At 52.2% G+C, this 133,189-nt stretch overlaps 16 protein-coding genes and 1 long non-coding RNA gene across 26 annotated transcripts in view; 8 read left to right on the top strand and 9 right to left on the bottom strand.

The window, feature by feature from the left end:
- Positions 1-14,887: 14,887 nt before the first annotated feature.
- Positions 14,888-35,301, top strand: LOC142903457 (cadherin-20-like). 3 transcript variants are annotated; one of them, XM_076049080.1, is made up of 12 exons: positions 14,888-14,991; positions 27,893-28,150; positions 29,492-29,786; positions 29,879-29,998; positions 30,424-30,591; positions 30,803-30,990; positions 31,237-31,493; positions 32,468-32,604; positions 32,858-32,979; positions 33,083-33,200; positions 33,375-33,617; positions 34,105-35,301. In XM_076049080.1, exons 2-12 carry the CDS (start codon positions 27,956-27,958, stop codon positions 34,611-34,613), a joined length of 2,352 nt encoding a protein of 783 aa, XP_075905195.1. In that variant the 5' UTR covers positions 14,888-14,991; positions 27,893-27,955; the 3' UTR covers positions 34,614-35,301. The 3 variants fall into 3 exon arrangements, with proteins under 3 accessions (XP_075905195.1, XP_075905196.1, XP_075905194.1); XM_076049081.1 differs by lacking the exon at positions 14,888-14,991 and adding an exon at positions 25,686-25,873 and having other exon boundaries at positions 33,375-33,634; positions 34,042-34,159; XM_076049079.1 differs by lacking the exon at positions 14,888-14,991 and adding an exon at positions 25,687-25,873.
- A 1,687-nt stretch (positions 35,302-36,988) lies between these two features.
- On the bottom strand, positions 36,989-45,184 carry rnf152 (ring finger protein 152). Its single transcript, XM_076049041.1, has 2 exons — positions 45,032-45,184; positions 36,989-39,481 (listed from the first exon to the last, which is right to left on the bottom strand). Exon 2 carries the CDS (start codon positions 39,394-39,396, stop codon positions 38,785-38,787), a length of 612 nt encoding a protein of 203 aa, XP_075905156.1. The 5' UTR covers positions 39,397-39,481; positions 45,032-45,184; the 3' UTR covers positions 36,989-38,784.
- Positions 45,185-45,720: 536 nt separating this feature from the next.
- Positions 45,721-49,108, bottom strand: LOC142903435 (uncharacterized). Its single transcript, XM_076049047.1, has 4 exons — positions 48,737-49,108; positions 46,465-48,402; positions 46,010-46,117; positions 45,721-45,896 (listed from the first exon to the last, which is right to left on the bottom strand). The coding sequence occupies exons 1-4, from the start codon at positions 48,999-49,001 to the stop codon at positions 45,868-45,870; spliced, it is 2,340 nt and encodes a 779-aa protein (XP_075905162.1). The 5' UTR covers positions 49,002-49,108; the 3' UTR covers positions 45,721-45,867.
- Positions 49,109-49,651: 543 nt separating this feature from the next.
- buc (bucky ball) lies at positions 49,652-53,257 on the bottom strand. Its single transcript, XM_076049051.1, has 7 exons — positions 53,127-53,257; positions 52,812-52,988; positions 50,987-52,390; positions 50,544-50,645; positions 50,375-50,464; positions 50,183-50,288; positions 49,652-50,077 (listed from the first exon to the last, which is right to left on the bottom strand). The coding sequence occupies exons 1-6, from the start codon at positions 53,131-53,133 to the stop codon at positions 50,257-50,259; spliced, it is 1,812 nt and encodes a 603-aa protein (XP_075905166.1). The 5' UTR covers positions 53,134-53,257; the 3' UTR covers positions 49,652-50,077; positions 50,183-50,256.
- Positions 53,258-53,359: 102 nt separating this feature from the next.
- Positions 53,360-60,011, top strand: kbtbd2 (kelch repeat and BTB (POZ) domain containing 2). 2 transcript variants are annotated; one of them, XM_076049049.1, is made up of 4 exons: positions 53,360-53,485; positions 55,378-55,948; positions 56,879-57,044; positions 57,292-60,011. In XM_076049049.1, exons 2-4 carry the CDS (start codon positions 55,776-55,778, stop codon positions 58,858-58,860), a joined length of 1,908 nt encoding a protein of 635 aa, XP_075905164.1. In that variant the 5' UTR covers positions 53,360-53,485; positions 55,378-55,775; the 3' UTR covers positions 58,861-60,011. The 2 variants fall into 2 exon arrangements, with proteins under 2 accessions (XP_075905164.1, XP_075905163.1); XM_076049048.1 differs by lacking the exon at positions 53,360-53,485 and adding an exon at positions 53,616-53,808.
- A 352-nt stretch (positions 60,012-60,363) lies between these two features.
- Positions 60,364-66,590, bottom strand: avl9 (AVL9 homolog (S. cerevisiase)). The gene is made up of 15 exons (XM_076049050.1): positions 66,253-66,590; positions 64,900-65,020; positions 64,693-64,778; positions 64,533-64,604; positions 64,356-64,445; positions 64,176-64,242; positions 64,013-64,053; positions 63,813-63,921; positions 63,280-63,722; positions 63,035-63,169; positions 62,676-62,895; positions 62,464-62,581; positions 62,180-62,233; positions 61,919-62,007; positions 60,364-61,764 (listed from the first exon to the last, which is right to left on the bottom strand). The coding sequence occupies exons 1-15, from the start codon at positions 66,325-66,327 to the stop codon at positions 61,634-61,636; spliced, it is 1,851 nt and encodes a 616-aa protein (XP_075905165.1). The 5' UTR covers positions 66,328-66,590; the 3' UTR covers positions 60,364-61,633.
- A 335-nt stretch (positions 66,591-66,925) lies between these two features.
- lsm5 (LSM5 homolog, U6 small nuclear RNA and mRNA degradation associated) lies at positions 66,926-68,543 on the top strand. Its single transcript, XM_076049046.1, has 5 exons — positions 66,926-67,216; positions 67,605-67,700; positions 67,918-67,945; positions 68,056-68,128; positions 68,207-68,543. The coding sequence occupies exons 1-5, from the start codon at positions 67,171-67,173 to the stop codon at positions 68,237-68,239; spliced, it is 276 nt and encodes a 91-aa protein (XP_075905161.1). The 5' UTR covers positions 66,926-67,170; the 3' UTR covers positions 68,240-68,543.
- psme2 (proteasome activator subunit 2) lies at positions 68,465-70,778 on the bottom strand. Its single transcript, XM_076049043.1, has 11 exons — positions 70,585-70,778; positions 70,290-70,322; positions 70,118-70,180; positions 69,848-69,934; positions 69,686-69,731; positions 69,506-69,603; positions 69,355-69,423; positions 69,205-69,272; positions 68,983-69,037; positions 68,803-68,889; positions 68,465-68,723 (listed from the first exon to the last, which is right to left on the bottom strand). Exons 1-11 carry the CDS (start codon positions 70,630-70,632, stop codon positions 68,643-68,645), a joined length of 735 nt encoding a protein of 244 aa, XP_075905158.1. The 5' UTR covers positions 70,633-70,778; the 3' UTR covers positions 68,465-68,642.
- Positions 70,779-70,989: 211 nt separating this feature from the next.
- LOC142903427 (E3 ubiquitin-protein ligase RNF31-like) lies at positions 70,990-84,978 on the top strand. The gene is made up of 32 exons (XM_076049040.1): positions 70,990-71,168; positions 71,688-71,893; positions 72,044-72,190; positions 72,306-72,461; positions 72,542-72,598; positions 72,847-73,012; positions 73,098-73,248; positions 73,326-73,477; positions 73,579-73,715; positions 73,793-74,035; positions 74,111-74,473; positions 74,545-74,730; positions 74,828-75,034; positions 75,122-75,295; positions 75,647-75,745; positions 76,245-76,334; positions 76,510-76,624; positions 76,936-77,048; positions 77,154-77,267; positions 77,412-77,460; positions 77,587-77,683; positions 77,822-77,987; positions 79,782-79,803; positions 79,915-79,979; positions 80,505-80,627; positions 80,713-80,893; positions 81,747-81,928; positions 82,004-82,118; positions 82,222-82,323; positions 82,855-83,247; positions 83,512-83,627; positions 83,729-84,978. The coding sequence occupies exons 2-32, from the start codon at positions 71,690-71,692 to the stop codon at positions 83,897-83,899; spliced, it is 4,656 nt and encodes a 1,551-aa protein (XP_075905155.1). The 5' UTR covers positions 70,990-71,168; positions 71,688-71,689; the 3' UTR covers positions 83,900-84,978.
- emc9 (ER membrane protein complex subunit 9) lies at positions 84,450-87,279 on the bottom strand. Its single transcript, XM_076049044.1, has 6 exons — positions 87,118-87,279; positions 86,088-86,290; positions 85,670-85,746; positions 85,508-85,577; positions 85,292-85,386; positions 84,450-85,212 (listed from the first exon to the last, which is right to left on the bottom strand). The coding sequence occupies exons 2-6, from the start codon at positions 86,283-86,285 to the stop codon at positions 85,032-85,034; spliced, it is 621 nt and encodes a 206-aa protein (XP_075905159.1). The 5' UTR covers positions 86,286-86,290; positions 87,118-87,279; the 3' UTR covers positions 84,450-85,031.
- A 1,912-nt stretch (positions 87,280-89,191) lies between these two features.
- LOC142903431 (uncharacterized) lies at positions 89,192-89,770 on the bottom strand. 2 transcript variants are annotated; one of them, XR_012929242.1, is made up of 4 exons: positions 89,670-89,770; positions 89,542-89,591; positions 89,374-89,459; positions 89,192-89,231 (listed from the first exon to the last, which is right to left on the bottom strand). It is a non-coding gene; the product is annotated as an uncharacterized LOC142903431 (long non-coding RNA). The 2 variants fall into 2 exon arrangements; XR_012929241.1 differs by lacking the exon at positions 89,192-89,231 and having other exon boundaries at positions 89,322-89,459.
- Positions 89,771-90,029: 259 nt separating this feature from the next.
- LOC142903429 (neutral cholesterol ester hydrolase 1-like) lies at positions 90,030-95,219 on the top strand. Its single transcript, XM_076049042.1, has 5 exons — positions 90,030-90,476; positions 91,267-91,492; positions 91,596-91,665; positions 92,236-92,407; positions 93,285-95,219. Exons 1-5 carry the CDS (start codon positions 90,342-90,344, stop codon positions 93,888-93,890), a joined length of 1,209 nt encoding a protein of 402 aa, XP_075905157.1. The 5' UTR covers positions 90,030-90,341; the 3' UTR covers positions 93,891-95,219.
- Positions 95,220-99,537: 4,318 nt separating this feature from the next.
- Positions 99,538-103,767, top strand: tnfsf10 (TNF superfamily member 10). Its single transcript, XM_076048984.1, has 6 exons — positions 99,538-99,862; positions 100,612-100,740; positions 101,624-101,669; positions 101,896-102,021; positions 102,095-102,360; positions 103,458-103,767. The coding sequence occupies exons 1-6, from the start codon at positions 99,755-99,757 to the stop codon at positions 103,665-103,667; spliced, it is 885 nt and encodes a 294-aa protein (XP_075905099.1). The 5' UTR covers positions 99,538-99,754; the 3' UTR covers positions 103,668-103,767.
- Positions 103,768-104,921: 1,154 nt separating this feature from the next.
- LOC142903402 (uncharacterized) lies at positions 104,922-110,090 on the bottom strand. Its single transcript, XM_076048982.1, has 8 exons — positions 109,953-110,090; positions 109,191-109,292; positions 108,758-108,973; positions 107,785-108,060; positions 106,507-106,779; positions 106,182-106,279; positions 105,941-105,964; positions 104,922-105,860 (listed from the first exon to the last, which is right to left on the bottom strand). Exons 1-8 carry the CDS (start codon positions 110,020-110,022, stop codon positions 105,834-105,836), a joined length of 1,086 nt encoding a protein of 361 aa, XP_075905097.1. The 5' UTR covers positions 110,023-110,090; the 3' UTR covers positions 104,922-105,833.
- Positions 110,091-110,704: 614 nt separating this feature from the next.
- Positions 110,705-118,402, bottom strand: LOC142903401 (advanced glycosylation end product-specific receptor-like). Of its 2 annotated transcripts, XM_076048980.1 has the most exons (8): positions 118,243-118,402; positions 116,078-116,272; positions 114,237-114,605; positions 113,442-113,726; positions 112,536-112,862; positions 111,776-111,883; positions 111,470-111,529; positions 110,705-111,326 (listed from the first exon to the last, which is right to left on the bottom strand). In XM_076048980.1, exons 2-8 carry the CDS (start codon positions 116,145-116,147, stop codon positions 111,229-111,231), a joined length of 1,317 nt encoding a protein of 438 aa, XP_075905095.1. In that variant the 5' UTR covers positions 116,148-116,272; positions 118,243-118,402; the 3' UTR covers positions 110,705-111,228. The 2 variants fall into 2 exon arrangements, with proteins under 2 accessions (XP_075905095.1, XP_075905096.1); XM_076048981.1 differs by lacking the exon at positions 118,243-118,402 and having other exon boundaries at positions 116,078-116,431.
- Positions 118,403-120,113: 1,711 nt separating this feature from the next.
- On the top strand, positions 120,114-128,416 carry LOC142903451 (gamma-aminobutyric acid receptor subunit rho-3-like). 3 transcript variants are annotated; one of them, XM_076049073.1, is made up of 10 exons: positions 120,114-120,448; positions 122,641-122,753; positions 125,315-125,382; positions 126,021-126,244; positions 126,362-126,444; positions 126,752-126,889; positions 127,027-127,179; positions 127,269-127,330; positions 127,461-127,592; positions 127,767-128,416. In XM_076049073.1, exons 1-10 carry the CDS (start codon positions 120,306-120,308, stop codon positions 128,067-128,069), a joined length of 1,419 nt encoding a protein of 472 aa, XP_075905188.1. In that variant the 5' UTR covers positions 120,114-120,305; the 3' UTR covers positions 128,070-128,416. The 3 variants fall into 3 exon arrangements, with proteins under 3 accessions (XP_075905188.1, XP_075905189.1, XP_075905187.1); XM_076049074.1 differs by having other exon boundaries at positions 127,253-127,330; positions 127,767-127,941; XM_076049072.1 differs by having other exon boundaries at positions 126,021-126,444.
- Positions 128,417-132,130: 3,714 nt separating this feature from the next.
- LOC142903409 (uncharacterized) overlaps positions 132,131-133,189 on the top strand; it is a 5,575-nt gene continuing 4,516 nt past the window's right edge. For all 3 annotated transcript variants that reach the window (XM_076048994.1, XM_076048993.1, XM_076048992.1), the window contains exon 1: positions 132,131-133,189. This exon is cut by the window's right edge. In XM_076048994.1, the coding sequence (XP_075905109.1) occupies positions 132,157-133,189 (1,033 nt within the window). In that variant the 5' untranslated portion in view covers positions 132,131-132,156.

Raw genomic sequence — 133,189 nt, 5'->3', positions numbered from 1 at the left:
CACATCCCTCCCCATCCTAAGAGAAAAAAAACAAGAAGCTCTCCTCCTCCTCTGCCCTGTTTTGATCTTCTCTCCTTCTCTACGCTGCTACGAATAAACAGCTACAGGCCCCGGCTGCTCAAAGAGAGAGGGGCCAATGGTTCTTGGTGTTTCAACAGTGTGACGCCCCCTGCTGGCTGTTACTGGGGATTGCATGGGCATGTGCTCCGATCCTCCTTTCCTGTGGAGGTGTGATTGCTAACTGGGGTTCCCGTCACCGGCTTCTTAGAATCACCTGCCCAAAGAAACCAGCCGACCCACTGACGGCCCAGCAGGAGAGGTGAGCCACTAGGGGGCGGAGTTACAAGGCCGAGCGTGTCTCTCGGCCGGAGCTGCAGCCGCTGTTTGAAATGTCGGCCGGCGCCCGCAGCCCTTTATGAAGACGCATGTTGAAAGTCGGCCAGAGTTCATTAACCTTGCGGGGGCGCTGTGCTCCTCCTGCCGCACTGCCTCCATATCTCAGCATATTGCACCTCATTTTTCACCAGCTGCTCATTTCACACGAGGAAGCCGCTGCCGCCGCCGCCGCCGCCACCGCTGCCGCCAGTGCGGGGCTTGAGAGGATTGGATGCTTTCTCCTCTGAAACCACCAGCTTCGCACCTTTTCATCTTTCCTCTCGCGGCTCAAACTCGAGCCGTAGCGTGAATTTGAACACGCAGACGGCGGTAATCAAGACCATCAAGCTAACGGGCCTCATCACGGAGCGGCGGTGGGCGGGGCCGGGCCCCGCCGCTCGCCGTCCCCTCGCCGGGAGCTCGCTGCCGAGGAAATCAACGCCTCCCACCCGCAGACACGGCGGCAACATTATAGTTCCTTCGCCATCTGCCAGAATCATCTGCCGCCGCTGTGCAGCAGCTACTCATCGCCGCCACTGGGGGGGGTTTGACTGTGGCACACTTGGAGGTCAAGGTCAAGGTCATGTTTATGTTTACAGCACATTTGGAGACAAGCTGGAATGAGCACAGTGCTTTAGAGAGAAAAAAATAAACAGCATAAAACAGATAAAAGTGCAAGAAATCACACACAGGAAGTCAAAGAATAAATAAGAATGAATTAGAGACAACCCTGCCTTGAAAGCAGAGCTTAAAACAATATTAATGTCCTCTTTCATTGTTGGGAACCGTTGTTTTTTTTTTTTTTGTTCCAGTCCTTCCAGCTGTGACCGGCGGAAGCATTAGCATCATTATTCATCGTTACAGGTCTAAACAGCCAAACGACAGCCTGTTTGGAGTAACAAATGAACGCCGCGCTCAACTAACCTTGCTGGGTGACAAACCTGCAGCTCTGGTGCTCAAAGACCTTCAGAAATCTAACTTTTCCAGAGGCTTTAGTCTCCGTTTGTTACCTGGGTGAACCTTTGGATGCTGTGACTGGCTCAAATCTGGCCGCAGCCAAGCTGAAAATCATAGTTTCAAAAACTGTGTGGGAGAAAAAACAATGGAAATAATCACAAACTGGATCCACACCTCCTAAAAGTTCCGTCTGCAGACGAGAGCTGAACTTCCTGCCAGTCGCTGTTGCCAGGAAGTTCAGCTTCCTGCCAAAAAACTGCCTCAGGTTGCTGAGGCAGTTTTTTGGTGGCTGTTTATGATGTCATGTGATCCTGCAGGACGCCACTTTCTGAACCAGACTGTGTTTTGTGTGTGTGTGTGTGTGTGTGTGTGTTTGTGTGTGTGGACTTGCCACCTCTGAGTCTCTCCACTCTCCACTTTGCCCACAACGGCTGGGCTGTAATTTTCCAAACGACTCATCGATTCTCTCTCTCTCTCTCTCTCTCTCTCTTTCTCTTTCTCTCTCTCTCTCTCTCTCTCTCTCTCTCTCTCTCTCTCTCTCTCTCTCTCTCTCTCTCTCTCTCTCTCTCTCTCTCTCTCTCTCTCTCTCTCTCTTGGATCTGGTCTCCAACCTGAAGTGACCTTCATCCAACATTCACTCATTCATTTATTGCTGCAGGTTGGACGAATAAACCACAGTCGCCACAAAGAGGACAGACAATCGACATAGCTTCAGATTTAAGAAGAATAAAATAAAAACTCCATCACGCCGCCGGCCTGCCGTCACCTCCTCTCACCAGTTATACCAGAGAGGGAAGAGGAGGCCGTCGGTGAGGGCTGGACTCGACTATTTCACCATTGGCGGCTTAAAAGGAGGCAATTCAGAGGTCTGAAGAGGAGAGCGGGAAAAAAGTGGGAGAGCGGGAAGAAAAGAAAATCAATGGCGGGCCGCCAGTTCAGAGGAGGCGGCGGCGAGCGACGGCCGAGTGGAGGCAGAGCGTGATGACTGGACCCCACTCTCCCAGGCCTCCTTTTGTTGCCTCTGGACTCAAGATAAAACATTATCGAACGCTGCCGTCAACCCGCTTCCTTTCTGTCATGCTTTCTTCTTCTTCTTCTTCTTTTCTTCCTTTTTTTCGTCATAGAATTGTCTTTGAGCTGGTGTCTGCTGGTGGAGCTGCAGGTGAGCACGGATGGATGGATGGATGGACCGATGGACGGGTGGATGGTTGAGTCAGTCAGTCCAGGCCAGGCCTACTTAGGCCCCGCCCCAGACTGTTTTTTGTCAAACACAGTTTAAGTGTCGATCCCATTATTAGGCCATTATTTCCTGGAAAATAATCAAAATCTATATATCTATAAATTCTATATTTAGAAAAAATCCTAGTCGTACCACACATCACAGCATAAAGAGTGAAGAAGGTTCTCAATTCAAGGGGTCATCACGGTTCCCTCACCACTCTCCCTGCAGGAAGGACGAATCCTGGAAGGAAGGAAGGATGGAAGGACTGAAAAAGAAAACTTACTGACTACTTAGTGAAAAGAACAGAGAGAAAGTGGAATAAAAATAATAATAAAAATGATGATGATAATGAACGGCAGACCTTTCTGACTGGTGCATTTTTCTTGAATTTCTCCGTGCAGCAGCAGCACCTCTGTCACCCTTCCCCTCTGACTGCAGCAGCAGTACATATTAATAACTCACAGTAATTCAGCGGTAAACACTGTGGTCGCTGTTGTTTGCAGTGATTCCTGAGGCTTTTCTCATGCTTCGCTCTCAGGAGTCAGAGGGGCCCCTGCATGAAGAGGAGGAGGAGGACCTCCTCCTCTTCATGCAGGGGGATGGAGGAGGCGTGGTCTGGTTGGCTGCTGTTAAATCTGCCTCTGCGGGGAGGTGAGGAGGAGGAGGTCAGGCGTCCCCATCGATCATCGCATAATTTCACAATAAAAAAACAACAAAACACACATTTTCAGCTCCTGATGAATATGGATGAAGGTGCCTCTCTCTCTCTCTCTCTCTCTCTCTCTCTCTCTCTCTCTCTCTCTCTCTCTGCTCTGCTCTGCTCTGCTCTGCTCAACTGGATTTTTGGGCTGGAACCGGCAGGCAGGAGTAACCCTGTAGACACACACACACACACACACACACACACACACACACACACACACACACACACACACACATGCACCCTGCAGCAGTGGGGGTGCAAGTGGAGGCGACTCTGGTAAAAACCACTGTTGTCGAATGGGGTCAAGTGTTTTTGCAGTCGTGTTGCTGCCATTTGTGTTGTGCGTCTTCCAGCCGCTGATTGTTTGTGGATCCCGCAGAGCAGAGGCGTGGGCGGCCGCGTGTGATAAGCATGATTGTGTTGTTGTTGTTGTTGTTGTTATTTTTCAACAGTCAGTCAGTCAACAAAAAGCCATTATCACCATTATTCTTATTGTTCCTACAACGTGGCCTCGTCGCTGCTGCGTCATCTGCTGTAATAAACAACGAACAATAAAGCATCGAGGCGGCGGGCGGTCCGTCCGTCCGTCCGTCCGTCTGTGGTGGTGGCTGGTAACCATCCAGCCATCTGCCTCACAGCAACCGCGGCCTTTCTCTCTTCCTGCTGTTCACCATGAAGGAGACGTGATGGAGAAAAGTCAGGCGGCCTTCATGGGAAAAATAATAATCACTCATTTTATTTGTATTGATCTTTTCATGAAAAACAAAGTCGTGAAAATAGTCATCGAGTAGCAAAACAAAACTATTTCCAGACAGCGAAGGTCCTGTGTTAGCTTAGCATCAAGCTAGAGGCGGATGAGATGTGGATGGTTACAGAACGCGACCTGCAGGTGGAGCCGGAGGCCTCATTGTGGCAGGAAAAACAGCTGAAGCAGGAGCAGAACTTTCCCTGCAGTCACTGGAGACTGTGGAGACTGTCTGCAGTCTGGATCACCTGCCCAAGCAGCAGCAGGGGGTCGTCCACGGCGATCCCCGTAATCCCTGGGATTTATCCTCCCTCTCAGACTCTGACACCAGCCACGCACCCACCCAGTCCGCCCAGCAGGGGGTGTGGATTCACGGGAACGATGCAAATCCAAAAGGGATGAGATGTTGCGGCTGATTGTCAGACCACTTGTTCCAAAGCTCCCGGGAGCTCCGACAAGAAGTGCGCTCTTCGTCCGTCACGTGTCAAGGCCCGCCCCCCTCCTTACACCCATAATGCCTTGCACCTTGGGATTGTCTCAGGTGCTCACGGTGCTTTTCTGAAGAGTTCTCCAGCAGCAAGGCTCCAGCACCCTCAAGTCTTCTCCTCCTTCTCCTCCCCCTCATCATCATCATCATCATCATCAACAACATCATCATCATCCTCGACGACGGTGAAAACATCGCAGTGGGACTGTGGATTTGGTTGGAAATGATCAACCTCGCCTTCTCAAAGTCACACCGGCTGATTTGTGTCGCGCTAATGAGCCAGAACATGCAAAAAGTGGCGGCCACGGTCGGTGGTTGGAACCAGTTTCAGCCGGTTTCAGCCGGTCTCAGCCTCGTCCTTCTCTGCTCTCTCTGCTGCGGCTGCCAGTCACCTTTGACCCTGGACATCAAATACCCCGATTTGCCAAAAGAGAGGACCAGCACCAGCTGGAGAGAAGACGTCCACCAGGGGGCGTTGCTGTCACGACCTGTGATTAAAGGAACTAATGAGGCGACGCACCAGCGGCCTTCAGACGGTGTCTGGGGGGCTTGTGAGAGACAGAGGAGGACCAGCAGCAGCAGCAGGACCAACCCCAACCCCCACCCACCCAGGGTAGGAGGTGGGGTAAGAGGAGGAGGAGGAGGAGGGGGAGGAAGAGCCTCAGTGTCACCTGCACAGGTGAGTTGAGGTGATGAAGTCCTCTGGACGTGCAAACAGCTCTGATTTCTTCCTCGGCAGCAAACCCAAAACAAAGCCTCAGTCAGGCTGGAAGAAATGTTGGATTTAAAAGCAAAAATAGATCAATAGCAGCGAGAACTTCCTCCCCCAGCCCCAGGAAGGAAGCTGCCATCGTCCTCTTCCTCCTCAGAGTGCCGCCACGCTGTGCCACGCTCAGGTGGGGAGGAGGGAGATAACAGCCGTGATTATCTTCTCTGCCTCCTTGACGGACCAGATGAAAGGCGGCCGTGGTGTAATGGGCTCCTTACCTCCGTCCAGGCAGAAGGCATGTTTTTACGCCGGCTTTTGTGGTTAAATGTGCTTTGTGCAAGCGACCCTGATGAATACTTCCTCCCTCTCTCCCTCTCTCTTTATCCCTCTCTCCCTGATGTCCTCAAGGCCCCAAATCCCCTGCAATCAAGATTCATTTCAGTCGTGACACATCCGGCAGCCACAGTGCGACGGGAATAATCTTCCCGTCATCCGCACAGCGACATCAGCAATGAGGCTGAGGTGACGCACCAACCCTGAGGTGAAGAGGAGGAGGAAGAGGAGGACGAGGACGCGGAGGTGAAGGAGAGAAGGTGGAAGAAGAGGAGCAGGAGGACAGAGGTGGAGGAAGAGGAGGAGGACTTCTGAATGTGCTCCTGGACTGACTGATGGGTGCAGTATTCTAACACTACAGCAGCTGTGGCGTCTGTTCATCTCTTCAACTCTTCTCAGACATCCGTGAACACCGTCGAGCCGTTAACAAAGAGACGCAACCGTCTAAATGCAAACAAAAGGGGCGTCGCCGGCGTCACAATCCAGTCAGCTGGTTTTTCTGGTGCAGAGGGAAACAGCGGTGGTGATGACGAGCAGAAGGCGCCGGGTGAAGGTGTTTGATCACCAGGTGAGAGTTCAGAGGTCCAAGAAAGACACTCAGTCAACGACAACTACAGATGGTTGTAGTTGTAGTTGTGTCTTTTTTCTGGCTTGTCTTTGTGTATTTTCTCCACTGTGGCTTTGCGACAGCGGCGGCACAATAAGAAGAAATCTGTAATTACCCGGATGAACGCAGCAGCCTGCAGCCACGGCTCTTCCTCACTCCACTTGCAATTTAGAGTAAACCAAAAGAAAACAATAATGATCAAAAAATAAAAATCCTGCTTCTGCCTCGAGACAAAAATCTGATTTTTTTTTTACGGCTTTATTTAGGAGGGAGCAATTTTCTGCAGCCTGTAAAAAACGATTATTCTGTGTGAGTGAGAGTGAGAGGAGATGATGGCCCCTCCTTCTACAATAACGCTTTATTTCCCCCAAATTAGCTTTGAACAACACAATAAAGAACCCCCACCACCTCCACCTCCTCCACCACCACCTCCAGCTGCTGCTGCTGCTGCTGCTGCTGCTGCTGCTACATGTCCTGCTGTTCAGTGCCTTGATGCTGTTTTCCCTCCGACTCATCAGAGGCTCCTCGCCATTTTCGTTCCCGTCCTGCTTCTAAAAAACACGCAGATGTAGAAAATTCTCCTCCTTCGACCCTCAAACCCTCTGTGAGCAGCAGTTTGTGCCGATGCTGCACGGTGAGGAGATCCAGGAGGGAACGTTGCAGGAGGTGATCACGTTTTCCGCTGATGAGCAGAACCTTTCCCAAAGTGTGGAAGCAGTCAAGCATCAGGCAGCCTGCTGCTGCTGCTGCTGCTGCTGCTGCTGCTGCTGCTGCTGCTGCACGTTGGTGTGTTACAAATTTGGAAAAATAACATTTGTGTCATTTCAGTGAATCCAAAGTTTCCTTGAACGTGCACAGACTTCCGCGTGATGAGGCAGCAGCACCCCTGGTGTCCATCCATACATCGGGACATTGGACTTGCGAAGCTCTCAGTCTGAGTTGTTTTCCGGAGCTGAGGAGAAAGAGGGCGGAGCTGTAGCCAGCGTTTCAGCGCAAATCCAAGTCTTTTTTCAACCAGCATGGACGGACAGAAAGGTGAAATAAATACACGTCGGCGGCGGCGCCACCCGGTGGGATGTTTGGGATCAGGCGCCTGGGCCGCGGGGATGGGACAGGACACAGCAGGAGGAGCAGCCGAGCGTGCAGGTGGACAGAGGAGGAGACGGCGGGCGGAGAGAGAGGGGACGGAGCAACAAAGCGGATTAAGGCAGCGGCGACGCAGGATTCACAAACAGGATCTGTGGCCTCCTGGGTGGGAGGGGAGGTGGTGGTGGTGGGGGGGGAGGTGGGGGAGGTGGGGGCAGCGGGGCGAGGGGGAGGAGAAGAAGGAGACAGCATGTGTCACAGCAGTGAGAAGCCAACAAGTTTTCTGGTCTGATGCGTCTCCGCGAGATTCATCACTGCATCTTTCATCCATATAGATTCAATATTGAAGCCGTGAAAAAAAAAGAGGGATGAGCGATAATGAATTCTCAAACATAAAAGCTGCAACACACCAGCAGCAAAGCTGCAAATAATAAAAACTAATAAAAAGATCTCCTGAGCTCGTTCAGCCGGGAGGAGAAACGGAAGTGGAGCGGACGACCGTCAGCGGCAGCGTGAAAACTGATCAGCTGCTGCTCCATTCGGCCGCCGCTGACTGGGCTGCAATCAATCCCTCCACGGCGCCCCCTGCAGGACTGACAGGATCAGCCCAGCGGGCGCGCCGCTCTCCTGCCCCACTGTGGGGACCAATCACAGCTTGGGTTCGGCCGCTTCCTGTCACATGAGGGCCTGAGGTCGCCACTTCCTGCAGAGCCGGTCGGACCGGCGGCGGACCGAACCGGACACGTTAGCGACGCGTGGCTAGCTGCTCGGTGACACACACTCCATTGTTGTGTGGAAGAAAAAACTTGAGGTCACATGACACAAATCTCCACAAATCACTCAAGAACTTTGAAATGCTCCTCGACTGCTGCTGCTGCTAAGGAGTAGGAGGCGTAGGAGGCGGAGGAGGAGGAGGAGCGAGGAAGCTCTTGGAGGTCCAAAGGTATAAAAACTCCTCCATCCACCATCTTCTGCTCATCTTCATCGCACACTGGAGGTGAAGGAAGAGGAGGAAGAGGGGGAGGAGGAGGAGGGTGCTAGCCTTGAAGAGGCAATTATTCCTTCCTTCCACTGAAGATCAGGAAACAGAAGAGATGCTCACACTGCTTTAAGTATGCACACACACACACACACACACACACACACACACACACACACACACACACACACACACGGGAGATGCTGATTGGCTGAGATCTCACTGACCGCTCCAGTTTGGCTGCCAGAGAGAAGACACTTCCTGTTTCCCCCTCAGTTGCAAACAAGGAAACTCATTTGAAATTCAATCGACATCCTCCTTTGTTGTCCACCGACCAACAAACGGTAGGCCACGCCCCCTCACCAGTCGATTTGATCTCTCGCCGCCGCCGCCGCCGCCACGCTTGATGCTTTTATTATGAAAATGTCCCCTTTGCCCCGGCCCCTTCCCACCTGTTGCCAATACACGTGATTTTCCTAAAGAGCCTCTGGACTGGTCGCAGGTGTCGTCGCATTTCCATTTCAGAAAAACACAAAAGAAGCTCGCTGCCGCCAGCGTGTTTTGTTCTGAAGCCGCCGCTGCTGCTCAAAGGGCGGCTGAATCAATCACCATACGGGGCCAGCGTTGCTGTCGCCCGTTGTCACGGCCTGATTGATCGCGATGATGTCACCGAGGAGGACGGTGACGGAAAAAGCAAAGAAAGAAAGAAAATCTATCCTCTGTTTTCCAGTCGCAGCTCGAGCAGGAAAACTACAACGAATCTGCCGTCCGTCCCTCCATCAGTCTCCTCCCACTTTCTCCGGACAGATTCCCACTTTTTCCAGCCCAGAGGGAATATTTTGATCCCAGGCTGCAAGCAATGGAAACAATAGAAGCAGCCTGGATTGTTGGAGGGTCTTCTCCTGTCCTGCCTGCAGGTCTTCTCCTGCCTGCAGGTCTTCTCCTGTCTGCAGGTCTTCTCCTGTCTGCAGGTCTTCTCCTGCCTGCAGGTCTTCTCCTGTCCTGCCTGCAGGTCTTCTACTGTCTGCAGGTCTTCTACTGCCTGCAGGTCTTGTACTGCCTGCAGGTCTTCTCCTGCCTGCAGGTCTTCTACTGTCTGCAGGTCTTCTCCTGTCCTGCCTGCAGGTCTTCTACTGCCTGCAGGTCTTCTCCTGTCCTGCCTGCAGGTCTTCTACTGCCTGCAGGTCTTCTCCTGCCTGCAGGTCTTCTACTGTCCTGCCTGCAGGTCTTCTCCTGTCCTACCTGCGGGTCTTCTCCTGCCTGCAGGTCTTCTACTGCCTGCAGGTCTTCTACTGCCTGCAGGTCTTCTCCTGTCCTGCCTGCAGGTCTTCTACTGCCTGCAGGTCTTCTACTGTCTGCAGGTCTTCTACTACCTGCAGGTCTTCTACTGTCCTGCCTGCTGGTCTTCTACTACCTGCAGGTCTTCTACTGTCCTGCCTGCAGGTCTTCTACTGTCCTGCCTGCAGGTCTTCTACTACCTGCAGGTCTTCTACTACCTGCAGGTCTTCTACTGTCCTGCCTGCAGGTCTTCTACTGTCCTGCCTGCAGGTCTTCTACTGTCCTGCCTGCAGGTCTTCTACTACCTGCAGGTCTTCTACTACCTGCAGGTCTTCTACTGTCCTGCCTGCAGGTCTTCTCCTGCAGACGACAGCAACCACACCTGTGAGTTTTGTAAAGAAACAGAAAAATGAACCCCCACAGACAAACATCCTGGAGGCGACTCACACGGGAATACTTGCTTTTGTTTGCAGTCCAGCTGTTTGCCAGCGACTCTCTGGGACAGTCCACTCCAACCCTCGCCAGTCACCTCATCTTTGCAGCGTCACACTGATTACACCAGGAATGTATAATGGGCGGGCAGCTTGCCAAGGCAGGGAGTTAATCTGAGCCACGTCCCCGCGAGGACCGGCGGCAGGAGAGCAAACAAACAAAGAGACAATAATTACGGTGGGAGATGAAGGAAGGACCCCGAAAAACAAAAAAAGAAAAAACAGAGGAGAGAAGAGACGGGTTCCCTGAAGCATCGGCCGTCCGTGAAGGAACGTGTGGTGAGGTAACGTTCTCAGCCGGTAAAAACCGGCTCACACTCCAGGTGTGATTTTAGCTAATGGCGCTGCTTGAACAAACCAAAAAAAAAAGCAAAAACAGAGCGAGAGCGGCTCGCAAACAGGCAATAAGAGGCCAAAATGTGCATGTTTGAATTATGCAGCATACGTGAGGAAGGGGAAGTGCCGCCGCCAGCGCAAAAAAAACCCCAACACATTAGACTCAAGCCCCCCCGACAGCATCTGTCAATAGAATTTCACTCAGTATGCTAATTCGTCTGTCGTTTTGTTTTTTTCGGCCAGGTTTTCAAGGCAATATGTAGCACGTGGAATGTTTTTTTTGTCTATTGTATGTATTAAAGTGTGTGTGAGGGGGGTGGGGGATGGGGGGGTTGGGGGGGGGCAGGGCGGCGTTGTTTGCTGAATAATTCACCTGCTTTGTCCGTCAGTAACCTTTACAGTTTCCAGGCTGTTGCTGCGTCATGCACTTCCTCCCAAACGTCTCATTTCATCTTTGCCGTTTGGAACGTTAACGAGTTAGCATTGCGATTACGCCGTAGCGACAAACCGAAATACTAGTTGCCTCAGCAAATGGGCGATAGTCGCAGAGGTCTGCTCAAAGTGCATCGCGGTACAATAAAGTCTCATTTAATTACCATATGCATAAAAGAGAATGTGTTTAAATGGAGCTGTCGAAGAAACCATCAAAAAAACTGTCTGCTGTTTGAGGTACCAGCGGGCCGCTGAACTGTCTCCGTCTGCAGCCGCACCACTAGAGGGCACCAGATCCCCGTAGAGGTAACGCATTAGCGTGCAAGGGCTAGCGGGTCGTGAAGGTTTTCTAGTTTCGTCACGCTCGAGGTACGAGGCAACGACAAACGTTCGGGGCTTTGTGGAGGATTTTCTCCCGTCGCCCCCCCGACACAGACAGGATGTAAGAAATAAATAAAGCGGCCCGGATGAAAGAAAGCGCGCCGGTCGCCGCGCTGATCTAGCGTGAAATAGAAGGTGGGCGATTTTACATATTGACAAGAGACTGTCGGTGTGATGGATTGGAGCCGCGGCGGAGAGGAAGAGAGTCTCAAACTAAATACACTTCCGTTTTGTTTTTCAGTCACATCGGCCACAGGAAAACTAAAACTAATCCATCTCAGTGCAGAAAGTGGCATCTGTCCGTCCATCCACCCTTCCACCTGTCTCCTCCCACTTCCTTCCCAGTCCAGTTGGAATATTTCAAGTCGCAGACTGCAAGCGGCTGAAAAAAAGTGGAAAGCATGTGGACCGTTTCACCAGCCAGGGGGCGGAGTCTAAAGAGCCAGATACAGTCAGCCAATCAGAAGTCTTCTCTATCAGTGCGGGAGGCTTCCAATTCCAAAAAAATCTTCAATCAGATCTGGGAAATGTGAGCCAGTTGGGTGGTTCAGTGACTGGCCACTAGAGGGCCACCTGGTGAGCAGCAGCAGGTTGCTCACAAAGTGAGAGCGTCTCCACCGACACGCAGTCAAAATGAAGGCCCACAGACACGCAGACTGGAGTCGACTGGAGATTCATTTCTGCCGAAGCTGCTGAGTCCAAATCAACAGCGCCACAACCCGAGCGACCCCCCCTGCTGGCTGCTGCTGGAGGAGGAAACTAGGCTAACCCCCGGCCCTCGCCTCCTCCCCAGGGACCGGGGCCAGGCAGCAGATGCAGCTCGCAAAGCCCACGGCTCTCCAGGGTTCCGTCTCAAGCCCGGCCAGGGAAGCCGAGCCGGGCTAATCCCCCCGACGGGCCGCTGAGCTCCAGGAGATCCAGAGAGCAACTGCTGCCCCACCGCTGGAACCCCCAACCCGGTCCCAGCAGAGAGGCCCGCACCAGGCCAGCTTCCTGGGACACTGACAGCTGAGACCGCCCAGCTGAGGGCCGCGCACACACACACACACACACACACACACATGCACACACACACACACGCACACACACACACACACGCGCACAGACACACACCCACACACGCACACACACACAGAAAGGGCGACAGAGACGTTCACCTCCTTCAGCACAAACCTCCTGGACGAACAACAGTCCACTCCGCTGCTAATCCCAGCCAAGCACAGGCAGCGCCAGGCTCTGCCCCCCTCCCTACCTCCTAATCACCCCCCCCCCCCGACACACACACACACACACACACACCACCACCACTCCTGGATCTCCAGGAAGTCCATGGAGAATCAGGTGACGCAGGGTGGAGGGGTAAACATGAGCCCAGAAGAAGAAGAAGACTTTCTGAGGTGTTGGTGATGTCACAAAGGGCACTGCTATCATGCCTGTGAGAGACTGTGCAAGCGGCGAAAAACACAACATTCACAGCAAAGAAAAGACAGCAAGGGCAGCGAAACCAATCAGAAATAATACCAATATGAAAAGTAAGTACAGTGTGCGCTGGTGTGTGCATTTTGTGTTGCGCTGTCGACTCTCTCGGCTGCACGCACACACACACACACACACACACACACACACACACACACACACACACACACGCACACACACACACGTCAGCCAACAGTCGTGCAGCCCAGATTATCGCCTTGTTAGATTTACGTGCGGCACCAATAAAACCATTAGGATTCAACTGGCGACGGCCAATTAGAGCAGCCCATCAGCAGCCCCCCCTCTCCCTCCTCCTCCCCTAACCCCCCTCCCACCTCCCCAGTCAGCCCCCCCCCCCAGTGATGCAGCAGCAGATGTTGACCTTTGCCATCGCTGCACAGCAGGCGGGCGGGAGGGGGGTGGGGGGGGGCCAAGGAGGGCTGTTAGCGCGTTAGCACGTTAGCGCCAGCGAGACGTTAGCAGGCATCAGCGCGAGTTGAGCGAGCGTTACGAGGATATCAGGTGGGAATGTTTGATGCCGACGCCCCCCCGCCAGCCAGCCAGCCCTCCTCCGCTGCTGGGATTGGTCGACGGCCACGTCCGCTCTCCACCAGCGGCTGCTGTATTCGTCGACATCGACTGGCGTGAAACATTTACCGAGACCTCGCCGTGCACGCACACACACAGCAACATGTCGTCCTCTTGCACACTCACCACACGCGATGTGAAAGGTTGTCGTCGTTCAAAAGATGCTCGTTGCAATCACAAGGCAGTCTGGGGAAAAAAAGATCTTTTAGCCCTCTGTTTGCAGCGAGCGCCTGGCTCCTTTTTCGCGGCTCGCCTCTTTGAACGCCCCCCCCCCGCCCCCCTTTTTTTTTAAACCGAAGCCAATGAGAAACGCTGCCCTCTGGTGAATCAGATAATTAGACAGCCTCTGTTGGAGGATGACCTCTGACCTCTGACCCCTGACCCCCTCTGGGCTCTGACTCCGCCCTGCACTGCAAGTTGCGCACGTTGAGAACTTTCAAATGGAATTCAGTTTCACCTCAAAGCAGAAGAATTTTTCTTCTTTTGTCCTCTTTTTATTCAAACGAAATCATTTTTTTCCAAGGCCGTTCTGACGGCACCACTGCTGTCGGGGGGGGGGGGTTTAAAGACACTTTCCCCGAGCCGCCAGATGTGAATCAGAAGCCAGTGACACTTTGGCACGACTGCCGTCAATTAGGACGCCGCCATCGCCGCCGCCGTCACTCACAGGGAGAGTCGGCCGCCGCCGTTCCACTTCCTGTTCCTGGCCGTGCCTCGTTATCTTCACCACCCCCCCCCCCCCCCAGCCCCCCCACTCCTCCCCCCGCATGTCAATCAAACAAGAAGCGTTTTTCACGGTCCGACTCTCGCTCGTCTCTCCTCCTTTTTATTCCCGCACGTCAAAAATCGAGTCGGTCGCCGCATCGAGAACACGGGGAGGAAATAATGAGTGAGGGGGGGCTGGGGGGGGGGGGGAGGGGAGTTCATCCTCACACACACACATACACACGCACACACACACACACAGGATCCACAGCCACTCTGACTTTGAGCTTCAGAGGAAACGACTCTGATGCAACAATTTGTCACTTTTAGTTTGTTGCACGTTTTTCCTGAACGGCGCCGCCGGCCGATTGTTTCAACATCCTGACGCTGACTGAGGAGGTTGCCAGGCGATCCGCTCGCCCACAGAGCAGTAGGGAGAGAGAGAGACGGAGCACATGTGTGTGTGTGTGTGTGTGTGTGTGTGTGTGTGTGTGGAGTCAGGGTGGAGGGTAGGGGGCGGGGACAAGCCAGAACCTGAGCAACTGGAGTCCTCGGGGTTAATTCGCCGGCGCTCGCCTGCTGTGTGTGTGTGTGTGTGTGTGTGTGTGTGTGTGATGGCAGATGCAGGGGAGGGGGGAGGGGGCGGAGCTCGTGTGAGAGCTCGTCCACGGCTGCCAACATGGAAAGAGAGAGAGAGCCGGAGCGCGTGTGTGTGTGTGTGTGTGTGTGTGTGTGTGAGTGAGTGAGGGGGCAGGTCTCTCCCTCCCTCTCTCTCTCTCTCTCTCCCACCCTCTCCCTCCCTCCCTCTCTCTCTCTGTCTCTCTCTCTCTCTCTTTCCACCTGAAGATTACTGTCCCTCTCACTCCTCTCGCCCCGAGCGCCCGGATCGCCACCAGGAGCTGCCCGCTCTCCTCTTCCTCCTTCCTCCTTCCTCCTTCCTCCTCACTTCCTACCAGCACCTGGACTTTTACACTCCTCACCAACCTCCCCTTTTTAACCCCCCATTGATGACCCCGTCGCCGCCGCCGCCGCTGCCACTGCCGCCGCCGCTGGAGGGATAAAGAGCAGCAGAGAGGAAGTGCAGAGTCTCCACATCACAGGGTAGGAAGCAACCGCTGAGAGTTGGAAGAGACCGTGTGTGTGTGTGTGTGTGTGTGTGTGTGTGTGTCCACGGCAGCTGACATGGAAGTGGTGGTGGTGTGGGGGGGTGGGGGACGGACAGCGGGATTTCTATTTTTCCTCCCCTCTCTCCCAGATCCAACGCGGCTCTGCCTCAATCTCCCCCATCGCATCTCATAAGGATCTCATTGTGCAGCAGCGCTGTAGCTGAACCCCCCCACCACACACACACACACACACACACACACACACACACACACACACACACACACACACACACACACACACACACACACACACACACCCAGTCCTGCACCTCCATCCATCACTTCGACAGTCACGCTCTGCAAAGATCCAGAAGAGCAGAAGAAGAAAAGCGGCTGGTCTGAGGTCAGTTTTGTCAGGAACTTGGAGGCTGAAGTTGCTGAAGGTCAGAGTTCACCTGCTGGTGATGCTGGTGTCCAGTCAGAGAGTCGGACCAGGACGCTGGAGGCGGCAAACCTGCCGTTCAGCTGGTCCTCCTCGACCTCCTGCAGCCTCAACCTGACTCTCGCTCGCTGGCGCCCCCCAGCGGTGGCACACGGCTCGAGTCAAACAAAGAGACGGGGCAGCTTTGTCTTGTTTCTACACTGGCAGGTGAAGAAGTTCACGCTGTCTGAGTTTAAACTGAGCGGCTTCAGGAAGACGTCCTCCTGGGCGTTCTTCGCTCCGGGTCGACGACCCAGAAACCACGGAGCTCCTTTGTCTGAGCGAGTGACTCGGTTCTGGGAGTCTGGAGTCACATTACCAGTTCCAGGGCCCAGTGGTGGAGGCTCCTCGGATCAGCCTGGTTCTCCGGTGGAACCCGACACTCCAGAGAGACACGCTGGAGGAAAATGGATGTCACGTGTCAAATAAAAAAAAAAGGCGAGGTCTGGCAGGTCACATGACCCGAGAGCGTTGAGACGAGCACTCGTCGGGCTCGTTTTACATCCAAGCGTCTCTTCCTGGCAGAAACAAAGACGCTGCCAGGTGTCGTATTGCCAGGGTCAGCGTGGACGCTGCACTTTGATCTTGTTAGAATGAATGAATGAATGAATGAGTGATTGTCTTATTTTGTATGAACGACAGACATACAAATGAAAAGGATCGGTAAGAAGCCAAGGCTGATGGTGAACCTGTCCCTTTCCTCACTAGAAGAAGAGCACAGAGTTCAAGGCCACCAAAGTCTCCGCCCACCATCACCTCCGCACCACCAATAGGAAGCCTGGAGCAGCTACCAACTGGCTCCACAGGTAGCGGGGGGGAATCTCAGTCTGGACATCTGATGCTAAGCTAACACACGACAGGACAATACAGAGGAGCAGCTAGCGGCTAACGGCTAGAAACAATGTAAACTTCCAGCGGTGACTCAGCCGATGCCACCAACACCCCACAGTGCCAGAACACAGTGTGTGTGTGTGTGTGTGTGTGTGTGTGTGTGTGTGTGTGTGTGTGTGTAAACTGCTCTCTGCGGGAGCTTGATGGCGCAGCAGCAGGTTTTAAGTGATGGCCTCTCAGCTCACACAGTGAATTATTCCGTCCCTCCTCCTGGCAGCGCGGGGAAGCAATCACGTTCCCTCCGCAATCTTATCCGCTTCTTCTCCCTCCGTTCTTTTTTCTCCTCTCCCTCCCTCTCGCCTTGCAGCCAGCGAGCCCCTCTGGTGAAAATGAGAGTTGCTTAAAGTAATAGAAACACCTCATTGGCGGAATTAAATCCAATCAATTGTGCCGCCGCCTCCCCGCCGTCCGTCGGCCCGCTGCCGCCGCTGCTCTGCCACCAAAGTTCCAACGTGCGCGGCCACGTGCGCAGAGAAATCCATTTTCTGACTGCCGCCGAGGCGGAAGACAAGGTAACAAGCGCTGACTTACCGTCCGGCTCGTTTGTTCGCCGCCGAACATCGATTCCCTGTCAGAAACGCAGCCCGGGCTTCGTTTATTTTAAGCTCCCCCGCGAACAATGGCTGGCGCTCGGCGCTCGGCGCTCGGCACTCGGCACTCGGCACTCGGCGCTCGGCAGGCGACAAATCGCTGCTGGAAGTCAGCGACGCAGGGAATCACACTACACACTACAAGCTGCTACGTCTGTAGCTGCAGGTTCCACCACAACAAACCGGCTCCCTGCAGGGGCTGCAGGTCAGGCCGGTGGTGCTGAGGTTCGCGTCAAGCCTTGGCTGTAAATCCAACCGTCCATAAGATGTAAATATCTTCTTTTCTTTTTCTGTTTTTACCCCCCGCAATACAGTCGCTGCTGTAATTAAGCAAATTTCCCCACTGTGGGATCAATAAAGGTCTTCTATTCTATTCTATTCTATTCTAGCCGCAGGCTCATCACGGTTAGGCTGTGATGTCACTTCCTGCTTCGAGAGTTGCTATGGAGCAACATGTTGGGGTTTTTTTGTTGTTGTTGTTGTTTTATTTGTTTACTCAAGATCGCAGCAGAATTTGGTGAACAGTTTCTGGTAACTTTAGTTGCACTGCTGCTGCTGCCGCTGCTGCTGCTGCTGCTGCTGCTGCTGCTGCTGCTGCTGCTGCTGCTCGTGTCCAGACTTGATATGCAAAAATATGTTTCGCTATTGGTTTGTGCGTTTGTATAAGTGTGTGTGTGTGTGTGTGTGTGTGTGTGTGTGTGTGTGTGTGTGTGTGCGTGTGTGTGCGCAGTGATGCGTGTGCGCAGATGAAACACGAGTGTCGTGGAGGGGAAAAAAGAAAGCAGGACTCTCCGTCATCCTGCGGCTCAGATCCATTATCTGCAGGTATCAGATTCACCTCAACAGGTGCAGAGCGATCAAACACACGCACTCTTACACACACTGTCGCACGCACACACACACACACACACACACACACATAGACAGACCCGCATCACTGACACACACTTCCCGCACCTCCTGCATCCGAGATGGAAGCAGGAGCTCCTCAACCGCAGCGTTTCGTTTCTGAGAGGAGAAGCTTTTCGTTTTTCGGGGGGGAAACTCAAGTTTCCAAACAAAAACCGAACTTCGATTTTTTTTTTTTTTTTCCTCCTCCTCCCCTCTTCTTCTTCTGCTTCTTCTTGTTCCTTTGCTGCTGCTGCCTGTTTGATCCACAGTGCAGTAGTCATGTGGACAAATCAGAGGCCAGATGAGAGGAGCCTCACATCTGTTTTCCTGAGGCGTGGATGAAGAAGTAATAAATGTTTGGCGGCGGCGGCGGCGGCGGCGTGGAACCAGCGTGAAGCAACACCTGCTAAATTCTTCATGGTTGAACTCATCTGCAGGCCTCTTACAGCAGCCTGCGCCATCAATATTTTTTTGTCCTATTAATAATAGATCAGTTGACAGTGTATAATTTGAGAGGAGTCGATTCTGTGCTTCACATTAGCTGCTCGCTAATGATGCTGCTGCTGCTGCCAGTCGGTGTTTAAACGTCCTGGTTCGCACTCACATCTGAAACATGTGGTTTTTTTTGGGGGGGGTTTCTTCATCCAGGACTTTGGTGAAGGAGTCTCACACCATCACTCTGCAGGAAAAGCTCCCTGCATGGCCAGAAAACACACTCCTTTTTTAGCCCTCTGTTTGCAGCCTGCTGCTTAAACGGACACTTTGCTGTCTCGTTAAGAGGGCGGAGCCGACGCCTGGCTGGGTGTGGGGTCAGAGGTCAACGACCTCCTTCCTCTTCACGTGTTTCCTCCTCCAGTCTGGTTTGCGATGGAGAGTCGACTGAACAGGAATCAGACTCCAGGATGAAAGAACGTTTGTGTTTGTTTTCTCTCCTCTTCCCCCTCCAGCACTGACAACCGACCCCGCCCCCCTCAACACCGACACCGCCCCCACCCAGACCCCCCGCCTCCACACCCACCCACCCACACACACACCAAGACGCCTCTGACGCCTTGTTGCAGTGATGGGTGGGAGGGGTGGAGGCGGAGCACCTATCGACCCCCCCCCTCCTCTTCCTCCTCTAGCCCCCCCCCCACACACACACACACACACACACCTCCACCCCTCCGGTCTCCAAACAGGAGGAGAAGAAGAAGAACAGACTTTTGATGTTGCAGCGCCCGGGTTCAAAAGAGAACCCCCCCCCCCCCCACACACACACACACACACACACACACACCCACCCCCTCTACCCCCCGCCCCCCATCCCACCTGAAATCACGTCATACCTGCGTCTTATTTATTCAGCCGTGCATTACATGACACGTCCTGGAAGACGTGGGGGGGTGGGCGGGGATGGCGGAGGGTGAGGGGGGAGGAGCCTCCTCCACCGGCAGCTGTCGGCAGGAATTTGCGCTCCCGTCGCTTCCTGCGGCCCCTTCGGGGCGTTTTCCTGTCTTCAACCTCTGTGATCAGACGGCGGGAGAGAAGAAAAATCTGAATAACAACGTGGGGGGGCGCGGGGGGGGGGTAACGAGGGCGGTCGACGTTTCTCAGCTCGGCTTTTTGATTCTCCGTCAGGCGGTCGCAGGGGTGTTGGTTGTTTTTGTTCAACGCTCAGCGGCTTGGAAGGGGCGTGGCCTGACGATGTCACACTGATGCTCAGCTGCTTGGAAGGGGCGTGGCCTGACGATGTCCCACTGATGCTCAGCGGCTTGGAAGGGGCGTGGCCTGACGATGTCCCACTGATGCTCAGCTGCTTGGAAGGGGCGTGGCCTGAAGATGTCCCACTGATGCTCAGCTGCTTGGAAGGGGCGTGGCCTGATGATGTCCCACTCTGGACTGGACCGGGATCCCAGGAACAGAGGTTCCCCCTGGTTGCTGGGACCCAGTGGAGATGCAGCTGCACACTGGAAGACTGGTGGAGGCGCTCCAATCACAATCCTCCGCTGCCTTCTGTCACAAGTGGGCGGGGTTTGGGGGCCGCCACCGACCATGTGTCGCAGTAAGTGGCGACCGTGTTCGACCGGGACGCCGCTCGCCTCGGCTCTTAAGTCCTTCCGTTAAATATTTGAGCAGGCAGACACGGCGGAGGGCCGTGGGAACACGAGGCCGCATCCATAATGCATGAAGCGCCGCCGCCGCCGCCGCCGCCGCCACTTTCAGATCCGTGTCAGGACGGAAGGAAGGCGGCGAGTTGCGGCCAGATTTCCCTCTTGCAGCCTGTGACAGCAGTTCTGAGTGTCATGATTCTTTAAACACCCCTTCCCCCCTCCCCCCCCGCCCCCTTCCCTTTGGAGTTGTTTGTGTCACACTCAGTCGCAGCTCTGCGCCAAAAAGTGTGAGAGAAAAAGTGTCCCGTCAGTGAGCTCTCTGCTGCCTTCCTCCCCCCTCCCCTCCCCCCTCCCCTCCCCCCTCACTCTGCGGAGGGAGAGGCGGGATGTGGCGCCCGGCAGCAGGTGGGCGTGGCCCTCGGCCACCTTCCACCCGTCACCCCGTCGCCACCTCGCAAGATTAATGTTTACACTCTAACGAGCTGAAGGGATCAAAGTCGGGGCCAATTATAGAGGCAATTATCAAAAAAAAAGACGGGTCACGCCCTCCTCCTCCCTCCTCCTCCTCCCCCCACCCTCCTCTGCCTCCCTCTTCCTCCCTCCACACAGCAGGACAGGCTGCTGCAATCAATGAGAACTTTTTAAAAGTTTAACAATTTAAGTTTCTAATTGACTCTTGGGGAAGCAGAGCCAAGTCCGAGGGGGCTGCCAGCCGCATCCTCATCAGACACTCATCTCACACACACTCACACACACACACACACACACACACACACACACCGAAGACGAAGAAGACGAAGAAGAAAAACTCATCTGACAAACCTGAAGGCCACAGTCAGACATAGTGGGCAGTGAGACACCGGAACAAGGAAAATAAACAGCGGGCTGCAAACATTGGGTCACATGATCAACGGGGAGGGGGGGGCAACAACCTGGAGCAGCAGCAGCAGCAGCAGCAGCAGCAGCTCACGAGGTGTGAAGAAACGTCAACATACACACTGATGGCATGTTTTGGCTCGCCCCTGAGGGGCAGAGAGGGGGGGGGGGGTGACAGGGGGGCGATGGGGGTTTGCTGTCATGTCGGACAGATGTACCATCACAACTGCACTTAGAGATGGGGGGGGCAGGGGAGGAGGGGAGGAGGGGCTGCCTGGGGGCTGAGAGCAACGAGTGAGAAGAAAACCAGAGAAAGGAGATTCGGTCTGAAAACGCTGCACCTCCACGCAGTACCATTCATCACCACTAGAGGTCCTGGTCTTGTTGGACCAGATCAAACTGGGTGCCTGCCTGCAGCTCCTCAGCAGGAACTCGAAACTCCAGGCGCCAAATCAGGACAACACAACAATAACACAATGGGGGATACATTTTCAATAGGCTCGGCTATGATGTCACTTCCTGCTCTCCCTGTAGCATTCAGTCAGGAGGAGGCTCCAAGTCAGTGGTCAAAAGATGGATGCGTAAACAACAAGGCGTCCGTGTCTCTGGGTCTTCGGCCAATCAAAGCCACGGCTTCTTTTCTTTTTTTTCTGGAGGATGAAAAGACGCAACGCTGCTCACCAAGGGTGAGAAGAAAGAGGAGGAGCTCCTCAGGGTTCCTGTCCCGCGTCGGCTGTGTTTTCTGTCCTGCTTCCCTCGGGGCTCCATTACTGGCTGCAGCGCCCCCTGCTGCCCCGCCCACAGCCAGCCGGCCGTCCCTCTGTGGCCGCCGCCGCCGCCGCTCGGAGCGCCGTCCGCGTTTCATGTTTGTCATCTGGCTTCTTCTGATCCCACCCTGGGAAGCAGGAGGGGGGGGCAGCAGCAGAGCCGGGGGAGGTTTTATTTTTAACCTTAGATGGTCGTCGGGATTCAGCGTTGTCCTCGCACCGCGCACCGTAAATCCTCTTTACTGCCATGGAAACATCCACGGCAGCGTCCTGCCCTTCCGCTGGCAAATGTCGCCGGCGTGATAAACACCTGGGAGGCTGCGCTGCCGCGTTATCGCCAGCGTCTCGCCTCGTCTCGGAGGGAGGAGGCGGAGACGACGAGAGGTCCCGGGTTTGTGAGTCGAGGAAAAACTTTACGAGCCAAGCCTTCAGTTGACCGACCAACAAAAGCCAGGGGCAACTGTAAAAGGTTACGACGCGGGGGTTCACTTGGACTGGCTGGGTTTATTCTCTTGAGAATCCTGTAAATATATTTACTCAGGAGCCTCCGACTCCATGTGTCACTGTGTCTCTGCTGGCAGTCTGGTGACCTGCGGCTGAGTCGTGAGACAACGACCGAGTTTGTTGTTTCGGTGCAATAAACTCAACTGGAGCTAAGCTAGTTGGCTCGTTCGCAAAAAACCCTGGTGGCGAGATGAAAAAGCAACAACCAATGACGGTCATGTGATTACCAGTTAAATCTGGTTTTGTTTTTGCGCCTTGTCCACGTGCACGCTCTTCCACGAAGCTCCTCCCCCTTTGTTAAGAGATGCAATCTTGCCCCGCCTCTCCTAACGTGTTTATGATAACCTGCCGTTTACACGGCGTCCGTCAAACATCTCCCAGGCTGCAGACATCAACTTCGGCCGACTTTGGCGAAGAAACAGGAAATGAGAAATGAGATTTGAATGAGCGACGTCTGCTTTGTTTTCTGCCGTTGAAATAAGGAGAAAGAAGAGAAGTAGCGGCAGCGAGGCACTCTGCCGGGCGGATAATCACCTTTATTACCTTTGTGCCGTCCTCCGTCGCTGCTGCCGCAGCCTTAATGCCGCTCATTAACTTTATTATTTGTGGCCGTTACGCTGGGATTCGTTCTCTCTGACTTATCGGGCGAGTAAACAGCCGCTAATTGGCTCTCCGGTTCTCCGAGCCGCCACTTCCGATATCCTCTTATTTCAAGGCCGAGCGTTTTTGGAAAGTGGATCCTGAAACAGGAGAAGGCCGAGTCGTCGACGACAATCAACCGGCCGCACAAACCAGTGAAACCAGTTTGATGCCAATAAGCAGCGCCGGCAGTCCGATCCCGACATTCGACCTTGAAAGCCTCCGTGTTCCAACATCACCGCAACACAATATCTGGTGTCGGGGAAACCTCGCTGATCAGTCTGCGCTGGCGGGCTGGAACCGGATCTCCCTGTGAGGACTGACAGTCTTGCGAAGTCTTTGTTGCCAGGCCTGTCGGAGGTGACACGTGAGCTTAGCGACGAGGCGGCAACAAGTTTGTTTTGTTTTACTTCCTGTCAGTGTTGGCACAGGTTCAAAAAAAAAAATCATACCCCCCCCCCAAAAAAAAAAAAAAAACAATGGCGAAAAACAGAGCAACTCGTTCATCAAGACCATGGCTCACAGCGCCCCCCGGTGGGCCTCCCAGTGACTGCAGTGTTTTGCTGGATGGTGAACGGCTGGAGACGAACATCGAGGCCCAGTGCGGTCAGGACTGGGGGCGTGGCTTGGTGATGATGAGCATCATCCACGGCTGGGCACGAGCCACGCCTCCGCTGGCTTTCAACCGCCGACACTTTTCTCTCGGCCCGTCAGGAGGCAGCGGAGCAGCAAGGCCTCCTGGGACGGCGGGCGGCGCCACGCTGAGGCTAATGGAGTCGGACAGCTGCGAGTTAGCCGAGGATCATCTCCTCCGACACGGACACTGATCTTGGTGGCGCTCGGCGCCAGTCCGGTCCCACCCCCCAACCTGCCGGGCATGTCTGCCTGCACTACGTGCACACACACACATACACACACACACACACATACACACAGAGGAGGACGAGGGACAGCAGGAAGAGTGAGACGCACCCAAACTCTCCCACAGTCTCGGCCGGCATCGTCGCTCTGTCTCTGTGTGTTTGACCACCAAGGAAACTTTATTTTTCATCCGGACAAACTGCACACAGCAGGTCAAAGTCAGCGGGAGGCGCTTTTCTCATTTCTTTCGGATGTGACTGACAGGACAGAGATGCTGATCACCGCCTGAAAACACCCTGGTGGAGGGTTTTTGGAAGGACGGAGGTCCTTTAAATCAGATTTACTGCCGGAACTTTGGGCCTTTTCTGCTCATGCAAGTGGGAAAGAAATATGCACCACATGTTCCAGCAGAAACACAAAGAGGCTCCCTGACACCCACCCCCACCCCCACCCTGATATATTCCAGGTCAGTGTCTCATGTCCGGGTGTCATGTTATCCCACTGGTGCACACAGGAAATCATTCTTCTGATCCTATTTCTCCAGACGAGCCCTCAAAGTGTCACGTCCTGGGACGATCATCTCACACTCTCTCTCACACACACACACACACACACACACACACACACACACACACACACACACACACACACACACACACACACACACACACACACACACACACACACGGTCTCGCCTTGTGCTGTAGTTTTTGTCACTCGTGATGAAGATCAGCGGTGCTGCTGCTCCCCAGCGGCCACACAGACAGATGTGAGATTAAGGAAAGCGACAGCGGCGCCTCCTCACGCACCTCCACAGTCTGTGCAAGGCTGTTGATTGGCCGTGCACCTGTGACTTTCACTGCCGACCGTGACTGGGTTTGGATTGGTTCACCAGTGTGGCTGGCAATCGCACGACTCAGCTGGACAAGCAGGAAGAGCGACTTAGCCAAAAGAAGTTTGGTATTTCAGCAACAAAAAAAAAACTTGAAGGGGGAGGAGTTTGACCTGAAGCAGTGGCATGAGTGGGCAGGAAGCTCAGGTGGAGGCAGAGGAGGGGGGCGGGTGTGGCCAAGCCAAGGCTGATGAAGACATGGCGACGTGGGAAGCAGAGGCCACTTGTAGCTGTAACAGCCGTGAAACATCCAGAACCTCGACAGCAGCGGCGGCAGCGTCGCTGTGACCAATCCCTTTCCACCGTGGAGCCCCAACAGCAGCCATTTGTTCTGCCAATTAGCATCGAGGGGACCCCCCCACCCCCACCCCCACCCCCGAAAGACCCCACCCCTCCCCACCCTCCACAAAGCCTTTGTTTGTTTTTTTTTACTTCATCGGCTGAATGACTGACCAAGGCGTTAACCAGCCGCCGTCGCTCACACAGACAAAGACCAATGGGACGGGAGCAGGGGGAGGGGGGAGGGCACAGAAGAATGAGCCGCCAAAAAGACGTGTGTGTGTGTGTGGAGGGGGGCGGGACACGTCCCTGACCCCGTGGAGAAGTGAAATCTTTGGACCATCTGGGTTTTTTTAAGAGGCGCCACAACAACAACACAGTGACTCTGTCAGAGAGATAAAGGAGGGGTCAAGTGGGGGGGGCGTGGGGGGGGACATCAGGGAGTTGGGCGATGAAGTGGCCTCAGCCAACTTCTTTTACATCTCCATCACTTTCAACAGAAGGCTGTCAGGCTGTAAACAGAGGGCTAAATCTGCTGCTCTCTGAACATCTGGAGGCGTTGATGCTTGATGGTAATCAACTGCTGCCGCTGCTGCTGCTGCTGCTGCTGCTGCTGCTGCTGCCGCTGCTGCTGCTGCTGCTGCTGCCGCTCTGCTCTGGAGTCCAGGATTAATATTTTTAGAAAAAGGTTTTTCCAGGAGTTTTGTCCTGACTTTGCTGGAATCCTTTTCTTCCTGGGACAGAAGCACTTTTTGTCCCCCGTCAGTCTCCATCCTGCTGTCAATCTAGACCCCCCCGCCATCCCTCCCACCTGCCAGAGTCGGGGAGGAGTGGGAGGTTCCAGAGGCGGGTGGCCTTCTCCTCCTCCTCCTCCCCCCCCCCCCCCTTCCCCTCCTATTGGGGTCCCGGGACAGTGTGAGGGACTTCAGTCCAGACTCGAGCAGAGACAGCAGCCAAGGTGCCTCCTGGGAGAAAGTGATGCACTCTGGGAACAAGTTTACACAAGGACCAGTTGTTGTTTTTTTCACATAGAAGAAGAAGGAGAACCAGGAAGTGGAAACGGCTGTTGTTGTTTTTTGTAAAGCCAGTGAAGAAGACGGAACGTTTTCCAAGGTAAGAAAACTCGACTGTCAACCGTCACCTGCAGCGTCCCAGCCGAGGAAGCATCGAGAAACTTTGCACGTGGTTCTTCTTCACTGCCTTTAATCTGCTCCACACTGCCACCCGACTCTCTGCCAGTACTGCAACATTTATAGTGCGACGAATGCAGCGGCAGGTGCAGGTGTTAGCGGGCTGGTTAGCAGGAGGAGGAGCTGCTGCTGCTTCAGAGCTCCCTGTACGTGCAAATAAGAAGATGATTCCACAGCAGAAGAAGACGAAGCAGCAGCAGGTGTGACGCCGATCTGAAGCCGAGTGAACGCAGGAAACGCCGCGCAGGGACAGGAAGTAGATTGGGAGAGTGGCGGTGGTCTGAGGCGCTGTGTGGAGCCCCTCGCCACCACTGCCGCCACGGCTTCTCCATCCAGCGTGCAAATCAATTGTGGTTAACAAATTGGCCATGAAAGGTCCCCTATCCGTTAACCCCTCCCCCACCAGGGCTCCTCCCACTTTTTCCTTTGAATGGCGGGGGATTTGACACGGTGAGGCCTGAGTGAAGACACGGCACCGACCGCACACACACACACACACACACACACACACACAGACGCTCACACAGCGTAACCTGGAACTAACGACTATTAGTGTTGATCCGTTCCAATCGATTTGCCGCTACAAGCAGGAGAATCACAGCAACAAGTGGTGGAGGCTCAGACAGAGAGGGAGGTGACACTGACGGAGGCCCCAGCAGCCTTCAGGGCCGAGAAAACCTTTCATGGAGTGAAATATTGCAGGAAAAAACAGTGACACGAGACAATTTGGAGCCACGTGGTTAAATTTGAAGGTCCAATAAACTGCAAGTTGAACTTTGCCGGTTGCTTGGTTTGACTGACAGAGAAAAAAAGAGCGACTCAGAAGAAAAAAAAAAACTGCGTCTTCATCAGGTCGTCAGTTTGATAGTGTGTGTATTTTTCCAGCTGAATCAGTTCACCTCTGATACAGTGGGTTAATATCAGGTGGGCGGAGCAGCTGCTGAAGCCTGCCATGCGTCCGCCTCCGTGTTTCCTTTTATTCCTCTTTTCTTCTTCATCACCATCACGCGGTTGTTTTTGTTCCGTTTTGCTTCATTTGGTTTCTGCTCTTCCGATGAGGAAAAACTGCCAAAAACTCCAAACCTGCCGAGAGCGAAGGCGGAGTCGGGAATGTTTGATCCCGGTGGGAACGTCGCAGCGGCAGTGGCAGCAGCAGCACAGCGGCTCCTGCGTCACTCCAGACAGCTATTAAAAAAAAAAAGAAAAAACCCAGCTGCCTTTCTGCCTTTTCTTCCACTTTCTCTTTCTTCCCCCTCTTTTAAACAGGCGTCACATGTCGCCTCATTAGCGGCTGCAAAACGCTGCTGACCTTGCAGCAGGAGGGGGCGTGGCCCAGGAACAGGGAGCTAATTGTGCTTGATAATGGCTGAGAAAAGGAGGGGGTAGGGTGATGGCGGGTGGGGGTGTAACTCAAGTGTCACACACAACCCCCCCCCAACCCCAACCTCCGCCAACTCCGCCCCCCCGCGGAGGCTTTTGTGCCTGTTGAACGGTGATGAAGTGAGTTTGGCGACTCTGACAAAACATAATGGAGTCGCACACATTCACACACTCTCCATTCTCTGTGAATAGACAACACACCCACACACACACACACACACACACACACACACACACACACACACACACACACACACACACACTGCTTCCTCCTCCCTCTCCTTTCAGAACCAGTCCAGGCAGGAAAAAAACTGTTAAGAAAATAAAGAAATAACGCACTGCCGTCCTGGTTTTTTGCAAAACAGCCGCAGAGGCAGCTGAGCGTCGACCGAGTGGGAAATGGAAAATAATTAAACACCACCAGCAATTAGTCCGCACCGACTTCAGTCTGTATACCTGTGTTTGCAACACAACCTCCTTCCACTCCTCTCTTCTGAATACTGTAACGTTGCCTAACAGCTCTTCTCCTCTTCCTCTCCCTCTTCCTCTTCCTCTTCGACAGCAGCAGCAAGCTCCTGACATCCAGAAGGGAAGAACTCCTACAAGTTTCCCCGGGGTTCTCACCATGGCGCCGTGCCAGCGTCCTGCTCTGTTCCTGGCAGCCGTCGGCCTGCTGACCCTGCTGCCCCACGGCCTGCTGGGTAAACCGGGCGCCGAGAGCTCTGCGGCGCTTCTGCGGCGAGCCAAGCGAGGCTGGGTGTGGAACCAGTTCTTTGTGCTGGAGGAGTACACCGGCCTGGAGCCGCTCTACATCGGAAAGGTCAGTGGTCCAGGTGTACCCCCCACCACCACCACCACCCCCGACCCCGCAAGTCAGCTTGACCTTTCTGCCTTCGTTAGAGGTGCGAGGTGCCTCGGTGTAGGTGTTGCAAAGGAAGAAGAAGAAGAAGAAGAAGAAGAAGAAACCGAGAATAAAGCCTGCAGCTCTTCTTCCGAGCAGCTCGGCCGTGCACACAGACGGAACAAAAAAAAGGTGTCCAGACACGGCGCAGCAGTTGGTCACTGTGCCGCCAAAGTGAATGCAGCGTTTGATCGATAGTCCTGAGCTGAGCGGTAATTATCAGCCGAGACGGATGGCGGATCACTTAGAATAGAAAGTAGTTTGGACATTTAACGAATGAGAAGAGGTTGGCCGGTAAACCTCGAACCCGAGTTTCAGCCGTCGTCTTCGGTCTGCAGAACGATTTCATGAGGATTTTCTTTGAATCCGACTGAAAACGACACAGTGACAGCCACAGCGCTGACCGGCGACATGTAAAAATAACCAGTTTTCATTAAAAGAAAAAATGAACAGCAAACACATCATCCCTGTGGGACGTGCACACGTTTAGATTTTTGTCTGTCACAGCTTCTGCATGCTTGGAGAGAAAAAAAGTCTTTGAATCCAAAAAGGCTTCCTGCCTGTCTCCAAGCCCGGCTTTCAGTGAAGGACGGCATTGTGGGAAAAGAGGAATCAGAGGAGAGACGGACAATACGTTCCCCTCTGGAGGGTTTTAACCTTCCCCCATCTCATCAAAGCCGGGCTGAGGCCGCCAAAGGCTTTGACTTCAGCCTGATACAGAGGATCTTTTTTTTTTTTTTTAAATAGCTCTGGGCGGGAAGGAGGGATCAGCGTCGGAGCGGATCAGGCTCCAGAGTGGGAGCCAACAACAATAATAAGGTGTTGATAGTAAAAAAAAAAAAAAAAAAAACATGTATTTGGGGCTTAGCTCAGAGTGCAGGGTGGGGGCAAGTTTAATCAAAATAAAAACTGTTTTTTGTTGTTGTTGTTCAGTGATGATATTAATGTTGAAGCAGGCCAGGATCAGAACCATGAATGTGCAGAGCGACGAGCTCTCAGCTGCTTGTTGAACTTTAATCCAGTTCCCATCTGATGCAAACAGGGCGGAGAAAAGCTGCGGCTGCTATTGATTTTGTTTGGTCTCCGGTTTCCATCCAACTCAGTTCTCTGCGTATTTTGATGGTAATGCCAAAGTTTGAAAGGCAAAGAGTTGAACTGGACTTCAGTTGATCGTGGTTGTTGGAAACTTCCAGTTTGCTCAGCGGCACTGACACCTAGAGGCCGCACCGTGTCTCATCCGATGCCTTCTCCTCCCTGCAGCTCCACTCGGACATGGACAAAGGCGACGGCTCCATCAGGTACATCCTGACGGGCGAGGGCGCCGGCACCACCTTCACCATCGACGACAGCACGGGCGACATCCACGCCATCCAGCGGCTGGACCGCGAGGTCAAGTCGCAGTACGTCCTCCGAGCCCAGGCCCGCAACCGGCAGACGGACCGGCCGCTGGAGCCCGAGTCCGAGTTCATCGTCAAGATCCAGGACATCAACGACAACGAGCCCAGGTTCCTGGACGGGCCCTACCGCGCCACCGTGCCCGAGATGTCCAAGATAGGTGAGGTTTTGTGTCTTCTGGTGTCAACCAGCTGTGTGTTTCTGAGAAAAAGAACCTGTCACATCACTTCCTCCTTTCACCGTCTGGTGCAGGAACGTCAGTGATCCAACTGAGTGCCACCGATGCCGACGACCCCACCTATGGAAACAGTGCCCGTGTGGTCTACAGCATCCTGGAGGGACAGCCGTACTTCTCTGTGGACGCCAAGACCGGTGAGATAGAAAAATACTTTTTAGATTTTTTTTTCAATCTGGACAGAAAAGCAGAGACAGCATTGCCAATGGAAAGAGGAGATGCTTTGGGTTTTCTTGCTTCTATAGATGTACTAGATGAACAGTGGATTGCATCAGCAAACTATTGATAGAATCAGTGTTTCAAACTTAGACGAAAAGATTGACGCCAAACATTGGTGTTTTTTAAACTTCAAGCACCAGAGGGGAGTCGTGAGTTAGCCTGGCTTGGCATAAGGATGAGTGGAAGCAGACCGCTTGCCCAAAGTTGTGCAGTAAATCTTTTCCCCAGTTTTAAAAAAAAATGATCAAACCATAATAGCCCAACATTTACATCACATATGATCACATCATAACTATTACGCATCATCATTCACCATCTACCATGTCTCTGCCGCTCACCACAGGGGTCATCCGCGTCTCCCTGGCCGACATGGACCGGGAGATCAGGGAAAACTACACGGTGGTCATACAGGCCAAGGACATGGGCGGCCAGCTGGGGGGGCTGGCGGGCACCACCACGGTCAACATCACACTCAGCGACATCAACGACAACCTGCCCATGTTTGACCAGAGTGAGAGCACTTCCTGTTTGTAGCACTTGGCCCATAGATTCTTTTTTTTATGCAAGTTTTTGGACACAAAGATTAGGTTTGGCTCCCTCTGCTGGTCACAGACAAGTATGACAGCAGGATTCTCTCTCTCTCTCTCTCTCTCTCTCTCTCTCTCTCTCTCTCTCTCTCTCTCTCTCTCTCTCTCTCTCTCTCTCTCTTTCTCTCTCTGCAGGACTGTATCAGATGAGCATGCCAGAGTCGGCCCCTGTGGGTTCGGTGCTGGGCCGGATCTGGGCCAACGACCGAGACGTGGGGGTCAACGCCGAGATGACGTACAGCATCATTGACGGTGACGGACGGGACACTTTTGAAATCAGCACCGACCCCACCAACACGTTTGGCATCATCACAGTGAAAAAGGTAGGAAGGACATAAAGGGAGCAGATGGAACAAAAAAAATCAGCAGTAACATCAGCCAAAAATAATGCAGCAACTTCAAAAAGTTGCCTTTCTTCTCACACAAGAGACACAAAAATGCATTTGCAATCATCATCAGCAAGGTCTCTTTGCAGAAAATACAAACTGGCTGAGGAAAAGTACTGCAACATTCAGGAAGAAGTTAAAATGAAAATAGAGATCAATAAACTCTTCCATTTCATTGCACAGCCTCTGGACTTTGAGAAGAAACCCAGCTACACGCTCAAGATAGAGGGCGCCAACGTGCACGTGGACCCCACCGTGCTGCGGCAGCGCGGCCCCTTCCAGGACGTCACCATCGTGCACGTGAGCGTGGAGGACGTGGACGAGCCGCCGCAGTTCGACTCGCCGGTGTACCACACGGAGCTGCCAGAGGACGCCGAGGTGGGCACGGTGATGAGGACCGTGTCAGCCAGGGACCCCGACGCCGCCAACAACACCGTCAGGTGGTTCCCACCTCCACACCCAACTACACCGAGGGGGGCCCCACAGTTAGTTGTATAATGTGCCAGAGAGTCTTTGAAGCCCCACTGTGTTCAGCTCTTTATTGAAATGACTCTGGAAACACTGACCAAAATTGATGAAATACAGCTCCTTTATGACTGACAGGCCGGATTAAAAAGCTTAAAGGGCCTCATATGGCCCCCGGACCGTAGTTTGCACACCTATGCCAAACATTCATCCTGAGATGTAACATTAGAGGCTGGCCAGCAGAGGGAAGCAACGACCAGCGAAGCGATAGTGTTCTTCAGCACTTGGACATCCGTATGTTGAGACAGAGAGAGAGAGAGAGAGAGAGTGAGAGAGACAGAGAGAGAGACAGAGAGAGAGTGAGAGAGACAGAGAGAGAGAGAGAGACAGAGAGAGAGAGAGAGGCAGAGAGAGACAGAGACAGAGAGAGAGAGAGAGACAGAGACAGAGAGACAGAGAGAGAGAGAGAGAGATGGAACAAAGTCCAATAGTTGCACCTGTCCAACCAAAACGCGCTGCAGCAGGTCACCTGACCGGATGTATAGAAAAAACATGGCACTCACCGCTTGATGTTAACAGTGAAGCTGCTGCAGCTTTTCCCTTCTCCTCCTCCCTTCCTTCCTTCCTGCTTGTCTTGTGAAGAGTCCATGCCAGTAGTCAAAACAGATGTGGGCGGAGTTACCAGGGGTTACTAGTAGAGTGACAGAGCACACCTGAGTGCTGCCACACGGTGGCCTCTGATTGGTCACTGTGTGTGTGTGTGTGTGTGTGTGTGTGTGTGTTTGCTCTCTGCATTTCACACATTGACAATGTACAGCCAAAAGATTAAAAATCAAAACGAAATACAGACGACACGTCACTAAAATGAAAGATCACGTTTTCTTTATAACAATTAGTTGTGCCATCCACTCCACTTCCTGACCCGCGCCGTGTCACTTCCTGTGGGCAGGTACTCCATCGAGAAGTCCAGTGACCCCGACAAGTTCTTCTACATCGACCTCACCAGCGGGGCGCTGATGACAGTGCGGCCGCTGGACCGGGAGGAAGTGGGCTGGCACAACTTCACCGTGCTCGCCATGGAGATGAGTACGTCTCCTTCTGTGGTTCTACTGGGAGGGGGCGGGGCAACGCTGTGACCCCCAGAGCCAAAGTCACAGCGCTGATGGATGGATCATGTGATGAAAGCCGAGCAAGTCGTTAGCAGGAGCTAATTGCCTCTCTCTATTACAGCTGGTTAAGAAAGTCAAATTAATGTGGAGAATTAGATTTCAATCATGCTTCTCTGTGTGTGTGTGTTCGTGTGTGTGTGTGTGTGTGTGTGTGTGTGTGTGTGCAACAGATAACCCCTCCCAGATCTCCAGCGTGTCCGTGGCCGTGAGGATCCTGGACGTCAACGACAACCCCCCCTCGCTGACGCACTACCTGGAGGCGTACCTGTGTGAGAACGCCAAGGCAGGACAGGTAGAGGAACGGCCACCGCGCCTCCACTTCTTCTTCTCTGGTTCAAATCCGCGGCTCTCTTTCTTGCGAGCGCTAAGCTCCTCTCTCTCGGGCCGACGTGCAGCTCATCCAGACGGTGACGGCGGTGGACGCCGACGAGCCGCGTGGCGGACAGCACTTCTTCTACAGCCTGGCACCGGAGGCCGCCAACAACCCCAACTTCACCCTCAGAGACAACCAAGGTAGATCCTCCAAAGACTCCCACATCTCCATCCTGAAGAGTCTGAACGACTTGCGGTCATTCAGAAAGGTCCCTCCCCTTTTCCCAAACCCTTCCCGTGGATCCCCATGAAACTGGTTCTGCTGCAAAGGACAGTAGATCTGCAACTTCCTGTCTTGTCTTCCCGTGTCCCCAGACAACACGGCGTGGATCCTGACCCGGCGGGGGGGCTGGTCCCAGCGGGGCCAGACCCTCTTCCACCTGCCCGTCTGCGTGTCCGACGGCGAGCGGAGCAGCACCAGCACGCTGACCGTCCGCGTGTGCGGCTGCGACCACCAGGGCAACGTGCTGTCGTGCAACGCCGAGGCCTACAGCCTCCCCGCCAGCCTCAGCCGGGGGGCGCTCATCGCCATTCTGGCCTGCATCTTGGTGCTGCTGGGTGAGTGGCGACCCCCGGTGGCCAGCAGGTCGCAGCGGTTTCATGTTGTTGTTGTCATTCCCGAAAATATGAATGGCTGTGTCCCAAACTCCCACTGGTTCCCTCCGGACTATGTAGGAGTTCTGTGGAGACACTGTGTGGTGACTTTCAGCTAAATTAAAGGAAACTTTCAGACACTTTTGACGCCCTTCATGACATCATTGCAGTCTTATTATTTAAACATTCAGGTCCCAGGTGGTAAAACAAAATATATATATTAAATATATAACTTAATTTACACATAAATTTGTGACAAATTCATGTTATACTTGCATTTCCACCCCCCCCCCCCAAAAAAAATATTGCTTGTCTTTTCTACCTGTGGGTCAGCGTAAGCGCAATGCCTGATGGGATATATTCCCGGGTTAGAGACAAAGTCAGAAAGTCTTCCAGGAAGTCTTGCCCGCTCTCGCACTGACCCACTTCCTGTCTCCGCCCACTTCAACAGTGATGATCCTCCTCATGCTGTCGCTGCGCACCCACCGCAAGAAGCCCTACCTGTGTGACGAGGAGGAGAACGTGCACGAGAACATCGTGCGCTACGACGACGAGGGCGGCGGTGAGGAGGACACCGAGGCCTTCGACATCGCCGCCCTGTGGAACCCGCGGGAAGCGCAGCTCAGGCAGGACATGCTGCCAGAGATCGAGAGCCTGTCGCGCTACGTGCCACAGGCCAGGGTGGTCCTGGGCGGCGGCAGCGGCGACGAGGGCGTGCACGGCTACGTGCTGGCCAAGCTGCTGGAGGCCGACCGGGACCCGTGCGCGCCGCCCTACGACTCGCTGCAGACCTACGCCTACGAGGGCGAGGGCTCGGTGGCCGAGTCGCTCAGCTCGCTGCAGTCGGGGACGTCCAACCCCGAGCACGACTACGACTATCTCAACGACTGGGGGCCGCGCTTCAGGAAGCTGGCCGAGATGTACGGCGTGCTGGAGGCCCCGGCCCCGCCCCTCTGGTAGGAGGACGGAGGGTGGGGTTTTCTTGGACAGGGAGTAGTCAAATCGAGCCAAGCGGAAACAATTAAAAAGAAGTCGTGGTGTTTTTTTGGATCCGACCACGACAACTTCTGGCTACGGAGCAGCACACGCTGAACATCTCCATCCAAAAACAATGTTTCAGAAGTGAGAAGGAGGAGGAGCTAGCTCGCTGGCTTCACTTCCTGGATTATCCTGCTCTTATTCTGAAAATCCAGCGGCTGGAGCCTCCGTCCGCCCCTCCCCTTTTTCTACTGTCTGTTTCTTCACGTTTTAATTTATTTCTGCCTCTCCCCCGTTGCTGTATTTATGTTCGGACAATAACTTATCTGGCAGCTTCACACCGTCACACGCGAGATCACGAGGTGAGGTTGAGGGTGGCAGGGGGAGGGGCTTGGGGGGGGTTGGGTGAAGAAAAAACAAAGGTGGCACTGTACTACTGTTTTCTTTCTACTGTTGCTGTTGTTTTGTAACTGTTTGTTGTTTGTGTGGATGGAAGATATTTTCTAAAACGATAATAATAATAATAATAATAATAATAATAATAATAATAATAATAATAATGATGATAAAAATGATAAAAGGTTTGTGGACGATCTGAGCGGCACATCCTCAGCGCAGCGACAAGCACAACAAAGATAATCTGCACCAAGTGCCAAATTAAAAGAGGGGGGGGGGGGGGGGGGGGTCTAGAGTGGGTTTTCAGTACAGGATGGCGAAGGTGCTTTTTCTAAATAATCTGCTGAAATGTTGTGGTGTGAATGTAGATACTTTTTGTACTCTTGCTAATAAAAGAAAAGTTGAATAAAACCGATGATCTTTTTTCTCTTGGACATGGCCGCCGTAAAGGGGGCGGGGTTTAGACCATTTAAAATGACATCATCTGCCGGAGCCAGTGGGAAGTCAGGAAACAGAGACATTTCCAGCTTGCACTTTGCTATCTGGCCAGTAGAGGACGCTGAAGCTACGCATTGGGACCTCTAAGCCCACCCACTCCCTGCGGGATCTCTCTGCAGCTCCAGCGCCGCTCCAGACAGGCCGGCGGATCATCCGAAATCCTCCTCCAGCTCCTCCTGCAGCATCAGCATGAAGCTGCAGCCGCAGCCAGAGGATCATCCCATAATGCCGAGTGGAAGAAAAACACTGCGCTGGGCTGGAAACTGATGCGCTGGCAGGCTCAGAGAGCCTAAACGCTGCCTTGGCAGGATAGGCAGGCAGGCAGCCAGCAGGGGGAGCCAACCTTCACTTCCTCTGCTGATCTCACCTCTCCCTGGTTGATGACAACAACTCCCTGGGCCAGGTGCTGGCTCCGCCCTCTTTTTCTCTCCGTTCAATCATGTTGGAAGGTCCCGGCAGAGATCATATTAATTTAGTGGTGGGGTTGTAAACAGAGGGCAAACCGTGCTGTTCTCTGGAGATCAATTGAAGTTATCTAGAAGGTTAAAATAACACCAGGAAAGAGCCTCAGCTGGAGGGTCTGTGGGAGGTGGATGCAGAAAGTTGCAGCTGTGATCCGAGTTGGTTTTCACGCGACGCTCCACTTCTGTCCTCTCCACTAACTTTGTTTGTGGTTTCACTAAAAAACACTGTTTTCCCGATGTTTCCCGCGTCGCTGCCGGAGATGCTCAGAGCTTTGAAGGCTGAAAGGAAGGGTGGACAAAAAAATATTAAAAATGGAAAAGTTTTGGTTCTTATATGTCAGAGGGAGCGTCAGCCAACCGAGTGCAACCGAGCGTGTAAAAGCAATATCAATTTTTCAGCGTGTATCGCCGTGATATGCGAGGCAGGCGACTTAAAGTTAAATATTGAAAGGTTTAGTCAAGGACGCGCAAGGTCTGCATGATGGAGGTCAGCAAGAAGAGGGTCTAAGGCAGAGCTGGAGTTGCAATAAAAAATATGATAAATGACCTCCACAGGGCAGGAAGTACAAGGTTAAAGAGGTTGAAATTAAAACAGAAGAAAATAAATCAATGTTGCTTATCCATCGATCGCTGGTCCGGAGCGGAGCGGCGGCTAATGACGAGCTAATTAGCCGCCGAGTGCATGTGAGCGTCACCCCGGAGAGTGAGAGCGTCCACTGAGGTCCTGGTTGGCATGCAGGCTGCGTCCGGCCCGCGTGGGAACAGTTATCAATCAATCTCCACGGCTGGGGGAATTCCGAGGCTAATCTGCCGGGCTCTTCGTCCAGGCAGCTGGCGGGTCGGTGCTTTATTTTCCTTTTTCTTTCTTCAAGTCCAAAGCTGATTGAGATCAGCGAGGCACCGTGTGGAAAACACAAGCGGGGAATCACAATTCCGAGGAGGGGAAAGCGAACTTTCACCCGTTTTATCCTCCATCAATAAAGACTGCTGGAGTCCACGTTCAGCTTCCCGACATCGACCTTTAATAGTTTAGCAAATAGAAAGAAAGAAAAACACAAAACTGTGTCGGAGAAACTACAACAGGAATGTCAATGTGTTTTTTACACACACACACACACACACACACACACACACACACACACACACACACACACACACTGAGCATCATCTCATCACTGTTTTTCAGGTTTTTAGGTATTTTTAGAAAAGAAAATGTATACAGCAGACGGTATATAAAAACCAATACGACAGGAAGAAGCTCCGCCTCCTAGAAAACACATGTCAATATATTTTAAAAAACACTGACAGGCAGAATATTAAACAGGGAGAATACAAAAAAACGGCTGCAATCGGCCGCGTGCCTCCATGGTCTGGTGGAGTTTACAGTAATGGTGGAGGGTGGGGGCAGAGTGGGGGTGGGTGGGGTCAGACAGGAAGTCCAGGATGGGGGGTGCTGATAAAAGGCAGCACAAGGGCACGGAACAACAGCCGTCCTGTGGTTATGCACTTTGGTCTCTCTGGACCCGGAGCGGAGCCTTGCCAGTCTGAGGCATCCAATTAAGTCTTAGTCACTTCCTTCCTTTCCTTGCTTCCTAGCCTCCTTACTTGCATCCTTCCTGTGGTCTGCGGTTGAGGCGTCGGAGTCGAAAACAAGGGAGACTAAAAAAAAGACTGAAAACATCTCATTTCCGAGCTGCGGCCTCGGCCAAGAAAAGAAAAACCCTTCAATGCTGAGTTCAGCCGAGGTGGTGGAGCGCAAAGCCTGGGCCTGCAGTGGCAGTGGCCAATCAGAGGGCAGAGTTTTCAGATAGCCCCGCCCACTCCCCTCAGCTGCAAGGGAGGTTCAGAGGAAGATGAATCAATAAGGTCGCCATTAAAGAGGAACCCTGCGGTGCCCCGCCCACTGCCGACCTGTTGATGAACCCCCCCACACACACACACACAGGGTGGCGCCACTTGTGATCTGATCTGATCTGCTCCCTAAATGAAGGAAGGAATTAAGATAAAGGTGGTGGAATTTGTCTGTGTGTGTGTGTGTGTGTGTGTGTGTGTGTGTGTGTGGCTGTGCTTCCCAGTATGTTCCCTGGTGATGGAATACTGCACCGGTTTTCCAGTCAGGAATCTGAACAGACTGACACCCGACATTTCTACAAAAAAAAATTATGCTTTTATTCTACAAACTCCAGGGGGCGAAATAACAGGAAGCAAGTGTTTCTTCCTCTTCCCTTCCCTCTTCCTGGACAACACAAGCTGACACCTTCGGAACGTACAAGAAAAAAAATTCAAGTTCATCGTCTTTGTATCCTGACTGTGTTGAACAGCTTCAAAACAAACTGAAGCGGCTGAGGCTCCGCCTCCAGGTGACTATACGGTTGTCCTGATGTGGATCCTGCACGGCGCAGTGCCGCTGCTTCACCACAGGGGGCAGCAGTCTGAGGTCTTTGTCCTTAACGGTCTGATGACCTTCTGCCACCTGCAGACTAAACAGGCCGCTCAAACGTGTCCACGTCCTTCCTGATGAATGTTGGCGTGTCAGATCAACCGGGCTTCGCCTCCTCCTCCTCCTCCTCCTCCTCCTCCTCCTCCTCCTCCTCGCCACCCTTTTTATTCTTCTTCTTCTTCTGTGGTAGGTGTTTTTCTAAGCTGTACTTGTTAGATGTCTTGGATGAGTTTGCTCTCTTTCGCTCGGCGCCAAACCCACCCAGAGTGTGTGTGTGAGGGTTGGGGCTCCTGCTGTGGCGCCACGGCTTGAGGCAGGGGGGGGGGGGGGAGGCGCGGGTCGATGAGGCGGAGCCTCAGCCACAGGAAATGACGGTGAAGCGCTTGGAGATGCACGACATGTTGTGCAGCACGATGGCCAGCAGGAAGAGCAGCACGCACGCCACCAGGATGACGGTGCACACGCCCGACCAGGTGGAGCCCTTCCCACCGCCGCCCGCCCGCCTCTCGCCCTCGCCGCCCTCCAGCGCCAGCGCCACGCCCTCCAGGGGCGGGGCCAGAGCCAGGGGCTGCTGCTGCTGCTGCCGCGGTGCCCCCCTCCACTGCTGCTGCTCGGCCACGCCCACCAACGCCGCCGCCAGCCTCTTGTCCTCGGCCAGCGGCAGCACGTAGCAGCCGCTGCCGGGCAGGCGGATGAAGACGGGCGTGTGCTCCGCGGCGTGCGGGATGGCGATGACGGCCACCACGTCCGGGTCGTCGGGCAGGTGGGAGACGGGCAGGCCTGCGGGCAGCCAGGTGAGGCCGCGGCACCACGGGCAGCGGATCTCCTTCTGGCTGCAGCGCATCTGGCTCAGGCAGACGGAGCAGCAGGTGTGGCGGCAGTCCAGCAGCTTGGGCCGGCGCCGGGGGCTGTAGTAGTTGAAGCAGATCTGGCACTCCAGGAGGGAGTCCTGGGACAGGGTGTCCATCTCGCCGGCGCCCCCCGCTGGCCGATCAGAGGACAGTAAGGCAGGAAGACGTCTGTGGTTCCTTGCGGTCACCGCGGCAGCTCACCTGTGAGGGAGGAGACAGGAAAACACACGCTGGTGAGACAATGACAGACAGACAGACAGACAGACAGCTGCTTCCAGCATCCACACGAACCCTGACGAACCTTTGCATGGAAAAAAGGTCAAGCTGAGGATTTTTTTAGGGATGGAAGCAGGACGCAGCTGCTGGCCAGGAACCCTCAACGAACCAATTATAGCGCAGCGCAGCGGCGTCCACGCTCTGCTTCCAGGCAACTTTGGCCTCCTCATCCTCCCCCATTGCTTCTCCCCAACCCCCCCCCCCCCCCCCTCTACTCCCCCAGCATCCATCCTCCTCCTCCTCCCGCTCTATTTTAGCAAAAGTGTGACTGTCACCAGGGGAGAAGGGAAGGACGTATGATTTGGTCATGATGCAGCGAGACTGAGCAGACACCGACACACACACGCACACGCACACGCACACGCACACACACAAACACACGCACACGCACACGCACACGCACACACCCCAGCGGACATGAGCTATAAATAACGGTGGCAGCCTCTGCCCGCCAGTGAGAGTGTCTGTCTGTTAGCGCACATGCTGCGCGCTGAGAGGACATCCAGCAGGGGTCAGAGGTCGCGGCTGCAGCAAGAGGGTTCGCGCTAGCGTTGGAATCTGGTCTGAGCCCGTGAGAGCCCCGTGTGACAACAATGCGGGGCAAAGGGTCACCAGCAGACAGTTGATATTAGCACGTGCTTGATGGGCGAGTGGAGCAGCAAAAGATGGAAACGGTGCACCTGCAGGGGGCAGTAGAGAGAGTCCGGCGTCTGATTTCTCTGAACCCTCGTCATGGAGGTGTGAAGCAGGAGACGCGGCGACCTTCCCTGTCGCAGCAACACCTTCCTCTGGAGTCCATCCAGCAGATTTGTGACAGCCCATTAAGAGCTCCAGTGGGACGAGCGGCCGCCGCTGCAAAAATGACAGACTGCGCTGCAGGTCCGCTGCCAACCTTTAATTTATGCTAATTGAATGTCACTGCCACTAGAAAAGCTGTCGTGTTTGCAAATTAAACATGTTCCACTCCTCGCTCGGCCTCAGCTAACTGCTGCCGTTAGCCTGTTTTCTTTTTTGTTAATCTCCTTCCTCATCAAGGTCACAAGGTCACTCAGAGTTCAAAGAGAGAAAATGGCTCTGAAAAGCTCTTCAGCAAAACAAACCGGTGCTCTTTGAAGAGGAGCAGCTCCTCCAGAAGATTTCCAGAGAGCAGATGAAAGAGGCGAGTGCTGCCACCGCCGCCGCCGCCGCCGCAGGCCTGATCTCCATCGGCAGATTCACACCGAGATCCTGGAGACCTGAGATAAGGAGCCGAGCAGCGGCGGCCCACTAACTTCAAACGGCGCGAGGCTTTTTAATGAATCCACTCGGCTCACAGAAAAACAGGGAGGGGGATTATTTAACGACGGAGCCAACACTTGGCTGTAAATACACGGCTGCAGCTTTTTGGGGGGAGGAGCCAGAGCTGGAGAGCATCTGGCTGTGAGGTCAAGCCAGGGAGGGAGAGGAGGAGGAGGAGGAGGATAAGGGGAGGAGGAGGAGGAAGAGGAGGAGTAGGAGCCTTTAAAAAAGAAAAAAAGAAACCCCAGATTTACATCACATGTGTATGACGGACCGTCTGGATTATTTTCAGTGCTGAAATTTCTGCTCATCCAGTTTAACTGCACGGGTCAGAGCGCCACCTAGGACGCCAACCAAGCAATAAATAACTGCATGAAACTAATCGCAAAGTCTGGAGAAGAACCTTAGAATCAAGTGAAGCAATAAAAACTGCTGAGAAGAGAGAGAGAGAGAGAGAGAGAGAGAGAGAGACTACGATGACATCATCATCCTCAGCGTGACATCATCATCAGGAAATAGACAGTGTTGAACACACTGTCCCAGTCTTTGTCACGGCATGTGTTTGTGTGTGTGTGTGTGTGTGTGTGTCAGAGGTCTGACTCCAGCACATGTGACCATCAACCTCCCTGCTGGCAAGGATGCAACCGAAGGCAAAGCCAGCCCACTGTGGTTCTGTTATTTATTTTATTCATTTTAATCGTATGTCTGCTGATTCAGCCCTTGAAAAAACAACAAAACAGGTGGAGCAACAGGGTGGGGTGTGGGGGTGGAGGGGGGGTGTAGAAAGGGGACGGGTGTGTGTGTGGAGTCATTGAAGCGTTTCCTGGTGGAGGAGCCGCTGGTGGATTTGTGCTGGATGAAGTCTGCTGAGGGATCAGCTCGCACTGCTTAGCCCAGTCTCTCAACCGAGGAGTTGGTGTTAAAGCTGCACACAGGAACCCACTTTCACACACACGCACGCACTCACACACACGTGTGCACCGGGCGGATTGGCCCAGTACATCTAATCTCCGCACCGCGCCGCTTCCTCCTGCGTGGAAATGAAATGGAAAATGGGGACAATCATCACGTCCACCGCCTCCATCCACCGAGAGACTCGTGCATGAATAAATGTGGCTGGGAGAAGGTGACAGCTGAGGCCTCTGGGAACTCTAGAACGTCGCTGGGATTCATCCTCCTCAGAAGATTCATCCCTGGATGTGCGTTTAAAGGCAGACGGCGCTCCTCACACCCGGGCTCTGTGTTCCTTGAGCAGCACGGCCGTGAGACGGAGCGCAAGAATAAAACAATCATCTCTATCAAGGTAAACACGCGCTGCAGCTGCAACTGCGCCGCCCTGCAGGCCCCTGAACATGCTGCAGCCAGAGGAGGAGGAAGAGGAGGAGGATGAGGAGGGGGTCACCCTGAAAAATTAAATATCATACAAGATGCACAGCCTGCTGGGCCAGCGGGGCTCCAGCCACTAGGGGGCACCAGTGAGAAAATAAATGGTTGGTTGGTTGTTTTACAGGCTCCGCCCTCTGATATGGTCCCCACCACCGCTCTGGTGAACTCCGCCACCCCCCCGGCTATAAATAACATGGATGTGCTGCGAGGCCTCCGACGGCTGCAGACGCAGGAGAGGAAAGTGGGTCAGGTGTCTGGCGCACATCAGCCCTCCTCCGCCTTCTCCTCCTCCTCCTCCTCCTCTTCTTCCTCGTCTCACAGAGCGGCCCTTCAACCTGGTTGCAAAAGCTCGACCAATCAGCTGTGGGTGAGCCGTCTATACTTTGTTGGGAGTGGGAGGAGTCAGTGTGACGCTGAGGGAACGTCAAAGCTCGCTGACGTCACACCAGCACATCCATCAGAAGCTCCGCCTCCAGACGGTGTCCAGAAAAATCCGCTCCTGCAACAACAATCCAGATGTTTGATTGGATGAATCTGGGACGTCTCCACTCGCAGCCGCGTTGTTCTCCGAGCAGCAGCTGCACCACAGGCAGTGATGTCATCGGCCGTGCTTTCATGTGCAGTCCACACATATTTTATTTTCCCAGCAGCCCTTGCAGCGAGGTCCTTTGCAACGTCACACAGGTGTCACCGCGTGTCCAGGAAACAGGAAGCGAAAAGGAAAACGTTCAGTTTCCTACATAAAAGCCTCTACAGGTCAACACAGGAACTGCACCTCATTACACATTTCGCCGTGAGATCTGGTTCTTCAGGTTCTTCCGCACTCAAGAGGGGGGGCTCAGGAGACTGAGGGGGAGGGGCCACGTGGGGCATGATGTTGATGATTTGATGATGATGCATTTATGATCGCAACCATTCCTCCCAGCGTGAGTTTGTGCTCTCTCACGGGAACTGAATGCGTTACATTTCAGTACCTCGGTGCATTTGACAGAGAGAGAGAATTTGAATGAGAGAGTTTGAATTAGCAAAGACGGGCAGATGTGTGCAGGGTTTTTATTTTTTCTGCCTCAGAAAACGGTTTCAGGACGCGTGGAGGTTGATAGAGGTTCATTTATCAAGTGGAGCACAAAACCCCCTTTTCTCACTGTACGTACTGATTGAATGTGTTCTGTCACTTCCTGTTTTCATGCTGCGCTAAACCTGGCCACTTCCTGCTGTCGCTGTGTGAGACCAACATGCCTGATTAGGACACTTAAAAAAAAAAAGCTTCTTTCCCCAGCAGCAGACAGAGCTTCAGCTCCAGCTCAACGTTAAAAACCCAATTCTTCAACAAGAGTTTGGAACTTGAAGAAGCAGGAGCAAGAAAAAATGTTTGTCAAGTTCACTGCAACATTTTCTGTGGGACAGCGTGAGAGTTTGCAGCCAACAAACTCCGATTTCTTCTTCTCCTTCATCTTTGCTCTGAATCCACCTTCAGCCTCAAGCCCTGCAGCTGTTCAGTTTAGCGGCCGCTCCTCCAAACTGCTGCAGTAAACAAGTCGCCGTTGTGCCAGAACAGGAATGTAAACCTGCCTCCTTGTGTGGAAGTTGTGCGTCTGCTGCTCCGGCTTGTTGCAACACGTCAGCCACTCTTACAAGTTTGACCTCTGCCTCGGCTCACTGGCCTTCAGCACGTACTGCCTTCTCACACTCTCAATTAAATGCAGTTTTTAGGCCTCAAATTTTCAGATTAAGGGAATTCTGCAAACGTGTCAGCATCCCCGCAGCCACAGTGCAACAGTAAATTATTAGACATCATACACAGCAGTAGAGTGTGCTGGTGGAACACAGTCCAACAAAGTGAAGCCAGGTGTGTGTGTGTGTGTGTGTGTGTGGAGTAAACAAGTTGTAAAAGGGTTGGGCAGAACAGTGAGAACACACTCAGAGCCTCGTGATAGATAGCGTTTCACCACAACCTTCAAATTATCCAAATTCTCTCTTCACAAGAAAACCAATTCTGCAAAGATTCCCCACAGACACATTAGAGAGGGACGAGACACAAACCCACAAGTCCACACCGTGTTTCATCAATACAACACGGTCGTAAATAACTGCAGGAAATTGCTGCTCAGGGAGGGGAAAAACAAAACAAACAAAACACGAGGATACAAGATGATGACTTTCACAGCAGCAGCAGGCTGAGCAAAAATGTAGTGCCAAGACGCTCAGGGCTCTTCTTACACCCATGTCACGTGACCTGATATCCAAACAAAACAAACGCACGAGGAAGGGGGGGGGAAAAACACCTCTGGGGAGACAAGGAGCCGTTGAAACATGGCTCCGGGTTGGGAGGGGAAAAAACAAGGAGTCAGAACACAGAACAACAGAACTTTGGCTGGCTGTGGTTCTGCGGTGTCGCAAACCAGTGTGTGGCCGCGGCAACAGCGCAGCCTCCAGCAGCAGCAGCAGCAGCAGCAGCGGCAGCAGAGACACAAAGGAGAGCAGCAGCAGCATCAGGGAGGACAACAACAAGAGGAGGAAACGTCCTGAAGAGAGCTTCTCTGAGGCGCTGCAGCAGCACTTTCCTCCTCCAGTGTTGCTGTAGTTGCTGTGCCGCACGCGGTAAAGGCATCTCGCGCTTGCTCGGCTGGACGCAAAGCGCGTGCAGACAGACACAAAAGCCGAGAAGCGAGAAAGAAGGAAGGAAGGGTGATTCCTCCTCCTCCTCCGCTGCTGCTGCTGCTCTGTAGAGGCGCAGAAGAACCTCCTCAGCCGAGGAGACTCGAGCCCGGCCAGAAGCGTCACCCTCGTGTTGTTGACTCCGTCTCTTACCTCCGTGCGCGCGTCCTCCGCTCCCTGGGAATCGGGTTCCTCCAGCTGCGACCGTTGCGCAACCAGTCAGCCGCCGCCGCCGCGCCTCCCACTCCCACTGTAGGCGGCGCGAGCGCTTTTTCTCCGCCTCGTGCCAGAGATCCGCCCACCGCCGCTCGGACGCGGACACGCCCTCGCTCGCACTGCGGGGAGGGAGGGGAGGGCAGGGAGGAAGCGGCTGCTGGTGGCGGTGGTTGGTGACGTGTATCATCCGGGGAGCTGCCCGCGAAGCGGCTCAGCAGGGGCGCGCACAGAGGCGGCGCGTGGAGGTGGCTGGATGGGGGTCAGCTGGTTGGCTTTGTCCTTAATGAGGCACACAAACGGCCACTAGTTTGTCCCTCCAGGTGTTGCAGGCGGGGCCTGATCCTGGCGCAGATAAACTCACTGTAGTGCACGGACACACCCATCAAACAATGGGCCAGTGAGGAGGGCGTTGGTCAGATGTGACCCTGCCTGCCTGGGACTGCCTGCCTGGGACTGCCTGCCTGGGACTGCTGGGGTCATTGGAGAACTCTGGTCTTCCAAAGCAACAAACTGCAACGTTTCCTCTGGAAAATGTGTAAATTAGACGCCGATGTTGAAGGAGGAGTATTTCAAGGAGGAAGGCTGAAGTAGAGTAGGATCATATCACACATCAACACACCAGGGAATGTGTCATAAATCTTTCTTTATTGTCTACATATAAAGTGATCAAAGTGACAGTGTGCAATCAGTTTCTGTGGGATAGAATATAAATATGTAAAGTGCAGGCAAACGTTAAAAACAAACAATTGTTGTTGACTTGTGCTCGGTGACAATCAACATCTTGTGTCTTTTCTTCGTGTTCCTGCATTGAGAGAGAGGGGAAAAAACATTTCAGCAGTCCGTCATGTTTTCTAGTCTGCGTGAACGACCTTTGCTGATTTTTTTTTTTTCAAAGCAGAGTGAAGCGGCGCCGACCTTGTGACTGTGCTTGTGACTTCCTGTGCTTGGTGATGTGCTGTGATCCCGTGTCGCTCTTGGAAACGTCAGCGATGGGTTTGGGCGTCGCCGCTTTCCAAGATTTCTCTGTCGGACGATGACGACGACAATTTCATAGTTACAAGAGGTTTGTGAAGGTTCTCAGCCGACCAGGTCATCTTAAAAAGGTCAAGTGTGTAATATTTGGCTTGATTTATGATTTTTGCCTCAGTAAGACCTTAATTTACTGCCCATAAATACATTAACACGCGTGAATAATCACAATACAAAAGCAATTCGTTTTTTCTACCAATAGAACCGTTTTCATACAGTGAGAAGCGGTTGCCTCAATTTAACCCCTCTATATACAGTTACAAGAATGTTGCATCATGTCGTCTTTCCTTTATTTTGTTTTTAGAAAAAAGAAGATTTTAAAGGGCCAGTCCACCACCTACCTGTGTGACACCTGTGTGTGAGGTACATCTGCTCCCTGCTCCTCCATTTCTTAAGGAAAGTACCTGGAACGCCGCTGTTCTCGTCCAGCTCCTGGATCCCGTTGCCGTGGTGACAGTACCTGTGCCTCTGCCAGGCGGCCACCTGCTGCCGCTGCAGCTGCCACTCGCCACACACGCAGCTCTTCTCCCTCATCTTCAGGTAGGCGGCGGCCTGCGGCGGCGGTGGTGGCAGTGCTGCCAGGTTCTGCTTGGCAGCCAGCGGCCTGTTGAGGTCGCCCAGCCTCCTGGGGTCGTCCGCCCGCCTCCACTTGGCGGACCGCTGGCAGCAGGAGGAGCCGCCGTTCTCCGACGACTCGCCCTCAGTGTCGTGGCCGCAGCGTCGGCGCTGCTGGCCGGCGCCGCCCCCAGGGCTGGTCCCGGTCTTTGCGGTGTCCGGGTGACACTTGCAGGAGCCGCAGCTCTGCAGCGGCTGGAAGGGGAGGGGCTTCCTCGCGGTGGTGGCGGCGGCGGCGCCACCTGGGCTGATGGCCAGGCAGAGGCGCCGCTTGGCCAGGCACCTGGTGCAGAACCGCTCCTTCCTGGAGGCGCCGCAGGAGGCCAGGATGTTCTCGTTGTAGCTCCTGCCCAGGCAGCACTCGTGGTCAGAGAGGCTCCTCCGCTCGGCCTTGCCTCTGGGTTTGTACCGCTGGACTTTGGACTTGCGCCCGGCGATGCTCTGCTCCCGGTAGTCCAGGTCCAGCTTATTCCGCCTGCAGGCCGGGTCCAAAAGGGAGGGCGTGCGCTGCTTCAGCTGGGTCGCCGGCAGCTTGGCCGTGTACTGGCCATGGTCAAAGTCAGCTAGCCAGCTGGTGGAGGGCAGGTAGGCGGGCAGTGATTCAAAGGAGGTGTCCTGCTGGTTCTGGACGGTCGTCTCCTGCCGAGGTTGCTCTTGCTCGTGCTCCTTGGCGGGCGATTTGTCCAGCAGCAGCAGGTAAGGTACCTCGGCCACGTCTGTGGACTGCGTCTCCGCTGCGGCGGGAACATCTTGCGCTGCATCAGCCTCAGACATAACCTCACCAGCAGCGCTGGACCCCACCTCCAGCTCAGCTGCCGGCACGTCCATCTCTTCTCCCATTGTCGTCTCATCTGCTGCCAGACGTTCCAGCTTCTCAACACATGACTGGCTCACTTTGTCCTGTTCAGGGGAGGCGACGAGCGTTTCCTCCGCCGACCAGACGGTGGACTCCATCCTCCTCAGCTCATCCAGGTAGTTTGCATCGAAGGGCAGATGGATGAACGTGCTGTGGGGACTCGGTGCATTCTCCTGAACAGCCACCAGGGGGCCACCCTTTGAGTCAGTGGCAGGCAATCCCTCTTCTGGCGCCATCATAGTCGCCTCGCTGCCAGCTGGACTTCCCACCAGCAGGATGTCTGGACAGACCTGCAGGGCCTGCTGGTCCGACTGGTCTGTGGAGGGAAGAGGAAGTGGCGGGCCGTGCAGGACGTTGGCCCCCCGCTGGGCCTCCTGGGAGAAAGTGCGGGATACCTCGGCTGCCTCGCGGGAGTGCAGCACCTGCAGCCCCACTGGAGTGGCACAGCATTCGATCCTCACCTCCTCAGTCTGGATCACAAAGCTCCCATTGGAGGTGGAGTCTAAAGGACAGTCGCCCTGCGGCGCCGGCACCGGCGCCAGCGGCGAGGTGGCGCTGGCGACAACCTCGACGTTTCCCGATGTCGGCGTGCTGGTGCGCAGCGGCTCGGTTTGCACCTCGGAGCTGGTGGTCTCCCTGCTTTGCTGGTAGCGGAAGCGGCGGGAGTGGTAGGCCATGGTCTGGTAGTACTGGGGGTTGAGCACCCGCCTGTAGTCCATCAGGTGGAGGTGGCTGTGCGGGAGGATGAAGCTCGGCGGCTCCACGTAGGGATTCGGCTGACAGTTGGGAAGCATCGGCATTCCGCAACCTTTGACAGGAAGAGAAAAAATAATAGTCTTGGAGTATGTTCAGGGTTCATATTAGCCTGGAAAGAGGTGGAAAATGGGTTGTTAAACAATAAACAGTACAATTTCAATCAGGTTTTGAGCCAAGGCGCTCGATCTGCTCTGAAACAGAGCAGGTCTTACCCCCAAAAAATAGAGAGGTTGTGATTTGTTTCCACGCATCTCAAAGTGTTTCAAGTTCAGGCAAACTTTCACACAAACGAAACACAAAACGCAACAACATTACAACATCACTGGTCGCCTTCAGAAGCCAACTCCCTCATCCGTTTGCAGGTTGGGGTTCTTTGCTGCACTTACCAATGCCTGTGTAGCCGTAGTAGGGACTGTAGGACAGCGGCATGGGCAGCGGGACTGGCCACTGCACGCCCTGCATGGGCATGTAGGGCTGTGAGGGCTGGACGTAGAAGAAAGGCTTGTGGTGGTGGTGGTGCTGCTGCTGGTCCTCAGGGCGAGGAGCCCCTGAAGGCCCTGCACCGTGGGCCCGCTGGCCTCCACGTGCCGGGTTCGGACCTCGAGGCCCAGAGTCATAGGAGTGCTGCATGCCCGACGTGGCCGCATCCATGTCTGGTGGGGGGGAAAGTGACGCGTTAACACAGTCGCTGTCTGTCCTCTCGCTGTGTGTAAACTTGCTGGAAAACTGGTTTCAATGAGAAGCTCAAGTGTTCTGCGTTCTGCCAAATGTCCTCCTCGAAAGTATGTTTGCAATTTGGAAATCAAAGGTGTGCAGCCACCCTTGAAGCCTCACTTGTCAAGTGCGTCGCTAATTGGCTGGAAATCAGGTAACTGTTGCCCAATCGGAGTCACCAAGAAACTGTCTTGTAGCCAATGAAACGTGTTTCTTCTTCAGCTCCACCCAACATCAGTGTGCCTGGTGGTGGACGACTGATTGGCTTTAATTGAAGACAACACAACTGCAGCTTGTCAGCAGTCCGGAGACCTTCAAGTCTCTTTGATTTTCATTACAAGAGTCCGTTCTGTGGTCTGGGTGTCACCTGTTGCAGTATAAATGCATCATCATTCAGGAACACACACACACATATACACAATCTACTTTCATTGGTTTCTAATTTCATCAACCTACTGGTGAGTTTCAGGCTTTAATTAGTCCCTTTATTAATTTTAACTACAACACATGCTGTTCTATACGCCATTTTATCAGTGGCTGTGGTTGGCGTAGGGGGGGGATCCTCATTAAAAAAATAATTTCCACATCCCAAATTGGCATTTTTGTTGTTTGAGTTGTGATCTCAGAGTTTAATCAGACGTGAAATATACAAATACCCAATGGCGTTTGGGCCAAGTATCCAAATCCAACAATTCTCCTCAAAAATATGACTCAAGATTCATCAAAATAACATCCAGTGGGGATGGGGAGCAACAGTGAAAAAAGAAAATACAAAAACAACCACAACAGGGTCTTAAAGAATTAGACACATTTATTGGACTGGCCCCAAACTGTGGCACACCATCACAACACCTTTTAGGCCCATCAATTCCAGACTGTGAAATAAATCCCACGTATTGACTCCTTATTTTTTAGTTACATTTAGTTTTCATCTAACAAAAAGAGGCCCTCCTGTGCAGTGCATCATCACCTCGGTGCTCTGACTGTGGAAGAGGTACACCTGTGCAGGGGACCTGAGGGGAAGAACAAATGTTTCAGCAACTCATCAACTGCAACTTTGGAAAATGTGTTGAGGGGGGGGAGTTCAGCCTTTCCAGGTCTGTTTACACAGGACTTACAGTTCAACACAAAATGTTGGACCTGGGGGGGGGGGGGCAGGGGAATACAAAAGAACACAAAAAAACAAAACAAATCAGCTTCTTGGTTCTCCTCTCACTGACGAGCCTGAAAAACAGGAAACAGACAAGTGGCGTGAGTAATTACAGCCACATAGTCGCTGAGGACGACAATGGAAAACAGGAAGTACAAACTTTTCTCCCAGCGCAGCAGCTCGTCATCATCGTCGTCCTCCTCGTCATCTCTCGGCCTGTGGTACATCACTTTCCTCTGGCAACTCGCTTCTGTCCCAGGACAAGAAAACAACACAAATCCCACCTGTTGTTTTTTGCTGAATGCTTGGTGCAGGTGTTTAGATTTCACCTTGTCGCTGTGGTGGCGCTGCCTGTACTCTCCTCCTGGGCAGTACACCTCCGTCCTCCCACCGCTGCTCCGGGGTGCTCAGACCGTCTCTGTGGGGTCTGTCTGCATCAAGAGCACGACAAACATCTGTTTTTACAGAATGTAGGACACATAGGGGGCTCTGTGACATAATTTCCTGTTCTGGAGCACAAATTCTTCCTTCAATACATGATGAAATATACAAAAAAAAATGAAATGTTTTCCACTCAAATGTGTCCTTTCTGTGTGTGTGTGTGTGTGTGTGTGTGTGTGTGTGTGTGTATCCTGTCCACAAGAGGGCACTGTTACAGTTTATTCAAAACACAAAGGCCACCAGCTTGTTTTTGGCCTGGGATTCATGAATGCAGAGGTTTTTCTATTACCGGTCAGGACACAACAGGAAGTTGAAGACCCTGAGAGCTCACCACTCATCTCCGCGGCCCCGCCTCCAGCCGCCACCTCCATCCGGGGCCCATCGCGACCCTCGACCTGGTCCAGCGGATCCCCGGGGTCCTTGTACGGACCTCTCTTGTACCAAGCTTTGGGCCTGGCTGGGACAGAGTGAGGCTTCCTGGATGCTGAATGCTTCCTGACAACCACTCTGATTGGCCGCTCACAGGCTCCTCCTCCCCCTCCGTACTGGCTGTCCTCCTCCGAGTCTCCGCCCTCGTCCCGGTACGCCCGTGGCGCCCCCTTGCTTCTGCCCGTGGCCTTGTCCAGGTTTTTCCCACAGCAGGTACACACGCACCTCTTGGGACCCTGAAGCCACACCTCCCCCGAGGCTTTGGGGGACACACCCACAACTCCCATCAGCCTCCTCCCTGCGTAGGCGTGCTTGGGGAAGAGGTCGGTGTCGTCCAGGTCCGTGGAGAACATCTCGTCCCTGGAGGAGAGCTCGTCCAGAGAGGGGCTGAGGACGCTCATGCGCTCGTGCGTGGCGTGCATGGAGACGTAGTAGTAGGAACCAGCAGGGGGCGACAGCTGGCCGGCTGCGGCCCCCCCTGGTGGCAGGATGCCATCAAAAGGCAGCTTGAGGATCTGGTACTTTTCTTCAGGTCCCTCGTTTTTGTCCTGCAAGACTCTGACGCTGCTGTTAGCATCTTTCAGTGCCGAGGACCTGAACCTGGAGGAGGAAGAGGAAGAGGAAGAGGAGGAGGAGGAGGGGGAGGGCTGAGACGCCCTCAGGAGCTCTTCCACACCACACCTGGGAACACCTGGCTCGGTCACGGAGGTATCTGACTGGATATCCATGACCTTCTCCATGGGGCTGAAGAGCTCATCTGCTGCTGCTGCTGCTGTCCCAGAGCAGTCTCCATGCAGCGAGGAGCTATCGAGGGGAAGCTCGTCCTCTACTCCACCGGACCAGCATCGCTGAGGGCTGAGGTCAACCACACCCCTCTGGCTGCACTCGTTGTCGGCCGCCATCGACTGGAAGCGACCGCCTTCGGGAACTTCGGGCAGGACGTCGCCCCGCTCCTCCGCTTTCCTCTCTTCGCCCGGCGAGAACATCCCAGAGGTCTGCGAGGCCACGCCCGAGTCCAGCTCCCTGGACAACTCGCCCACCCGGATCTTGTCCAGGCACTCCATGAGTTTGGATATGGCATCGCTGGGCTCCGTCTGGGCCTCGGAACAGGCAGTTTCCCGGCGGCTGCTCTGAGGCTGCGGGTGAAACAGCGGGCGATTCTGAGGGTCAACCCAGGTGGGAGCGTAGAAGCGCGGCTCAAACATCCGCCTGTGGTCCACCGGATAGATGGGGGCGTGCGGGAAAACAAAGCCCGGGTACTGCATGTATTGGTAGGGAGGTATACAGGGGCGGGCAAAGTTAAGACCTGGAAACACACCCAGACATAAGTCATTCAAAATTATTCCTCAAACACAGTAGAGAAAACACCCTGTATTCTTGAAAATTGATTTTTGATTTGTGTTGCTTTCATGGTATTTTGTCAAAGTTGTCAAAGACGCTGTTGATTGTCAATATTTCATCAAAGTCCTCCCAGAATGAAGAGGATGCACCTTTTGTGAATATCATGCAAACAGCTTTCATTTACATTAATCAGTCACAATTTTGTGAACTACTGGGAGGACTGGAAACTTGAGAGCAAAAAGCAGCAAAACTCTGCCCCCTGGTGTTCAGTTTAGGTACTGCTTAGACAATCAAAGATCTCTCTTTCTTGTTTTTTGTTTTGTTTTGTTTTTTTAAAGGGTCCTTCGTGTTTTTAAGATGGAAAAATGGCTGAGAGGTTAGTGCACCTGCAGGCAAACCGAAGTGACTGTAGGGGTTGTTGAGCTGCCACTGCTGCAGCAGGAGGTAAGGCTGAGAGGGAGGCTGCACGTAGAAGAAGGGCCTCGGTTGCTGCTGCTGTTGCTGCTGCTGCTGGGACCTCTGCTGTCCGGCCCCGCAGGACTGCGCTGCTGATCTGTCTCCATCTGAAATGTTGTTAATAGAGCTGATGTGCAAGTTCTGGAAGAGTGTTCAGACAGTCTTTTGGGGTGCAGTTCAACTCACGTATGGATATTTAAAAATAATAATAATAATGATAATAATACAAAAATTGCAATCATTACCATCCATCTTTCTCTCTGCACCGGCTCAGTTCACGACAGTAGATAAACAGCCCGGTTCGAGCAGGTGACGGTCAAACTCACAGGCGATAAACAAATCAGGCAGACACACTTGGATCGACTCGCCGCCGTGATTGACTGCCAAAAGCCCCGAGCAGCTCCGCGTCATCAGCCATATGAGGAACACCTGCTGCCACCACGGTCCCGGCCATCATTTTCAGGAATGTTTAACTGTTCAAATGTGTGATGTAATGGCTACGCTGCAGAAATGTTATTGTGTGTTTGCATTATATAAACAATAACTTATTGTTGTCGTTTACGTGATTCTTGGACAGTCGTGTGCGGGCCAATAGCAGCAGCAGGTAATTTGTCATTCAAATAAGAACGAATGTCATGTATCAATAAGTCCACTAGGGGTCAGCACAAGCCTGCGCGAAACGGGGGAACGCATGCGTAGTATCCTCACTTGGCCTCGTCTTCAGGCGCTTATGATGCGCTGCTGAAAGGTTGTCTGCTGCTCGGCGCTTCTGCTCGCTTTCAACGTCCACATTCGGCCCGGGGACCTCACTCGGCTCTCTCTGCTGACGGAGGAAGTAAACGCGACAGGCCGCCGTGTGCAACAACAGCGAGGGACCTCGGACTTGTCGTCTTTGGCAGCGGGGAACTCAGGAAGAGCCTCTTTCAGGTAGCTAGTGTGTTTAGCTATTTTAGCAATTAGCTCATGTTGTGCTGGCAGTGAGACCGCAGTGTAGTCGGCTGAGTCTCGCTGGCCATTTTCCCTGACAACTTTAAACTTCAAACGGACCAGTGCCACTTGTTTCGTGTTCCCAACCACCGGCAAACACACACGACAGAAGGAGCGGTGGGTTTGCTCCACTGTCTGGACCGGAACTGCAGGGCGCCGAGCAGCTAGCCATGCTAATTAGCCGCTGCTAGCAGCAGAGCTAGCATTCCATCGGCGGTGGCTGCTTAGGTCGGTTAGGTCGAGCACCGCGTTTCATTAGTGCTCAGGGTGCCGGCAACGCGGATAACTCAACGTTCCTGCCGTTAATAAACATGTGTGATGCTCGTATTCTCGCAACCGAGGGCCCGTGGAACGTTTTCCATGTTTTTTTTGTGTGGGGGGAGGAAGCAGAGGCGGTTTGTTTTGGAAACGGCTAGAAGGTGAGTTGACATGCTGGGGCTTTGCTCTGGAGGGGAGTCTGCGCAGACTGCTCATCCGCCTCGTGCGAACCACTGCGGCGGTACAATTTTAACTGTAATGAGTTATTGTCCATTTGCATGGAACGTTCAGAACTCCTGCTGGACTCGGCGAGACCATAGCCTGGCAGGCGAAGCTGGGCCGGCCTGTCGTAAGGTGTGGGATGTGTCGTGCCGTGACTCGGTGGTGAGATGGTGCGGGCTGCTTATATCTACCCACGCCCTACTTTGTTCGTTGGCTTTACCACACACACACACACACACACACACACACACACACACACACACACACACACACACACTTGTCTGTGTGTTTTATATCTACAATAGCACCAATTGGTTTCACCGCCAAGATGGAAGCGTCCATTCGCTGCATTCTGCGTCTGTGTGTGTGTCTGTGCGTGTCTCGCTGCTGTTGCGGCGTCTAGTGTTGGCCCACGCTGGAGCCGGAATGCTAACGACGCTAGCTCGGCTCCGGAAGCTCTCACGGTTTGACAGCTGCCGTCCACACACCGACAACTGTGAGGTGTCGAGGCGTGAAGGCGAGCCTTCCCCGAGCATCGGCGGTGGTCCCGGGTTGTCCTGGGCCAGACGTGAGATGGAAAACGAAACCGGAGCCACCGCGCCCTCCTCGGTGTGACGAGCGGGTTCTGATGAAACACCTGCCGTTCGTTACTCTGCATCCACCCCCCGGCCCCCCGCTGCCTCTCCAACTGAACCGACACTTTATTTAGCTCTGCTTGCGTGACTTCCACTTGTGTTCCCACAGAGGAAGACACTTACATGCATGGTTGTGCCGACAAAAGCAGTGAGATTCATTGAAAATCCAACACACTGACACCTTTCCGTTGGATGCTGCTGGTGGGGGAGATTGGCATGTGCACAACTGATATGCCCGACGCCAAGACTACGACATGAGATGAGCGCGTCGCCTGAAATGAGACACTGACGCTTAATCCCTCTGAGCCTGTCTTTTGTTTTGGATGTGTCTTTGTGTTTACTGTGGATTCTAAACCTGTGACTTTTCCTCTTCTTTTTATCCCCCTTCTTTCAGACGAGCGCTGATGTAGCGGTTTGGCGAACGTTCTACCTCCTCCTCCTCCTGTCCCGCCCCAGTGCCTTACCGCATGACCTCAAGTGACGTGTGGATCATCCAAGAGGGAGCCGGCCCCCTTCTTACGCAGGACCACCACCGCTGCTGCCTCCTTTTCTTCTGCTGGACTCGTTTCTGTCTCGCCTTTCAGCTCGTCACCAGGTGGAAGGAGATCCCTGCACGCAGGAGCAGACGCACCTCCACTCAGGCCAGTGGGGGAGTTGAAGAGCTCCTCCCCGTCTGCCTACCTTTTGGGAATAACCACCGTATATATTTGTTATTCTCCTGGTTGTTCTGAGCCCGGCCTCTGCCGGCCACGTGACTTTTCAAAACTGGGGCGCGATTCATGGGATGCAACCATGTCGGATCTCAGTGAGCGCAGGCCAGTCAACACGGACTACGCTGTCTCCCTGCTGGAGCAGCTCAAGTTCTTCTACGAACAAAAGTTACTGACTGATGTGGTGCTGCTCGTGGAGGACACGGAGTTCCCCTGTCACAAGATGGTCCTGGCCACGTGCAGCTCCTATTTCAGGTGAGTGGAGTGCTGCCATTGTTGGCCCAGTGTGGAATAACTCCCCCTGTGTGTTCCTAATGAGCTCGCTGTCACAGTGTAGCTGCTACAGTTGCACTAAATAATGCAACGTACAGTGTGGGGCTCCTGTTTTGCAGAGACGGTTGTCATTCTCCTCTTGCCTGGTTGATGATAAGGCATAGATGTGCTGTGTCTTAAGTGTTTGAGATCAATAATGCAGCGCATAGTGTCATCATTGCTGGACATGTGTTGGATGGAGACGTGGTGGTGCTGCCGTGTCCTTGAACGCTTCTGTCTCTCACGGAATAAATGAGAGGACCTGCAGCCTCCACAAGGATCCCTGCAGATCCCCAGGAAGGCCTCATTTGTACCCACAACATTGCATAATGGTGTGTGCGTGTGTGTGTGTGTGTGTGTGTGCATCATGGTAAAAATGACAGCAGCAGCCTTGCCTCTGGGAATAGTCCATCTGTACAGGACAGCAGTTTGTGCTGCACTGGAACTCGGTTCCCTCCGTCAGCACAAGCTTGCATTCCAAGGAAAGGTCCCGACAACTTGATGCCTCGCACACACACACTTCCCTTTGACAACCCCCCCTCACACACTCACACACACGCACATATACACTTGCGTTCCCACGGACACGGAATCTGCTGTAAACACGCAGAGCGTTTCCTCTCCGAGGTTCCCGTGTCGCATGGCTTCCTTGAAACTCTCTGTGTGACCTGTCGCAGTCTCCATGTGTGAGTGCGTCAGGTCACGTAGGTCTCTCAGCTGGTCCAGTTTTGAGTCTTTAATTTTAAGTAGATTTATAAAAGAGAGTTTTGTTTTTGGTGTGTAAGTTGTTTTTTAATTCAAGCGTAGATGATTTCCCCCGAACACTGTTGACTCCTGTCGTCTCCGTTGCCACCCCCACCCCACCTACCGCAGGGCCATGTTCATGAGCGGCCTCAGCGAGAGCAAGCAGACCCACGTCCACCTGAGGAACGTGGACCCGGCCACCCTGCAGATAATCATCACCTACGCGTACACGGGGAACCTGGCCATCAGCGACAGCACGGTGGAGCCCCTCTACGAAACAGCCTGCTTCCTCCAGGTCAGCTCGACACACACACACACACATCATTTGATGAGTGAGAAAGTAGGAGCGCTTGTTTTTGTGCAGTTGAGGTCTCAAATAAAATAAAATTTAAAAAAAGTGTCGAACCGTGAACGAGATTGCTGCCAGTTTTTACAATGAGACGTGCAGCCCTCGCCCAGCTTCTTTTTATTATCCACGAAGGGAAAATAGATAAGCAGACCTGCAGCTGCTGACCGTCCTCTCTCTCTCTCCCTGCCCCGAGGTGGACGACGTGCTGCTGCGCTGCCGAGACTACCTGGTGAAGAAGATCAACGCCGAGAACTGCGTGCGCATGCTGAGCATCGGCGACCTGTTCAGCTGCAGCGAGCTCAAGCAGTGCGCCAAGCGCATGGTGGAGCACAAGTTCCCGGTGGTGTACCGGCAGGAGGCCTTCCTGCAGCTCTCGCACGAGCTGCTGGTGGACGTGCTGAGCAGCGACAACCTCAACGTGGAGAAGGAGGAGACGGTGCGCGAGGCGGCCATGCTGTGGCTGGAGTACAACATGGAGGCGCGCTCGCAGCACCTCTCCTCCGTGCTCAGCCAGATCCGCATCGACGCGCTGTCGGAGGTGACGCAGCGCGCCTGGTTCCAGGGCCTGCCGCCCAACGACAAGTCGGTGGTGGTGCAGGGCCTCTACAAGTCCATGCCCAAGTTCTTCAAGCCGCGGCTGGGCATGACCAAGGAGGAGATGCTCATCTTCATGGAGGCCATGTCGGAGGCGCAGGGCGACGGCTACGTGCCGGCGGCGGCGCCCGCGCCGGCGGCGCCCACGGCGGTGGTGTGCTACAGCCCGCAGGCCGAGAAGGTCTACAAGCTGAGCAACCCGCCGGGCGACCTGCAGAAGGTGGGCACGCTGGTGACGCCCGACAACGACGTCTTCATCGCCGGCGGCCAGGTGCTGCTCAAGAGCGCCATCCACAGCCACGGCAAGGGCGCCAAGCTGCAGGTGGCCTTCCACGCCGTGGACAGCTTCTTCTGGTTCAACGCCCAGCAAAACGCCTGGGTGCCCAAGACGCCCATGCGCTGCGCGCGCCTCAAGCCCTCGCTGGTGCACTGCGACGGCTACATCTACGCCATCGGCGGCGACAACGTGGTGGGCGAGCTCCACCGGCGCACGGTGGAGCGCTACGACTGCGAGAAGGACGAGTGGAGCATGGTGAGCCCGCTGCCGGCCGCCTGGAGCTGGAGCACGGCGGTGGCGGCGCACGGCTGCGTCTGGCTGCTCACGCACGACCTCACCTACTGCTACTTCCCGCGCGCCGACGCCTGGGTGGAGATGGCGCTGCGCAAGACCAGCCGCTGCTTCGCCTCGGCCGCCGCCTTCGGCGACCTCATCTTCTACGTGGGCGGCCTGCACGTGGTCAGCAACTCGGGCGTGCGCATGCCCGCCAGCACGGTGGACGGCTCGGCCGTCACGGTGGAGGTGTACGACGTCAACAAGAACGAGTGGCGCCTGGCCGCCAACATCCCCGCCAAGCGCTACTCGGACCCGTGCGTGCGCGCCGTGGTGCTGCTCAACTCGCTGTGCATCTTCATGCGCGAGACGCACATGAACGAGCGCGCCAAGTACGCCATCTACCAGTACGACCCGGAGCTGGACCGCTGGTACCTGCGGCAGCCCGTGTCGGAGCGCGTGCTCTGGGACCTGGGCAAGGACTTCCGCTGCGCCGTGGGGAAGCTGTACCCCTCCTGCCTGGAGGAGTCCCCCTGGAAGCCCCCCACCTACCTCTTCTCGCCCGACAGCGCCGAGGAGTTCGAGGTGGACGAGCTGGTCCCCCTGCCCCTCGTATAGCTCTTAAACTCCGCCCCTTGACCTCACCGCGGACTGGCACGGGTTTGGCTGGGGGGGGGGGTCAGGAGGTGGTCTTCTGACGCTCTGTTTCTTTTAGGGGGGTGTCAGCTGATGGACAGTGCAGCTCCAAACAAGCCCCGCCCCCCCTCTAGACATACTAGTAATCTGAAAAAATGTTTATTTTTTATTTTGTTCCCTTTTTTTCTTTGGTGACACTTATTTTTTGTTATATTATCACCATCATGTTACGAGGGTGATCATCTTCCGGTGGTGACAAGTGATGATGATGATGCACTTATCTGGTCAACTGTCCAACTGTCTTGGAATGACATCAGAAACTACTACACACACACACACACACAAACGCGCACACACACACACCACACAGTGCTCTGATGGAAAAATAAATGTAGTGATCATGGAGCATCAAGAAGCAGTTACAGTGCAGAGACCAAGGTTTCCAATTCAATATGTGCTTGGAGAAACAACAGAATGAGACTGGAGCCTGTGTGAGGTCGTTCAGTTACAGTTCAGTTCAGTTCAGTCAGTTCAGTTGACTTGGTGTGTGGTTGTTGCTCCCACAGTTCCACTGGAGCTCCAGCGCTCGTCCCCTGTTGTTCAGCTCAGCCTCGGTGGTGGTGGGGGGGGGGTAAGAGGGGGGTGACTGCAGGTCCGGTCGCTCCCCATCGCTCTTGCTGCCCTCATAGGTCCGCCCACTTCCCCCTCAGCCAGCTGACTCCGCCCCCTCTGGTCTCCGGGTCTTCCACCCACTCAGCCACCACCACCACCACCTCACTCCCTCACTCCATCACTTCCTGTTCAGACTCATGCATATTATGTTTTGGGTTTTTTTCTTTTATGTATTTCCAAGCTGCTGGCGTATATACATATAAATTTAAAATGTATATATTTTTCATAACTGTTCTAGCGTGGGGGAAATAACCAGGTCTATTTTGTATTAGTGTTTTTATTTTTATTTAATACCAAACATTACTGTAGTGTGATTGTGGTTAGGTTTCCATTTCTCTTTTCTTCCCTATTGAATTATTTTTTTTTTTTTTTAAGACCATTTGATACTCTTGCTGCTGATTGGGCAGCGTGGCTGTAGCTGGTCACAGCAACAGCAGTAGCAGAGTGGGTGGGGACTAGGGCGGGGGCGAAGGGGGGGGGGAGGTTCTTCCTTTCATTAAATAAAAGATGTAAAAAGGAAAAGAATGAAAGCGACATGAGCACAGGTGCTTCATGGCAAACCTTACCAGCATGTTTGGCTGCATCATATTCCTTTGGCACTGTATTTTGAATGAACGTTAATTTATTAAAAAAACAAAACAACGTACCAGTTCTTCAAAAAAAAAAACTACGGACTTCCTGTTTCTTTTTTCTGACCCGTTTGTGGTGTTGTGTGTTCAATGTCTGGTTTAAACTCCCAAACTGAAATTCCACCAGCGTTGTTGATGTTGATTATCAAGCTCTGAACTTTTCCTGGGTGAGTTTCACACATCGTTCCCCTTTTCAAATGTTTTAATACAGCAATGAATTCACTTTTTCCTCTGAAATACATTTGAAAACATCTGTCAAGAAAATATTTTGCAATTTCAAATCTCACAATACATTCAGATTCCTTTCATACAAAAAGAAAATATAGAGGAATTAAAAAAAAACAAAAGCAGCTGGAAGAACAAAATGAAATGAGCTGAAGGTAGTTGGAAGGGTGGAACTGACAGAACGGAGCATGCTCACTGGACCCGCTCACATCCAACTGTTGGTTGAATAGTTTTTTATATATACTTGCAGCCCAATAGGTTTTTTTTCGTGCGTGCACACACACACACACACACACTCAACCGTCAATAAATATGGATCACAACGGCTGATTTGTGCAAACACAGCGTAGGACGTCTGACAGTGTCATCATGGCAAGAAAACACAAGATTATTATGATTACATTTAGACGACAAATAAATAGCAGGATTTGAACTATGTTAGACTTACTAAATATAGTTTCATCTATGTATATGCATTTATTGTGACGGCGAAAAGACAAATATAGGCCTGCAGGGGGCATCGTATAGATGGGTGCGGGTTATGCGGTAGTTACTGGGACGACAATGGTTGGTTGTTGACGACGTTTGAATTCAAAGACCATAAAAAAAAAAAAAAAAAAACGGCCAGCGGGAATTCATTTGAAGGTGAGCACCTTCAAAATCTGCTGAAATTTTCACATTTCAGAAGATTTTCAGGGTAAAAAAACAAACACATTAAATGTTCAACATAAAAATTATATTTGTTTGAATTTGTTCCAGAAGAGTAAATTTTTAATGGACCAGAACAGATTTAGTAATTAAGAAATCATTTTTTTGAATACATACTTTTTATGAGTTGTGTTTTTCACAGTAGCTTTAGATGCAAAAAAAAGGTTGCCTTGAATGAGGTGTCGGTAATTACGATAATATTGAACAACAGCTGTATGTTATTGTCACCACGACAACCACGGCATTAACACAGAGGATGAAGAAGCAGCCAGGAGCTGCAGCTCAGGCTCACAATGTCTTCCTCATTTCATCTCTCAGCAGTTTGAAGGAATCAACAGAAGAACTCCAGAGGTGGGCAGCAGACAGTGAAACGGCACAACCCCAGCAACACAATGTGCAGGGTTTCTATAGAGAGCGCTAGCGGGCCGCCTCACAGTGGCTACAGTCTTCAGGGGCGTGGCCCACTCCCTGTCCGGAGGGCCGTCAGTTCAGATTTCACCACAGCAGAGGGCGAGCGGGACTCAGGGTTTGGTCTCAGCGGCAGGGCCGGTGCCGCCGGGGGGCGTGGCCCCTGCCGAGGGCTGGGCCAGCGTGGTGAACCAGGAGGACATGGCCGACTTGGCGCTGGTCAGAGCTCCGCCCACAGACTGACCTGCCAGCAGAGGGAGGATGCGAGCTGTTTGAAGGGATTCAACACGTCGATGGAACAGGAAGTGGTACCGTCTAAGAAGACGGTTCAGACTGACGACGCTGGGCAGCTTATGAGTGAATGTCAGAAATATGGGGTTTGTTTTTCTCTGACTGACCTACGACTTTCCCCGTCTGCACCACGCTGCGACTGGTGGTCATCATGGCGTTGCCGATCTTCTTCCCTCTCTCGCTGTTCTGCACCGAGCTGCACATGACAGAAGAAACTCACACTGGGTGCCTTTCTTCTTCAAGGCTGCAGTGTCTGGACACTGCAACAGGGCTCCCGTATTGCTCACTGTTTGCCGTGGCGACATTTCTTTACTCTCAAATTAAATTTCAGTACATTCCGTGCACATACTTTGACAAACAGTACTCACTGTGAGAGCCGTAGTTTGACGTCTGCCACGCCGTACTGGCCCTGAAACGGGTGTCTGCAGCAGAGGACCCAGTCGTTACCGCACAGTCGCCAACACTTCAATATTGTCATCACCACTTTGCTACTTTTATTTTCGACTGCGCAAAAGTCTGTTTTTCAAAGGTTTTATCACCTTTGACTACTAAATGTGAAGCAGATCCATTTGCACTCGTTGACCCGGACAAGCTGTCAGAACCGAGCTCAGGCTTTTTCCAGCAGAAGCTGAATAGTGCGGCGTTGACCTACCCGGGGGTGACGGCCGCCATGGCGGGGTGCTTGTTGCTGAACCACACCCGGTAGTTGTGGCTGATCTTCCAGGCGGAGACGAACAGGGCGCCGTAATCCAGCAGCAGCCTCTCGTTGTCTGTGAGGAAAAGAAAGCGGGTTCATCGTCGACTAACACACGAGGCCGACCAACCAGGCGGCGGCGGCGGCGGCGGCGGCGTAGCCCCACCCACCTGGCTGCAGCGCCGAGGACAGCAGGGAGTGGAGGTAGAGGGCGAACTGGGCCCGGATCCACTCGTCGCCGCCCTCCCAGCCCGTCCCGTCCAGGAAGACGTCGTCGCGGTTCTCCGTCACGTGTTTGACCAGGTAGTCGGCGAAACGCAGGTCGGCCGTGGTCAGGCTCAGCACCTTCCGCAGCTCCGGGTCCTGGATGTGGATGTTGGGCTCCTCCACCTCCACACAGGGGACAAACGCCAATGTTAGTCATCAAACAGCAGTGACTGATGGAATGAATGAATTTGCAATGGTGGCGCTAAAGACGAGAGGTCATTCGGCTACTTTGCATATTATTCAGAGACCAATTAGGACTCACGTCGACGATGGCGTCGCTAAGGTGGCGCTGCTGCCGGAAGAGGATGTTGGTGGCGCCCGCCACGAAGCCTCGCACCGCCACATCGGACAGCAGGTGGTGCTGCTGCAGGGCCATGTAGGGCAGACACAGGTAACCCTGCACACACAGGGCAGAGGTCACCACCGTGCGAAGCTCTTGATTTTCATCCGTTGAGCCAACAATTGAATCACGCGAAGCGGCTTTATCATTAGCCTAGGTGGCGCTACCTTGGTAAAGATGGGCAGCGGGAGGCCATACTGGTCCTCCTCCAGCCCCGACACCAGCCCCTGGACCACGCCTCCTCCACCGGCCGCCTGTGGCTGCACCGTGATGGGCGTCCCCGACTGGGGGTCCAAGGCCTCCGTGACCTCTGACCCCGCCTCCTTGACCTCTGCGTCTTTGCCGCCGTCCTCCAGCACGCTGGGGTCCAGGGTCTCCCAGTCGCTCTCGGAGGACTCTGGGGAGGTTCTGGACGGCGGTTTGAGCAGGCGGTCGTCTCCCTCCGAGGTCGACGGTGGCTGGTGACTGGCGGCGGCGTCGGCGATGTCGCTGGCCGACACCGAGACAAACTCCTCGCATCCCAGCACGCTGTCCACCAGGGCGCCGTCCTCCGACACGCTGCCCTTCGGTCTGTAGTGGGAGGAGTCCACCAGGCCGTGCTCGATCATCCCTGCGGACGCATCGCAACTCGTCAGCTACCACGGTTTCTTTGCGTTTCTTTTCCAGGTGATGATTTCTAGCTGAGAGACGGCATTCGCACCTGGGAACAGCGACAGCACCGTCATCAGCGCTCCCACCAGCCTGTTGACGGGGGACATGTAGAACAGCACCTTCTTCTCTAGCAGAATCAGCTTGAAGAGAACCAGGACCTGAAGACAAGGTAGGCAGCAGCTCTCACAACCATCCTCACCTTTATCACTGTCATCTTCACTGTTATTGTTGCTGCTGTAGCTGTCCTACCTTGTGTCTGAAGTGCAGAATTAACTCTCTGGCTGACAGACCTGCGAGAAGGAAACACAGTCAGTGAAGATGCTCCATGGGATTAAATATTAGAGGAAAAATGATGCATTTCATCTCTGGTTTGATGAATATTCTGTGCTGATGTTTTGACATCTCCACCCACCGAGGTAAAGCTGCGACCCCTCCAGACTGGAGCCTCCCAGGGAGCCGTTCATGTGCTCGTACAGCTCCTGTCAGGGCGCAGGTGTGCGACACGTGTGGTTAGTGGACAAGGAGCAGCGGGTGGACAAGGAGCAGCGGGTGAACGCGGCGCCACCAGCAGGGCGGCTTCAGCGTTTCTCACCTTCAGGATGGAGATCTGCGAGAAGTCCTTCTCCTCAAAGTAGGCGTGCGTGATGAGCTGCAGCTTGGCTTGAAGGAGGCCGTAGAGGGGCTGCAGGAGGACAGACACGCTCTTATTTTGAAGGCGGGAAGTGAGCACTCACCAGTTTCGTGGTCGAGATGGGGCCGCTGCGCTCACCACTCGGCTGAGGACGCAGACGCTCTTCTGCACCGTCTCTCTGGTCACGTCGGCCTGCCGCACCTTCAGCGCCTGCACACATGGTCCAGCATGTTGGGTGAAATGAAGGAGAGGGGACCGGCGGCATAGCGAGCACGGCGCTCAGAGCGTCATCGCTGACCTTTGCTTCTATTTGGCGGTAGCAGGAAACGCCATAGACGCACTTCATGTCTTCGCTCAGCGGCGGCAGGTGGAAAAACACGGTGTCTGCATGAGAGAAGACCACGTGTGGGCATCGTCAAGAAGTGAGTGCGTGCTTCCTCTGAGCAGGGGTGGCCCCTCCGCTCAGGCGGCAAGTCGGAAGTCTGTGGGCGTGGCTTGGCCTTACCCTCCTGGAAGTTGTGCGCCCCGTCAGGGAGCGCCACGAAGGGGAGATACTTCCACTCCTCAGGCAGCAGGTTACTGTCGTGACCCTCGTCCGGCATCAGCGGCGGGTAGGAGAACTCCACCTAGTGGTGGGAGAAAACAAAGTCCGGGTTGGAAAGGACTGAAGATGTTGTGGTTCTCTTTTGTTTTATTCAACCCTCCCACACGTGGCAACGCTTGAATTTTAGAAGCTACTTTAGTTTTGCTCTGGTTTGTCTCATCCAAATTTCCTCTTTTGCAGTTCACCCAAAGGAGAAGCATACAGGACGCGCGAGGAGTTGCAGCTGAGACTCCACAACCAGAACAACCGGAAAAGCCTCTGCGTATGACACGCAGCAGGGTGCGCTCCCCTCTGGGCGAGCCGAAAGCCTCCACCTGAACCGACAGGTGAGTGGAAAGAGGCGTGGCCACAGGGCGGATTACAGAAATCCAATCTGGTGGGGGGTGGGGGGCAGGAAGAGGGACAGCTGGCCGATTGAAGGGCTGACAGACGGGAAGCAGAGCCCTGATGATGGAGGGGGGTGTAGTGAAACCCTGGGGAGGCTCCTGTCACCGTCACTCTCACTGATCGGCAAAACCAGTTTCACCAGCCACCGGAGGACACCTGGCACGAACCATTCCTGCCTTTGTTTTGGACCCCAAACGAGGTGTCGGCATCATGCCACATTTCATTAATTATTTGCAGGAGGACAGGAGGGGACAACGAATAATGTGGGCTATAAATGAAGTCGGAACGCCTTCCAAAAGCTCAACAGAACGTTTCAACCCATCAAGAACACCAGGTTCTGTAGGGGGGGGGGGGGAATAACACACCCGACATTACAAAAGCTGTTCAACCGAGTGCCCTTCAATTTGAATCCCTGCACTGTGTCATCATATTCATAACATCCAACCATCACAACACGGTGCATACTCGTCAGTCATACTCGACCAGATGAATGAAGAGCACACTGATAAACATCACGTTGTCTTGTCTGGGACATGTCGCTGCTGACAAAGGCAACGATGTCCTATGTGTGCATCAGCAGAAGAGAACACGTTACATAACAGCGAGAGCCAGAAGCAAACAGCTGATGTTGAACACCGCCGCCCCGACGCTCGGTGGCCGTCAAGCGGTCGCTCTCATCATCGCAACCGCCGCCGGCTGGTTCCGTCGTGGCCGCGAGTGAGAGGTGGCTCGAACCGCGGCACGCATCACTGCATAGGCCGCTCGCGGTGCAGCTGTTTTGCTTTTACGACCCAGCGGTGTATCGTCGGGTGCTAGCCGTTAGCAAGCCGTTAGCAGCCGCAGCAGCAGGAGGAGTTGTTGTCATACCTGGCAACCCTTTTTGTGGTGAAACCCGACCACCACGATGTGCAGCACCGGCCCCTTGTGTTCGTCCCTGTCCATGTCTTCCCCGCGGTGCTGCGGGCAGGAGGCTGCGGGTTCGACCGTCTGACACGGACAGCGTCAACTAGGAAGAGCGGTTTGTTTTCAAGCCGCCGCTGGAGTCGATGGTTCAGCAGCAGCAGCAGCAACAACAGCAGCAGCAGCAGGCACGAGATCTGCGTCCGTCCCCCACTTCCGCTTTGTCACCCCCTCCCGTCCGCGCGCTCGACGGATGGTGTCTCGTGCTAGAGGGTTCGCCGCGATGCTCTTCCGGGTTAGTCGGTGAGCAGCAGCACCGTGGAGGGCGGACACGCGCCTTTCTGCGACGCCTTCCTACTGCTCCATGCGAGCGAGGATACTTTAATCTGCAGCAATACGTCATAATTGGCGAGTGTAAAAAACGTTTGGTGATAGTTGTCCAAACGTGATGAAAAAGTACCGGACTGCTAATAATGTTGCATCGAAATGAAAATTAAAAAGTGACAAACAATGTAATATCAAGTACACCCGTGTTGTTTTAGTTGAACGCTGATTGTAGGGAACTATCTTGACCTTTTACAAGGGTCTCTGTCAGCGGGAAAAGTATTACGTCATGTGTTGAACAGCGTCCTAGTGTAAGGGGGGGTTGGTCAAAGGAATAGTGTCAGCATCAGCCTCGTTCTTAGAAAAAAAAAGTATTTATTTATTTACTGGAGTGTTTGCTAACGTTTCTTATTGGGTCAATAGCAGGATTCTCACGCTGATAAATTCGAACAGCACCATGTAGTCGGGCGACTATTCGTGCTGGATTGTTCTAGTCTGCTTACACGGTTGTTCTGACATCAACTGTTTCTGCCTGCGCCGTCCAGGTTTTTTTGATTGAACATGGCGGCCACTCCGGCGACGAATCCGTCACAGTTGCTCCCACTCGGTTCGTATAAAGCAAAAAAAACGCTGCGATACAGCACAGAATAGCGCAGAAATAACCAATAAGTGAAGGTTGATTTAAAGTTTGCGTGCTTTTACCCGGTGCTTCGGATACTGGGGGTAATTGAAGCTAGTTAGCGTGTTAGCATTACTCGTCCATACGGCTTCCATGCGCGTGCTTATTCGCTGTCAGTTTTACCACAACGCCTTGAAAAATAGAACAAAATGAAATTGTGTTTTTATTTTAGATCAAAGTTGTTTGCTAATATATTTTAAGTCAGTTTGTCGTGCCCCCCATTGAAGGGTAGAAGTTCGGCAATCACGTACGGCAAAGAAACTTGGAATCATATTCGGCAGGTCGTGCAATTTGTTGTCTTCTCTCCTGATTTCAGAGCTGGTGGATAAATGTATCGGCTCCAGGATTCACATCGTCATGAAGACGGACAAAGAAATAGTGGGAACCCTGCTGGGCTTCGATGATTTTGTCAGTATCCTTTGCAAGGAGCAGCGACGCCGCTTTGTTTTCGCCACTTCACTTTTCTGTCTGTCAATGTGTTTTTAAGTGTGTCGACCCCGGTGTCACGCACACTAGCTGTTGAAACGTCTATGTTTCCTCACAATGTTGCAATTTCTGGTTGTCTTTGGTTTACATTATGTATCGGCTCTATATAGCCCGGATTATTGTCCTTTGACTCAGTCTCTTAGACATGGTGCTGGAGGATGTTACAGAATTGTATGTACATTTCTATTTATCCATTTACTTCTTTCTTTTCTTTTCTTTTTAACAAATGGATTGTTATTCCAGTGCAAGTCCATGCTTCTAATTTCCCATCTGTGCTTCAGTGAGATCACACCAGAGGGGAGGAGGATAACCAAACTGGACCAGATCCTCCTCAATGGCAACAACATCACCATGGTTCGTGAAGAATGTTGTTTTTTTCATGTGTTATGCTGGTGTTTTGCTCATCATAGTTAACCTGTTTACTGTTTGCAGCTCATCCCTGGAGGAGAAGGTCCTGAAGTCTGAGATGATTCACTGCTGAGTGTGTGCATAGTTTTCATGTTGTTGACCTTATTTTTTCTTGGTTTTTTTTCAATACCTCTAGTTTTAATTTTAATGGAAAATATTTTTGTAACAACATGTTTGTTTCTTTAAGTGAGGATAAATGACAAGTTGATCTTGAACCATGGTGAAAATTCCCTCTTGTTTTTTTTTTGTTTTAGCAAATACACGTGAAACAAACAATTTGAAAAACAAAAGATACGTTTAATTTTTTACAACTTTAATTTAGTGCAAGATTTGGAATAAAGACAAATTGTTACACAATTTACTCATCTGCTAATAATTGTTGTTTGTGTGTTTAATATGAGAAAATGAAACCAACTCGGATGCTAGAAAATTGTTGATTGTTGGATGTGTCTCCTGATGGTCAGTACATGGAGGATTTCTCCTCTCCTTTTGGATTGGTCACTTTATCCAGATTCTTGTTGACGATGTCGTACATCTCTGCCTGCAAAAAATAAATAGGTGTTCTTTTCAGTTAAGCTCTAGGAAAAAGAAATACTTCAATTTGAATCACTCCAACTTACGTAGAAGCCACGAATGTCAAAAAGGATCACTCTGATCTCACAGTAGATGGCCTGGTCCTTCTCGTGGACCAGGGAGCGGTAGTCCATCTGGGGATTGGCGAGGACAGTGTCACATCATCAATTTCTGATCATATTCACAAAAGTCGACGCATTAAACACAGAATGTGGTGTGACACTTACCACATGTGTCTCTTTGGACGCTTTTGCGACTGCATCTCCTCTCTCGCTTAGGAGCCTTTTGAATGAAACACATGACAACAACATAAAACTGTGAAGCCAACTTGGTTTTCAAGTTTATAAACTATACATTGCTTAAAAGCTCTTATTCTTTGGAGGCATTCAAATTGGTTTAGTTTGGTGTGAACTGTCCCTTTGCAGAGCGTAAATTTTGGTGCAGCCTACTTGTTGATGTTGGTCTGGAAACCTTCAGCTTTGGTTCTCACAGCCGCGATTCTCTCCAAGATTTTTTCCTGTGACGGAGAAAGAAAAGTGATCTTTTAAATACTTTTTCTGACAGCATGCACAAACAGGGAGTGCACAAAAAAAAATCACCTGAATAGCGACACCAAAGTCATTGCCGTCCTCTATCTTAGGGATGAGGTGCTGGATCCAGCAAGAGACCTGAAGACACACACAGACAGGGAGCTTTAAAATGAACCTATCTGTATAAATGCTCATCAACCCACCGTGCGTGAAAACTTACGACAATGATGGTCTCCCTGAAGGCAACAATTTCCGGTTTCACCTGCTCCAGAAGCAGCATGATCTTCTCATTGCTCTTGATGAAGCCGCACTTTGGAGCTGAAGCACACAAAATAAAACCCTAAAAATAAACCAGTTCAACATTTTCTGACCAATCGATTAGCTACAAAATGAAACTTACGCTTTTTCTTCTTGTCGTCGTCATCATTCTTGTCCGTCTCCATATCCTGTTAAAGGTAATGAATATAATACAATTGAGTTGCTGTTGTGGATAGAAACTGAGCCCGACTCCTGTAAGTGTTTTAGCCGACTGCAGCGAGCATGGCTGTTGTGTTGTTCTCACCTCCTCCTCAGGAGATGGAGGGTCTGGGATGGGGATTTCCAGCGGCGCCTGCAGTAAGCTCATGTCTGTGATACTGAAGGCCTCATCCTGAAAACATCACAAGCCAAACGTGGCACACTGAGTTCAAGCGTGTGATGAGCCGTGCAGAAGCCGGCCACCAGGAGGAGTCATGGCATGCCTTGTCCTGACTTGACATGTCATCGGTGGTTATTGTGACGTCATCGGTGGTTATCGTGCTATCGGTGGCTTTAGACGGTAAAATTCACTGACCCTGAGCATCGCATCCAGCTTCATAATCTTCTGAGGGATGAAGTTGGAGAACAAGTTCTCGGCCTGAAATACATATAGTGCAAGTATGTGTTGTCAATCTGCATCTTCAGCACAAGCATGACGATCAGTTGACTCCAAAAAGTTGCAGATGAAAGTGTGGAGCTGAACACACCTCATGGTACAGCGCCTGGCGGAACTTTTCCACCTGTAAAAAGGAAAATAGGTCAATAGTTGAAAAACTGTGTAGCATTAATTTGCCGAGTCACGTTTGAACTTACTTTCGATTTCCTATTTAAAGGGGACTTTCCGCCTTATTAAATGCGCAATATTCAATTATCTGACCCTAAACGTGCCTTATTAACATCTTAAAAACTAGTTGCCTAAAGCAACCGGTTGTTTTTAAAGTCTTTCGGGCAGGCGGTTGTCGCTCGCAGCGGACTGGACCCTGAACACATCATAAAACTCACCTTTACGGCACACGCGCTGCTGATCTTCAGGCTCACCGCCTTAGACATGACTCTGTGGGAGGTTAGTGGGGTTACTGTCGACTAATAAATAGCAACAGAGCGTTTTTGGAGATGTGACTGGAAAGTGCGGCTGCAAGAGAGGACAAACACACCTCACGAGTTCGTTTTTTTTTTATTTCCTCATTCGGTTTACTTTCGATTCGTCGTCGGTTGTAGCGCCTCCCACCGGCCACCTCTGTGCCCCGTTTTGAGAGAGCTGTTTTTACTCGAAGACATATTATCATCTGTGGCTTCAGCGAATCTACTGTGAGATTTATAAGAAGGTAAAAGTGTATTACAGTATTGTGTACGTTAAAATGCGGTGCTAGCTGTTTAGGACTTTTCTTTATTTTGAAAGAAACCAAACAGGAAGTTTTGCCGGAAGTCGAGCCGTCAGATTTCCTTCTCTACCTGACCGAAGACATGAGCTAGCTCCAGCGCCGGTGTAGATTATATGCTGGTTTAAAAAAAATAAGACGTGATTGAATTTACATTATTAAATGCCTGAAGAGGATCGAGACGTGACGTGAACGGACCGAAACACGGTAGGCACGACTCGCCACTTCATCTACGGAAGAAGATTTGTTGTGTATTTTGTCGTGTTTTGGTACCGTCTCTTAAAGTTTCGGTTTCAACCACCAGAAAACCTGCTACTAGCATAAACTTTGAGTCAAGTAACGCCGTGGAGGGAAGTCTCGGCGCAAGAGTCGTCAGTTTGTGAACTTTACTATTTTGTTTTTTTTTAACTGGTGTAATTATTTGCCCGGGAACCTTCTCGAAGAGCCCAAATGTCAGGAGTTTCCGGTCCAAGATCCGAAGTCTCGATTTCCTGTTTACGCCATTTAACACATTCAATCTGGTGAAATATATTAGAAAAAAAAACCTCTGTAGTGTGTCATTATTACATTTGTCTGTATTGTATATGTCTCTATTAATTCCTTTATTTGGTTTATATTTTTTGTTTTTGTTTTTGTTTTGTTTTTTTTGTTTTTTTAAGTAACATTTGCAGCCTGGTTCATCAAATGACCTACAAATCAAATGATTGGACTGTTGTGTCATGTCAGTGATGAGTGGCAGTCCTGCGTCCGTCCAGATGGACGAAGTCCGGAGGAGGGCTCAGTCCGTCCTCTCCATGTCCGGCTCGGCCCAGGATGTGAAGGCCGACGTCCAGACCATGGCCAGCCTGCCCTTACCACCGTCGGAGAAGTACCGTCACCTGGGAGTGGAGGCCATGCTGAGGGAGAACACAGACCAAGCCACCAGGCAGGAGGTGTGGAAGGTTTATTAAAAAAAAATATATATATATATATATATATATTTTTTTTTTTTTAGTCAAACAGACTCAGAAATGCTGCTTTAATTATTACGTGGGAGTGATTTAACGGTCATTTATCATAACTGAAGGCTCCCTGGTCCTCAGGTCCAGGTGTACTTGAGCAGGCTGGTCAAGGCCTTGAGCATTCTGGAGAAATACGGCTGCAACCTGACCAGTCCCAGCAGGCCGCGCTACTGGAGGAGCGTCAAGCACAACAACCCCGTCTTCAGAGCCACGGTGGACGCCGTCAAGGTGAGAAGGAGATGGGGTTCCTCCTCCACCTCCTCTTCCTTCTCCTCCCCCTCCTCCAGCTAGATGTCCTGCTGTGATTTGGTCACACAGGTTGTCATTTTTTTCCCAATGACAGGGCGGCCGGACGGTCCTCTTCCTGTACGGCTACACCAACCAGCAGGTGGACGGCCTCAGTTTCCCCGAGGACGTGGCCGAGCCGGACAGAGGGACGGTAGCCGCGGTGACGCTGGAGGTCATGACGGTGCGCTCCGAGGTGGACATGCTCCTCAAGGTGAGCCCTCTTCTTTACCACCGACGTTTCTCTTCGGCAGCGTGACCCACAACCTGTTTGTGTCTGTGTCTGTCCTTCAGGGCGTCCATCCCCACCCCGAGTACTTCGAGAACATCGTACCGTTTCTTGTCCAGCAGGTGTGTGCGCCAACATCTTCATCAGATCTCAGTATTTAATGTTTTATTTTACATTGTTTTAACACATAGTAATCTAGAAACGGTAAATATATCATTTGTGCGTCACATCTTGGTGCCACAAAATAAGAAATGGTTAATTGACAACAAATAAATGAGGTGGAGCTTGTGCACCTGGAGATGTTCCTTGAAGCTCTTGAATCTGCTGCAGAACTTCAGAGTTTAAGTGAGTGTATGGCTGTTGTCCTCAGGACAAACAGGACGGCGACCCGGCGGTCGACCCGTCTGTGGAGGAGCAGCAGGAGGTCCCGGTCCTTCCCCGCCCCCGCCCCCATCCTCCTCCCCCTCCACCCAAACCCAGCTCCGTGTCTGCAAGAGCACCCCGGAGCCCAACCACACCCACACCCACACCCACAGGTGAGCCACCGTCTGCTCAGCACTCTTTGAAGACTGAGCTACAACCTGTGCTGTCTTCACTTTTTCTCTTCCTCCCTCCTTGCAGAGATCTGCAGTATCTGTGGCATCGCCCCGGTCCACGCCCAGTGCTTCACCTGCGTTCAGAGGCTGTGTTTGAAATGCGACATGCTGTACCACTCTCACCCCGAACGCAAAGGACACCAGAGGAACGTCACAACACCAGCCAAGACCTCCAGGTCAGCGCAAGAACATTGAGAAGAAAACCTGCTCGTGCTTGGAGTTGTTTATTTTTCAGCTGTCTGTGTTCTTCCAGCCCGTCTCTGTCGCCGTGGGAGTGCTCCCACTGCACCACGGTCAACCAGATGCGAGCCGTCCTGTGCGCCACCTGCGAGCGGCCGCGACTGGCCATGGCCGCGTCCCTCCTGCAAGACAGCCTGAGCTCGCTTCCTTCATCTCCCAGCACAGGTGAGTCCGGCGTCATCGGAGCATCGTGACGGAACGACGGCCGTGCGGCAGGACGCGAGGACGGCAAAAGCAAAATGTTTTTTTGCGTTTGTCTTCTGCAGAGTGGCAGTGCAAGAGCTGCACGGTGCTCAACCAGGGCAGCAGCATCCTCTGTGAGGTGTGTGAGCGACCCCGTCTGGCCACTCGCCCCCCCGTGATGCCCAGCCCAGGATCTCAGTCCGCTGAGTCCAGCAGACAGGTTTGTCTCAGCGCCGCCTCCTGCTGGTGGCCTCTGCTTTGTGTGGTTTTGTTTTACAGCGTGGTCCTGCTCCACAGTGGATGTGTCGCTTCTGCACCTTCGTCAACACCAAGCCCTCCGCCGCCTGCGAGATGTGCAACCTGGTGTGCAAAGACTCGGGCGGGGACTCTCTCCCCCACTCCCCCCAACAGACCCCGCCCACCGCCAGAGAGCCACCCCAGCCGCTGCCCAGACCCCAGCCCAGACCCCGGCTCAACCTGGAGCTGAGGCGGCAGGAGACCATGAAGAAGGACGGCCTCAGTCTCATGCACGAGATCAGAGTAGGCACCTGCAGCAGAGCCGGGGGTCGTCTCCGACCCTCTGGCTGGCTTTTAACTCCTCTTTCGTCTCTGCAGGAAGCTGAGAAAAGTGGAATCAGCCCCGAGGAGGTGTACGCCGCCATCCTGTGCAGCGGCAGCGGCGCCAGGCCCTGTGACTGGCTGGCGTCGGAGCTCCCCCACCTGCTGGATGAGATCTGCGCCATGGCCGCCTCAGTGCAGCTCACCTACCACGCAGGCGAGAGCGGAACGCAGCCCGCTGAGGGGGCGGGAGCTGGAAGCGAGGAGGCGGAACTGGAGCCGGGCGGCGAACCTGGAGGTCCTGGAGGTCCGGGCGAGGGCCTGAAGCTGTCGAGGGCCGAGGCCAAGCTGGCGTGGCTGTCGGCGGGCGGAGACACGGAGAGAGCAGTGAGACAGCTGCTGAGAGACAGACAGCTCAAGGTAGGAGAGTGGGGAGTGGGGAATCGTCCTGTACTGAGGTAACAGAGTCCTGTGTGTGTGTCTGCCACCAGCTGCGGGAGCTGAGCTCGCTGGGCTTCAGGGACGCCTCGCAGTGTCAAGAGGCTCTGCGGCTGAGCGGCGGCGAGGTGAAGGGGGCGCTGTCCCTGCTGCAGCGCCCCCTGCTGGAACCCTTCCACGCGCGCATCTGGTCCGACCAGCCGGAGCCGCCCGTCGATCCCAAACATCCCGACAAACCGGTGCGAGTGGTTTGGAGTCGTCTCCATTGTGAAGCCCCCCCCCCAGTCCCCCCCCCCGTGATGTCGCGTCATCGTCATCTCTCGTGTCTCTCCGTAGAGGATGTGCAGGCGTCTGCTGGCGCTCTACGACCTGCCCAGTTGGGGGCGCTGCGAGATCGCGCTGGGCTTGCTGCAGGAGCAGCGGGACACCTACTTGCTGGAGGACGTGGTGCAGGCGGTGAAGATGTCCCACGACAGAGACTTCATCCGCCGCCTGCTCAACAACGAGTGTCCCTGCTGCCTCGGCAACTTCCCCCGCAGCAAGGTCAGCTGGCCAGTCAGTCAGTCAGTCAGCCAGCCAGCCAGTCAGTCTGGGTGTCTCACCCTCCTCCTCTGCTCCTCTCTGGTCCAGATGCAGTCTCTGACCTCCTGCCAGTGCTCCGTGTGTCACGAGTGCTTCAGGATCCACTTCACCATCGCCGTGAGGGACAAGCACATCCGGGACATGGTCTGTCCCGTGTGCAGCGAGCCGGACATCAACGACCCTGAGCAGCTGGACAGCTACTTCTCCACGCTGGACATCCAGGTGAGCCCACGGAGAGCAGAGAATAGCAGCAGCAGCAAGCATAGAAAAAGACTCTCCTACAACATAATTATGAAATGAAGCAGCCAATTCAGTCATCTCAATCTGAATCTGAATCAATTCTAAGCAGAAGTTTAGTTCAGAAGGTTGTAAGAGGAGCAAGTTAAATTCAGAAAAGGCCATGTAGTGTTTGTTAGTGTAGTGTTATACTGCTGCCTGCCACAAGGTGGCCCCCTTTGTTTTTCTAGTTGTTTTTAACTGCTTAAAACCAGTTGAAGGTTTTGGTGTTAGTTTGCAACAAAAAAAAAAAGAATGATAAAAATGACCTTTGGTTGACCTGCATGATGACTGCAGCTGCGTGACTGCCTGGAGGCCGACGTCTACGAGCTCTTCCACAAGAAGCTGACGGAGCACGCTCTGATGAAGGACCCAAAGTTCCTGTGGTGCTGCCACGTGAGTTCTCCGCTGGTTCCTCCTCTCCTGCAGCTTGGAGCTGCAACCAGGCACCGCCTGAAAGATTTTCTTTTATTCTTGTCAGCCTGTGGACCCTGAAGACTTAAACTTGTTGTACAGTCATTGAAATGAGTTGAAGTGATGCAGGTTCAGGAACAAACTCTGAACGACCTCGTCAGATACCACCACTGTATGTGGACCTGATGATCACTCACCCAGCTCCAGCCTCTGCTGCCAGCTGCTCCTTCACTGGCCCCTGACTGTTGCTCCCAGTGGGGCCCAGAGGAAGCCACTATCAGCCAAGCTGTATATCTGCGGCCGCTCCCACACAGAGAAAAATGCTGCTGGGAGGCTCAGAGCTGAAAGTGTGGAAGGACGGAGCGCACCTGGCACCGACTCCTCCGCACTGGGAGGATTCTTCAACCAGCGGTCGTCCTTGTGAAACAATGTGTGTGTCTCCTCTCCTCTCCTCTGATGTGGACTCTGCCTCTGCCCTCAGTGCACCTCCGGCTTCATCAACGATGGAGACCAGCTCAAGGTCACGTGTCCCTCCTGCCACCAGAGCTTCTGCGCCCAGTGCAAGAAGCCGGTGAGTAGCGGCCAATTCCCATCATTCCTCTGCCACCCTGCCTGAAGTGTGTGTGTGGCCGCCTTTGACTGTGTGTGTGTGTGTGTGTGTGTGTGTGTGTGTGTGTGTGTGTGTGTGTGTGTGTGTGTGTGTGTGTGTGTGTGTGTGTGTGTGTGTGTGTGTGTGTGACCCTCAGTGGGAGCAGCAGCACCAGGACCTCTCCTGCGAGCAGTTCCAGCAGTGGAAGCGGGACAACGACCCTGAGTACCAGCGGCAGGGCCTGGCCGGCTACCTGAGGGACAACGGCATCAGTAAGATCTAACACGGCGCCCCCTGCTGTCCCTGTCTGCTCCCCTCACGCGTAGGTCACATGACCCAGGTGTCCAGCCAACGAGCACGCTGCCCTGTTTCAGCAGAGTCCGGGTGAAACGCCGTTCCTGTTCCCTTCCACTTCCTGTTTGTTCTCTGATCTGCAGCACTTCCCCGCTGTGTCCTGTGCCAATTATCACTCGAAAAGATTGCAGCAGTTCCTTCCAGCATCCCAACTCAGCAGCCTTGTGTTGACCTTCTTGCCCTCCCTCCCTTCACCCCCCCCCACCCCCCCCCCCACCCCTACTTGCAGCGTGCCCTCACTGCAGGTTCCAGTACGCGCTGACCAAAGGCGGCTGCATGCACTTCAGCTGCTCCCAGTGCAGGTACCAGTTCTGCAGCGGCTGCAACAACCCCTACCACAAGGTCAGGAGACGTCCTTCAGCTCTTCCCGCTTTCTCTCAGGTGTGTGGGGTTTGTTTTTGATGACGATCCTGGTTTGTTCCTGGTGCTCTGCTCTTGTCCTGCCAGACAACCTGCAAGATGCCCCAGTGTGCCTACACCGCCCTGCACGCCCACCACCCTCGAGACTGCCTCTTCTACCTGCGGGACTGGGAGCCCGACAGGCTGCAGGCCCTGCTGCAGGTACCACCGCCACCTCCACCACCACCACCTCCACCTTCTGATCACTTCCTGTATGAATGGAACGTCGCTGTGAAGCTGAACCATTAATTGTTCCTAAAAAGAGTGTGTGGTTGTGTTTCCCCCTGCGGTGCTGGTTCTCCTCAGAGGAGCGGCGTGGAGTTCAACACAGAACCTTCCACTGGAACCCAGACTGGTAACTGACTCTTTCTATCTATCTGTGCACACGTCCAAGAGCCGAGCGCTGAGAGGTCGCACGTGTTCCTTTTGAACGCAACGCCGCCATGTGTCAGAGATTCCTCAGCGCTGCTTCCTCCCTCAGACGCCTGCTGCGTCATGGAGCAGAAAGACGACAGCGGCGTGCACGTGGACTCGCCATGCGGCGCCCAGACCCACCCGGGACAGGCCGGCCTATGCGAGTGAGTGTCTCCCAGTGTGTTCCAGTGTCTCCCAGTGTCTCCCAGTGTCTCCCCCAGTGTCTCCCCCAGTGTCTCCCACTGTGTCCCAGTGTCTCCCAGTGTGTCCCAGTGTGTCTCAGTGTGTGTGTTGTCCTGCAGGAAGCACTACCGGGAGTACCTGGTGAGCCTGATCAACGGCCACGCTCTGGACCCGGCGCTGCTCTACGACAGGGACGAGCTGGTGCGGGCCTGCCAGAGGTACCAGGTGGAGCACCAGCGGGCCGACAACGAGGACGACAACGCCTACAGCGAGCGGCTGCTGAAGGTGAGGCGGCGCTCTGAGAAGGCGGAGCCTCTCGGGCTGCTTCTCACTCCAGTGAGGTTCTTCTTGGAACTCAAATCAGTGACTTCCCTTTCATGAGGAGATGAAATCTTACTGCGGTTCAGTGCAATAGCAGAAATGACATCACTCCACTGTACGCTAGCTGTCAATCACGTTGCCCCTCCCATTGAGTTTGACATTGATTGACTGGACTGAAATGATGGAATAAATACAGACTGGAAGAAACACCAGCGAGGTTCTGAGTATGGAAACCCCTTCTGGGAAAGTGTGTTTCAAACTTGCAGAGATCTTTGTGCGTTCACTCTGAGTTGTCTCGCTGTGTTTTTGCACTTGGAAGCAAAACTTGAACTTGTTGCCTCACCTTCATCTTTTTATTTCTCCCTCCAGAAACTCATGGAGGTTCCTTTAGGGGAACGAGTCCCCAGGATCAAGTGAACCATCGCCTCCTGCATCGTAAACAAAAAAAAAAAATCACCTCTCATGAAAGAATTCTGAGGCCGTTTGTCATGTTGTCATGTTGCCACCAAAGAGCCGTGTAGGAGTTCGGTGCCAAGCTGAGTCTGATACACAAATCACTTTATTGACTCCGCCTCTAAAATCTCATCAATATATTTTAAGTCAAAATAATAAAGCTGCCGTGAAGAAATATAATTCCTGGAAATTCAACTTTTTACAACGATCTGGAACTTTCTGTCAGAGGTATTTTTCAGGTGTTGTCCTGTCACTCTGTTTTCTATTTTGCCTTCCATACAATGAACAAATGGCGCTCAGACATCCTGCTGATTCGTTGGAAAGTTTCTTGGTTCTGCGCTGCTGAACCTCTTACCTCGCACCTTGTATTTTCTCTGCCTTTGTACATCAGTACACTTCAGAATAAAATGTATTTTTGTTGCACATCTGCCGCCCTTTGTCTTTTTATAATTGTTTTAATTATATTATTTTTAGTTTGCTCCGAAGGCGAGCCTTGGCAAGGACGCCCAACAGGAAGCATCAACACCATAACGTGAGTCACGGCGGGAGATAATGACAGAAAAGAATTTGTTTTCAACAACCACAACACAGTATGAGGGCACAGCAGCAGCAGCAGTGCGCCAATGATACCAATAATAATGTCCCAGTTAAAATATGAAGGTGATGGCAGTCGACCGGCTCGGTCAGCGAGGCACAGCTGTGTTCGACTGTATTTTCAGCGGAGAAAAGAAGAAAAGACTTCCCAGGTGCTGCTGCCCTGTGTAAACCTACCTGTAAGTTCACTCCCGCCCCGAGCACGTGAGCGGCGGCGGTACGGTTGGCGGCGGTACGGTTGGCGGCGTCCTCTGTCGTCCCCTGGCGGCGGCCGCTGTCGCCGCCCCACCGGGCTTCTGAGAAGTCACGTGATTTCGGGGAAGAGGCTGGTCGAGCTGTCGGGTCTCTGAAGCAGCAGCGGCTCAGTGAGTTGTTCAGTCCGCTGTCGCTGCAGCTGCCGCGGAGGAAACGCAACCACGAGAAGGTAAACGAAACTCAGCCACGCTTCCTTCTTCACGGCGAACACGACCGAACCCGGAACACTGCCGCCCGGCTCGGCAGCGACCTTCATTCGGATGTTATTTTTGTTTGAATGTTTGCGTGGCGTTTATCGCAGACAGACTGTTGCCGAGTCTGGACCTGCTAATATGGAGGATAAGAAACAAAGTATCCGTTGGTTGTGCGATGTGCTTCTCTTGTGCAGTTGGTTATTTGTTGCTCTATATTGTTTGTTTGTTTGTTTGTTTTTTTGATGTGAATCCGGTGTTTAAGGGCGTCCTCCTGGCAGCAGGAGGTGGGCGGGCCGCAGGGGGCGTCGGGTCGAGCAGGCTGATTACGGAAGTTGACTTGTCTTCTTTTTTCTCATCCTGTCAGTGTGTCTGTGTGTGTGCGCGACTCTGACCAGGGGACACCATGGCTGCGGGGAGAACGCGCTCCACCCGCAAACTGCGCGCCTGGATCGTCGAGCAGGTGCGTTGTGCCGTGCGCGCGAGGCTGTCCTCGAATGCCCTGCAGTGCACTGGGCGTCAAGGAAGCGCTGTGTGTGTGTGTGTGTGTGTGTGTGTGTGTGTGTGTGTGTGTGTGTGCGCGCGCGCGCGCGTGTGAGCGAGATGATATCACAGCACAAGAAATGAGATTGATTCAATCAGCAGCAGATTCACTGTGGAAGAGAGAAGGTCCTGATGTCACCGTTGACATCAGTCGTGTGTGTGTTTGTGTGTGTGCTGGAATATTTTACATCAGTCTCAATAATTAGATCATTTCAAATAACCAAAGGTTATTATTATAAAGGTTATAACATCAAAGTTTTTTTTTTAGATTTTGTGAATTTATTTTACGTGACTGGGCTGATTTAACAAATACTAATGATCAATATAATGATCGATCATTTTGAGTTAGAATTTTCCCTTATTGTACATGAGTTTTGTCGTCGCGCTGGAACAGCAAGTTGTTTTTTGTTTGTGTGTTTTGCGTGAACTTTGTGCGTCGGTGCAGGTGTGCAGTGGGAAATATCCCGGCCTGGTCTGGGACGACGAGGCCAAGACCATGTTCCGCATCCCGTGGAAGCACGCTGGGAAGCAGGACTTCCGCAAGGACGAAGATGCTGCCATCTTCAAGGTCAGGATGGCTTGACCCCTCCCAGCCACACCCACAGTGTGACGCCTGACCTCTGACCCCTCCTCTCAAACTCTGCGCTGTGCAGGCCTGGGCCGACTTCAAAGGCAAACTGAGCGATGGCGGCGGCAACAGCCCGGCGTCCTGGAAGACCCGCCTCCGCTGCGCCCTCAACAAGAGCACCGAGTTCCAGGAGGTGGCAGAGCGCAGCCAGCTGGACATCTCAGAGCCCTACAAGGTGTACCGCCTGGTGCCGCCCGCTGAGCAGGGTGAGAGACTGCAGCGCCACCTGCTGCCCGCTGCCTTCACTCACACGCTAGCCATGCTGTGCGCTGGGCAGATTTCAGGGCCTTTAAATTCTATAAATCAGATGGGAAAAAAAGAAGATGGGGAAACTTTCTGTACTTCCACATTTGATCTTTCTAATCGGCAATGAATCCCGGTAGCACTCTGGACCAGAGGTGGGCTCACTTTCTGGTTCTCGTGGGGCCACAATGGGTTCTAAGATTTGACAGAGAGGCCTATAAGTATGTGTGAGGGATGTGTAAAAAACATTGGAAAATGAAGCAAAGCAAAGTTGCAACCAAATCAGTGTCTCTGAAGGTCCAAGGTGTTCCTTATTGAAATGACTCTGGAAAACACTGGATGAAACACAGCTGTTTTACGACTAACTCGCTTGTTATCATTTCTTCACGTTCGGCGGGCCGGCTCAAAAAGCTTAATGGGCCACATATGGGCCCCGGGCCGTAGCTTGCCACGCCGGCTCTAGACTCTAGCAGGGGTTTGTAGCTCCGGTCGTTGACTCATGGTCAGTCATCTCGTCTCATCAATGGTTCATCATGTTGAGCTTCTCGTTCCCTCCTGAACTGATCAAAACATGTTTGTTGCGTCGCACAACAAGGGTTGTGAGTCACTGCTAGTGAAGCTGCACCCTGCGGCACCACTGCGTCCTACATAAAGCAGCTCTCCCGTCTGACCTGCTGATTAAAGACCAAAGTGCGGTTGTGACGATAGACAGAAACTGCCTGAAGAAACATGAAGGGGTTTCATAGTATTAGAATTAGCATTAGCATTAGCAGCATTAGCGTGGCTGCTCTTCACTGTCGCTGACTGACTGTGCAGGGTCCGTCACTCCTGAGAAGAAATGCAGAGCCAAGGCCCCGAAGAGGCAGAGGAGTCGGCGGAGGAGGACCAGCCACTCCGACAGCGACCACAGCGACGACAGCGACCACAGCGACCACAGCGACTGGCGCTGCAGCCGCAGGAAGCTGATCAAGACGGAGCAGGAGATGTCGTCCCCGCCTGTGAGTTCCTCATCAGTCGTAAGATCACTTTGTCATGTCACTTTGCAGCCTGCCTCATGTTCTTGTGTTTCCCAGGAGCACCAGAACTTTCCCCAGGACGCCGCGGAGCCGACGGAGCCCAGCGCGCTCCCGGCCAAGCCGGAAGAATTGCAGTACACCATCGAGTTCACCACCGAGGGCCCGACAGACGGTGAGCCTGACGTGTGTTGTCAGAGCAAGAGGAAGTTCACCTGCTGCCAAATGCAAATTGACCTGATGGGTTGACCTCCCCTCTGCTGCTGCTGCTGCTGCAGGTTTCACAGACTCGTCGTTGTACCGCCTTTGCCCCACCACAGGCGTCGATGAGATCACGCTGGACGTGCGGATCGAGGAGAACGTTCCTGCTCCCACTGAAGGTAGGAGAAGATGTCACTGCAGCCCCTCCTGCACTTTCCATCTCAAACTCCCGAATAAAGATATTTAAGAAGACGAGAAAGCACCGTTCAGTCACTGGATCCATAGTTTTCTCAGTTTGCATCTTCGTGTTTGACCTCATCAGAAGGAGGCTGTTAAACAAAGATACATTGTAATTATGTTTTATCTACTTTTGTGTGGTTGTATGTATTGTGGTATTAAAACCAAACCAAAGCAGTATGAGAGAGAGAGAGAGAGAGAGAGAGAGAGAGAGAGAGAGAGAGAGAGAGAGAGAGAGAGGGCAGAGAGGGAGGGGGGGGAGAGAGAGAGAGAGAGAGAGGGAGAGGGAGAGAGAGGGAGAGGGAGGGAGAGAGGGAGGGAGAGGGGGAGAGAGAGAGAGAGGGAGGGAGAGGGAGAGGGGGAGAGAGAGAGAGAGAGAGGGAGGGAGGGAGGGAGAGGGAGAGACAGCGAGAGCGAGAGATCAGATGAACCTCCACACTGAGTGATTGTGAACCCGCTCTCCGACCCCTCAGCCCAGGACTCCTTCCACGTGGGGATCCGCTACCTGGGCCAGGAGGTCCTCCAGCGCCACGTGCACGGCACCGACGTGCGGATCCTCTACCCGTCCTTGTCGCTGGCGGCGCCGCTGCCGGCGGCGCTGGGCGGCGGCTGCTTCCCGCGCATCCTGCTGCCGGAGCCGCCGGCCTCGCTGCCGCCCAGTGAGGAGCAGCGGGCGCTCTTCACCCTGCTGCCCTTCATGGAGCGCGGCGTGGCGCTCACCTCCACGCCCAAGGGCATCTACGGCAGGCGCTTCTGCCAGGGGCGGGTCTTCTGGACGGGGCCGCACACCACGGCGCCGGGCCTGCACAAGATGGAGAGGAACACCGACCCGGTGCTGCTCTTCAGCAAGGACGTCTTCAAGCAGCGTGAGTCACACACACACACACACACACACACACACACACACAACACACCAGTGTCAGACTCAGATACACACTGGGCCAACACTGATGCTTATTGGAAAAATGCTCCTCCTGATAGAACCGTGACCCTTTTTATATGGGACAAGTTAAGTTTTGCTTCGACCTGAACTCAATATTGCACACATGCAAAAACTTTCATGGAAAAGTTTTAAAAAAAAAAATAATTTTGTGAGTGAAAATATTTTTCCCCCCGCCCTGGCCGAGCAGAGCTGGAGAACTTCCACGCCAGCGGCGGCGAGCCGCCTCAGTGCAGCATCACGCTGTGTTTCGGCGAGGAGCTGAGCACCACCGACGACCTGGCCTCCAAACTGGTCATCGTGCAGGTGAGCCAGCCCCCCCCCCCCCCGGCCCCCACGCTGCCTCCATCGCCCACCGCTCTGGGTCGTCCTCCTGGCCGCTGACGGGCTCCCGGCTCTCTCCACAGGTCACGCTGCCGTGGGCGGAGCAGCAGGTGCAGAAGGCCATCTCCATCCAGGACTCCATCAGCCTGCTGCAGTCACTGGCCAGTCAGTCTCCGCTGGGGGAGATCACGCTCAACCTGGTGGCGCTGCCCCCGCTGGCCGCTGACGGTACCGAGGTGTGCGGCCCCACCTGAGCCCGGCCGCCACCTCTGACCGCGGCTCGGTACCGCACGCGACAGCACTGCAACTTGTTTCATAGTCAAAGTGCAAGAGCCAAGTGAGTGTCGTGAAGCACTATAGGATCTTAATTTAAACCTTGGGGGTGGGGGGGGGGGGTTTAAAATGGGGGCTATTTTTTTTATTTTTCTATCTTGCTGAGAAATTGTGATGGCACGAAACACAAGAAGAATGAAGAAGGTCAAGTTAGTCTTGAACTGTGGCTCTGTGGAAGCACTACAAGAAACCAACCTCAGAGGCAAGACCTGGGAATCAATCAAACGGAGGAGAAGAAGAAGAAGAAGAAGAAGAAGGGAAACTTTTCTCTACATTTTATCTTTATAATCAACATTTAATCACGTTAGCACTCTAGCAGGGTTCATTGTAGCTCCACTCGTCCACTCAAACTCATCTCATCTCGTCGTCCAGCTTCTCTTTGATTCCATTGGCTGGCTCAGTGTCATCCCTCACTCCTCCACCAGGTGTGGACAGGAGGCCCGCCAGGCCTCAGGCTCACCTGCATAACCAAGTCTCACCTCAGCCGGCTCGCACTACTCCAGCCAAGTCTTGCACTCAGCAGAATCTACCAGTGTCTGCGTTCAGATCACTGACTGGCCAATAAGACGACGCCGTCAAGTGACGCAAAGTCGTCAACCGTGTGAGCGCTGCAAGTTTAGTGACGCTAAAAAAACAATATTGACAGTATCCCAGGGTCCCATGCTGGACCGCTGAGAGAGTTTGGCACTGCAATTTCACCTTTTTAAGAAAAAAGCGCTAGAAAGTGTATAGCACTCTCTAGTGGACTGAAAAAGACTGCTGTTTTTCATATTGATATTTGAATAAGACTTTGATTGATTCTGCTTAATGCAAGACTGATGAACACAACAGTGACCTGGTGACTACAAAAGGACAAACTGGGCCATTTCCTGAAGTGGGCTGGGCATGGGCTGAAGGCACACGCAGCAGGAAGTGGGAGTGAGGGAGGTGTAAATATAGTTATTGATGCATGTTCTACTTCCTGTCTGTGAACACAATAAACACGTTCTTCCTGTGGAAACCGGCTTGGTGTTTGGGAGGAGAGGGAGGGGGTTAGGGCCGGGGGGGCGGGGCCTACATGCTCCCATTGGCCGGCGAGGCCAGCTCTGCGATCTTGCTGTTCAGTTTCTGATTGGTCCAGTCCTTGGTGATGTCATCCAGGTGGCTGTCAAAGTCCACCAGCAGCGCCTGGTCGCCCGACTCCAGCATCTGAGTGGCGATGGCTCGAGTCTCCTCCCACTGCCGCAGCATTATCCTGACACACACACACACACGCACAGGTCAGCTCGGCCTGCAGGAGGCGCTGCAGAGCGGCGAGAGCTGCCAACACTCACGTGTGTTTGTCTTTGAGGGTCCACTTGGAGTCCCTGCGCTCATACATGACGATGGGAGGGACCCGGTAGTCCGGCGCCATCTTGCTGCCGTCAAACTGTAGAGCGGAGGGAAACACCACCGCTCACTGAACCGTCCGGTCAAATACAACTGTGCTAAATATGACTAAAGTGCACAGTCCAAACACACACACACACACACACACACACTTTCCTCACCATTAACAAAACAGCATTCTCACACTGCTCTGAAATCTTATCAGCAATCTTCAGAGCGCAGGGCGTCGGGCTGCAAGAGACAAGACAGAAATTAGACTCTGTGTGTGTGTGTGTGTGTGTGTGTGTGTGTCCGGTGCTGCCATGGCGGCGTCAACCCCTCACCTGCTGTCTGATACGCAAGCGTTGGCCTGATAGTATCCCACAATCCTCTGCTGCGTCTGCGAGCACCACACGTCCACCTGAAACAACCGCCGGCAAAACAACAAACTCCATGACGACGACGACAACAAACAACAACCAGACAAACCAGGGCAGGGGCCAACATTTCAAAGGAGATCTGCCCAGCAATGGAGTATTCAGGAAGAAGACGTGGAAAGAGCGCCACCTGCTGGACGTTGCACTTTCCAACATAGCAACCTGGGCGTAAAGTCGTGGTCACACCGGACTGCTGCAGGTGAGGGCGAGCGGTGATGACGTCATCACCCTTTGAGTGTGTGCATGCGTGTATGTTCAGCAATATTCACTGCTGCTACACTGCTCACCGGCAGTCGCCTCCTCCATCCCAGTGTGGTGCTCCTACCTGTGTGAGGGCCAGCTGGGTGATGGGCGCCAGCGGCAGGTGGGAGTGCAGCAGCGGCACCGAGTCCGTCACGCACACAGCGCCACCTGTGGAGCCGGAGGAGGACAGCAGCAGCCCGTTGACGCTGCAGCGCGGGAAGAGGCAGCAGTGCAGGTACATCTTGACGTAGGCCCGACACGACAGCTCCACCTCTCCCATGATGCCTGGCGGCACAGAGGGGGGGGGAGCGGGAGGGGGGGAGAGACAGCGCTGTTATGGGACGCTAAATTAAATTAGGCAACAGTTTACTTTCAACAAGATGTGTGGTGGGGTGTGTGGACAACACAAAGCGCAGCTCAAGAGCCATTTCATCGCTCTAGTTTTTACATTTCACTGCTGTTCGTGTCCACACTGCCGTCAAAATGTTTTGTTCTTATAGTGAAGTTTTTTATTGTTTGATGTTGTTACTTTTCGTGTCTGCTTTGATTTAACGTGGACATCTGTGGTCGTGCCCAGCTTGAATTTTAAATTCCTGTATTTCCCCACGTGGAATTTGGGGGGAGTTGATGGCTGTTTTCGGTCATTACTGCTAATTTAAGCATTTGAGGCGTTTTTGAATGCGCCGTGTTTCCTTTTATTTTTCTAGGGTGGCAGCAATGCGCTTCCGTGTATCGCACTCGATGGGAAATCAGCAAGATGACCCAAAAGCAGAAAAGAGACTTTTCAGGGACCAATCGAAAGAGTTCAGGGCGTGGTTATCCCCGTTTACTCCTAGGGAAAGAAAACGAGCTTATGGGACGAGACGCCCGGTCTCACTGCGCATGCGCGTCACAGGCGCAAAATAATTATGTTAAATATCTAAATAAGAAACCACAATCGTCGCAGTAGTTTACAAACACACACAACCTATTTACAAATAAGGATAATCAGGAGCGTAGTTGAATGTAGTTCATCTGCGGCGTTTGTCGAGCTGCAGTCTGCCGCTGCTAGCCGACGATGCTATGTGAGCACGCTAGCTCAGCATCCCAAGTGGAGCGGCGCTGAGTCTCACCTGAGGACGGTGGTTTAGCGACGAGAACGGCACTGCACAGAACGGGCTCCTCCGAGCAAGTTTCGTTGTCAGGATGTCTGCAAATCCGAGCGAACGCCTACATGGGTTTCTTCATTGACACCGGGGAAGGAAGCCTTTGAATGGCCGCTTCCGGTTTCGCCCGCAAGAGTCGGCATTCGTCGTTTTGATTGGCCAAGCCGTTGACCTCACGTAGTCCCAGAGCTGTAGTCCTTCGGCGGTTCTCGCTCGGCAGAGGTGCGCCCCCTTGCGCAATATTTTGCAACTTCAGCACAAAATTGCGTTCTGCATTTCTCTACCCTTAGTTTGTAAGCATAAAAACGAATAAAGTGTAATAAAAGACCAGAGTTAGAGAGACGCATTTGACAATGAAACATCTGCAATATGTGGCAAGGCCTGTGTTGAATGTATTGGCAAAGGTGCATCTTGCTCTTGCGTCAACAGATCAGTTCAAATTCAGTTGGAAATAAAAAGTAGTGGCTCAAGGTTCAGGCAGAAACTGGCTTTATTGATTTCAGCAGAACATCTCAGAAGCAGTTGCTTCAGTGGCCAGCATGAATGTAGCCTTGCGGCACAAGCGTGTGGCGTCTACCCTGCTGTGTGGAAGGATAACGCATATCCAACTCTCCCGAGCGGTGGGACTGCTGGTGCTGCACATAGTAGCCTGGCTGCTACTGCTGCAGCATATAGTAGCCTGGCTGCTGCTGGTGGCGGTGCTGCTGCTGGTGCACACGGTGGCCCTGTGGCTGCTGGTGGCGGTGCTGCTGCTGCTGCTGCACGGGTACACGAGGGACCTGATACTGCTGCAGCAAAGGCACACGGTGCTGCTGGTGGTGGTTCTCCTGCTGCTGCACGGGTACACGAGGGACCTGATACTGCTGCAGCAAAGGCACACGGTGCTGCTGGTGGTGGTTCTCCTGCTGCTGCACGGGTACACGAGGGACCTGATACTGCTGCAGCAAAGGCACACGGTGCTGCTGGTGGTGGTTCTCCTGCTGCTGCACGGGTACACGAGGGACCTGATACTGCTGCAGCAAAGGCACACGGTGCTGCTGGTGGTTCTCCTGCTGCTGCACGGGTACACGAGGGACCTGATACTGCAAAGGCACACGGTGCTGCTGGTGGTGGTTCTCCTGCTGCTGCACGGGTACACGAGGGACCTGATACTGCTGCAGCAAAGGCACACGGTGCTGCTGGTGGTGGTTCTCCTGCTGCTGCACGGGTACACGAGGGACCTGATACTGCAAAGGCACATGGTGCTGCTGGTGGTTCTCCTGCTGCTGCACGGACACACGAGGGACCTGATACTGCAAGGGCACACGAGGGACCTGATACTGCTGCAGCAAAGGCACACGGTGCTGCTGGTGGTTCTGCTGCTGCTGCTGCACGGACACATGGTAGCCCGGGTGGTTCTCCTGCTGCTGCACGGGCACACGAGGGACCTGATACTGCACGGGCACATGGTAGCCCTGCTGCTGCACGGGCACATGGTAGCCCTGCTGCTGCACGGGCACATGGTAGCCCGGGTGGTTCTCCTGCTGCTGCACGGGCACACGAGGGACCTGATACTGCACGGGCACATGGTAGCCCTGCTGCTGCACGGGCACATGGTAGCCTCGCTTCTGCACGGGCACATGGTAGCCTCGCTTCGGCTGGTATTGAATGTGTTGCTTGGGCATATGCTGTTGTTGCTGGTAGGTGGGCATATCGAAGACTGGCTGCTGCTGCTGCTGCATGGGCACACTGTATACAGGAGACTGCTGCTGCACAGCCATTTGGGAGACTGGCATTCGCTGCTGCTGCTGCTGCTCCTGTTGCACAGGCGTACCCTTGCCAGGCTGCTGCAGCACAGCCTTGTGGTAGACTTGAGGCCGCTGCTGCGCCTGATGTTGCTGCTGCACAGGCAAACCCTTGCCTGGCTGCTGCTCAGTTGCAAGGTTATGGGACGACTGCTGCTGCTGCTGACCCGGCATACCCTTGCCTAGGGGTTGCTGCTGGAGGTTCAGCTCTTGTCTGTAAGTGGGTACTTGCAGGTTGGACTGCTGAGACAGCTGCAGGGGCTGCTGCCGGTTCTGTGCCAAGTCTCGTTGAGGCGCCTGAGATTTAAAAAAAAAAAAAAAAAAGGGACATGAGTAATGCTAGTCTTAACTAATCTAAAGGGGAAAAGTAGACTCATTGTTGCCATTTAGAGATCCTGCTACTGTGTCACAAGGCTTGAAAATCAGTTTGCCAACTTACCCCCTTTGCGTTTGATGCCGTGCTGCTCCCAGGTGAATATGGCTGCTGATGGAGTGTCTTGGCTGGAGGGTCCGCAATTATGTACGCTGTTAAAAAGCACAAACTGTTCACACAACACTCTTCACATTCAGACCCACACAGGCGAGCTCTTCTTCTGAGATGACTCACCACTAACTTGTTTCCTCTCGCCAGAGGTCAGAAAAGACAACAGCAGGCATCTACACAAAGTCACAAGTTACTCACAGTGCCAAACATATTAATCACACAAATTTAAAACAAAAACCTCATTCACTCACACTACTAGAAATCCCATGGCTGGTGCTACAGTTGTCAGTCGGGGAAGCAGGAAAACTCCTCTTTAGCTCCTTCCGTTCCTACCGATCCCAAACAGCTGAAGGACAGTGAAGTTCTGAGGAGGACCTGGACCTCTTGAGAGCTTCCAGGCTCATCCTGCTAATGAGCAACCACCAGGTGTGAGCGATGGGAGACAGGTGTGTCCGTCATCAGGAGACCAGGGTCAGGTGCGTAAGAGGAGGGGCTTAACTTCAGGCTTCTGTTTTGGTCACATGACTGTGTGTGTGTGTGTGTGTGTGTGTGTGTGTGTGTGTGTGTGTGTGTGTGTGTGTGTGTGTGTGTTTTCTCGTCAGCTTATGACGTCAGCAGCAGCGGCTTCACCAAGTTCCCCTGAACTACAGACCTAATGCAGAACTACAATTCCCATCAGCAGCTAAATTACACAACGCCGACCACTTCCCCCGAGGTGCACTTTCAACATAAGAGCACCGAGGCGCTCCTCCCGCTGTGGGAACCGGGGCCAGGACGCGAGCGCGAGTCTGGGCCTTTATTTTGAAAGGGAGGCGGTCGTTCCCTAGCCCGACCCTGCCTGCCGGGACCACCGGGCGCACGGGGAGCCGTCAGTCCATCCGTCCGTGGTGCAATCTGCGCAGGGACCGGCGGGACAGGACGTGATGCGGCTCCGTGTGCTCGGTGCCGTGCTGCTGTCGGCGGCCGCCTACTACGTGTACCTGCCGCTGCCGAGCGGCGTGGCCGAGCCGTGGAAGCTGATGCTGCTGGACGCGCTCTTCCGGAGCTTTACGCATGCGGTGAGGCTCGCGAGGAGGGAGGGACGGAGGTGGGCGCGCAGGTTGATGTGCCGGTGGGTCGGCCGGACCCCCGGGCGGGCGTAGAAGAAACACACAATGTTATTGGCGGAGCGTCAGACAGGTGTGAGCGGCAGTGATGGAGTGGAGCTTCCTTTCATGATGGCACTTCAGAGCAGGAAAGAAAAGTGGAAACTTTTCTAATATTACCTGGAATGTGGTTTGAAGTAAACAAGCGTGAAGATGTGACATCATTGTGTTTTTGCAACAACTAACAGGCTGGTGTGGCTTTGGAATAAAGTTCAGGTTGGAGGATAACTCCGATAAATCAGACACTTTAAACAAAGTTCACTGTAAATGGGAAGTTTTGGCATATTTTCCACAAATCTAGAGAACTTTCCGCCACCAGCGTGGAGGCAACACTGTCACTGAGTTATCTTGGAGCGTCCTCATACTCTGGCCTGAGTGTGAAGACTTTGCTCTCTGGAGCTGCTCCTCCTCACAGCTCCTCCCTGCACCTCCTGACCTGCCAGTCTGGAGCAGAACAGGTTCTCACACCCTCGCCGCCCTTGGCAACATCAACACCGGGAGACTTTTCAGGAAAAACCGGCACCGCTGATCACTCTCATACATTCAGGGCCTTCAGGTTTCCTGTCTTGGGCTGTTTGTTCAACTGCCACACATTTACACCCACCAAGTGTTCACAAAACCCCCTCTATGATAGAGTGATATAATCCAGGGAGGAGGATTGTGAAAAGTGTCTCCTGTGATCATCTTGTTCATGTTTCTCCAGAGCGACGTGGCTCACGCCCTGGGCGTGTGCCACCGGGTGCACTTGCTGAACCGGGTGGTGTCCTGGGTGGAGGTGATCGAGCCCCACTCCAGCCACACCCTGCAGGTCACCGACTCCACGCTAGGGGGCGTGCCCACCCGCATCTTCCAGCCCGTGGCGGGCGGGCAGCGGCTGAGGCGGGGCATCGTCTACTTCCACGGGGGAGGCTGGGCGCTGGGCAGCGGACGTGAGTGCGAGCCGGCTTCTGACTGACTCGAATGCATCGCCGCTTCGCGCTTCCGCTGCGAAAAAATGACGCTTGATCTCTGACTCGTCCCGATCTGCTGCAGGGATGCGATCGTACGACCTCCTCTGTCGGAAAATGGCAGAAGATCTGGACGCAGTGGTCATGTCTGTGGAGTGAGTGGAATGCAGTGCAATGAACAGATGAGAATTAGATTACAAGACTTTATTGTTCGTGTACATTGCAGCGCAGGGTTTCGTTCAGTTCTCCTCAGTAGTTGTTAAGCCAGCGCCATACACCCAAAAAGTTTTTGGCTTGTGCATTATGCAGCCCCATAGAGCATCTCACACTTCACACCACGTCTGTTACTCCCATGATGCATCAGGACACATCAGCCTATCAGAAGGAGAGACAGCAGCACGTACAACACCGTGAAGTCACACTGGGGATATAACATTTTCTGGCGATTTTCTGGCCTTTATCATTTTTTTCTAAATATTAAAAGTCCGATGTCTTAAAAATCTGCAATAGAAAGATTTGTTATGAACCATGTCTCAGGTTAAAGGTCGTCCACTCAGCTGTTTCACAGCCGGTTCTTGTATTGTGATCAGATGGGGGAAAATGCTTTTTGGGCCAGATGGGGTTTTGGCTGTAGTACTATGAGTGACCACTGGGGAAAACTGCTGCGCTGCCATATTGCCAGTCTGCTAACCTGTTGAACTCTGCCCTGGTTGCTTCACTGCCAGCTACCGACTGGCGCCGGAGGCCGTCTTCCCCGACCAGTACCACGACGCCCTGGCTGCCTCGCGGGCCTTCCTGTCCTCCCAGGTGTTGGAGCGCTACAGCATCGACCCCCAGCGGGTGTGCGTGTCCGGGGACAGCGCTGGAGGGAACCTGGCGGCCGCCGTGGCCCAGGAGGTGAACTTGTGTGACGCTAAAAAGCTAAAAAAAAACAAACTATGGTTAACGCCGATGAGATTATACACAAGGCATCACACGCTCATTTTTTAAAATCGCATTTGAACCGCAAGACGTTTGTCCATTGAATAAGTGGGTCTAGATCAGGGGGAGCAAGCTGCTTGACTGGTGGGGTCACAGTGGGCTAGAGGAGCCGGAGCAGCAGCGGATGGATGGAGTGTTTTGGTGAGGAGGAAACAATCTATCATGGGATACATGGAGAAAACATGTTGCTTTAATGTCCAATTGGAAATGAAGCAAAGCAAAGTCGCAACCAATTCAGTGTCTTTGAAGGCCCACCAGGGTGTGGAGCTCTTTATTGAAAAGACTCTGAAAACGCTGCAAACATGGATCAAATACAGCTATTGTATTAATTACTTACCATTAAAATCATGTCCTCAAATTCAGCTGACCGGATTCAAAAGTTGAACGGCCTGCTTATGGCCCCCAGACTGTAGTTTGCCCCAGTCATAATACAGAAGATCATCAATGCTTCTCTTTGTGTTCCTTTGGTTTCACACTTGCTGTTTAGGTCACTGTCAGCCGGGCTTCCTAAAAAAAATGAAATGCAGCTAACTAGGAGCAAGACCCTTATTGATGACTTTTATTGCACTGCGAGTATACACTTTTATTCATGTATTTATGAGCAGTATTTTAAGCTTTCACAAATATCAAAATCACAAACGACGCGATTGTGATTAATCATGGTTAACGTTAGAAAAAAAATCAGATCTTCACACCCCCTTGAGCTGAGTGTGTGTGTGTGTGTGTGTGTGTTGTTTGTGTGTGTGTGTGTGTGTGTGTGTGTGTGTGTGTGTGTGTGTGTGTGTGTGTGCAGCTGGGCTCTGACGACTCGGTGCGGGTCAAGTTTGCGGCCCAGGCGCTGATCTACCCGGTGCTGCAGGCGCTGGACTTCCACACGCCGTCCTACCAGCAGAACCAGGCCGTGCCCATTCTCTACCGCCCCCTCATGGCCCAGTTCTGGCTGGAGTACCTGGGCGCCAACGCCTCGCTGGCGTCGCAGCTGCTGGCCAACAACCACAGCGGCGCCCTGGACGCCAAGCTGGACTGGACCCGGCTGCTGCCGCCGGCCCGCAGGAAGCACTACCGGCCCGTCCTGCGGAGGGCGCCGGGCTCGCCGCGGCTTCTCCTGGACCAGGTGCCGCAGCTGCTGGACGTGCGTGCGGCGCCGCTGCTGGCCGAGGAGGCGGTGCTGCGGCGCACGCCGCGGCGGGCCTTGGTGCTGACCTGCGAGTTCGACGTGCTGCGGGACGACGGGCTGATGTACGGACGCCGCCTGCAGGACGCCGGCGTGGCCGTGACCTCGGAGCACATGGAGGACGGCTTCCACGGCTGCATGGTCTTCGCCTACCTGCCCATGATGTCCAGCGTGGGCCGCCGCAGCATGGAGAGCTACATCCGCTGGCTGGACCACAACCTGTAGGTGGCGCTGGTTTTCAAGGATCAGCAGCAGCCAAACGGAAGTTCACTGCTGTAGTGGAGTCATTTTGAGTCGGGGGGGGGGTATATATTTTTTGTCTTGCTATTGTGGTGTGTAGCAGCACAGAGATGTGAGATGTTTTTGGGGATGAAGCCAGTAGAGGCCAGACGGAGGTGGTTTGTACAGTGAGGATCGGGCCAGGAGGCCTGCAGGAGCAGCAGACTCCATCAGTTTTGATGGATGTGCTGAAAGAGGACGTGGTGTCGACGGGTGTCCAGAAGAGAAGCTGCAGATCTGCAAGCAGGTCCTGGTCCAGAGAACATCCAGAGCTGGAGGAGCCAAAACATCCCCCCAGAGGACCGGACGGAAGATTCTCTCATGTCAAAAAAAAACTACCTATCAGCACAAACAAAAATATCAGGGTAAATATAGAGAAATGTATGATTATTTTTCTTAAGAAACAGGCAAAATTCAGGTCAGTGTTGTGTCTCAGTTTTCTGCCTTCGCACAAACTGAGCAAAAACAAGTTTGGACCGAGCTGCCTGGAGATCGAAGTCCTCTGGTTATCGTCAGCTATTTACTCTCCTTGCACTGGCTGTGTGTGTGTGTGTGTGGGTGTGTGTGTGTGTGTGTGTGTGTGTGTGTGTGTGTGTGTGTGTGTGTGTGTGTGCGCTACAAGTGTGCCAGAGTTCACATCTGTGTATGTTCACTGGATTGTGCAATAAGTGTCCACGCGAGGTCGTCCGTCAGCCTCTGAGCGAGTGAGTCCACTTCCTGTTGACCGCCGTGCTGCGGGGGCCGCTGCTCTGATAGCCCCCCCCCCCAACCGCCCAACCCCCCAGCGGAGGATCGGGTTCCCCCCCCCCCTGCACAGGGGGAGTGGGCGGGGGGGAACTGGTGGGGGTGTGGCCTCTGAGTTTCAGGGTTTCCATGAAAGCAAAGTGGGAACATAAAGATTTAAAACGTGTGAATGTGTCCCGAGTGCTGCACTGTGTTTTTAAGTGAATGTCTGACTCACACTGTTTTAATATAAATCAACCTCTTATGATTCTTTGTGTGCTGGAGGGGGAAGGCGGCAGTCGTGCGACCGGTCGTGTTGTGGTTGTAATCAAATCATCCTCCCTGCTTGTAGAATCACGCTGAGGCTAAAGTGTGTGATTGATTTTGACCGCCGGGGGGCGCTGCAGGCAACACTGGAGCAGGGATGATTTTTATATGTTTTTTAATGGCCACAGATCAGTAGCTGTATTTAAAAAAAAAAAAAAAAAATCAAAGTATTATTTTCAAGACTGTTTGTCTCCCACTGGGTGAAATAAAGCTCCCTGATCGACCTGCTGGTGTCTGATGTTGTGTGTCCTCTCACACCGTCCTCTGCTGACACACACTTCCTGCTGTTTATTTGCTTTAACACTTTGCTTATTTCAATTTCTTTGCATTGCACTTTTTAAAAAAAAAAACATTATTACATTACATTATTGAATTGATTTAGTGAACTTTTATTGACATCATTGTTCATGGTTCATTTAACTGAACATGTTTGAGATTTACAGGCCTGGATCTGGATCTCGGACTCCCCAGACACACTAGGTGGCGCCAGCTCATCCCTCAGTGGGTGCCGGGCTCCCTGCAGCTGGTGTGAATGAGCGGAAGATGTGAGCAGTGAGTCTTTTATTGATTTGGCCCTTTTTCAGCACTTTCATCTTCGATTTACGACACTCGTAAAATTCCATGTAGTGCGACAGATTTATTGACCTCGGCCGATTCCAATCTTGGGATTAAGTGGTTTGCAAGTCGAGCCGGGGCGGCAGAGAGGCATTCTGACACAAACTAAAGTCCCGCCTGTGGTTTCTCCGTCCGTTTAACATCTCTGTCCTCCCTCCGTTGCTTTCCCACAATGTACCCTGTTGCCCATACTGCACTCTGTCCTGCGCGGCTCTCCGAGCTTGAAACATTCCAAGAGGAGGCAGATTAAAACTGACATTGTCTGACTTGCAAAGATTAATTAAAAAAAAATGATTTGGCTGACAATGCTGAGTGCCAGGGCTGTGATTGGTCACTTATCTTTCTCCATGCCGCTGTTTTTACAGACCCGTCTGCTCCCCCGCCACCAACTAACACACACACACACACACACACACACACACACACACACACACACTCACTCCCACTCCTTCCTCATGTGTTTGTAACGACTTACAATAACAACAAGCGCTCTTTGCTCATCAGGTGAAGACGAAGACAGAGACCAGGGAGTAGGATGACCTCGCTGTGTGTGTGTGTGTGTGTGTGTGACCCTGCCGAGGCCTGGGTTCCCCCCCACCATTAATCAGCGGCTGCAGAGACGATAGTTTGCTAGAATAACAGGAGGAGGCGGAGGGGAGGGAAAACACGGCGGTGAGAATGTGAGAGAGACGGCAGAGCGCTGGGGAATTCATCAGTGTGTGTGTGTGTGTGTGCGTGTGTGTGTGTGTGCGTGCATGTGTGAGAGTGTAGGCTGTCATTATGCGATTTAAAAAAATCATATTGTTCACGTCTTCCTGAGAGACGGGGGAGGAGGGGAAGAGGTTGGGGGAGGACAGAGAGAGGTTAGAGCGGTGTGTGTGTGTGTGTGTTTGTGTGTGTTTGTGTGGCTCTGAGACTGTGATTGGACAAAATGTGTCACATGTCCACTGGGGGGGGATCCTCAAAATGCAAATTGATGAACCTTGAGGTCATGTTCAAACGGACCAATCGGGCTCCTCCTCTGGCATCGAAGCTGGTTGGTCACTGCACAAGGACTTCTGTTGGTGGCCGTGGCCACACACACATACATAGTTTCTAGGGGCTAATCAGCAGGAAAAAATCCCTCGGCATCAACGAGGACCTTTCGACCCTGTTCACACCCTTGGAGGACTCTGATTGGCCCTGTCAGACTGGGCTCCACACTTAATTGATTCCAGTCTTTTTGGGAGATCTTTATCTTGCAGCCGAGCTCACATTGCTCAGGTCCTCCAGTGCTCCTCCAGTGCTCCTCTAGTGGTCCTCCAGTGGTCCTCCAGTGGTCCTCTGATGGTCCTCCAGTGGTCCTCCAGTGCTCCTCCAGTGGTCCTTTAGTGGTCCTCCAGTGCTCCTCTGATGGTCCTCCAGTGGTCCTCTAGTGGTCCTCTGATGGTCCTCCAGTGGTCCTCCAGTGCTCCTCCAGTGGTCCTTTAGTGGTCCTCCAGTGCTCCTCTGATGGTCCTCCAGTGGTCCTCTAGTGGTCCTCCAGTGGTCCTCCAGTGGTCCTCTAGTGGTCCTCTGATGGTCCTCTGGTGGTCCTCTGGTGGTCCTCTGATGGTCCTCTGGTGGTCCTCTGATGGTCCTCTGGTGGTCCTCGTCACCAGCCCCGCCAGTCTCTAATCAGTCCAAGCTGCGGCTGCTGCTGTTGTTGTTGTGCTCTGTCAGGATTGCGCTCTCATTAATGGTCCGCATTGCGTCCGCCCCTCGTTTCACAGCAGAGGGATTCCAGGTGAAACAGACGCCCGAGTGCTGCCAAAAAAAAAAAAAGAAAAAAGAAAAGAAAAGTCATAAAAGAAGAATGAGCATTGCGCCGACGGATTGCGCCTGGTTCCCATTACGGCACATGAGTGTCGTGTCAGAAAACTGGCAGGGCAAGGCGCTGATTTCTGAATGTTTTCTAGCCTCTGCTGTGAACATGCAGCGCCTTGGGTCGCCGTGTGATCGGCGGTGGGCAAGGTCAGAGGTCGGCGGGCTGCACAACCACTTTTTTCAGGTTCAATTTTTCACATGTTCAGTGAAAGAAATAAACCCAGCAGCGCCCTCCTGCTCCTGCTGCAGCAAATGATGATTAGCCATGATGACAGGGTGGAGCTGATGAGCCTTCACAACAATAGAGATCCATGTGATTGTGACAGTGTTTGCTGTTGTTTTTTGGTTGTGGACTCAGACGTCGATGTGATTTAAAGGCCCTGCAGCGCTACTGCGGCCGATTAACTCTGAGAGTTTGCAGAGTGAAAACAAAGAGAATGAGGCAGCGAAAAAGGAATGAGGGGAGTGGGAGACAGAGTATGGTGGAGGAAGGCGACCGAGAGAGGGTGTGTGTATGTGTGTGTGTGTCGGGGGGGGGGGGCTTTGCAGGGGGGCGGCGAGGGGACCCAGAGGGGAGTCGCCCAGCTCTCTTTTCTTTCGACTCTGTCAAAACTTGGCAGGCGCCCAGAAAACACACTCTGAGGGCTGTGTGTGTGTGTGTGTGTGTGTGTGTGTGTGTGTGTGTCCAGGAGTACTGAGGACTGTCAGGGACCCCCAGCAAGGCCTGCAGTGCAGTGGAGAGCACCGACGTAGCCCCCCCTCACCCCTCCTCTCCGGGGGAGAGGGGTGGGTGGGTGGGGGGTGGGGTGAGGCTGAGGGTCCAGATTGAGGCCAGATGTTGCGGAGACTCGGGACCGAGGGGTCCGATCACGTCGCGCCGCAGCGACGGGTCGTGTTGCTTTCCAGCCCGGCAGAAAGTTTTTAACGACCGTCTTGAAACAGTTTTCAGGGGCTGACGGACGGCGTCGTGCTGTTACTGAGCGCGTGCAGTGCAGTGCAGTGCAGTGCAGCGCAGTGCAGTGCAGCTTGACTCCGACACGTCAAGTCACAGTGTTGACAGGCAAGGCGGCGTTCGTCAATTTAGAGGGAAACGTCACCCTGCGAGCACCAGGGGGAGCTCCACTCCAGTGGCAAAGGTATCAGGGTCCGACCTTGAGTGGCCTTGAGTCTGACTCGGCTGCCTGCTGTTTACCCACTTCTTTTTGTGCTGTGAGTGTTTTTGGCTGATAGAAGGATACAGATAGGAGCGCACTCAGCACAACAAGGCCGAGGATTTGAAGCGACAACTGCGTCTTCTCTCTGTCGTCACCTCTTTTAACCACGACGGGTCATGTGACCGTGTTGATGTTTGGTCTCCCGCTTCTCGCCGCCAGACCTTTCAGCCCCGTACGAAGGAAAAACACAGCACGTTTTGCTTTCTGATAAGAAAAATAAATCCATTTAAAGTGCCATCAGTCAAAAGAAAAGAAGAAGAAAGAAGAAGTCTGCTTCCAGGGCCAGGCAGCAAGATGTAGCACCAGCACCACCAGTATATCTCCCCTGTCCACATACCACACGTCACGGGAGAAACATGGAGAGGATTAGACAAACTACGCAGAGAAGGTGGAGCTGAGCAGACAAACTCCCTGACGCTGGAGGTAAATCTGCTCCACTTCGGCTGAAAGAAAAAGCATTTTTCAGAGTTCTGCTAGACATCAGCTGGAGCCGCTTCCTGTTCCAGGTGAGTGGCCACGCCCACAGCCGGCCAGGTGTTGTTGGCTCCGCCCCCTCTGAGACCTCCGCGTTTCCGCTAGGACGGCAGCAGATTTAGCAGGAGGCTGGAAAAACAGAGGGCCAAGCGCGCCGTTTGTTTGGTCGCTCTGTCTGTAGATATATTAACAATCAGTCACGTGACCTGCTTTGTGGGAATGCGCGGCCCAGCCAGGTCGGCCCGGTGCTGCGGCTCCTCCTGCCTGCAGATCTACGCTTCTGATACGGAAGCTGACAAAGAGCTCGGCGGCTATCTGTGTTTTTCCAGCGCAGGGAGCGAACAATGAGTGAGGTCCGCAGCGGAGAAACTGGTGAAGCAGCAGCAGCAGCCGCAGCAGCAGCCGCAGCAGCAGCAGCAGCCGCAGCCGCAGCCGCCAGGGGAGAAGGAGTGGAGCTGAGGCAGTCCCGCCTCCTCCTCCTCCTCCTCCTGGAGTGAAGGAGTGAGTCCTCTCTCTCTCTCCCTCTCCCTCTCTGCCATTGTTCCTGCAGCTCTGACTCGACGCAGGTTCGGCTGCCGGACGGACGCACGGAGGGACGGCGGCTGTGTCGTCATGACGGGCTGCGGTCCGCAGCTCGGGGTGCTGCTGCTGCTGGCGGTGCTGCTGCAGACGGTGGTGGTCACCATCACCGTGCTGCACTTCACCGCCGCCCTCAACTCGGTGAGTCTCAAACTTTGCTTCCTTTTACTTTCTTCCCCCACCCAGTCGCTCGCTCGCGCGTGCCGCGGGGTTGAGCGTGCAAAGAGGAGTCTCTCTCTCTCTCTCTCTCTCTCCCTCCCTCTCTCTCTCTCTCTCTCTCTCTCTCTCTCTCTCTCTCTCTCTCTCTCTCTCTCTCTCTCTCTCACTCTCTCTCTCGTGGCGCTGCGCACTTCAACTGCGCCAAAACCTTATTTTTTTTCGGCTTGTTTTTTTTTTTTTTACGCGTGTGGCAGTTTTTGTTCCCTCCAAGGAAAAAAACAACAACCCAAAAACACAAGAAAAAAGTAGCGTGACGAGGAAGTTGCAGGTCGCGCGACTTGATTGGCCAGATAAGCGCTCGCTCTTGCGCGCCGAACGCGCTAGGTGAGCGCGTGTTGACGGGAAGTGCTGCTGACTGGCAGCCAAGTGACGGAGCAAGAGGCCAAACACCTGCCCGCGAGCCAGCGGTGCTCAGCAGGGCACGCCCCCTTTTACGAGGGATCGAAGTACGGCGGTTGATTGGTCGTAAAGCTCATCACAAGTCACGTGTTCACCTACTTAAACATCCTACAGATGAGACTTGTGTTTATTTGAAAAAAGAGACACCTTTGAGTGTTGAGAAGGTGTCCAGCAGGGGGCAGTGGTCCCTCCTCCTCTTCCTACTCCTCCTGCTCCTCCTGCTCCTCCACCACCTCCTTCTTGGTCGCTGCTGATTGGTTGTTTCCTCCCAGATGAAGGAGACGTTCGCCAGGAGCAGCGTCTCCTGCCTGACGGGCGGCGCCGACCTGCAGAGTGTGACGGTGGTGCGCGGGGACCCCTGCTGGCAGGTCTCCCAGCAGCTCCACCTGCTCATCCAGAAGGTAGGAAGGAAGGTCAAAGGTCGAAGAAGGTCATGCGTTTATTCGGTTTGTTCTCCTCCACGTCTGCTCTGTTCTGCATCAAAATCCCCCCACACACCCAGTGGAGTCACCCCGCCCCTCCAGAACACACACACACACACTTGGACTGCCAACAAATGACAACACTGTAATGGAGCCAGCAGTTGGACTCCAGGCCTTCTGACTCCATGGTACCTGTTAGAACTCCCCAGAGGCTCAGAAAAATCCATAGAAATAATCTGAAGTTCTGGCACTGCGTTTCTCAAACATCAGCAGAGAGAGAGAGAGAGAGACCTGTCTGTCTGTCTGCCTGTCTGTCTGTCTGCCTGTCTGTCTGAGGGCGCCTCCCCTGGCTATCAGCGGGCAGAACCCTGAGAAGCCAAGTGAAACGATGGGAGTCGCTGTTTTCAGACGCACAATGAGCTCCTTCATCGCTCTGAAGATGTGATGCGATGCGATCCGGGAGGTTTAATCAGCGCAGGAATGCCTTCACCTGCCTCACACACACACACACACACACCAACACACAGAGAAACACACACTCATGTTATTATGTTTCTCCTCAAGTTCACAGGAGAAACGCAACATTTTTGTCATCACTAGACGTGTTTCATTGGGTGTATTTGACCAGTCCACCTGGTAAAGAGCCTGTAAGGAAACACTTACAAAGGGGCGGGGCTTCATAATCAAGTGGAATGATGATGATGATCAACGTGAATTCTTCTCCCAGTGAAGCCAGTTGGTAACAGCACGAGGCTTCCTGTGGGCTGGAGTGGGAGGGGCCTCACTTGTGATAATCTGGACGTGTGTGTGTGTGTGTGTGTGTGTGTGTGTGTGTGTGTGTGTGTGTGTTCCCTCCCTGCAGTCACTGTCCCAGCGCTACCAAACCCAGATTTCCTCGGCGGTCCGAGGTGAGAAGAACTCATTAGCAGGAAGGCGTTGGTCGGAGGGCGGGAACAGCAGTAACAGGAAGTTGTTTTTGACGGTGGTGTGTGTGTGTGTGTGTGTGTGTGTGTGTGTGTGTGTGTGTGTGTGTGTGTGTGTGTGTGTGTGTGTGTGTGTGTGTGTGTGTGTATGTGTATGTGTATGTGTGTGTGTGTGTGTGTGTTTCATTTCCTGCTTCTTGCTCCACGCCAGACGAGGTGTCCCGGGTGCTGCCCTCACTGGTGATGGCCGACAGGGCTTCAGCGCGGCCCAAAGTGGCGGCGCACGTCACCGGCAGCTTCGCCCCCGAGCTGGAGCAGCGGCAGCAGGATGGAGGAGGTGGGTGGAGCAGGAGGTGTGGCTCCACCCCCTTCCCAACTCCTGATCTCACCACTCTCTCTCCCTCTGTCAGTGTCGGCCGGCCGCCGCGTCCAGGGCCAGAAGATCTGGTGGTGGGAGGGCCAGAAGGGCCTGGCCTTCCTGCAGGACGTGCAGCTGGTGCAGGGCGAGCTGGTGGTGCCGCGGCCGGGCCTCTACTACGTCTATGCCCAGACCTACTTCAGACACACACACTCGCTGGACCACCACCACGGCGATGGCGAGGAGAAGGAGGAGGAGGAGGAGGAGGAGGAGGCAGAGGGCCGGGGGAGACCCCTGCTGCAGTACGTCTACAAGAAGGTAGGGGGCGCTCAAACTTTGAGGGTGATTTGATTTGGGGGGGATATTTGTTGTTGGGAATTCATTCCTTCAGTCTTTTTAAACTGGAAACAAAGTTAAAAACAGAGGTGGTGTTAGTATTTGCATTATGTCCTTGTGTAAAAATACTCTGGTCAAAGTAAAACAACAGATGTAACTTCTCTCCTCAAGCTGAAGTAAGAAAGTCCAGCTTCTGACATTTATTAGTAAAAGTAAACATGAAACATGAAACCGTTGTGACGGAATAGTCTGGACTGAACGGACCAGAGGTCAGAGGTCAGAGGTCAAAGGTCTTGCATGAGAGTCTCGCACCATACCTCTCAGTACTATCTTTGCTTTGTTTTTGCAACTTCAGCACAACTGAATTATAATCATCAATAGTTGTCAGCAGTGAGCCATTACTGGATGTTGACACTTTTTATAACACTAACCAAAGCTTTTAACACATTTCCATTTTTCTCTGGACTGAAAACATACTGAGCAGTTTTATATTGAACTACAGAACAACACAGTTCCAGTAGCTCCACTTCAAGCAGCAACACTACAAAAATGTAACTCGTGAAATACTTTGAGCATAATTTGTATCTTTTAAACAGGAAATGTAACGAGCATGATTTTCCAATGCAAGGGGTAGAAAGTGCAGATATTTGAGCACAAATGTAGGAGGTAAAAGTACAGCGGTCTCAATACTCAAGTAAAGTGAGTGAACAATGCTGGAAAGTATTTGTACTTTGTTACATTTTGTTTCAAGTCAGTTCTTTCAATTAATTTCATTGTTTTTTTAGTGATGATAAATTCACCATTATTCAATCTTCTTTAAAAAGACAGAATTGATTAGTCTCAGCCAATGAGGCTGTTTTGATCCTTTCTGCTGCACTACTGCCCCCTCTGGTTTTAAACTCTCACTACATCTTCATTCCCGAGCCAAAAACTAAGACTGTACAATATCAAAATATGTATGGGCTGGTATATTTTTTGAATAGATAATATTTAATTTCTTTCAACAAAAAACAAATTGTAGTATTTTTTAACGTATTTTCATTTTCATGTTTTTCCTTAATTCATTTTATCTCCCACAGGTGAGCTCCTACCCCGTCCCCATCCTGCTGATGAAGACGAGCCGCACCTCCTGCTGGTCCCGGGACTCCCACTTCTCCTTGCACTCGGCCCACCAGGGGGGGCTGTTCCCGCTGGGCGCCGGCGACCGGCTCTTTGTGACGGTGACTAACGCCACCGCCGTGGACATGGACGAGAGGAGCAGCTTCTTTGGTGCCTTTCTCATCAGTTAGACGGAGGAGCGCAACAACCTGCAGCGGTCGCCGTCCGGCCAATCAAAAGACTTTGTTTCCATTTTAGAAATTTTGTAAAAAAGAAAGAAAGAAGAAAGAAGTTTCTGTACAGCCTGCCAAGCCTGAGGAACACCAAAGAGCCTTCGACTTCTTGTATAGAAGGCGCACTACGCACTAACACCTCTAGAGGGCGACAATATTCACGCGTCAAATGAATCTATTGGTGTGGAGACAGTTTGAGGTCAAAGTTCAACTGAACATACAGACTTGTATGAAACGGTGTAACCATCTACGCCACTTGAACGCACGCTCACAATGTACACACCTCAGCCTTCAGACTGTCCACCAGGGCGGCGATATTTGCTGATGCTCTGCTGCCATCTTTGGGAAATTCTCGTTCAAACACCTTTGTATACATGTTTGACATATATTGTTGTGTGCGATGTGTGGCGATCCCTCTAATGAGGAAGCTGCGTCTGCGGAGGCATTGAATTCCCTCTGATTGCTGTTCACCACGACGCTCTCACGCTGCAGCTTGGTTTTTTCCCCTGCTAATCTTTTCATTATTTTCCAATTCCAACTGAAAACCGACCTGGCGCCGTCTGTTGCTCCCAGTCCGGGACTCTGCTGTGCCTTTGCTGATTAACTGGCTGTTTGACAGCGACTTTTCTCCGTCACGTCACGTCTTCCTGTCCTGCACATGTGACGTGCAGGTGATGCAGAATGTTCACGCTCTCTATTTTTTCCCCTTGTTTTTCCAATTAAATCTGCAGTTCATCTGTCTGCCATGTGTTGGAGCAAAGAACCGTGACAATAAAACTAGTTGTTGGTGATTAGCAGGACACCGAGTGCTGCGTCCGGGTGCTGATTGCCTGCTGAAGGTCATGAGACGCAGTGGAATGCTGATGTGGTTAAATCTCCAGGGGTTTTTGTTTTGGTCTTGATTGCACAACAAAAAAGTTGATTTGAATAAATAATTAAACATTTTTCCTTTTTTTGCTCAAACTTCTTCCTTACCAAAAAGTCATCTTAAATTCTGCGCTTGGTTAAGTGAGTTGCCACCAGAGCGCTGAGATGATAATATTGGTAACAATAATAAGAATAAGAATAAAGTAATGTTTTACCTTTTCATTTTTTTGTCTAGATGCTGCATTTGTTTTTGTTTTTACTTTTGAATGTTGGACAGTAAAAATTGGACTTCACTTTCTAAGAATCAGAATTCCTGATTAGATTGCACATAAACACTTTATCGACTGGAGTTATAGCAGTTTTTACATTGGAAGTTGTTGTCAAGTTATCCAATATACATTTTCTGAAAGGCTTTATGGAAACTCAGTTTGCAATACACTTTCTCTCCACCAGATGACGACAAATACATCACATATAATTGTTGGGTTTTGTTTTGTTTCATTTTCTCTTAATTCCCTGTTTGCTGTTGCTGAGCTGTTGAACAGGGTGGAACGGTCGGACAACCAGTGCTGGGCTACATACCTGTCTACCTACCTGTCCACATACCTGTCTACCTACCTGGCTTTCTGGGAAGTCAGAGTGCAGAGGTAAGTTGCTTAAGAACCAATAGCAATGCTCTGAATTTTAATGATGTTTTGCAAAACAACCTTAACCGAGGTGTTGGCACCAAAATGTGAAATGAGACAAATCCTTCAGATATTTCAAACAAAACCAGAAAGAACTTTATTAAAACCCTGAAAATCACAGAAAGAAAGGTGCAAATGTTTCATGCTAACACACAAAGCAGTTTGCCAAGACTGTCAGGAAATATTTCACAGAAATAGTTCAATTGCTTTTTTCTCAAAAGGAGAAAAAACATCCTTTACATCCTTTAAAAACTATTTACAAAGTACTTTGTACCTTGTACTTCTACCAAAGAATTTTTTTTACTTTCAAGAACAAACAAACAAAAAATCTCCAGTGTTTTCACGAGTTCGCTGCGTCCTCTAGTGTTCACAGTTCCATTATTGCAGACTTCTATTGTCGACTTCTTGGCAAAGCATTGACAAAAAGTCACTTTGTTGTTGCTCAGTATAGACGTCTATGGAAGGAGACGCATTGTGTTCAACTGTAGCACCATGACATGAACAAAACATCCCTCGACTGTCAGTGCAGTGTTTTCATATATCCACAATATGTATTGCACATTAGCCTGGACTAGTCCTGGAGAGGCACCTCTTCTTTCTGAGGAGGGAAAAAAATGAGCAATTAGCAGGAGTGCAAGTCTAAAGTTCAGCAGTGGGTGTGCATCAGTATTGACTTACCCTGCGCTCCTTTCTTTTTGCCTTCTGGGGGAAGAGAAAAAAAAAGAAGCCATTAGAACATGAGAGAGTCTGGACCTTTCAACCTTTCAATTCTAGCACCAGTTGTACCTTAATCTGACTCTTTATCAATCTTGACTTGTTACACTTAATATAACATCTGAGGAGAGAAAAAGTGCCATCAGCACAAATCACAACGTAAATAGCAATAGTTTCAATTTCTTTTATCGTTGCTATGTTTTACCTGCCGCCTCTTCATCAAAGCAACACCACCAACTGCAATGGCAAGCACACCAAGCACAATGAAAATTGCAGCTATAATGCCAACGTTGGGACGGCTGTCTGGAAAAGAAAAAAAAAGATTGACTCAGTCAGTGACTTTATCACCACAGTCTTTGCAAGGTGGACAGTTTCCTCTCCCTCAATGCAAAGGCCAGCAGGTCTGAGAGCCTTTAATCAACAACGTTTGAAGGTCACAATAATATCACAATGGCCTTTACGACAGGTCACGTCAGTTCTAACGGAGGGGTGGTGGAGTCATGCAGGGATTTCTCCTCCCACTACCTCACCTCCACTGGCGTGGACCGTCAGGTGGGTTTGGGTCACGTTGTTGCTGAGCGTGCAGGTGTAGAATCCAGAGTGACGCGGCTCCAGGTCCTTGAGGGCGAGGTCGCCTGACGGAGACGCCTGCTCCACCTGCTGCCTCCACGACTCCGAGACATCCCGCGAGGACGAGGTCCTGCGCAGGATGACCTCGGTGTGGTTGAACCTCCAGACCAGGTCCAGGTCCAGGCCCCAGCTTGTGCAGGGTATCGTCACCTCGGACGAAGAAGTCAGAGAGGCTGAAATGAAGAGGAGGAGAATTCAGCAGGCGGTCTGTCGGCCAATGAGAGGCTACGATCGTGACGTCATCACCAATCAGGCCACGCCCCCTTTACCTACCACCTCTGCTTGAGCGAACTGCTTCTTTCAAGCCTCACTATGTTGTTTTATCTTCCAATCTCTTTTTAATTTCAGGTATTTACAAGCAACAGAGAGATTGTGAGTGCGGCTGGCACTGACACAGCGCCCCCTAGCTGACCTGTCTGGCCACCAGCTTGCAGGAACACAACAAGAAATGAAACTACAAGAACAACATAGCAACTTCTTGCCTGGCAACAAGATAAAAAAGCACTGTGATGGATTCTTCAGGTTGCAGCAGTGAAGTGCAGATGTTGAAGGAATCCTCGAAGACGCCGACTTGATTGTATGAAAGCAGGTTTATTCCAAAGAAGTCAGGTATCATACAGGCGCCTGGAGAGGTCACAACCTCTCTGAGGGTAGTTAGAACATCACCTCCTTATACACAGGTCTCGTCATCATGCACGCTTCCACACAAGGAGGACAAAGAGACAATTGTAACACAGAAGGTGAAAGGATGGGAAAGTTCCTGGCCAGAGTTAGAATGTGTGTTATCTACACAGTCTTCCTTGGGAGTTGAGATGCAGCCTTCCAAGGACAGGTTGCCCAATACAGAACGCGCTAACGAGGGGTCTGTTCGCCTTATCAGGCAAGAGGCCTGCAGGTGCAGGGTCAAGGCTTCAGACACCACAGCACCATTTGTTGCATTGTTACAGTGAAATTGTTCCATCCTGAAGGATGCAAAAGTTTCTCCTTCACATTTAACTCCTCCCCCAGATGGGGCGCTGCACTCTGGAAGGATTGGCTGATCCAACCCTCAAACTAACTCCCAAACCAACTCCACTAACGACTGAGGGCCAAACAATGAGCTGCCATTTTGCTAGTCTTTAGTGGGGAATTGAACCCACAACCTCCCGCTGCTCCTCTCTCCTGGTCCAGAAACTCACCTTTGAGGAAGAGCGTGGCCGTCCTGCTGCTGCTGGCGGTGCCCACAGTGCAGCTGTAGCTCCCGTCCTGGGTGGTGGACGACGTGTGGTCCAGGGTCAGAGAGCTCCTGATGGTATAGAGCTGCTCCGGGGTCACCTGGACGCTGGGCTCCTGGTCCGGGGACAGGCTGGAGGGAGGCCAGGTGGACCAGGTGAGCTGGGGCTCCGGGTAGATGCCCTCGGCCCTGCAGCTGACCTGGCTGCCCAGCTGCTGGATGTGGACTTCATCCACTGGAGCTGCACAGAGTGGTGGTGGGGGAGTGGAGGAGTGAGGACTATTTTTAGAGGAAGCACTGGATAGCAGACTGACAGCAGTTCCTCCTCCAGTGGCTACATGAGGTACTGCAGCCAAAAACCCTATATAGCCCTAAAAGCATTTTTTCCAATTGAACTGCAATACAAAATGAAACTTTTTGACCTGAAAAACAGTCCATAACTTTCTGTTGTAGAATTTTAAGTCATGGACTTTTAATCATTCGAAAAAAATAATGAAGGTCAGAAAAGAGTTTTGTATTCCCTTCGTAACGTCACAGCCTTGTATGTGCTGCTATCTCAGTTTGTTCTGATTGGCTGATGCGTCCTTAAGTATCACAGAGGCATGATGGGAAGTGGCACCTCCATGTTTGATCCTGGGTCCTTGGAAAACAGCAGATAAAGTGGAGGCCTGTTATCTCCTCCACGACCTTCAGTCTTCAGCCTACCACTCTATTAGTTTCCCAGCTGGCAGCCGACTAAACATTTCACCTCTCAGCCTGGCGCTGTAACTGCAGAGCCGGATCTGGCTGCTTAATCTGCAGCTAGCAGTCTAATCAACAAGTGTTACGCTCTCCTGCCAAACATCTCAGCTGTCTTACACAGAACTTTCCCTCTCCTGCAGGTTTCTCTGCGGGTTTTTGTTTAATTGAGTTTCTTTCTATCACTCTGTCACACCTACCTTCCACCTGCACGTTGACGAAGGACTCCGCGTTGCGGGTGCTGGTGCTGGTGTAGCACTTGTACCTGCCCTGGTCCTTCAACCGCACTCCGCTGAGCAGCAGCGAGGCGTTTCCTTCTGCGATCTGCTGCATGAAGAGCCGAGTCCTACTGCGGAAGTCCTGGTTCTGGTATTCCAGCTGGTCTCTGCTGTGGTAGTAAGAGTGGACGGTGGCCTCTAGTGGGGGGCAGAAATTATTTTATATTAGATTTTTCTTCTGTCTTCTGAGAGCCCCAGCTAGCGAATGCTAACGTCAGCTAGGATTATGCAGGCTACAGCTCCGAGTCCCTCTGTTCCCAATGCTGCTGCATGTCGTGTTTACAAGGGGACAACTATCAGTTTCTTTTTGATCCCTGAACTTTGACCTTGGCCCCCGATGCCGAGAGTGTCCTACCGTCAGTTGAGTCCAAGTAGATCCAATGTATCACCACCTCCTGGCCGGCCTGGAAGCGACACGGCAGGACGCAGCTCTTGTTGGCGACACAAACTTCACAACCTGTCCGGTGTGAGCAGAGGGTTCGGTCAGAAGCAGGGCCTCAAGGAGATCTAAAGCCTCCCACCCCCTACCTGCTGAGTTGACTGGCCTCTCAGGACTCCAGGCTGGCAGAAGAACATTGTCACTCAGAGGAATGCTGTCAGTCTTTCACTGCATTCCACCGCTTGTTTTCAAGTGTGCCAAAACCGGTTTTTCAAGGTTGGTTCAAGTCCAGAGAGTCTCAGTCCTCCACCTCCAACACTTCTGTATGTCTTGACTTTTGGCAAGTTGACTATCTTGTTATTATTTCAGTTTTTATTGTATTGTCATTCAAATGACTTATCATAAGAATGATCAAGTTAATTATCAACAAACTCAACTTTGCACTGGGACCTGTCCTCCCAGTAAATCAGTCATAGACTCCTACTTTTTCCATTGGTCAATGATCAACTTTACATTTATTTTTAGCTGTTTTTTTTTTTTTGCTGTTATCTTATGAATAAATGAATAAATAAATGGATAAATAAACAAAAACATCCTTGACTCTCCATTAGCAGAATTCATTACAGAACAACTCTTCTTGCGACAGTTTCAGCTGTCGCTGCTGCTATCAGAAATCTGTGCTTTCAATGAAAACCAAATACAGACGAGATTGACTTGCCATGTCGCTCGCTGACTCACCTCCACTGCTGAAAATTCCCAGAAAAATCATGACAACCAGGTCCAAGTGGATCCTGATCATTGTTGCCATTTCAGTGCCGATACTTCTTGAGTTGGGTCAGGAAGGAAATGACAGGGAAGGAGGAGGGACCTAGAGACTGAGAGGGTGACGCTTGCCTGTCAGCATCACTGGAATTCCGGGAAGTCACTCCCCTCCAATGGATGATTGCACATTCATTGAAGGATATTATTATTGGTCAATTTGTTATTGTTGTTTGATCTTTAAGAGGCACACAATTTTTATTCACATTTTATTTATTTTTGTTGTGTTTTTTAATTTGAAACCCAATTTTGCACAAGTTATTTAATGTACAGTATGAAGCTTTGCTTGTTCCATGTTCAGTATTGAAGCAACACTTGTTGGGTCCGCCTGAAAAGGTTCACTGTTTGATCTGGAGGAAAAACTGTCAATGAATAGCAATGTTTGACCGAGACTTTGCCCAAGGTTTAAATGTTGGTCCCACTGTGTAAATCCTGTGTTGTGTGTTGGAGTTGAAAACAACTAACTAATGATAATAATAATAATAATAATAATAATAATAATAATAATAATAATAATAATAATAATAATGCATTTTAAGTCAATTCATAAAAGTGCAGCAGAATTATCAACAACTCTGATGTTTGTTTTTTTTCCTTGATTTTGAACGTACCAGAAGATGTTTTAATACTGTAAAGTTCACGACCAACAGAACAGAGACACCGACTCTCAGTTATTAGTCTTTTTGTTTTTTAATAACATTGCTATTCGTGCCTGCCCCCTTCAGGTCAAGTCCGCGACTCAGGAAAAAGGCTCCTCCTCCTCCTCCTCCTTCTCCTCCCCCTCCTCCTTCTTCTCCTTCATTAATCTTGACTTCCTCTGACAGACGGCAGGTTAATTTATTAATTATTAATTATTATTACAGCCGCTGGTCCACCAGCAGGTCTTCTGGTTCTGTAGGTTTTCTCCTGCACTTCTTGAGCTACAGACTGAGTCAGCATCAGTGTGTGTGTCACTGCATCAAAGGAACCAATCGGATCTCTTTGTCATAATCACATTATAAAGATGCAGTGTGGAAACAAAACAAAACAAAATGGTCAGGGCGGGTCCAGCAGTGTGAAGCGGAACATCTTCAAAGTGTGCAACAAAAAAGATTCTGTGATTCAGGTGAAAAGGAAGCGGTGGCTTTGGATTAGAAGCGTTGTTAGTTTTGGTGTTGTGCGTTCAGGGGTCACTGATTGCGCGACTTGTGACCTTTCAGGTCAACTGGGTCCCAGCCTGGGTTTCTGATTGTCCGTTGGCCCCGCCCACCGTCAGAGGGCTGCACTCCTGCAGCTGTCCGTCTGCTGTGGAGTCTGATGGAAGGGAGGAACAAGACCAAAACAAACAATCATGTGACAAAGATGGACTGACTTGTTTTCATGCTTCTTTTTAAATGGTTAAATGGCGCCACCTAGTGTCTGCTTGTTGGTATAGCGCTGCTGCCATGCTGACTGACCTTTGACCAAGTGCAGCTCCGTCAGGTCTTCAGGGTCTTTCCTGGCCTTGGACCTGATGCCTGGGCGAGAGAAGTTCACAGCATGATCCCGACTCTCAGGAGAACAAACCCTCCAGAGTCTTTGGTTCTTGTATTGTCACTTAGGGTTGGAGTTGCTCGATAAAAATTCCAAAGTTTTATATCCATTTCCATCTGTTTTTTGGTTGTTGTCTGAGAATTTCTGCAAAAAATACTGTCAAACCAATGTGCATTTTTTATGAGTTTTATTCATATTTCTTTATTCTTTTCTCTTTTGTCTTGCGTTACCTCTGCTCTTCAGGTAGGCCAGCACACCCACCAGGCCCAGGACCAGCACAGCCATCCCCAGGCCGCCCACCCACCAGTAGGACGGCTTGTCTCCTGAACTGCGGTCAGCTGCACACAGGTGGCACACACACACACATGGTTTGAGGCAGCAGCAGATGTTTCCTCAGGACACTCACTGCGTGTCCACCATCAGACATACTATAAAGACTTGCAAGGAAAAGAATTCCAGGGCTGCAGACTCCCTTTTATATTTACCAGGAGCACAGTGGCGCCCCCTAATGTCAATCTTTGGGAGCGCAAATTGTGCACTTAAATATCCTTGTCCTGTTTATCTCTGATAAACACTTTGACACTTTCTCATCTGTGTGACAGATAATATTATGAAGTCAATGGTAAACCTTGCTTATCCCTGCCTCTGCACAATTGACTGTCTTTTGCACACCTTCTCTAATTTGTCTGTTGTAGGCTACATTGATTGACTTGAATGTTCATATTGTTTTTAGTGCTCCAACAGTGTAGTTTCCCAATTTGGGATCAATGAAGTACATCTGTTCTGTTCTTCAGTTATATCTGCAAATAGATCAGATGTTTGTTTTTTTTGTTTGTTTTTTTTTAAATCAAAAATACATCCAGTAATTAAAAAAAAAAAAAAAAAATCTGCAAATTTACTTGCACCGTCTCAAATTTTAGGGTTAAAAAAAAATGCGACCACTGGGGGGCAATGTGGAGCCCTGCACTCGGGGGTCCTCGGGGTCCTCACCTCCAGCGTCGTCCACGGTGAGGTCGGTGCGCTCCGTGTGCGTGTAGCGCGGCGCGGCGAACACGCAGCTGTAGCTGCCTGAGTGCTCGGCGCCACGCGGGTCCATCAGCCGCAGCGAGCCGTCGCCAAACGGCACCCGGAAGGCGTCCAGCTCCAGGTGGGCGTCCCAGGGCGGCGGCACGGCGCTGAGACCCGACTGGGCGTCGTAGGTGAGGATCCGGAAGGGCTCCTCGCCGCCCGAGAAGCTCCAGTGGAGGAGGGGCTTGTTGAGGGAGGCCGGCGTGAAGCAGGGGAGGGTCACGTCTCGGCCCTCGGAACCTCTCATCTCTGCAGAGAGGGAAAAATAATATAATATATATTTTTAAACAGGAAGTGGAGTCAACCAGGGATGAATGTCCCCCACATTGAGAGACGAATCCGATGAGCGCTTTGTACATGTGGCACCACAAGATGGCGCCACACTGCTGCTGGCTCACCAGGTGGGTGATGTTAGACAGGTTAGACAGTTAGCCTCCAGTTAGCTTGTCAGCGAGCTTATCAATTGCTTTCAAAAAGGGAATGAAGTAGAGCAATAGGGGCAGAATTAATGCTAAGCTAATATTTGCTAATCAGCAAAAATTGCTGATGAGCAAAGCCAGGAAGAAACAAATGAATTAAAAAGTTCTCATGTGTTGAATGTCTCATGGCTCCTTTACTGGAGGCTGGTCTATGCTGGAAGACTTGTTATGCCCAAACCTAATACGAGCAACATGTGTTGTCACTTTGTGTTAGCTAGTTCATTTGTTCGCTGTATGGCAGCAGACAAGGGACATTCTTCGTGCAGTAGATGCTTTATGTGTTTCCCATTCCTTCTTCTTCTTCTTCCTCAGTCTCATTTTAACGCAGTTCTGGTCAGTGGAACCTCACCTCGCACCCTCAGCGAAGACGTCCACTCCGCCCCCCCGTAGGGGGCGCTCACCCGGCACACGTAGATGAGCTCGGGCTGGCCGCTCAGCCTGCGCAGGCGGCTGTCCAGTGTGTACAGGCCGTGGCGGTCGGCCATGATGCGGGTGACGGGCCGCAGGTCCTGCAGGGTGGGCGGCACCGTCTCCCAGGAGACCCGGGGCGCCGGGAAGACCCCTCGCACTGAGCACTTCATCTCCTCGTAGCCACTCAGCCGCGACAGCTCCAGGAACACGGCCTGGATGGGCGCTTTGGGTACACACACACACACACACACACACACACACACACACACACACACACACAGAGTGCATGGTAACATTAGACTATGATATATTCTAATATTATATATTATAAAAAAAAATGATACTGTACTTTTGTACTATTTTTATCACTGTTATTTATCATTACTTTTATTGTTACTCTTATTATATATTATTACATACTGTTTCATACTTTGCATTTCATTGTTTGCACCTTATAATATTACATTCTATTATATTATTGTATAGTATTATTTTGTATATTCTTTCTACACTTCCAGTCCCCTTATCTGTAGTTTGGACTTTTTTTAAATCTTTTTTTTACTTTATCACTTTTTTAGACCTTATATTTAACAAATCACTTGCCACTTTTTAAAAATCTTGTCATGATTTTCTTTATACCTCATATTGCACAGTCACATTCGCTCCTCCCACATTAACCTTTTGCTGTAATGTGAAAAAAGGCTGAGGGGTAATCTGTGTTGACTAGGCCCACCTTTCACCTTGAGGATGACCCTGGCATTGTGCTTGCCCACAGAGGTGGTCACCTGACACTTGTAGGTGCCCCGGTCCTTGAGGCCGGTGTCCCGCAGCACCAGGGTGGCGTTGCCGTGGGTCACCAGCTGGGGGAGGACGGAGCCTCGGCCGGCCAGCTGACCCCGCTGGTCCTTGTCTTCGCGCTCGTCCTCGTCTTCTTCTTCTTCTTCTTCGGTGTCTCCGCCGCCATTGTCATCGTCGTCGTCCCTCCTCTGGAACTTGAAGACGGCCACGTCCTGTCGGAACCACTGGATGGTCTCCCTGCTGGCCGGCGGGAAGCTGCAGGGCAGCAGACACTCCTCCGACACCACGCAGGTCACCACCACGTCTGCAACAACACACAATTCTGCCATAAGATCGGTGAAGACGTGCAGCGAGACGGCAACAGTAGCTGCGTTTCCATGACCCCGAGGTTTGCGCAAAAACCTAAATATGGCAACGATGCTTTATGGAATGCATGGAAACGCAGCTAGTGATGATCACGCCTGTGAAAAGAGGGAAGCAGTGCCAGAGTGAGGAGGAAACGACAGAGTCAATCCTAAAATCCAGGAAGAGTCGGAGTCATTCTCAGGAACCTTTTTTGCCAGCCATAAAATGTCACATTCCTGAGCAGCTGCTGGCTGTTGTGTCTCACAGTAGATAACTCAGTCCACCTCCCACCGCTGCCAAGCAGTAGCTCCACTCAGTCCTGAGTCACCGAGGGACAGTCCGTGCTTGTGCAATGTTTGTAGCGCAAATGAAAAGGTGCAGCGGTTTGCTGGGAAAATCCCTCAATGTGTGAGAGGAAGAGAGTGAGATATCAAAGTGTGAGCAGGCAGAGAGGAATTTCATCCGCTGGAGGAAGGTGCAAACAGGAATGAGCTGGAAGTTCTCATCAGTTGTTTAGGTCGTGCAGCAGCAGCAGCAGCAGCAGCAGCAGCAGCAGCAGCAGCAGCAGCAGCAGCAGCAGCAGCAGCGCACTCTGGTGGTGGGAGTCGATTCTTTCTCACATTTCTGTGATTGTTTCATCGTAGCAGAAATAATAAAAAAGCCATGAGTAGATAAAAAAAATAATAAATGTTGCCCCCCTGCTGGAGCATCCACAGCAGCAGCGTGAAGCCAGTGAAGTTGAGGAGGTGCAGGTGCAGGTGCAGGTGAGGTGGAGGTGTTTTTCCCTCCTCCTCTGTCCTGGACTCACCGTCGACCCCTGCTGGTGTGACCGGAGGAGGACCTGAGTGACGGCCTGCTGCACGCTGGGCTACTTCCTCCGAATGCCATCGATTGCAAAACGAGTGAAAGGTGACTCAGACGCTGACTCATCTGCAACCGTCTTCTTCTTTTCTTTGACCTCAGACGCACTTTTAAACCAGTTTTGAATCAGAGTCAAAGAGTCAGAGTCAGAGTCTCACACTGGAATCCAAGCAGGCGATACTGAAACTTTTTCTGCTGGCAAGTGAAGGCGTCTCTCCTTTCTTCCTCTCTTTTCCTCCTTTTTGATTGACATGGTGGTGAAGTCTCAACCCATGGTGAGGTCACAGCCACACTCTCTCACTCTCTCTCTCTCTCACACTCTCTCTCTCACTGTCACTCACTCACACACACACACACACACACACGCAGAAGGAGCAGACAGACAAACTGAATTCTCCAAGGAGACTCTCACTGTTTCACTGTGGCTGGAAAAATGTTTTTCGAGCTGAGTCAAAGTTGACGTCAGGACTGGAAAACTTAGAACCCGGGTTCGACTCTTTGCTGATCCTACGGCTACATTTCTCCTCTCCTCTCCTGACTGCAGGACAAAGAGGTGGTTTGTGCTCCTACCTGGGGTTCTGTGCTGAGCGCTGAAGCGGATCCACAGGAGGAAGCAGAGCCAGCTGGGGACGGCCGACATGATGGTTCTCCTTCAGCGGTGTCTCACACACACACAACACACACACACAGCACACGTCAGTCCATTCTCCGTCCACGGGGGGCGGCCGGCCGAGGGGATCCACTCACTTCCTGCCTCTGGTCTCCCTGGAGTCGGGAAGAGGCATAATTAGAGGCATGGTGCCCGAAAGTAATGGGACATGACAGGACGTGTGAGTGGGATTCAGGTTTGATCCCTGGAGGAGCAGCAGCTGCTGATCAGAGCAGAGTGACGAGATCTGCAGCTCTCTTTCATGCAGCACCGGGGGACGTGCCTCCCTCCCTCCCTTCTTCCTCTTCCTCCTCCTCTCCAGCTTAACCCTTCACACTGAGTCCTCCTTCCTTCCTTTTGTCTCCTGCTGCAGCATCACTTTTATCTTCATCTCCAGATAAAAAGTGACGCTGCAGCATCTGGACACTATCATCATCATCTCCTCCCCTCCTCCTTCCTCTCGTCCTTTCCTCCTCCTCCACCTCAGGGGTCCAAGATAAACACAGGTGAGGTGGTTGAGCTGCTGGGAGGAAATGAAAGGTGTCCCTGCTGGAGACCAAAGCAGCGGAAACACAAAGCAGTCCGACTGAAGGGAAAGTTGCTGGTTTGATGTTGCAGAAGGAGGAAAATCTTCAGCTTTGATTCATTTATTAAAAAAAAAAAAAAACAACCGCCCGACTCCTCTCACCTTATGCAGTGGGAGTGGCTGGCTGGTGGTTAGACCAACACTCTCCTTTGTCTTTGAAGGTGTCACAAGAGCAGCAACGTCTTTTTTTTCTGTTTCTGTTTTTTGTTCTGCTGGCGCTGCAGCGACTCGAGTCCCTGGCAAATAAAACCATGTGCCCAGGAAGAGAAACGGCCAAGACGTTATTTATTCAGTGGACGTGTTTGCCAGGCAGTCACCATTTCCTGGTCGTCAAAGTTTAATAAGACGTTGGCCGGAGAGCTGCACGTGCACGGTGCACAGCCTGAACTTTACCACACGCACACACAGGTAACAGGCAGTAACAGGCACTCCTTCAACTCTGCCTTTTGATTTTGAGTTGTTATCGCTCTCAAAGTGACTCTCTCCCCCTGGCAGTAAACCCTTGGTGTGCACAACACAGGTTACGCATCAACAAGGCAAAATAATCTAATTCGGCGATGTGAACTTTTTACCCCCACTGATGCATCGGCAGTTTACCAAACAATGCACCCCTAATATAGTTCCTGACTGCTGCTCAAGAGCAAAAAAAAGCTCTTTGAGTCAGAAACTCCAGCGGGTGATGTGTTGGCTTCACTAAGTAACGACTCCATCAATCACTGCCTCGGTTTATGGAATATGCTCCGTCTCTGAGGTTAACGAGCGTTGACCTCAGTTGACCCCTGATCAGAGCCACTCTTCCATCACTGCTCCCATCATTTTAAAAACTTTTCTCCATGTGTTTTCAGGCCTTTTTTTAAAAAACATAAAACACCTGGGCTGAAAAGTTTCAGTGACCTCCTGTCCTCCCACCTGTCTGTCAGTAGTAGTGTATGTGTATTGTCATATGCACAGTAAAGAAACACGCCTCCCTGTACAATGAAATTCTTACTTTGCTGTCCAGAGTACCAGCAATTAGTAAACAAAGAAATAGTATTAAAAGTAGTATAAAAACATAAAATAGTAAATATGAAGAAAGTAACTGTACATCAGTGCAGAATAAATAGTAAACTGTGCATTTGTGCAAAAGAGATTTGGAGGGGGTACTGTAAACAATAAATGACATTAAAATGTTTAAAGTGACTTTGGCTGTTAATTACAGTCATTATTAAGGATTCTGATGGCAGTGGGGTAGAATGTCTGTCTGTCTGTCTGTCTTCCTCTATAAGGCATCCTTGACTTTTTCCTTTTTTTTTTATCACAGTGAATCTAGCGCATGATTAATTCTTCCTCATAGCAGGATCATGAGTAAGAGAAGTCAGAAGACCCCCTGCAGTTCCAGACCCCCTCTGATAAGTAGCAGCAAGTCAAGCTCATATTGTTCCCCAGAGGGGCAGCCAAAAACCGGGACCATGTGTCCCGGACGTGCCGGGAATTGTGGGAAAAGCCCCAGGAATTACTCACGGTGAGTCGGCTGCAGCTCCTCTCCAGGATATCGTCCACGAGCCGGGCGGCTGCCTGCGGAGACTGAAGCCTCAGCTCGACTGGATCAACAGGTTATTTAGAGAATAGGCAGCTCACACACACACAAACACACACACATGCTCTTCAGGGAGCTGGCCTCACACACACCCTCTGGATGGGCGGGGTTTGGTCGTGATTGGTAAAGTCACACATTGAGGGGTGGGGTGTGGGTGTGTGTGTCGGGGGGGGGGGGGCTTTCGTGGGAGTCACAGCTGTCAAATGTCAGCTGGGTATGTTTTCAAAGAGCTGAGCCAAAGATGGCTGAGCTGTGAACACACACACACACACTGAATTACAGCAAAGCTTTTCCTCTGCTTCAATTCTTTATAGAGCGATAACAAAAAAGTGTTGCTCACATGTGAGCGATGGTTCATAGTCAGGTGTCTATATTATATGGTGTCACCAGTTTGACCTTCTGCCGGGGTCAAAGGGGACCATGTGGTGGAAGAGCGTGGCGGTGGGTGAAGAGGCACGCCACCGTTTCACCTCCCTGGTGCCCTGATAAGATTAAACTTCACTGTTGTGCACCAGCAGGAAGGAGAGCGAGAGGACTCCCTTTGATTTGTGCTGCACCTTTGAGAACTTCAAGGAGGAGAACGTATAAGATTGAAGGTGGAGGGGAATGAATAGGAAGTGATGAAGAGGAGTGTGTAGTGTGGCAACAGGTGAGTCTCTGTGTTAAGTTAATTTTTTGATTCATTCGCTGCGGTTTGTCTCGGTTATTTAATTTTTGGTTAGTTTGGTTGGTTGGTTCAGTTTGGTAGGTTCAGTTTGGTAGGTTCAGTTTGGTAGATTCAGTTTGGTAGGTTTAGTTTGGTAGGTTCAGTTTGGTAGATTCAGTTTGGTAGGTTTAGTTTGGTAGGTTCAGTTTGGTAGATTCAGTTTGGTAGATTCAGTTTGGTAGGTTCAGTTTGGTAGATTCAGTTTGGTAGGTTTAGTTTGGTAGATTCAGTTTGGTAGGTTCAGTTTGGTAGGTTCAGTTTGGTAGGTTCAGTTTGGTAGGTTTAGTTTGGTAGGTTCAGTTTGGTAGATTCAGTTTGGTAGGTTTAGTTTGGTAGGTTTGGTTTGGTAGGTTTGGTTTGGTAGGTTTAGTTTGGTAGATTCAGTTTGGTAGGTTCAGTTTGGTAGGTTCAGTTTGGTAGGTTCAGTTTGGTAGGTTTAGTTTGGTAGGTTCAGTTTGGTAGATTCAGTTTGGTAGGTTTAGTTTGGTAGGTTTAGTTTGGTAGGTTTAGTTTGGTAGGTTTGGTTTGGTAGGTTTGGTTTGGTATGTGCAGTTTGGTAGGTTCAGGTTGGTAGGTTTGGTTTAGATTAGTGATGTGGTTCCACCCAGCTCTCAGCAAACCCTCCTCCAATATTGACGACCTTTTGCTTTATTAAGCCGCTTCCAAACCTGTGATTCATTTTCTATTACAAAAGCCTTTCTCTCTATCTCTCTCTCACTCCCTCCACACACACACACACAGGCGCCAGCGTACACACAGGTGTGCACGAGCTGCAATCACTCCAGGTGCCTGGTTTTTCATTGTCCAACTGAGAAAATCCTGATTACTGACAGCGTGTGTCTGTGAGTGTGTGTGTGTGTGTGTGTGTGTGTGTGTGTGTGTGTGAGAGCGAGTGTTTGTAGGTTAGTGAAAGATTGCTGTGGCTGTAGATAAGAGGATTAGGGTGGAATTAGTGTCATTCCTCCATCGCCACGAGGAATAGATTCATATCGATTTTAATCAGAGATAGAAAGATGTGCAGCAGCGGATGAAGCAGACGGAAACAGGCTGCTGGTGGCGGCGGCGGCGGCAGCGGCAGCGGCAGCAGCAGCGGCAGCGGCAGGCGTGGAGACGTGAGCGAGCGGCGGACAGCGGGCCAGCCGGGTGGAGACCCGGCCGGGATGCTGAGCTGGAGCGGCTGCAGACACTGGGGGCCAGTCTGGGACCTGGAGTAGCTCTGGCCAGGGCAGCGGCGGTGGTGGTGGTGGTGGTGGGAAGCTGACTGTGAGTCTCATGTGAACCATGAAGCTGCAACTGTTGACCTGTTTGGCTCTGGCGGCGGCCGGCCTGGTCGGGACGGCGAGTGGCGGTGGCGGCCGCGGCTCTGGACGCAGGAAGCACAAGGAGGTTTTCCTGGGAGAGAACAGCAAGTTCAAGTTCGGAGGGTGAGGAAACCTCTTCTTCTTCCTTCTCTTCTTCTTCTGCAAGTGTTGTCACTGCCAGCTGCAAACACAGAGTTTTGTCCCACATCAACTCGCGCTACTCCTACATGCACGACTGTGTTCAGGTCAGCTGCCTTTCCTCAGTTAAAAGTGTGTTTTATTTTTTTAACTGTTTCGGCCCACAAACAAAACTTCCTGCAGGATCTTTGTTCACTTTTCCTGTGAAAACAAATCTGCTCAAAAACACAACAAGTTGCTGGAAACCCTTGTGGGCGCTGCCCTCGTTTCCACCTGCGCCACTAGTGCGCTTGCATGACGTAGAAGGACGTGTGTGTGTGTGTGTGTGTGGGTGTGTCGTTAACAGCCAGGTTTAATGAGATCAAACACACAGCAGCCGAGTGGCGACGCAGGGTGATTTGTTTGTGGTTTCAGCGCTGAACCGGCTCAGTTTTTGTTCCCGCCAAATGAGTTGTGTTTTCATTTAGCCTCCTGCTGCTTTCGCACACTCCCACTCTGACGCTGCGCTGAGAGGCTGTGATATTATTTACAGCCTTGTCCTTTTATCTTTTATTGCAAGCTGCTGGACGTCAGCCTTCAGCCTCCCACTCAAGTAGCATGTGAACAGAGCCAAACTCTGGCTGGACTTCTGACTGTTTGGCAAAGTGTGACACCAGCTGACTGAGGAGTGTGTGTGTTTGTGTGTGTTTGTGTGTGTTTGCTCGGTCGCAGTGAGAAAGCAATATAACCTTCCTTCTGTGAGTAATGTCAGAGCCCCGCCCTCCCCATCCAGCTGGCTGACTGACTGACTGACTGACTGACTGACAGGTGATCTGAGGTGCTGGGACGAGAGAATAGAACAGAAACACCTGCAGAAATGAATCCTCCGACAGCAAGGAAGGATGGATGAGAATTTAAATTTTTATAGAACACCTTTGCACTGGAAATGAAATTGTTGTTCCAACAGGCGAAACTTGCAACAGAGGTCAGAGAGCTATCTAGCCATCCATCCAGCTCGACAGTCACCTCGTTACACTCATCCTCCAAAAAGAATGTTGAAAAAGAGACCTGAGTGCGAGAACCTCGGGCAGCGCTCCGAGACTGCTACTGAGAGGAAGAGAAGAAACAGCCAGAGGCCAAGAAGGCAGAAGAGCAGGCTGAGGCAAATCCAAATACCTGCAGGAGGCATGAGGGGAGGGCCAGGAGCCAATAGGAAGAGGAAGAGCAGGAGGAGGAGGAGGAGCAGTGCTGAAGGTCTACAATTAAAGCTCCCACATTAAAATGCTCCCACGCACCCTGAAAGCAGCAAAGTTAGCCCTCTGTTTGCAGCCTGCTGCGCAAAGATGAGGCAGTCAAAGAGGGGAGTAACAACCTGGTTGGTGCCCTCTGTGTGTGTGTGTGTGTGTGTGTGTGTGTGTGTGTGTGTGTGTGTGTGTCCCGCTCTGCTTGTGTCAAGCTTTGTGACTTTCAAAGAGGCTTTTTAATCCATCAGGATTTTATCTTGTTTATGTTCCACCTGCCTGCCTCTGTGCGTTCACCTGCACACTGCAACACACAGTGCGTGCGTGCGTGCGCGCGCGTATGTTTTTCGTTCACACACGCAGGCACACAGACTGGAGGCTGCGTGCTTTATGGCTGACGGGTGCTGTAATCTGGCAATAATGACACCCTTCGCCCTCCTCTGGATGGTTTATTGAGCTGCAAAACATGTTAACTGAGGGGGCGGAGCCAAATATATAAATAAATAGAGTGAATACACAGGTCAGGTTTCTTCTCTCTTCTCTACTTCTTCTTCTTCTTCTTCTTCTTCTTCTTCTTCTGTTGGTGAAAACACAACATCAGCGGCACAATCAAAGCTTGAAGGTGCCCTGCCGATAAAACGAAAAAGCTCTTATCAGCAAGGCCACTTGCTGCAACTTCCAGGACGTCACATGGCAGTGAAACATTAGTTATTATGTAACCGACACCGGAAGAGGCTCCTTAATCTGCCAGTCATTATTAATAATCCTTCTGTGCTGAGACACAACCAAAACACCTTGTTGTTGTTGATCTCAGGGGGTGAAGCGGTGCAGGTGACCTCACTGGCCCAGGTTCAGGTAGTGTTGATCTGATCAATCAATCGCTGGATCAATACGTGTGTGTGTGTGTGTGTGTGTGTGTGTGTGTGTGTGTGTGTGTGTGTGTGTGTGTGTCTGCAGACGTATTGACTACAAGCTGAAGCGGCAGGACAGCACCAAGACGCTGCTGATAAAAAGTGAACAGCTGCTGAGGATCGAGGAGCACGACTTTGCAATGAGACCAGGCTTTGGAGGTAAACGCACACAGGCACACGCACAGACACACAAACACATGCACACAATCCCGCATGCGTGTGCTGCACATTATCGTTGCAAAAACAGACAAAGGGACAGCGAATTATATTCATTTTGGGCACACATAGTCCTGACAAATACATTAATACTGCCTTGCATGCGTGCACACACACACACACACACACACACACACACACACACACACACACACACGCCATGGTGTAATCTGGGTCAGCGTTGGCAAATGGGGATTGACGCGTCAATTGTCTGGATGACCCAGTGCCCATCGCTGCACCAGCAAACCTCCAGCAGCATGAGACTGTGTGTGTCTGTGTGAGTGTGTGGACTAAAATCCCCAGGATGCACAAAGTAAATGAAGCGTATACCTTTGTGCAACAACAGCAGCTGTCAAACTGACGAGATCTCCAGGTGTCGCCTGGTTGTCCAGGAAAGAGTTGCACCCCCTACAAAGTGCCCCAAAAAACAACTCTGTGTGTGTGTGTGTGTGTGTGTGTGTGTGTGTGTGTGTGTGTGTGTGTGTGAGAGAGAGAGAGAGAGAGAGAGAGAGGGAGAGAGTCGGGGGGGATTCGTGCTTATTAATCTGGATTATGTTCCATGTCTGGGGCAGATGGAGGGTCGGACAGACGTACTGATGACTGACGTAAAGATTTAACATGAATGTCGTCCACGTCGTCCACGCCCATAAGAACTGCTTGTGGAAGGAGAGGAAATGCTTTTCCTTATCCTCCCCAGTCAGGTGGGGGTTGTCACTATTTACTGGCTCCACTTTGATAACCAGACAGGGCTGAGTGGCTGCCTGGTCACGGCGGTCACACTGCCACTCTAGTGGTTTCAGAGAGGGAAACTGGTATAAACAAGATTCAGCCCGGTCCCCGTGGACATCCATCCTGAGCAGAGAGCAAAGGACGGTCGTCAGCCAGTGTAAACCAACTCTTGAGGTTTGTCAGCAGAGGACAATGTTGTCATTTCTCTGGAGGACACGCTCACCTCCTCCTCTCCTTCCTTCCCTCCCTCCCTCGACAGCAAGAAAAATCTTCCTTTCATCCTTTTCTCCAGCTTTCACCTTCGCCCTGCCCTCTGTGTGGCCCTGCTCAGACAGATGGAGGCAGGAAGCGCTGCTGCCACCGCCATGCGTCCACAGCCCTGTGTTGTGGGGATTAAAGGATCCTAAAAAACCAGCAGCAATGTTTGTGACTGAAGCAAAGCAAGACAGAGTCTTTCAGAGTCTCGACCAGATCTAGAATCTGAACCAGAACCTGAGCTGAGCCTCAGTGTTTTGGCTCTTCTTCTTCTGACAACTTGTCTCCACCAGTCTCTGGACTCCACCAGTCTCTGGACTCCCCCACTCTAATAACCACCACCACGGCTGTGGTCGTCTGCTGTGCCCTGAGATAAGTGGCACCACCTGGAGATGCTTACCAACTTTCTCCACCAGACCAACTGTTCCCTCCCAGCTCTCTGTCTGGGAAGTTAAATGGCAGCTTCTGTAAAAAGAAAGAAAGAAGGAAAGAAAAAGAATAAATAAATAAACCAGGGTTTTGAAGCTCCAGTGTGTTTAGCCCAGATAATTTGACAAAGATGTGTGTGTTTCCCGGACGGGACTAATGAGTGGGGAAGCCCATGTCTGCAGCCCAGTCGGCTCCTGTGCTGCAGAATCTGTGTGTCATGTTTCTTCTGAAACCCACCAAACTGTTCTTTCAAAAACGGGCCTTTGAGATGCATTTAGTGCGCGTTAATGTAAGGCAGTGAAGAGAGGAGAGAGAGAGTGACTGACATTCTGCTGCAAGGTTGTTGGTTTTTTGTTGTTGCTGTCGGGGTAACGCTAAATGTTGAGTATGCAAGGGGGAGACGGTGGCCGAAACCAGGCTGTGGAGATGTGTGTGTGTGTGTGTGTGTGTGTGTGTGTTGCCAGACAACCAAGGTGACATGAAACTATTTGCAGTATTTGTTTTGCTCATCGTGCCTTTAAGAGATTCATCCAGTTTAGGCTCTCGACCCCTGAAGGCAGTGTGACGTGATGAGCTGTGAGGAGGAGGAGGAAGAGGAGCTGTGGCTGTCGGAGGTGACAGTGGTAGTGACCGCAGGGCAACATTCCCTTCATCACTCACCTGCCTCTCCTCACAGTAGCACAGCTCCTCAGTCTGGAACAGGAGCAGCAGCTCCTCAGTCTGACCTTTAAAAAAAGTAAACACAGCATCGGCTAAACACTTAAAGGTTTTCTGCGTCTGTTTGCGCTCAGGAATCTGGTGCCTTGGCTGCGGCGGCGCTGCGCTGGTGTCTGGCTGTGAAAATAAACAGTGATTGTTTTGAGGGCGTCAGTTGACTTGAATATAAGCAGGTTTGAGTCACTCGGCACTATGTATCTCCATTGTCGTGGCTAATTTTGGTTTTCCTGGCACTAAAATAAAAATGCTGTAGAAAAAATATTTTTTTCCTCTTTTTGTGTCTTGGCTGTTTTCTGAGTCTTTTCCTGGATGTGCTCAGAGCCTCAGGTGAATCGGAGGAGCCGCGATTCACTCACACTGTTGATCTGCTTCAGGTGCAGCCATCCCAGTGGGCATCGATGTGCAGGTGGAGAGCATCGACAGCATCTCAGAGGTCAACATGGTGAGTGACCTTCCAGGCATCTTCAGTGTGACCGGCCAATCACAGACAAGATAGATTTGTGCGATTGAAAAAAGTTCCAATTAAATTAAATTCAAATAAAAAGTTACATTTACAAAGCGTCTTTGACCATCTCATCGTCCACCCGGTGATGTCACCGAGGGCACCTCTGGGCCACCTCATCCTCTGAGTGACCCCCCCACCAATCCCTCCCACCCCTCCACCCCCCTTTCAACCCACCCGACCACCGTCTCACAAGCTTCCTGCGGCTGAGAGAGACAAAGTGCACCATGGAGGAGGAGGTGGAGGAGGCGTTTCTCTTTAGTGGCAGGACGGGACCAGTTTCCCCCTCAGCACCGTCATCCATCCGTCACTGCCTCTGCTGCCTTTTCATCCCCCACATCTCACTAACAAAAAAAACAGAAGAAGCCTCCTTCAGCTGCAGCCTCTTCACGCTGTGCCTCCCATTTTGCGTCTCTCCTCTTAAAATAATGTTGCATATTAGTTTGTGTGGCAAAAGCAAAAGCAATAAAATAAAACTACGGCGGAAAAACATGCAAACATGCACATCAGAAAGTGTTGACATTTGTGTGTGTGTGTGTGTGTGTGTGTGTGTGTGTGTGTGTGCGCCCGGCATGCAGGACTTCACCATGACGCTGTACCTGCGTCACTACTGGAAGGACGAGCGCCTGTCGTTCCCCTCGCGCAACAACCAGAGTCGCACCTTCGACTCCCGGCTGGTGAAGAAGATCTGGGTGCCCGACGTCTTCTTCGTCCACTCCAAGCGCTCCTTCATCCACGACACCACCATGGAGAACATCATGCTGCGCGTCTACCCCGACGGCAACATCCTCTACAGCGTCAGGTGGGAGGTCGCTGGGGGTCGAGGTCGCTGCTGGAGGTCGAGGTCGCTGGGGTCAAGGGCACTACTGGAGGTCAAGGTTGAGGTTGATGCTGAGCTGATGCTGCTGTGTCCCTGCAGGGTGACGGTGACAGCGCTCTGCTCCATGGACTTCAGCAGCTTCCCACTGGACACGCAGAACTGCTCGCTGGAGCTGGAGAGCTGTGAGACACACACACACACACAGACACAATATTTTTAATCAAGGAAACGTGAAAGGCAGCTGACCTGAACACAGTCATGCTAATAGGAGACCAGGAGACACAGACCAGTAGAACTGCCTCAGGTCTGGAGATTCAACCTAATGATGAAGGTCCTGCTGGTTCCGAGGTTTTTTCTCATTCTGAAGTAAAGACACAAATCTTGCAGCAGCCGATGATGCGATGGAGGGACTGACACATTTTTGTTTCATATGTGTTGTCACCTCACCACCCTTGTCTCCCTTGACACTCCCCTTGGTTGTGTCTCCAGACGCCTACAACGAGAACGACCTGATGCTCTACTGGAAGAACGGAAACGACTCCCTGAGGACCGACGAGATTGTCCTATCTCAGTTCTTCATCGAGCACTTCCATGCCTCCAGTGGCCTGGCCTTCTACAGCAGCACTGGTGTGTGTGTGTGTGTGCGATTTGGGCTGATTTAGTTCAACTTCATTAATAATATGGAATAATCTTCTACTCATCATCCCTCCTCCTCTTGCTTCACCTCCTCCTCTTCCTCGATCTCTACCTCCTCCACCTGCCAGGCTGGTACAACCGCCTCTTCATCAACTTCATCCTGCGGAGACACATCTTCTTCTTCATGCTGCAGACCTACTTCCCCACCATGCTGATGGTGGTCCTGTCCTGGGTCTCCTTCTGGATCGACAGGAGGGCCGTCCCCGCTCGGGTCTCGTTGGGTGTGAACCTGCTCGTCTCACTCCAGTGTTTGGATGTTGGAGTGAACTTTTCACTGTGTGAACATCTCATCAGTCTCCTCCTCCTGCAGGTATCACCACGGTGCTCACCATGTCAACCATCATCACCGGAGTGTCCTCCTCCATGCCGCAGGTACATACTGCCCCCAACAGGCCATCAGGGGTCACTTTCTGTCCGAGATAATAAATGAATATTGACTGGATATTGATTGGATAGAAATCGGAACACAACGAGGGGTGTCTTCTGGCTGTGTGTTGTCCAGGTGTCCTATGTGAAAGCAGTGGACATCTACCTGTGGACCAGCTTCCTGTTTGTCTTCCTGTCGGTCATCGAATATGCAGCCGTCAACTACTGCACCACTCTGGAGGAGATGAGGAAGATGAAGAGGGGGAAGGTCAGAGTGGAGTAGTCATATTTGACTCGTTGGCTCGCTCTAGTGGCCAAACAGAGGCATTGCAGCTGGAAGATTGTATGGATTGTGTGTTTAATTTTTGGAGGTTTAAATTGAACTTCCTGTATGAATGAGAAGTTCTGAGTGTGCCTGACTTTCTCTCCTCGTCTGCCTCAGATCCCGTCCACCTTCATGGCCAGCCAGGCGATGGCCTTTGACGGCTGCTTCCACGACAACGACATGGAGCTGACGCCGTTCTCGCGCATGCCCGTCACCATGAACTCTGACCCCATCACCACGCCCAGCCAGACGTCTGACTCGCGGCCGGTGGAAGGCACCCGCCTGCGCCGCCAGCGCTCCATGAAGGAGAACGTGGACCTGCTGGTGACCAACAGCTACCTAATTGACTCGTACTCCCGCCTGGCCTTCCCTCTGTCCTACCTGCTCTTCAACACCATCTACTGGGGCCTCTACTCCTGATTCACACACTCCACCACCTTGTAGTGGTCTTCACAACGCTAAAGTTACAGAGTTCTTCTCAACAGAAACTCTTCAGCGTGCACGTCCTCACAGAGGACTATCTGAGGACAGCAGGATGCATGCTGGGACTTGAAGAGATCACAAAGCGAACAGTTACAACCACTGTGGACCGTGTGACACAGGAAGTTGCTGAAATCATCATCGGATGATATAATCTTATTCGGCTGTGAACTCACTGGCACCAGGATGTTAAAAGTGAATCTGTGTGTGCCACAGGAGCCATTCTGTCCTTTTTTTTTTATGTATAAGTGAATTTGTGGAATTTCAAAATAAATTTTTCAAATATATACATTGTGTTTTCAACTAATCCTATTTCTTGTGTTCATGATTTCCTTCATGCAGGTTAAAATACAGCAGTAATTTAGGACAGTTTTCTTCTGTTTTTGGAAAACAAAATTTTACTTAATTACTAATAGTCAGTAATTAATTACTCTACACAGAACTGTTTTGTCGTTAAATCTGACACTTTTAACAAGTATATATTTAATCTGTAGATATTAAATTTTCCCTTTTTGTTTGTAATATTTTGGATCTCCCTGTCAAATGTATGCACATTGAAGGTCTGTCAGAAATTTCAAAATCTCTGAATCTGAAATTAGCCGTGGATTTTTGAGTTGTTCAATTTTCAACGTTGATCAACACAAAGTAAAGTCCACGGTCACGTTATTTCACGCACAGTCAGTCAACCCCGTGAACGCACCGCAGGCCCTCCCTGCAGGCCCTGAGCACACCTCAGTCGACAGTCAGGTGAACACGTTTTGGACACCAACCATTCGCGAGTGACGCTAAAATATCTAGCACATTAAGAACAGACAGTCAGACAGTAAGTAAGAAAGCACATTAAAATGTGGTTGTAGCATCTTCTGTTAGAGTTGACTTGATGGAAAAGCGCTAACGGCTAACGTTGGCTGCTAATTGAACGCCCATATCAATGTGGTAGAACATGCTTAGCTAGCTAGCTAGCGAGCCTACTTAACCAGCCAGCGAGGCTGACGTCATAATTCAGAACTCGACCGCCGACAACTTCTTTTTTTTTCTTTAAGTTTGGGCATGATAAAATAAAGTATAGCTATTGGCCTCACGTTTTTAGTCACTGTTTGACTTGCAAAGACAAAAAAAAAGCTGCTGTCACGTCGTGTTATGGTTAAGCAACTTTAATTTCCCGGATGAAACAGCATTCCAAGAAGATTTACAGCCAAGAAGAGCTGCTCCACCAAAAACACACCTTTTACCCACAACACACAAATGACCTTATTCTTATTTCATAATCACACTGTGAAATGTTGTTTTGACAGCATCAATAGACGTCATCATGGGGGAGTTTGCAGTGAGAGCGCCACCACCTGGTTGCATCTGCTGTTCTCAGGTATTGCTCACGGCTTGTGGTGTGTGTGTGTGTGTGTGTGTGTGTGTGTGTGTGTGTGTGACTGATCTGTATCTGCTGCTCTCTGATTGGACATACATGGTGACCCCTCTTAAAGTTTAGCTTAACTGTGTCACGTGCTCTCACACACTCACTCACGCACACACACACACACACACACACACACACAGACACTTATATACACGTACATATAGAGTGCAGTGGAGGGTGTGTGGCCGGTGTTGAGTGGCAGGGACATGTGAGCCCCTCCATGCTTGCTATTCTGGGCTGGGGAGGGAGAGGCAGGCGTCGTGAGGGGCACCACGGGGTCTTTTCTCTTTCCTGCATGTGGCTGAGTCACCATGAGGAGCAGCTAATGCCTCTGTCCCATGTGAATTCCTGCTGTGTTTTGGCTCTAACTCTCCTGGTCTCGTGTGCCTCACCACCGCTCTCCTCCTCCTTCACCCCGTCGTCCAGGCCGGTGAGAAGATGGGCTGCTGCTTCAGTAAGGAGCTCAATGCTGCCGGCCTGCCCACCGAGAGTAGCGGCCTGCTGCAGCCCCCCCACCAGAGCGGCTCCAGCGACACGGCAGAGAAGCTCAAGGCGCACATGATCGCCGCCGCTCAGCAGCACGTTTGCCTGGACGAAGAAGAAGAGGCGGCAGAGCGGAAGCTGCTGCCTATGGATGAAAGTCGGCACCCGGATGGAGATCACAGCAAAGTTTCCTCCAAGGAGCTTAGCCACGCGGGCTGTCAAGTAGCTAGTACTGACGGCGAGAAGGAGAAGAAGGAGGAAGCTATTATTATCACCACCAGCAGCAGCAGCAGCACACATGGTGGACCCGACTACTACTTGGAGGTCAGACGGAAGAATGCTGAGCTGCGCTCCTCGTGGTTCCAGCAGCCACCTCCTCCTCTGTTTGAGCAGCAGCAGCAGCAGCAGCAGCAGCAGCAGCAGCAGCAGCAGCTGAACATCTGGCCTGGACCTGTTAACCTGCAGAGCAGCAACACGGTGAGTGAGAAGTCCAATGTTGCGCCGGGAGCCGAGGACGCTGAGGAGCTATGTGTGGTGGCCACCATGCTGGGCCAGGGCTTCGAGACACGAACACGCAGCTTCTACAGCATCTGCCCCATCGAGGCCGATGACCTTGAGCACGAGCAAACATCCGGAGCTATGCTGCCCACGGGCACGGCTGGGGTCAGCCAGGCCCAGGAGGACAACCCAGCTCCAGTGTTGGCTCCATATGGGCTCACCAGCAAAGCTCCTCCACAGCGAGAAGACCTCATGAGTGACTTTCTGCTCTCACCTGTTGGTCAGAACGACAGCCATGAACCTCAGGTGATCTCGCAAAAACAGCAGTCCAAAGGTCAATCTCCATTAATGTCACCTGCTGTAGAAGAAGGAGGAGGAGGAAGATGTGAGAGTGTTGTTTCCTCAGAAGATCTTTTCAGAGGTGACAAGCTGAACCCTGTGGACACTTACTTTGACTGTCTCCACCAGTCCAGACCAGCTTCCCAGCCGGCAGCTGCTCACTCTCCTGCAGTAGACGCACACTCTGCTGCCTCTCAATGTGATGTCGATCTCCAGTCTGGAGGTCAGGTTGAGGTGGTGTCGGCAGAACCTCCTCCACCGCAGGAAGAACTTCTGAGTGACACCGTGCCATCGCCAGGAGGTTACACTGGGAGCCAGCAGCCTCAGGTGGCTTCTCAGGAACATCCAGAAAGTGAACACAGCCAGCTTTCTTCAGACCGCCCCAATGAATCTAAGCATCAGTACTTGGTGATGTCACACACACAGCAAGACTCAGGTGATCAGAGTGGCTCCTCAGAGGGACCCTCATCTTGTGACCAGTGTGTGGAAGCAGACTTCAACTCTCTGCATGAGTCCAGAGAGTCTTCACATCCAGATGCTGTTCAGACTTCTGGGACGACTCTCCCCTCTCCTCTTCCCTGTCTTCCCCCCTCGCCACCTCCCTCTCCTGACTCCACTGAGCCCTCTCAGTCTGACATTGACCAAACAACAGCCATGGAGGAGCTGTCGTCTTCATCTGGAGGTCACGTCAAGGTGGTGACAGCAGAAAAGCAGAGCAGTGAACCTCCTCCACAGCCTGAGGACCTCCTGAGGGAACCCTCACCCTTGTTTGGTGTTCAGAGTGATGGTGAGTTACCTCTGGCGACCTCTGAGGAACCTCTGGTCACATCTAAAGAACCTCAGGTGACCTCTGAGGAACCTCATGCCAGTGAACATGGCCAGGTGCCTTTACACAACTCCACGTGTACACACACTGAATCCAAGCGCCAGCCTCTTGTGATGTCACACACAGAAGAAGCGAGTGAGGAGCCCACTCTCCCTGAGGGTCTCCTCAGAGGAGCCAAGGACAAACTTGGGGACCAGAGTAAGGAATTTGACTTTGACTGTCTGCATCAGTCTGAACTGTTTGCTCAGCCAGCAGCTCCTCAGGAACCTCAGTTAGCCTCCAAGGACCATCCTCAAGTTGAACATGGCCAGGCGGGAGCATGTGAGATGGCCATTCCTTCAGAAGATGAGTTGGGCTCTTTGAACAGGTCCAGATCATTTCCCTCTGTTCCCGATTCAGGTTCTGCTCCCGCTCAGTCTGATGAGGACCAAACGTCCACTGAGGTGGAGCTGTCTGGAGGTCAGGTCATGGCAGGGGCAGCAGAGCAGAGCATCATAGCTCCTTCACATCCAGAGGACCTCCTGAAAGAACCCTCATCCTTGCCAGGAGGTCAAATGAATGAGGAACCTCAGGTGACCTCCCAGGATAGCGGCCAAGTGACTTCGCACAGGTCCAATGACTCAGCGTGTCTATCACGCAGAGAGGAAGAAGTGGCTGAGGAGCCTGATCCTCTCTCAGAGGATCTACTCAGAAGAGCTGAGGAGGAACTCCTGGCTCAGGTCCTGGAAGCTGATTTGGAATCCGAACCAAACTCACAGCCAGCAGAAGTTCTGACATGTGGACCAGACACAGACTCAATAGCTCTTGCCCATTTTGACCTCTACCCAACATCTTCTGAGCAGGTGGTGTCTTCTTCTCCATTTGGAGGAAGGATTGAGGAGGTGGAGAGCAGCTGTGCGAGCCTGTGCGTAAACCACAGTGTCACCTCAGACACGACCATCACTGAGGTCTCCTCAGTCTACAGCACCTCTGCAGAGTGGCCTCCTGCTGGTGTCTCCATCACGCCTGATGACACTCTGAACCAGCCGACGGCCGGAATGAGTGTGTGTCCACCACAGAGAGCAGATCTGCACCCAGAGTTCACCGAAGGAGAGCAGAGCCAGGCTAAGCAGCTTCACTTTCACACTTCTGACCTGGACGATGAGTGTGTAGGGGTTATGGGCCTGGAGAGCGGTAGGAGCAGCAGCCACGTGCACCTGGAGATGATCTCTGAGCTCTGTGTCCAGGCCGTCGCTATCAAAGATCTCGCCCAAGACCCAGAGGACCCACCGAGTGCCGCTCAGAGGTCCTCCGACCACCAGAACCAGTCTCCTTCAGGATCTTCTGAGGACATTGAGCACAGTGTTGGTCTAGAGAGCGATGAATCTGGGAGAGGACCTGCAGGACAACCTGAGGAGAACCAGTCAGAGGTTTGTGATGCCCCTCCGGAGCACAAACCTGCAGACTGGACAGAAAAGCAGCAACCTGCAACCAATTGTTCCCCCGATGCAGCTGATCCAT

The sequence above is a fragment of the Nelusetta ayraudi genome, unplaced genomic scaffold (assembly GCF_046127955.1).
Source record: "Nelusetta ayraudi isolate G7.1 ecotype Tasmania unplaced genomic scaffold, CSIRO-AGI_Nayr_v1 ptg000110l, whole genome shotgun sequence".
Taxonomy (NCBI): Eukaryota; Metazoa; Chordata; class Actinopteri; order Tetraodontiformes; family Monacanthidae; genus Nelusetta; species Nelusetta ayraudi.
This window is presented reverse-complemented; position numbering and strand designations above follow the sequence as displayed.

Bases quoted from the DNA above. Each gene is read 5' to 3' on its own strand.
- LOC142903457 (XM_076049080.1), top strand. From the start codon at position 27,956: ATGGCGCCGTGCCAGCGTCCTGCTCTGTTCCTGGCAGCCGTCGGCCTG. The intron at 32,980-33,082 runs GTAGAGGAACGG...GCCGACGTGCAG, and splicing joins AGAACGCCAAGGCAGGACAG to CTCATCCAGACGGTGACGGC. The intron at 33,201-33,374 runs GTAGATCCTCCA...CCGTGTCCCCAG, and splicing joins CACCCTCAGAGACAACCAAG to ACAACACGGCGTGGATCCTG.
- rnf152 (XM_076049041.1), bottom strand. From the start codon at position 39,396: ATGGACACCCTGTCCCAGGACTCCCTCCTGGAGTGCCAGATCTGCTTC.
- LOC142903435 (XM_076049047.1), bottom strand. From the start codon at position 49,001: ATGGATGCGGCCACGTCGGGCATGCAGCACTCCTATGACTCTGGGCCT. The intron at 48,403-48,736 runs GTAAGTGCAGCA...TTCCTGTCAAAG, and splicing joins CTACGGCTACACAGGCATTG to GTTGCGGAATGCCGATGCTT. The intron at 46,118-46,464 runs GTAGGTGGTGGA...ATCGTCCGACAG, and splicing joins CACACACAGGTGTCACACAG to AGAAATCTTGGAAAGCGGCG.
- buc (XM_076049051.1), bottom strand. The intron at 52,391-52,811 runs GTGCACTAACCT...GTGTGTTTCCAG, and splicing joins TCACTTCGGTTTGCCTGCAG to GTCTTAACTTTGCCCGCCCC. The intron at 50,646-50,986 runs GTGAGCTCTCAG...CTCTTGATGCAG, and splicing joins CGGGGCCGCGGAGATGAGTG to ACAGACCCCACAGAGACGGT.
- kbtbd2 (XM_076049049.1), top strand. From the start codon at position 55,776: ATGTCGGATCTCAGTGAGCGCAGGCCAGTCAACACGGACTACGCTGTC. The intron at 55,949-56,878 runs GTGAGTGGAGTG...CACCTACCGCAG, and splicing joins ACGTGCAGCTCCTATTTCAG to GGCCATGTTCATGAGCGGCC. The intron at 57,045-57,291 runs GTCAGCTCGACA...CCCTGCCCCGAG, and splicing joins AAACAGCCTGCTTCCTCCAG to GTGGACGACGTGCTGCTGCG.
- avl9 (XM_076049050.1), bottom strand. From the start codon at position 66,327: ATGGACAGGGACGAACACAAGGGGCCGGTGCTGCACATCGTGGTGGTC. The intron at 64,779-64,899 runs GTAAGGCCAAGC...TCTCTCATGCAG, and splicing joins GGCGCACAACTTCCAGGAGG to ACACCGTGTTTTTCCACCTG. The intron at 63,922-64,012 runs GTAGGACAGCTA...CCTTGTCTTCAG, and splicing joins TTCTGCACTTCAGACACAAG to GTCCTGGTTCTCTTCAAGCT.
- lsm5 (XM_076049046.1), top strand. From the start codon at position 67,171: ATGGCGGCCACTCCGGCGACGAATCCGTCACAGTTGCTCCCACTCG. The intron at 67,217-67,604 runs GTTCGTATAAAG...TCCTGATTTCAG, and splicing joins GTCACAGTTGCTCCCACTCG to AGCTGGTGGATAAATGTATC. The intron at 68,129-68,206 runs GTTCGTGAAGAA...TACTGTTTGCAG, and splicing joins ATGGCAACAACATCACCATG to CTCATCCCTGGAGGAGAAGG.
- psme2 (XM_076049043.1), bottom strand. From the start codon at position 70,632: ATGTCTAAGGCGGTGAGCCTGAAGATCAGCAGCGCGTGTGCCGTAAAG. The intron at 69,732-69,847 runs GTGAGAACAACA...TACCTTTAACAG, and splicing joins CTCCATCTCCTGAGGAGGAG to GATATGGAGACGGACAAGAA. The intron at 68,890-68,982 runs GTAAGTGTCACA...GCCAATCCCCAG, and splicing joins CGTCCAAAGAGACACATGTG to ATGGACTACCGCTCCCTGGT.
- LOC142903427 (XM_076049040.1), top strand. From the start codon at position 71,690: ATGAGTGGCAGTCCTGCGTCCGTCCAGATGGACGAAGTCCGGAGGAGG. The intron at 73,249-73,325 runs GTCAGCGCAAGA...GTGTTCTTCCAG, and splicing joins ACACCAGCCAAGACCTCCAG to CCCGTCTCTGTCGCCGTGGG. The intron at 77,049-77,153 runs GTCAGGAGACGT...TTGTCCTGCCAG, and splicing joins GCAACAACCCCTACCACAAG to ACAACCTGCAAGATGCCCCA.
- emc9 (XM_076049044.1), bottom strand. From the start codon at position 86,285: ATGGGAGAGGTGGAGCTGTCGTGTCGGGCCTACGTCAAGATGTACCTG. The intron at 85,747-86,087 runs GTAGGAGCACCA...CGGTTGTTTCAG, and splicing joins CCCAGCTGGCCCTCACACAG to GTGGACGTGTGGTGCTCGCA. The intron at 85,387-85,507 runs GTGAGGAAAGTG...TCCGCTCTACAG, and splicing joins AGAATGCTGTTTTGTTAATG to TTTGACGGCAGCAAGATGGC.
- LOC142903429 (XM_076049042.1), top strand. From the start codon at position 90,342: ATGCGGCTCCGTGTGCTCGGTGCCGTGCTGCTGTCGGCGGCCGCCTAC. The intron at 91,493-91,595 runs GTGAGTGCGAGC...GATCTGCTGCAG, and splicing joins CTGGGCGCTGGGCAGCGGAC to GGATGCGATCGTACGACCTC. The intron at 91,666-92,235 runs GTGAGTGGAATG...CTTCACTGCCAG, and splicing joins GCAGTGGTCATGTCTGTGGA to CTACCGACTGGCGCCGGAGG.
- tnfsf10 (XM_076048984.1), top strand. From the start codon at position 99,755: ATGACGGGCTGCGGTCCGCAGCTCGGGGTGCTGCTGCTGCTGGCGGTG. The intron at 100,741-101,623 runs GTAGGAAGGAAG...CCCTCCCTGCAG, and splicing joins TCCACCTGCTCATCCAGAAG to TCACTGTCCCAGCGCTACCA. The intron at 102,361-103,457 runs GTAGGGGGCGCT...TATCTCCCACAG, and splicing joins TGCAGTACGTCTACAAGAAG to GTGAGCTCCTACCCCGTCCC.
- LOC142903402 (XM_076048982.1), bottom strand. From the start codon at position 110,022: ATGGCAACAATGATCAGGATCCACTTGGACCTGGTTGTCATGATTTTT. The intron at 106,280-106,506 runs GTGAGGTAGTGG...TTTCTTTTCCAG, and splicing joins GACGGTCCACGCCAGTGGAG to ACAGCCGTCCCAACGTTGGC. The intron at 105,861-105,940 runs GTAAGTCAATAC...TTCCCTCCTCAG, and splicing joins CAAAAAGAAAGGAGCGCAGG to AAAGAAGAGGTGCCTCTCCA.
- LOC142903401 (XM_076048980.1), bottom strand. From the start codon at position 116,147: ATGTCGGCCGTCCCCAGCTGGCTCTGCTTCCTCCTGTGGATCCGCTTC. The intron at 113,727-114,236 runs GTGGGCCTAGTC...GTGTACCCAAAG, and splicing joins GGTCATCCTCAAGGTGAAAG to CGCCCATCCAGGCCGTGTTC. The intron at 111,884-112,535 runs GTGAGGACCCCG...ACCTGTGTGCAG, and splicing joins CACCGTGGACGACGCTGGAG to CTGACCGCAGTTCAGGAGAC.
- LOC142903451 (XM_076049072.1), top strand. From the start codon at position 120,306: ATGAAGCTGCAACTGTTGACCTGTTTGGCTCTGGCGGCGGCCGGCCTG. The intron at 126,445-126,751 runs GTGAGACACACA...TTGTGTCTCCAG, and splicing joins CTCGCTGGAGCTGGAGAGCT to ACGCCTACAACGAGAACGAC. The intron at 127,593-127,766 runs GTCAGAGTGGAG...CGTCTGCCTCAG, and splicing joins GGAAGATGAAGAGGGGGAAG to ATCCCGTCCACCTTCATGGC.